The following is a 144,179-nucleotide window of genomic DNA, read 5'->3' as shown; positions in this document are numbered from 1 at the left end:
TTCAAGAGCTACCAATGCATCCAGAAAAAGTCACAGTTTGGTGAGGTTTATGGGCTGGTGGCATCATTGAACCGTACTACCGTGAGATGATATCCAACTTTTTTTGCCACAAAATGCAAGAGCTTGACTAGCATGACATGTGGTTTCAACTAAACGGTGCCACATGCGACACAGCACGTGCAACAACGGACCTATTGAGAGTCGAGTTCGGTGAACATTTTATTTAAGTTCGGGACCGGTCAATTGACCACCTAGATCGTGTGATTTAACTGTCAAAGAAAGATAAGAGAGAAGATAAAATACAAACTGTACGGGCTGTACAGCGACACTAAACAAATTAACAGAAAAATAACAGAAGTCCAACAACATAGATGGCTAGGTCATGTAGAGCGAATGGACATCAACGCTCCAGCCCGGAAGGTATTCGAACCCAATTCGAAGGGAGTGCGCAATAGAGGAAGACCGCGATTAAGGTGGAGCACGCACGTGGTTGAAGACCTCAACCAACTTGGCGTTCGAAACTGGAGACAGCTAGCTTGGGACCGAGCTGGCTGACGACGCATGTTGAATGAGGCCCAGGTCCACCTGGACTGTAGCGCCACTTTAAGTAAGTAAGTAAGATTATTTTTTATGGGGCTTAAAGCTCATGCTTATACACATAAGCCATGCTTCAATTCAAGCATTGGAAGACAACAAAAAAAATCAAACGGGTGACTGTTGAGTCCGTTGTGAACCAGGGCTTAGTGACTAACAACTCTCAACCATTCCTGTGTGCGAGTACTGTGATCAGGAATGGAAGGGACCTACAGTTTTAAGCCGAATCCGAACGACAAATTTGAGAAAGCACTTTTCATGACAAGAATTACTGTTGTAGAATTTGTCAATTCCTCGCAAGAGACAGTACCCGTGAAAAAAAAACTGTAAATGGCATAGGCAGGGATGGAACCCAAGACCTCTCGCATGACAGTCCAACGCACTAACCATCATGCCACGGGTATTGGAAGACAACATTAAAGTATTTATTCGTGAGATACCGGCCGAAATGTTCGAAAGAGTATTTGGACTAAGCGTATAAACCATTTGGGGCGCAGTCAAGGGTAAGATTTGCATTGAATAATCTTCAAACGTTAAATTATATGGACCGTACTATCGATTCAAATAAGGATTTCATGCATTTTTCTGAATTGAATATGTTTAGGATACTCTCTCAAGTAGGGTTATAGCTCCCCTTATTAAACTTAATTCCATTGTCCTTATGTCTAGGTTTCTAGATTCTAGTATACATGCACGTAAATTAAAAAATGCTTCCAATGCACTGCATCTTAACTGCATTATTAAAAATTCTCTTTAAAAATGTTTAAATAAAAATGTAATGGGTGATTTGTAATAATGTAGAGACTTATGGTATCATGCTGCTTCAATAAAAATTTCAATAGAATTGTACTCTAACATCTACATTCAGGTACGCGTAAGATTACATATTCGTCTCATTCAAAGTCTGCATACAAAGTAGACTTATCTCACACCCGGCAGCATGCAGAAGGCAAACAGACATCATCAGCCGGTAAAGGTTCTTGTGATGGCCCAAATAAGTGGTTCCAGTCTGGCCATATAAGTAATACTGTTTGTTTTTTAATTAAATCTTCATCACCTAGAGAGTTTGATGGAACAGTACAGAGCGTGCGACGACTACCAGAATTTAAATCCCAGATTGCTGCAGAATATACGAAGATAGATACACGCGGTCCAGACTCCTCATCAGGAAAGCGGTAAAATGGTTGTTGTTTATACTTAACTTGGCCAATGAACAAAAAAGCTGTACAACAGTTCGATATTTCTGCCCCTTTCAAGGAACCTCTACTACGAGCAAGCGGAGTGTAGAGTTGTATGCTGATATCCAAAGATTCAAGATTCAAGAGATGCATTCTTATACAGTTCTTTCACATCCCACCAATCCATCAAGTTTTTGTGTATGTTGGTGATGGACGACAACGCATGATGAATCCAATCTGGACTGCAGGATAGGACCGGGAATGGAGACAGGGACATGAGGAATACATGGAGCAACGACGAGCGCGAATTTGCGCACAACTAAACGCATAACAAAAACAAAACCCCGCGTCGCCGTCGTCTAAAACTAAGTCGGTAGATTCATGCATCAGGCAGTGAGCGGCCAGAAAGCAGCGACATTTAAGTCAACATTGACCGTTGTACGTTTTAGTCCCGGCCCGGGAAGAACATGGCGGCAATAGTCCAAGTCCAAGTTGAAGTCGTATATCGTATTGCGTATAACTTTACGTATGTATTTAGAAACACGAGTTTCTTTTTTTGCGAGTGTATTGGTTTTAATTTTGTTGCTTGTTTTAATTTATGCCATTTTAAAGGATGTGGCTGCGACAAGTGAGTGACTGGTTGCTGCAGACAGCGAGCGTGTTAGCTGCCATTTAAATATGCATGACAAGTCTAATGGGAATTACATGGAAATGAGGAGCATTGTCTGTTAGGATTGTTACTTCTTAATTTTACCATCCATGACCGACGCACGAAGAGATAATGACAGTACCACAAAATTTACTGACCAAAAAGTGTTTGGTAAGACAGTTTGCTTAGTTGGGTTAGAAATTACTTTTCGTTTTGGACGGGTTCAAATCTGATATCCAAACAAAAAAGAGGCTGTGATGCGACCCACACTGATAACTTCCCATTCCGTCTGTCGATTTGTCTTGATTAAAAGTTTTATGTACTCCTATCAATTTTTACCAAATTTGTGTACTATTTTTGTAGATTTTATTTTTTTTTGAAAAACCGGAATTTTAAGTTTGAATTTTGAAGCCAATATTTTTAAGTTTTGAAAAACTATTTGAGTCGAAAGTAAATTTTTATCAAGTTTTAGTACTGTTTTTTTTTGTTTTTAAGAGTTTTATTTTGTTTGTAAAAAAACTGTCAATACGTTTTTTTTTTATTTTATCGAATGTTGAAAACAATATTTCTCATAAGATCAAATTAGTTAGAAGCCAATATTTCAAATTTTTGAAAAGATATTTGAGTCGAAAATCATTTTTTTACCAAATTTTTTACATTTTTTTTAGGTTTTTATTTTTTGTAAAAAAACTATCAATTCGATTTTTTTTTTAATTTGTCCTAATGTTGAAAACAATATTTCTTATAAGAAAAAATTAAATAGAAGCTATTATCTCGAATTTTTGAAAAGAAAATCATTTTTTACCAACTTTTATTAATTTTGTTTTTAGGTTTTAATTTTTTTGTAAAAAAAACTGTCAATTCGATTTTTCTCTACATTTTTCAGAATGTTGAAAACAATAGTTCTTATAAGATAAAATAAGCTTGAAGCCTAAATTTCAAGTTTTTGAAAAGATATATGTATGATTCGATATTCAATTTTTACCAACTTTGAGTAATGTTTTTTTTAGATTTTTATTTTTTATAAAAAAAAACTGCCAATTTGATTTTCCTCAAAATTTTATCAGATGTCGAAAACATTATTTTTTTTTCAGTTTTTTTGATTTATAAAAAAAAACCGTTATATGGATTTTTTTCAAAAAATATAATTCTTTGATATCACGTTACAGTATATTATATAAAATTTATTTTAAGTCTCTAGCGTTTTTGGTTCGTAAGATATTTAGGGTTAACCAAAATTTTCAAACTGCTATGATAAAAAAAACCACCCACGCAATTTTCTAGAGAGCCGTTTCTGCATCTTTCTACCTTATTATCTGTATAACAAAATTTATTTGAAACCGATATCTCTTCTGGTTCTTGAGCTATGGACGACGAAAAAAACCGTCGCGAACTTACGGACGTACTAACGTAGTACATACACACGCGTGCACAGCCATCTTTCTAAAAATCTTTTATTTCGACTCTAGGGACCTTGAAACGTCGAGAAATGTCAAAATTTTCGATTTGACAAATCGGTCCCATTACAATAACTTCCTATGGAAAGTTAAAAAATTACCGAATGTCGGAAACGATATTTTCTAAAGAGATACAATTAGTTTGAAGCCAATATTTTTAATTTTTGAAAAGATCTTTGAATCGAAAATCAATTTTTCTAAGTCGAACATTTTGGTTAACACTAAATATCTATTTATTGCAAAGTGATACCAAAAAAAGTGTATTTTTTGAAAAAAAAAATCCAATGAACGGTTTTTTTATCAATCAAAAAAACTGAAAAAAAATTCGTCACATCGAAAATTTTACGAATACAAAATGATTTTATCTCCAAAACAATTTAACATTACTAAAAGTTAGTAAAAATTGATTTTTGACTCAAATGTCTTTTCCAAAACTTAAAAACATCGGTTTCAAATTTATTTCAAACTTATTTTATCTCACAGAAAATATTGTTTTCGATATTCAGTTAATTTTGTATAAAAATCGAAATCAAAATTTCATTACATCAAAAATATTGTTTGTATTTTAAATTGTTTTTAAAATAATTTAAATTACAACTTTGAAAAAAAAGCACCTTTGAAACCTGAAAATGGATAACCCTAGATAAAAAAAACTCATTATATTAAGGGGGCAAAATAAAGGGCGCATTAATTCTTCGCTAACGCCTTAAGCAACTCGAAATATTCAGCACTATCAGAAACTAAAATCAGGGATAAGGCATAGGTTAGGGCAAGTTTATCCACTGTACAGCAGCATGAAGTAAAACCTCTTTTAAACGGAAATTAAATATCTTAAAATTTGTATATTGCATATATTTTTTTAAGCTCCCTTAATAAATACTTTTGGTTCTTGATTCTAATAAAAGGCGTAATTAAACATTTTAACAAACCTTCCTAAATCAATGTGACACTTTTATATTGTGAAAAATATCATGGCGTCACATAAATAAAATATTATCACGCCGTCATTTTAATTGACAGATTTGAAACACAAAATTTGAAACTACAAAAATATGTCAACAATGCTTAAACTAGCCAAATATCACAACATAATAGAAAACAGCTAAAACTGCTATTTATTCTTGAAATTTTTAGCTCAATTGCTTACCCATTTTCATTCAAATTATATTTTCAAAAAAGTAACATCTAAAATTCTTTGTCAACACAACCGGGACCAATCGCGATACGAGACACCACCATGATTTACGCATTTTTTAATAATCGAACTTTTATTTTTATTCACTTTTTTTCTGCACAATTTAAATAAATTTTCTTATTTTGCTCAAACGAACCGAATTCAAATTTTCAAATTAAACCGCCATTTAATATTGCCAAAACTACAAAACAAACCAACCAACCGACGACGAGACGAGCGACGCACGACGATGACCGAGCTACGAAATGCATGGAAAAGAAAATAATTTAACCGTAATTCACATTTTACAAGAAAAAACACGTAACCTCCCCTCCATATTTTTATTGCATTAACTTAAACTTAACTACTAACTTCATATTTTGTTTAAACTTTTTTTTACCGCACATTGAAAATAAATATTTTTAACTAATTTTTTGGTTTCGAATTCGAGACAAACGCGAACACAAGAATTTCACAAACAGTAAGGTACTGCCAAATACCAAAGATAACCGAAAAATGTTGACCGGATATGAACTAAAATATGTCATGGCGGCCGAAATGGCTGCGAAGAGAAGTAATGGTCGTGTTCATTGGGTTTAAATGCATGGATTCCCAACTATTGCAATTATGGTGAACTAAGACCCCGATTACAAGAGTGGATTGAGAAATCGAAACGAATCCAAACTCCACATATAAATATATGCCTACGTTGGATCGATAGGAGACTGCAAGATTAAATTAAAATGAAGTCGTATTGAAATCCATAATAGAATGTTGTTTCTAATTTTTCAAAAGCCAGATAGACTTTTAATAAAAAATAACCTGAAAGGGTAAATATTAGTTCAATTTATTGTAAATTAATTATATTAGCTTGTAATAAGCCAAATCGTCATTTGAAGAACTTGGTGAAGTATGCAAGCAAGCTGTTTTCCAAGTTTTTCGGGACGTTAAACCAATTTATGTCCGATTTATAAAGAAACGCTAAAAGCACTTTTATCTAAAAGCTTTTTAGATTTTATCTGGCCTTCTGTTTCACCAAGCTTAAAATATAAAATTTCAGGGATATTTCGTTAAAATAGAGTTCTCTTTACAACCCTGTAAAAATAAAACCCCTTTTTTCTTTCTATTAAGCGAATTGTGTGAGAAAAATGAGAAAGCATTATATCGACGGTTAACTGTAAATACCTCCTATGTAGCATTTTGTAAATTTTACAGGAGACACAAAAAACTGAATAAATTATTATGGGATATTTTGAAGCAGGAAATGAAACAGTATCGATTTCTGTGAACCAGAAGCATGTAGCTTGAAAATTGTGAAATTGTGACAAGACAGCTTTGTTTTGTAATAGGCAGCGCTAACACTCAATTGGAGGCTTGTTTTTGTTGCTTGTAAATCCATAGTGAGCACCATAGCTTTTCCATTTTCTGCCTTTTTTATCGTTTGCCATTTAAAGCCTTGCTTGTTCTTTTGATCGAATGTGGGATTCATATTCCTCGGCAGTTGTTGTTTTTTGTTGGAATTTTGTGCACAGATCACATTGGTCTTTTTTAAGCTGATAGAGAGATCTATCAATAATAGTTCTCAAATTTTTTTATTGAGAGAGAATCAACCTTGCAATGCTCTTTATAGAAATCAAACAAACTTTGTTGGGATACAAACTGTGGCTCAAGAAAAAGCTTCGATGAATCTTTTCTAGAGTAATGTGATGGGAGCTTTGGTAATTGTTCCAAGAAATTCTTCAAAAAATCATTTTTGTTTTTTCTTTCAGAGTTATCATTACTATCATAATATTTCTTGTAAACACTGGAACCATGCATCGAAAAGGAACTTTTTTTACCCAAAAGTGAATGGTTTGATCTCCAATTCAAATTGTGTTCATAAACTTTTGTCGACAAACTTGCAATTTTGTACCTGAAAGGGTTTATTTGTGAAAAGTGTCATTTGGATTAAAAGTTATAAAAAAATGTTGCTACCTTTTTCATTTGAGGGTAAAAAATAAAAAAAACTTTGAGACCTTCTTGAGTGATCTGCAAAAATCTGCCTTCTTGAAACTTCCAATAGTTGGACGTGGTTGCAAACGAAAACTTTCCCTTGTGACCGATCCATTTTAGTCCAAAAATTTTCAAAAATTGAGGTCCTATTGGCTTCAGTAGACGTACTACAGAATCGATTTTTTACAGTATTTGGAAGAGCAAGAAGCACCAATGACTCTGGCTTTTCGAATCGTATCTTGTTTAATAGTTTTATTTTTCCTTGTATAGCCAAGGTATTGAAGTCCTTGCTTTCGAAGTTGCTTATTTTTATTCTGTTTCCAATTTGAATCATTGGCCTTTTTTGGATTTGTATTTGATTTTGGAAAAAAAAAGGTAAGAACAGAACAGTTGGAAGATTACCCAGTTGTTAGTTTTTTACGGTTTAAGGAAATCGTGAGTGATTCGCTAAGTAGAATTCTGAAAAGTCTAACTACAGATATCGCATACCATATGGAAAACACCTCCAAAGCGTCTTAAACAACCATAGACACAAAACCCTCTAATAAAATTTCAAGAAACAACATATCGCCAATGATTTTAAATCATTGCCAGCATATACGGTAACAGATTACTTTCAGTTTGTTGATATAGGAACGACGAATTTGAAATTCCTTTTGTCACGCTGAAAGAAGTATAAACGAAGTGTCAACATAAGTTATCACTACTGATTTTTTAAAGGAAATGTCTTCAATAGAATTCAAAAAAACTCCAATTTATAATACCTTAACTAAAATATGTTCCCCAACATATTGTAACGCCTTACAATATCATTTATGCCCATCATGGCAAAAGTTTTCAAAAAATTGCTACTGAAATATACAAAAGCTGTTCACTCGGCCTAATTGAGAATTGCGTATTTACAATTAATGAGGAGCTTGGTTTGATTTTTGGTTGGTCAAATAGCAACGGCTTAAGTCTCAATCCCAATAATTGCAAATGTTTGGTAATTTCGAAAAAACCCTTGGATTTAACCTACTTCCCATTAATTACATTAAACAACATTGCACTAGAATTCGTAAGCACAGCTAAGAATTTAGGAATGATCTTTAACCGAACGCTAACATGGAACAATCATATTTACTCTATTGTCGGGAAAACTTATGGAGTTCTCCGCACTCTTTGGACTTTCCAACAATACACCCCAATAAATACACGATTTATGCTGGCAAAAACCCTAATAATACCCGTACTTACTCAGGGTTGTGAAATTTTCCTAAACTGTGATTCGTTTTGTAAACAAAAACTAAAAGTCGCTTTCAATAGCACCATTCGTTATATCTACGGACTTAGAAAATATGATCATGTTTCGCACTTGAGTGTGAGCCTTCTTGATATGTCATTTGAAAATTTCCTTCAATTTCGAACCCTTAAAATGCTTTATAATATAATTCAATCACGCGAACCAAATTATCTTTTCGAGATTCTTCGCTTCGCGGAATCAAACCGTGCGATCTATTTAATACTCCCTAGATTCAACTGCCTGACATCTGAACGACAATTCTTCATCGCCGCCATCCGACTCTGGAACTCACTCCCATCTTCTCTGAGAAAAATAAGTAGCATCAATCATTTTCACAACGAACTAATGGAATTTTTAAAACAACAAAGCAACTAACTTAACCTTTTATAGTCTATCTTTTTTTTTCTATCTCTTTCTTTCTAAGCTTCAATTTCCTTATCTATTTCTTGCCATCTAGGTTTACATCTATTTATTATTCATATTATATTATCCTTTTCCATAATAAATTACTAAACATGTACAATAATTTTTTTTATATTCCATGTATTATATTATTCACAAACTTGCACTATTTTATAAGATTTATCTTACTGTGTTAGTATATAAAAATACGTAATAAATGAAAAAAAAAATGAAAAGGCTCAGCAAAAAAATAGAAAAAAAGAAGACTAATTCGGGACAATCAAATTTGACTGCAGACTCTTAATTAGTGATTAGAGGTCAAAATTGCGCATCAAGCTTAACGATCTCTTACAGTTTAGTTCTAATAATGTCATTATTTTGTTTCAATATATTCAAGTCGAAAAACAATTCTTATCAATATTTACTAACATTTTTTATTCATTTCATATTTTAAAAAAAAGTTTATTTTAATTGAAATTTTACCGGATGTAAAATGGTTTCCCTTGTATGTTATAAGATTATTTCGAAGAAAACTAAATGTTTGTTTGCCTTTTAGATTTATGAAATGGAAGCTTTCAAATGAATTGTTGTAAATCGAAAGGTCTTTCCCAAAAATTGAAGAACACCTTAGACTGATTAGAAATGGTTTTCGCTCAACAAAGAACAAAAAAAGTTAATATTTTAACTTTTTTTAATTACAAAAAAAATGGTGTTGTAATTAAATTCATGCTTCAAATTTAGAAATTAAGCTTTCGCGTTAGGGTGAGCGACGAGTCGCTGAACGACGCAATAAAATTAGAGCACATGAAATCGTATGGAGGTGGCCACATAAACCCCTAGCGACTGAGTGATTTTTTAAGCGATAGAACGACGAGACGTCGCTCTGCAATCAAATCTGTTTCAATTTTATAAAGATGTGTATAAGCTTAATTTCAGCTGTCCAAGGCCGCCCAGTGCTATGGCAGGACGTCCACAAAAATTACCAAAATAAAAATGTCACCGATAAAGACTGGGAAAAAGTTGGACACATTTGTAATTGTTTTGGTAAGTTCTTATTTATATCATCATTAATTACAAATAGTGTTTTTTGTTCAATGCCTGAATTTCCAAAAATATTGCGCAAGCTCATTTCTTGTATTCAACGCATTGCTTGAGCTTCAATTATAACGGGTCTGTTGTCTTGGGTGGTTGCATTTGTTTGACTAAGCAGTCATTTCTAGAGTAAGAAAAAGAAAGACTCCAAATGTTAAAGCAAAAGGCAGAACAAAAGAAGAGGTTAGTGATTCCCTTCAATTTTGAAAAGTCATTTGCGTTAATGGCACAATTTAACAATTTTGAAAAACTTGAGATAAGAACTGACATTCAAAATATTAGATCTGAAATACTTAAGAATACGAATAAAAAATAAAAAACTAAACTTGAACATAAAACCAGCCGTTGTTCTGGACTAATTGCTTTCCTTTGCCTTGTTTATTTTGGTCGAACATTTTCCAATAGCAAATCAAAAGATGGTACTGACATACGACAATATTACCAAAGTCGATCTGGAAATCTGAGAAGATTTACATGGATATAAATGATGAAATTTACCATAATCTTAAATTAGCACTATTAAACTCTATGCCCATGAAATTTCGAAAGAACTTAGATAGAGACTTTCCCTTCGATAAGTTGAATTTGTTAACTAAAAAGTTCCAATCTTCATACAGGTGCCAAGAGGTTATGTCGATAAAAATTAATTTTCTATAAGAACATTTATATTATACCGAAATCCTCTTAGACTTTTCTTAACACCATTACTTGAGGTGAAATAACACCACAAATAATGTTGAACCGGGTCATATAAATTATTGAGAGTAATATAAAAAATGACTCTCGCGCCTTTTGGAAGTTCGTCTCTTCTAAACGTAAGTCAAATGGTAAGTATGAATTACCGTAATCAATCGTCAAATGAAGAGGACGTTGTATGCGATATGTTTGCGTCTTATTTCCAATCTAACTATGTTCTTAATTCTCTTACGGCTTCACATGAAATTCAATGTTGTGAATCGATCACTAATTTAGGAAGCTTTAGTTTGTCAGTGGATCAGGTTTTACTTCAGCTTTCATCTTTGAAATCCGATTTTAAGCTTACCCCTGATAAATTTTTTTCAGCTTTACTTAAAATGTGTGCTCATAGTCTTGCAGTTCCACTTACTAAACTTTTCAACTTATCACGTTCTACCGGTGAATTTTTGGATGAGTGGAAACTTTTGATGATAAGTCCAATATGTAAATCAAGCTTAAAACAAATTAATACCGAAAATTTTTGAACCGATTGTGAAAAAATGCATTTATGACGACGTTAGTTCGAGTATATCCGTAGATCAACATGGTTTGTTACTGATAGATCGACGGTAACAAATCTAGCCTTGTTTGCGAATTTCTGTATTATAAAGGTATTGAACGTGTAAACCAGATGGATGCTATTTATACAGACTTCTCTAAAGCATTCGATAGAGTTCAACATGATATTCTGCTAATGAAATTAAAATGTTTAGGTTTACACTCTAGCCTTCTTAAGTGGTTTTAAAATTACCTGACTAATCGCAAGCAGTAAAAATTGGAACAGTGGTATCAAAGGAGATTCTTAATCATTCAGGCGTTCCTCATCAGGGCAGCCTCTCCTCTTCATACTATTTATCAATTATATACCACCTAGAATTCGGAATTCTGACTGTTTGCTATTTGCAGATGATCTTAACCTTTTTAAGAAAATTAAGTGTGAACTGGATTGTCATAGACTTCAATATGATTTAGATGAAGTATCAGCTGGGTGTAGTGAAAATCGTCTGTTCTTGAATGTACCTAAATGTAAAAGCAATACATTTACAAGGTCGCCTAGTGTTATTAATCATTCTTACGTTATTTCTGACATACCGCTTGAGTCAGTGCATAGCCAAAAAGACTTAGGCGTTATTCTCGATTCGAAATTATCCTTTGAATTGCACTTGAACTATATAATTTCTAAAGCAAATAAATTGCTTGGATTCATAATTCGTAGCTCGAAACAGTTTTCGGATCCGTACACGATTAAATCTTTGTACATTTCACTTATAAGATCTGTCCTAGAGTATGCATGTTGTAAATGGTGTCTATCGTATTGGGTGGATATAAATCGAATTGAATTTGTTCAGAAAAAATCCTCAAGGTATGAGTTGCGAAAACTTAATTGGGTTGACAATATCTTGCCTAGGTATAGTGATAGATGCTTGTTAATTGACTTAAAGTCTCTTGAAGCTAGAAGAAGGCATTATTTAATAATGCTTGCTAGAGACACTTTCTGTAATCGTATTGATTGGCCAAAACTTCTTTTTCTTTTTTTCTTTGTATGCTCCCTCAAGGCAGTTGAGGATGAGGCAGACACTCTTTTTTATTCCCCGTTCTTTTACAAACTACGGTAGATCCGATCCAATTTCGCGATCCAGCTCTGAGTTTAATATAATTTATCAAAATATTGACTTGTCTTTAAGCAGAGATGTTTTTAAAACTACTGTTTTGAGTTTAGTGTCATAGATTATTTGTATTATGTAAGTTTAATTTCTCTGATTATTCATTTGAAATGCAAAGTAAATTAAAATGAAACAGAGGCTTCGAAATAATCAATTTGTCATTCCATACACATAAATATATTATATTCTCGGTAGTACCCGTGATGTGATGGTTATGGCGTAAGACTGTCATGCTAGAAGTCTTGGGTTCAATCCATTCCTGTAACATCTCAACTAATTTCTATTAGTATTGTCTCTTGCAAGGAATTGCCACATCCTCCTAGAGCAAATAATGACGTAAAAAGGGCTTTCTCAAATAAGCCATTTGGATTCTACATAAACATTCTCGGTCCTCTTTATCCCAGATTTGACTCATTAGTAGGCCCTGGTTCTCTACGGACTATTCGGCCTCTTGATTCAGGAATTTGTTAGCACGAAAAAAGCAGACATATTAAGTCCTTGAAAACATTATTTGTATTTTTGAGTTCAAAAGTTGGTATTTCCATAAGAATTTCTACCCACGCACTTCTTTTCCCTTTTCCAAAATTGTCTTCTCAAAATAAACTCAATAACCTAATAACCTCCCTGTACGTACATACATATGTATATATTTTTCACACTCAAGTCTCAAGGTTATTTTATATGTGATAAAACTTTCCTTTTAATATTAAAAGTTCAATTTTGAATTAACATTAATATTTTTGTAATCTTCTTCTTCTCTGACTCTTACTCTGACTCTGGATGCCAAAAACCCAAAACCAATCAAATACATTTATATACTTCATAAATATTTTCATTTTTCTATATTCTCAAAACTTATGAAAGAAGAAAAATTTAAAAACACATTTTCCACGAGAGGACGTTCCTGAAGAGAGTCATCTTTTCCCCCAAAGTTATCAAAAAAAAAGTCCTCTCAAATCCATCGAATCGAAAGCGGATCTTACATCTTTATACCTATATGAAAGTCGAATATGTATCAAAAACGTATAGTTTTCAAAAAGTTCATTCATTTTTCATGATAAATTTTATTTTTAATTTCAATAAACCATCAGAGCAATTGAAATATTGCAAAATAAGAAAATATACAGCACCACCACTGAGAACGGTCATAAATATTTAAAAAATAATTTTCCATCATAGAAATTGTTTAGAGGAGGAAGGAAGAAAGAGAGTTAGAGTGATATAACCTGAAACTGAATGATGTTGTGCAATGGGTGATGGGGAGGGGGGAGCTTCATATTTCCCACCACAAAAGAATTGGCAGTTGGGGGACACATGTGCATCCACTTGAAAATGCAAACAAAAAGATCTTGAATTTTCCATAGAAAATAATAAAAGCTGCAGGGCAAACATAATAGAACCCCACCATAAGAGAGCCATCCCTCTCTGGGGTTGTGGTGTAGCGACGGGTTAATCGGGAGTTGGTAAGTGGAGGGAAATTCATATTAAAATTTCCAATCTAATGCCACCCACTGTTGGCCGAAAACAAGGGTTGGAGGTGCCTTTTTTCAGTTTTAGCTTCGCCTTCGGTATGGAAACAGAGAGACAGAGAAAAATGGAAAATGGAAAATTTTTACTCAACCCTCTTCCTCCTATTTCACCACCTCCCCATCCTCCTACTTCTTCCCTTTGCAAACGAGCATACACTCACAAAGGACGAGTACATATACAATTCGAAAGGAGCTGTCGTTGCAGGTGTCTGTTTAGTCCTGTTTGTTTGAATGTGTTTTCATTGGGGTTCAGAGGGTTCGAGGTTGAAATTGGGGGGAGGGGGAGAGAATAACTTTTCATAAATTCAAAAATGTGAAAATATGAGCGAGAAAAAAAAATTGGGGGCGTCCCGTTTTGCTATATTCTACCATCAGAGTCCTTCTTTTTTCTTCTTTATTTCATTTTTTATTTTTTTATTTTATTTTGGGGATGAAAAGTCACTGCACTGTTTTGGGTTGCTGGGGTCTGGGGGTGGAAAGTGGAATTTTTAAATGAGAAAAACTACTTTATTCGGTGGAGGTATAGTCAAATATTAATATCGCCTGGTTATATGCAGTGCGGCATTGTAAACGTCGACTTCGACTTCAACGTCGTCGTCGTTCCCGTGTCGTCCTCGTCGTCGTTTGTTGTCCGTGCGGTAGGTATGCTGCTGCTGGAGCTGGTTCTGTTGCTGGTTATGCGAGGACGGGAAGGACGACGACATGCGTCTATGTACGCGCGCGGGGGACATGCGCTTGAAATTGCCCAATAAAAAAGCGTTTTTCACAAATTCATAGGGAAATATGGGCAGAGGCATATAAATTCTTTTTCTTATTCTTGTTCCATATCTTTAGCTTTTTTCGTTTTTTGTTTTGTCCTCACAATTTTAAACAGGAGTTTTGAGAAGAGTGGTGGAGGCATTGGGGTTGAATTTCAAAATGAGGGTGTCTATGGGAATCATATTTCTTGATAAGTTGCTTGTGTGGAACCAACGCCTGGGACCTATTGTTTATATATGGAACCGACAAAAATGCTGGCCAGAGAGCATAAGAGTGGTTATTTTTGTTGTCTTCAACTTTATGCTCGTATATGACAACTTGAAAAAAAGGAGGTTGAGAAAATTTGAAATATTTTTCACTCGTGTGAGTGTTAGAGGGTATACTTATACATAAATTTTAATATATTTTTTTGTTTGGTTATGTTCTTCTGCTCTTGGACTTTAGAATATGAGAATTGGAATTTTTGTTTGTGTATATTTTATAAAGTGTATGTATGTGCTCTCAAATGGGAATGCAGGACGAGAAGGACTTTTTTTCTGGAGGAATATAATGTTAAAATGGTTTTTAATATGCAGAAGTGGTAAAGTTCTTTGTAGGTATAACGGTTTATATAATACACAGACTTTAAAATGGGCCCACGCCCATTGTCTAATATAGGTAAATACTTTTACATACCATACATATATTTTATTTATGTATATATGAAAGTTAAAACAAAAGAAAAAAAAGATGTCGGAAAGAGAATTTTTGATAACACATGTGTGCCAAGAAAATTATTATTAATATTCCAATTTTAAAGTTTTTACTCAGAATCATAAATCAAAGATTATTATTATGGCAAGGACTTTCTTATACGTTAGATGCTTAGTGATCACTTTTTAATTTTTTTTGTTCTTTAATAAGTAGGTTCCCACTTCTGTGGAAAGATTTTTTAGGAAATAGTTATTACTAAAACGTGTTGCCTTTTTTCAAATTAAACACAAATGAGTTTTCTCTTGAAACTGCTAACTTGGAAGAATAATCTTTAACTTTAAAGTGATTTAAACTACATTGGTTCTTTAGATTACTAGTTAGGGCAAAATTTGTTAACATGCTTAACAGTTTCAGACAAGAGAAAATTAAATGAAAAATCAAAGAAGTTCTTCACAAAAAAAAAGAAAAATAATATACGCCGGCCGTAGAGTCCTTGTTAATAAATATTATTATTTTTACATCATTTAGATGGTTATCGGTGCTCTTTTCTGATGAAATTTAATATTAATGAGAGAAACTTTATTGTGATGAAAGATAATCTTGGGATATTGAAAAACACATCTAAATTTTGGATTGATAATTTGAAATTGAATTAACAACTTTCAAAGAAGTAACTCCTATCCGATACTTAATAAATATTTGTTTTTGATTATTAATAAAATTCTTTGTCACACATCCTTGTGAAATTTTGAAACCAGATTTTATGTTGCAAATCGCCAAATATTGAAAAATAGTTTTTAACTTAACCAAAAAAAATATGGATGTTTATTCAAGCTCCAAATGTTTAAATATTGAAGGTTCTTAACTTTCGCACTTACGTATGTACGTTTTTTCGGTAATACTTTGAGTCAAAATTTTTTGTTTGTATAACTTTCTATTTTGTAAAGTTTTCAGAATTCACCAGCTCAGTTATTTTTAGTCGTAAGATTCATCTGTGAAATAGTTTTTATTTTAGAGGTATATATTGAAATGGAATAAAACAAGTACAATTTGTTTACAATGACGTGATATTTAATATTTTCCTATAACATCTTCTAACAATAAAATATCAATACGCTTTCTAGCAAAAGTCTGGCTCGGACGTACTGCAATCTAGCGAGGTCGCATTTTTGATAACTTTTTTGAAACATTGGCAATAATGCGGTGAATGTTGTCCTCCAAATGTTCAATCGTCTAAAACTTATCAGAGTAGATAAGCGAATTTACATATACTTACAAAGAATAGGCAAGTGTCACCTTTATCGCACGATCTTGGAGTCCAATTCAGGGAAATGTAACGTACAACTATGAGGTTACCAAACGTTTCTTTTAATAAATAAATACCACAAATTGTGTGACATTTGGTGCCGTCTTGTTACAATCACAGCTCCTCCACATTATGGGTGCATCTTTAATAAACGAAAAAGTTAGTATTCAGTCTGTAAAGTTCTGGCCAGCATCATTATTAAAGAAGTGTAGACCAATTATTTTACCAAGCCACTAAAGCACGCTTAAGAGCCTGATTTTCTGAATCAACATACACTTCAGCATCATCATTACTTCCAAAGTCAGCTTCATCACCAAACAAAATTAATATTCAATTATTCAATTATGAAAATTGGGATGAATGTCAAGCTTGTTTAGTAGCCAAACTCAATATAAATCCCCTGACAGTTGAAAAAATAGATGCAATTTAAAATAGTATTGTTCAGTTAAAGTTCTATACAGTACAACAAAAAAACCCTTTAGGAAGATCAAAATTTTGTAATATTTTGTATTCTGTAACTTCACCAATCTGACTGCGAAAGTTCTTAGATCTTATCATTACCATTAAATTTCGTATATTGTACTTATTGTTTGTAAATTGATGAAAATGCTATTAAGAGTTCCCTAAATTTTAATTTGTTTCCTTTAAAAATATGATTTTTCGAAAGTGAGAACCAAAATCTAACAAAAGAACTAATGGATACAAATTGTTTTAAAATATTTCAATTTTATAGCTAATATATTGTTGATTCTTAAATAATAACATGGATTTAAAATAAGTAAAATAGGAACATTTGTTTTAGTCAAATAGTAACAACTGGCTTACTCTATTTTGAAAGCCATTAAAAGCTTTTCGAGCAAATCAAATCTTCAGTAATTATTGCTATTTTATTATGGAAAGATATATAAGCCACCAACGAGTCGAAATTATTAAAATTTACTATCGAAATTCGGAGTCAGTGACCTCAACGTTAAGAGCGCTACGTACACTTTATCGGTTATCGCCGTCATAATCGTCCTAACCGATCAACATTTGAGCGCCTAGTGGACAAATTTGAATCCACAGGCACTGTACAAAATGATCCGTCAAAGAATGCCCGTAATGTTGAGAATATTGCTGCTGCTAAGGCTTCAGTTCAAGAAATCCCAAATGTGTCTCTCACACGTTTTTGTGACGTCGTTGTGGCGAATTTTGCGAACAGATCATTCAACGTCCTTACAAGATTTTCATTGAAAAATCATCTTCAGCTATGAGGCTCATTTCTGGCTCAACGGATTCGTCAATAAACAAAATATGCGGTATTGGTCAAACAGCAATCCATACGTACTCCATGAGTCATCATTGCATTCCGAAAAATTACAGTTTAGTGTAGTTTATGGGCCGGAGCGGTCATTGGGCCGTACTTCTTCCGTGATGATTAAGATCGGCATATTACTGTGAATGGGAATCGCTATTGTTCAATTATAACCGAATATTTTTGGCTACAATTGCATGATATGGACTTGAAAGACATGTGGTTCCATAGCCTATGCCAAAAAGCAACGATTGATGTACTCCGCACGAATAGCGAAAGTGAAATAGCAGCTGTATCGGTCGATTTATGCTTTGAAACCTACGAAAATTGAGTTCAGTGTCTGGATTTCTGAAAGCGTGCCCATAGTCGCCATAAAAAAAATTGAGTTCCATACATAATGGCATCGAACGTACTTTCACAGGAATAAAGAATTTCATTGATATCAAAAACCGTTTTTGTTTTATTTAAAAAACTTTTTTAGCGCTCTTATTGAAATACCCGAAATATTCCTGTATTTATAAATAGGTTCATCAATATTGATTTTAAAGGTAAGTGTTCCCTGGTAAGTTCAAATTCTTAGTTCAGAATCAATATTTTAAAAAAAGATGAAATTCACGGAGCTTAGATTGTTAGAAAAATTAACGTTGCCAAATCTGAAGTGCATAGCATAAGTACCGTTACTGTCTGACTGAGTCACTTACCAATTTTGTATAATTTTAGATTTTGTCGAAGTAAGTGGATCAAATATCTGTATTTCAAAATTATATGTGATCATAATTCTGACATTCTTCAGTTTTAAATGATGTTCTTATAAGTCGGAAATGTTGTTTTTCAGGCACACACTATTTCCCTATAACTCAAAGTTCTTGATCCTAAAATATTTTCAAAATTTCATGAGTATGAATTTTTCCTCAATGCTGAGAAAACCAACACATCTTAACAACAAATTTCAGGCTTACTATCTCTCATTCCGAGGGAAAGTCCCTATTTTGCAAAAATATTTGAACTTTTCTTATATTTACCTTAGAAAAGAAGCAGAACTCGAATTCCGAACAAGTGATTAACTAAGGCAGTACCCGTAGCATGATGGTTAGTGCGTAGGACTGTCATGCAAGGGGTCTGGGTTCAATCCCTGCCTGTGCCACCTTAATTTAAAAAAAAAAATAATTTTCGCGGGTACTGCCTCTTTCGAGGAATTGACAAATCCTTCAAGAGTAATTCTTGTCATGAAAAAGTGCTTTCTCAAACTAGCCGTTCGGATTCGGCCTAAAATTGTAGGTCCCTTCCATTCCTGACAACAGTACTCGCACACAGGAATGGTTGAGAGTTGTAAGTCACTAGGCCCTGGTTCACAACGGACTGTTGCGCCACCCCATTTGATTTGATTTTTTGATTAACTAAGGTTCTTTAAATGTGTTTAGATCGATGTATTTCTGTAATAAAAAAAACATACTTTAAAAAAGACAAGTTTTTTAGCTTTACTATAAATTTATTTATTTTCAAAATGACCATTCATAAATTGTTGCTTAATAAGTTTGTTCATAAAGTTTCTTAAAATGTTGTTTGACGAATCAAAAGTTGTTATAGTCTTAGTAAAATACACTGTTTTTAAAAATGTTGTAAGTATTTCAAAATGCTATAAAACAAATGATGACCTGTAGGATTTTGACCATAAACTACACTTGTCAAAAAAAATAAATACCGTCGCTATATTAGCAACAGGTTATTTTGATGCCAACGCAGCGATGTTGTTGTATCTTTCAACAATAAACAAATAAATAATTATGATACAAAACAATTGTAACGGAAGTAATTAAATAATTTTCTTAAAAAAGTTTTAGAATAGAAAGTCTTTCACACCTTAGGGCCTTCTTGTAAGAGCGTAAGATTCTCATGTTTTAAATACAAGTTAAGGTAAGGTTAATGAGCTGGCGATTGATGAAGTTATCGCCACACTTACTTGATGTAAGTAAGATCCATTTTAGTACCCTCAAGTATTGAACTTCGGTCTAAGACTTCCTGCACTTTATTTCATTTCCGGAATGCATCTTATACTGGCTATAAAAGGGTCCGAAGGTACCAATAGCCTATTTAAAAGATCCGTTGTTGTGTCCAACAGCGAAGTTTTTCTCGTTAATAGCTCACGATATATGCTGTTTTCTTTGTTCCTAGCATCTTGCGCTTTCTCCGAAAGTTGGCCAATAGGCAAAATCGGTGGATTAAACTAATAATAATTAAATTGATTTTAACAATTAAATTATCTACAATTCATGTTTATACACTTTGTACCATTGAAATGAAACTGAAAAAGTTATAGGTAAAAAATAGGAAAAAAGAAGGAAAAGTTTTAAAATAACATTTATTTTTATTTTATTAACTTCCCATAGGAAGTTATTGTAATGGGTCCGATCTGTCAAATTGGAAATTTTGACATTTCTCGACGTTTCAATGTCCCTAGAGTCGAAATAAAAGATTTTTAGAAAGATGTCTGTGCGCGCGTGTGTAAGTACGTTCGTACGTCCGTACGTCAGTACGTTCGCGACGTTTTTTTCGTTGTCCATAGCTCAAGAACCAGAAGAGATATCAATTTCAAATAAATTTTGTTATACAGATAATAAGGCAGAAAGATGCAGAAAGGGCTCTTAAAAAAATTACGTGGGTGGTTTTTTACCATAGAAGTTTGAAAAAAGGTGTAAATATTGGTTAAACGTAAATATCTTACGATCCAAAAACGCTAGAGACTTGAATTAAATTTTATATAATACGTGATATCAACCAAGTATATTTTTTAAAAATAAATCCATTTAACGGTTTTTTTTATAAATCAAAAAAAAACTGAAAAAAAATTTGTCACCTCCAAAACTTCACGATTAAAATATGATTTCATCTCCAAAACAATTTTGTGCAACGAGAAATAATGTTTTTGACATCTGATAAAATTTTGAGAAAAATCGAATTGACAGTTTTTTTTTATAAAAAATAAAAATCTAAAAAAAACATTACTCAAAGTTGGTAAAAATTGAATATATTCAAATATCTTTTCAAAAACTTGAAATTTAGACTTCAAACTTATTTTATCTTATAAGAAATATTGATTTTAACATTCTGAAAAATGTTGAGAAAAATCGAATTGACAGTTTTTTCTACAAAAAAATAAAAACCTAAACAAAAATTAATTTTCGACTCAAATAGCTTTTCAAAACTTTGAGATATTGGCTTTAATTTACTCTTATCTTTCAAAAAATATTGTTTTCAACATTCAGTAAAATTTTGAAAAGAATCGAATGGACAGTTTTTTACAAAAAATTAAAAACCGGAAAAAAATTAACAAAAGTTGATAAAAAATGATTTTCGACTCAAATATCTTTTGAAAAATTTGAGATAAAAGCTTCAAACTAATTTTTACTTATTAAAAATATTGTTTTTAACATTAGGACAAATTTTGAGAAAAATCAATTTGACAGTTTTTTACAAGAAATAAAAACCTAAAAAAAAATTTATAAAAGTTGGTAAAAATTGATTTTCGACTCAAATATCTCTTCAAAACTTTTAATTATTGGCTTCAAACTGATTTTATCTTATAAGAAATATTGTTTTCAGCATTTGGTAAAATTTTTAAAAAATTCGAAAAACAATACTAAAACTTGGTAAAAATAGTTTTGAACAGGCTTTTTGGATACACGAGCGAGTTCATTCGACCAAGTCCTGCATTGTATTTCATATAATATTTTGTTTTTTTAATATTAAGTTTTTTATTTTCAAGTTGTGCAAAAGAAAGATAAGAGGAGTGTTTATGTACTGAAATTGTATTATCAATCAAAACATCCTTAAGAGTAATTTCATCTAACCAGCACGAGCCTAATCTTTGCGATTTCGATTAATTTAAGAATTGTTACATTAACTTATTGAATTATATGATATGAAGGCTTTAATAATTCTAGTTTTTTTTTAACTCTTTCTTTATTTTTTTATTTTTGACACCTACTTCCATTTTTCTCAATCTACTTCGCTTTTTTCCTCAAATCTACTTCCACTTGTTTTTGAGAAGTGGTAACGCTGAGTACAACATAATAGCTTTTGATCTGGCATTGAATATTTTAAACTTTGTTGACTGTTAGACGGTATTGTCTTGCAGCAGTCTCAAACACGTTGCATTGATAGAATTTTTGTAATGCTCCCAATCTGTTTGCTAAATACTCATTTTAAGACATATAGTAATTAAACAGTACACCAAGATATTTGTATTGATCTGGCACATTTATTTCAGGGACTTAAACACATATTCCTTTGGCTTATGAATTGAAATTTATTTTCAATTCTAGACAAAACGGATTCGATGTTATCTTTCTTAAAATTCTCTTTTTTTTGAAAAAATCATTTAGTACTCTTTTTTCAATATTAACTTTTTCGAATTATTCTTTTAAACGATAATTTTTTTACAACAGCTTTTTAAAAAGAACAGTTTTTTTTTTGCTATAAGCTGTCAAATTCCATTGGAAGATAGCCAAGATTTAGATGGAATAAAAAACCTCTACAAAATCAATCATTTTAGAAATTGAGATGAATCAACGCGTTGACGAAGGGTAGGAGGGGGGTTAGTCCCCCAAATATCAGAATATGAGGTGTAAACAAATATCCATTATTGTTCAAAAGAAAAAAAACAGAAATGGTACAAAATTTATGTCCAACTCAAACAACAGTTAAAGATGTAACTGGAAAAGGGCCTGCAATTACGTTGCTCACTTCAATGGCCCTCTAATATTAGCTAGATTAGCTAGTTTGTTTTATGGCGTTTATAAGCATATCTGCTGCTCGTTAGAGATCCTGGATGAACATAATTTGAAAAGTGATGGAGTCAAACCTCACACTTTATTAACAGCAATACAAAATGTTAAGTTTATTGTTTCCTTAACAGTGACTAAGCCAGTTTTTAGCCTTTTTAAGAATCTTAGTGAGTTTACAAAAAAATTGTTAAAATGCGACACAATTCCGAAACAAGATTTGGTAGCATATTTACTGCAGCTAAGGAAATCCCACGAATTATTGCCAAACAGACAAGAATATTGTCGTCGGTCTGTCTATGCTCCTTTTTTTGACCCTTTGTTGGTTCAATTAAAAAATTGGTTCCTCAAACATCGTGAATTAATTTCCAAAATTCAATATATGTTGCCAGAAAAAAAACTTGATGAAGAAGACATTAAAAGAACTGTTGAAGTATTTCTTCATGAATGGCCAGATGATATAGAGGATGTTTGGATGATTTTCTAGCTGAGATGAAAATGTGCCGCTGGTAAAAATTTGATTCTTATTTCTTATAAATTTTGTATAGTTGTTAATATTTAATAAACTATTGTTGCAGACATTGCTTGAGTATGTCAAAGAAAAAACGGCCCAAAATCTCTATAAACGTCTTAAATGTATGCGATGCTTTTTTATAATTATAAGACAGTTCATCGCTATATGCAAATCGGTCAACATTGACAATATCTGTGGCTACAAGTGAGCGGTGTTTCTCATGTTTGCGCAGATTAAGGACTTATCTGCGAAGCAAAACCGTCGAGGAGCGGCTGAACGGATTGATGTTTCTACAAGGAAATAGACGTCGATTATGAGGACGTAATAAACATTATGGCAAAAGTATTTATTTATTTGTATTTTATCTATTTTAAAAATCGCTTACAAGGTAGGACCTGAGTCTTATAAAGTGTTGGAAGCCTTTACATTAATTTCAGAATTTGAATAAAAATTATATAACTACTTCTATTTACATATTTATATAAAGTAGAGGAAATTAAAAATCTATTTACGTATTTATATAAAGAAAAGGAAATTTAACATTAATTATTTGCCAAATAGTTGAAAAGTAAAAATTTAAATCTACTTATGCTTCTTATTCTTCTCATAGCGATGGGAAGAGAGTTCCAGAGGAGTACAATACAAATACAAAATTGACGCTCAGTGTTTAGAAAATTGTATCGGGCTATCGGCTATCGGTTGTGTTTGGATGATTTCATGCAGGTAACTCAGAGAGCGAAAGTTTATTAAACTGTCTAGGCTACAACCAGAAATCCTTACCGCAAAAATGGATTTGTGATCATAACGACGTAGATTATAAATATAGCCGGCAATATTGTTGTAAGCCACATTCAATTTGCGGCTAGTCATACAGTCTAGTTTACAAAAGATTTTACACCCATATAGCACAATTGGTAGTATAAGGGCCTTAGCAAGTTTTGTTCGGGATTGAATTTCGAGTGACTTGAAGAAGGCGGAGACTTCCATAGACTTTACCAATGGCACTATAAAGGTGGTCATCCCAAGTGAGAGTGCGATTGAATACTACTTCTAGGTTTCATAGCAGTGCTAACATATTCAATGGTTTCGTAGTCAAGTTTCAACAGGTTTAAACCCGATAGATCAAAGTTTTGCGATAGATGGGGATGGATGTTGATTTGACAGGGTTAAGGCGGAGATCGTTCTTTTTTGACCACTGTGAAATGGGGAGCAGATCCTCATTCATTAAAGCTACGGCATCATTTTTAGCCCCACAAGGTTGACTTATCAGGAGCATGTGGTAACTCATTTATGTAAAGTGAAAAGAGAATTGGTCCAAGGATAGATCCCTGTGGTACTCCACTCAAAACATTGAAAAATGTAAAAGAGTATCCATTGGCCCCCACGCATTGTTGCCTTCCTCTGAGATACTAAAGAACAAGCTTACAGGACTCTAAAGAAACCCCAAACTTAATTCGCAGCTTTCTACAAAGAATTGAGTGGTTAACAGTATCAAAAGCCTTTGAATAATCTAACAGTGTTATCAATGCAACGTGATCACTGTCCATAGCCATTCTTATTTCATCAGTTACAAAAAGTAAGGCGGATTTGCAGCTGCGCTTAGGTCAAAAACCAGACTGACAGGTACTTAACAGGTTGTTGATTGTAAGATATATTTTGTTTGATGAAACAGAAAGAACAAATACTTTTCAAAATAACAAAACCTTTTATTTTTCAGAAAAGTTTAAAAAAGTTTTCATATGTTTTCTAAGTTTAAAAACAGAAATAAAGAATGCAGCAATGCACATCATGAATTTAAATCTTAAAGTTCCTAGCTTTAGCCACCGTCTCTAAATTAGTTTGAGATTTATGTTTTTGAATTTTTATTTCTATTTTTGCAAAAAAAATTAAAAATGATTACAATTAAATCACAAATATGCAACTAAAAAAACCTCAAAGCAACTCCGTAAATCAACCCCGCTAAAGAAAGACATAAACAAATCTTAAGTAACTTAACCTCCCTCTTTTCAACCAAACTTGACACTATACAACTGCCCCCAATCAATGGAATGAAATAAGAAAAAAGAAAATAAAAGAACTACAACAAAAACAACACACATACAACAACAACAAAAAAACTATCATCCATCTGTAAGTATAGTATAGTGTACGGTACGGCTACTTCATACATATAGATTTTATACATAGCTACAAATATATCTTTAAGATACACTTTCATTCAGAATCTCATTGAAACTTCTTTTTTTTTCGTTTTTCTTCTTCTTCTTCGTCGTTTTTGGCAGCACGACATTTTTCCAGCAACAAGAACAAAACAATGAAAAAAAAAACACAAGATGAAGAAGATGAAAAACAAAATCCACGAAATTCTTCAAAATCACTGAGAAAAAGCCCAACTTTAATTTTTCTTAGTTCGGTTTTCTTGGTTTTCCTCCCTCGCACGCTATCGTCATATAGTTGCTCACCGCCGCCGCCGACGTTGCGTCAGCCGCCATCACTACACCAAAAAATATAATTAGTCTTCGCACGGTAAAGTAAAGTAATGTACAGTACATATTGAACGCAGTTATACTTTACTCCTTCTCCAACTATAAAACTCCAATTCAATGCCTCATGCATGCAACGCCATCGCAATCTCACAATTTGTTCCCCCCTTAAAACCCCAAAGAGGAATAAATTGCGGCGAATTCGATCCCACTTCCCCACTTAACACACAGTGAATATTTTTTGAGAACAAGCATTCTTGTTTTATTTTGGGGAGCATGAGTAAAAAAGAGAGAAACCCCCAAGCAGAAAACGAGACAACTTCACTTCACTCTGACGGCAAGAAAAAGAAGACAACACAATTGCAAGCTTGTGATTGGCCCCTAAACCAACATATAGTGGGGAAAATTAGCTCCCAACTTGAGAATGGGGCTGATTGTTTAAGTGTGTGGTGTGCAGTGTGTGGGTCCCTCACATCAATCTATATAGTGAGTGTAATTCTGTCAAAATGTTAGTTGTAAACAAACCGTTAAATCAAGTAACAAGAAGAGATATCGAACCCTTGTGGAACGTATATAGATATGTGGATTTTATTGTGTCTCTCTTTGGATACCCGTTCGGTTTCGATGAGAGTAATCAAAGGGGAATTTGGATGACACTCACACTCAGTGTCAGTGCATAATGGAACTCACGGCGAAAAATTAATCCAATCAAGTGGAATTAATTTGTGGATTTATATTTCGATGAAAATGGCTTTTAGTGTGACGTTTTTTTTTTCTGTGAGTCAGTGCAACGGGTGTAAGTGAATCGTGAGAGTTAAGTGTGATTCTCTCTCTCATTGAGAATTCTGAAAATCTAAGAATAAGCTAACTTTCCTCCTCAAAACGTAATTAAAAAGGATAACACAAAATCTCCTGAAAACGTACACAATGGCTCCCGGTGCTTAGTCTCGGTCCCGTTTCGAATGTGTGTGTGGGAAGTGGGAACTAATTCAAGGTTTCAAGTTTATTTGTGGAACACATTTCTGTTTTTTTTGTGCTCTTTTGTTGGGGGGATTAAAATATGATCGCCTTAAACTTTTCGCCCACCACATGTGGAATCCTCTTTCCCCAATGGACGAACGGACGGAGGACTCTAAAAAGATTGGACCAACAAATAAAAAAAAAGAAGAATTTACAAATAAAATTTAAAACACACACTCACTCAAGGGAACCAAACAAAAAATAGAAAGAAAAGTCGACGTGTAGAAGTATAGGTAAAAAAGGGAAGTAAATAAAAAAACTCCCCCTTGTGGAAAAGTGGCGCACTTTTTTTTTTGTTATTTGAGTTTGATTCCCTTCTCATGAAATAAAAAAAAAACAAATTTTTTAAGACAATAACTTTTCACCCCCCAACGAAAAAGCTGTGCCTAAGCATCGGGCATAGAGAGCTCAGAGCACACACGGGTTGTTGTTTTTTTTTTTTTTGTTAAAGCATTCCCTCACTTCAGAGTGCCGCTTTTGAAGCCTCACATATAGTAAAGCTAGTGGAGACGACAACCACCGACTTGGATGGTGGTGGTGGTGGTTGGGTCGGAGGAAACGGGCGGGCGGTAGCGTTGAATGTGGGGGTCCCGCGTTACGCTTGTGGACGTTTTGTATTTTTTTTTTCAATTTTTTTTTCTGTTGCGATTTCTTAGGGGGCTCTGCTGACGATGGCTGGGCTCACATGGAATGCCGCCTCGATGTGAGTTGGTTTTTTTTTGTCTTGAATCTTTTTAGTCGTGTGTCGGAAGTCAGTCACATAGCGTGCTCCTAAATTTTATTATTATCAAAATATCAATAAAGTGTCGAGTTGTTGCGATCCGATGACAAGCAGTTGCTGTGTATCGCCTTTGCCACCGTTTTGAAGAAAGAAGAGCGAGAATTATATTTTGTTTTTTTCGATTCGCATTCGCAGTTCGCACCGACAAAAAGAGTGAAGTCTCGAGAACTCTCGTTGAAGACGAAGATTCTTTTAAATATCCCTTACAAAAAAAATCGAATTTTTAAAACGCGCAAATTAACGCGAATAATTTTGTATTGTTATTGAAAAAGCGAACGCAAAATCGTTTGTTTATTTGTTTATTGTTTTTTTTTGTGTTTTATTCTAAAAATAAAATACAAGTTCATTTGATTAATTGTTGAAATGAAAGTCGGTGGCGGTCTTGCTTTTTATTAATTAGTTAAATTAGTTTGTCGGAGAGGGCGAAAGTCAAAAAGTGACACACTGAACAACTTTCGGTTTTAATCGGATTTATTTGACTTGATACTTTAATGGTTTAGTGTTGTTTAAATATTCAAGTTTTGTAAAATAAAATTTAAAAAAATCACCAAATTAAAATACATGTTCTATACAATTTTAAAATTGAATTTAGAAAACTAGTGCACCGACGGAAAACGCATCTAATTTTACACACAATTGGAAAAGTTTAAATTTTTAAAAATTCTTTAAAAAATATAAAAGTGCAAACAGAATCAGAATATTTTGGATTTTTTCAACACCTGTCTGAATAACAAAAGTTACTAATATTTGCGGACAATTTCTGTAAGTTTGTATTAAACTTTAAATTTTTGTTTAAGAGTAATTAAAAACTTTAAAATGAGTTCGAAATGACATGACATGAATTCTTTGGCGTTAGATTAAAAAATCTTAATTCAAATACCTAACTACTTTTTAGATTTTTGATATAATTTAACGACCTTTTACTATTTTTTAAATATACTAACAATTTCAGTCTAGAAAAACTACTGAATTCCGCATTTATTTATTCTCTAGAAAATATTATCGAAAAATGTATTTATATTTTCATACTTACGTCTTAATTTCATTAAGTCTATGTGATTAGTTTCTGACTTCAGTTATTTTTGCCTAACATCAAAGAATTATATGTAAAGTTACAAACTTGAATTCATACGCTTTAAATCTTTTAACCAACCCTTCGAAATATACAAAATAATAGTATATAGTCGAAACCCCTAAATTAAAATTCATTTGATTGAAGAAGAAAATATAAAACTAACGAAACAAGAATATTAAACGCAAATTGTATTTTATTTTAAATGTTTAGTTTATTGTTTAAACCAAAGAATAAGTTATTAAATTAGTAAATTTTCAAAATCGTTTATACATTAAAACGTATAATTTTTTATTTGAAAGAAACTTGTCTCAAAATTAAGATAATTTCTGTGTATCCTTTTTTACGATTTGAAATTTTAAACAAATGTTTATTAGACAGAAAATTAAACTGTTTAAAAATTTGTCTTCAAAAGTTTTGGCAAATTTGACTAAAATTTCATTAGAAAATAGTAAAGATTTTAAGAGGAGAGTTATTGTTTGTCACATATTTTAAATTTATTCTTATAATTTAGAAAGGAACAAATAAATTATATTTTCTTATAAGATATCACTTGTTGTAACGTAGAAGGATTCAGTATTAAAAACATTTTCTACAGTTTTGTTAGAAATTAAGTAATCAAAATAAGTTTTAGGCGCCAGTAAAAACTTTCAATAAGACTAGTTTACTCCTAAACTGTATGCTAAAATACAATAGATGTCTATAACCCTTCTCGACAAAAATACTTTTTTTACACAAACGCACTTTTCTTGAGAACCCTTTCTGTATCTTTTTGCATTATTATCTGTAAAACAAAATTTATTTGAAATCGATATCTTTTCTGGTTCTTGAGCTATTACCGAAAAAAAAAACGTCGCGAACGGACGTACATACATCTTCCTCAAATCGTTTATTTCGCCTCTAGGGACCTTGAAACGTCGAGAAAATTAAAAAACATTTAGTTAAAATATTAAGTTAATTAATTTTGTGTATGTCCCACAAATAATACATGTGTTTTCTTGCATTCTATAAGCAGTATGGTAGAAAATTCACAAGAAAACCCATCGGCAGTAGCCAGATTTTTGTATTTAAAAATTGGTACAACTGAAAGAAGACCTGTCAGAATAATAATAAAAAGAAAAACACAAATAGAAGAAAGTTTTGTGAAAATCAAAAGTTAAAACTAACTTAGCAAAAAAAACAAACTAAAACTAATAAAATGGACAATTTTCAAGAAGAAATGGTAAGAAAACATCTAGAAATTGAGATTCTATAAAAAAAAAGTTAATTCAATAGTTGCAGCTTTGACATAAAACAAAAACTTTAAGAAGGGCGTTTGTTCATAGACTACTACATTAACATATGGTGTTGAAGCAAGCTTGAAGCTAGCCTCAATTCTTTATATACCTGAATCTAGTTGTAATGAGCTTGATTCTACTCGATTCCGGTAGGGGATCAGAGTCGAGTCAAAATTTGTGAAGAAAAACCTGTGTGGAGGAGTTGGTTTTACAGATTAAGGTCTGTTTATTTAAATGTTTGTGTACAAAAATTATAGTTTTGCTCAAATCAAATTAAAAAAAAATTGCACATGAAATACGTAGCATATTCTTATATGGTGCTGAACTACTCAGTTCTTCATTGTTTAACACAAATCAAACTATCTCACTAGCACTTCATAAGAAACATCGCAACACCATTTGCATTTTTGAAAGTGCTGTCAAACTTAATCATTCTTGTGCTGTGGAAATACCAAAAAGATTTATTTAATCTAAACTGAGATAAACCTTTATCTTTTCTATCGTTTTTTCTTACAAAATAAGACCAGTTAGTCCATTTTCATTAACAAAACTAAATAATATCAACAGTAACAGATTGATTTTTTTCGCCAATGGAAAACACATGATTCCAAATGCACAACTACTCAACGAACACAGCCATCGAGATACAAATGCAATATCAATCGTACCAACATTTTAGAACAAAATCACATAAGATCCATTCGAGACTCGTATAAATGTCAAAAACCCATCCGTAGAAAGATTCTACTTTAATTTTTATCGGTAGTATTCATAATACAGATATTGTTTTTGTTATTCGTGCAAAATATTACTACACTATTGATAGATTTTCCAACAAAACAAGGGTAATAATATAATACTTATTTAAAATATTAAGAAGTTTTTGAAAAGTACAAATCTTTCTCTTCTAGATACAATCTAAATCAGTTTTGAACAATCCTTGAATTTAGATTTTCACAGTTTTGAAAAATACGTTTTGGAGTTCATTTAAAATGCATATTTTGAATATAGACTTTTATTTTAGCTGATATCCGTTTTCAACATTAACTTAATTTTTGTAATATGCATAGTTCAAAAACTATACATATTAACTTAATTTTTTTAATATGCATAGTTCAAAAACTATACATATATAATAAAATTGTTCAGACAACAAAAAAGAGAAAAAAACGTATTTTGATACCGTTCTTGCTTCTTTCTATTCTAAACCGATTTAGCATAAATGGTTGAGCGTATTTTTCAGATTTTTGTAAGACAGATGAAATCTAACAATACGAATTATGAATATTTGTCAAATGTAATAGAATGGGAAGTTATTAACAGTATTTTAGGTAGGAACATGTCGAACAGCAGCAACGGTATAGTTGTTTTATCGAACCCACAAGATGTAGCGGATGAATTTAGTTAATTTTTTGCATTTGTTGGGCATAGTTCTTTTTCTGAAATTGCACATACTTCATTTGACTGTTGCTATGAGATTGAGTCTCAAGAACTAGAGGACTTGAAATACTTAAAACAAATAAAACATTTTAAATAATTTAACTTCTCATGACAAAGATGAAATATCTAATATAATGCTTAACAAGGTTGGGCCAAATTTGGTAGAACTATTGACACGCATTTTAAATCCAGCATATACTCTGAAAAAATTCCTGATGATTTAAAAAAAGGTATGATAGTTCCATTATTTAAAAAAAGGAAGTAAAACAGATAAAGGAAATTATAGACCAATAACTTTGTTGTTTCCAATATCGAAATTGTTTGAGAAGAATTCTGTCTTCTGTCCATTGCAATTTGGATTCAGGGCTGGGCTTTCTACTGAAGAGGCACTTATAGAATTTTGCTGGATTTTACAAAGAGGTTTAGATGTTAAGAAAAATTGTGCTGGACTTTTCGTAGACGTAACTAAAGCTAGATAAACTGTATAAAATTGGATTTCATCTGGAAATGGCTCGAGTCCTATCATCAAAAAATTATAGCATACAATATAAAAGTTGGGTGCAGCATAAGTTCCTCTAAAAAAAGTCTTTTGGGTGTCCCACAGGGATCGGTTTTTTCTTTTTTTTTCACTTCCTTTCCGAGGTAAAGTCAGAGCTTTTGAATTGCATACTGTAGCAATAGTTCTTTGAATCTAATTTCAGATATTAACTAAACGATGTTCACTTGCTAAGATTTTGGTTTTAAGCATGAGTTAATTGTGACAGCGAAACATGTGTTTTTCAGCCTAAGAGCTAGTATCTCTCTATCATACCCCATTTTTCATTCTCACGATTGCCCTAGTCATAAGTTAATTTATGGTGAATGTCACCATACTCAATCATACCATCCCAATGTAGCTGTTTTTAAATTGAAAAAATTGAAGACTTTAAGTACCTCGGCATCTATATTTATCAAAACCTTACCTACGACAAACAAATAAAAACACGTTGTTCCTACACCACCTGAAAAAGCATTAATCTTGAAATTTGTTGAAGATGGTTTATTTTGGCATTTTTCATTCCAAGTTGTCTACAAACTACAACAACTCACTGTTATTCAAAAATCAGCTGTACGTAACGTTTGTAAGAACCATCGTTTAACACCATCAATAGAACTTTTCAGGTCTTTAAAAAATCTTCCCGTTAGACATTTATATTTTTTTAAAGTTAAAAAAGTGTTTTTTTAAAGAGCTGAATATTTGGAAAGTCCGATTTCCGACATACGAAGTCTTAGAAGTAATTTTTACCTTTATAGTAAATATCACATATTTTCGAACTACAAAAACTCCTATTCCATTGCTTCCTGCAAAACTTTTTAATACGCTTTCTATAGATGTTCGTAAAATAAGAAATATTGGCGCGTTTTAAAAAGAAATAAAGTTATGGCTTCTTGCCGTAGAAGACCAAGAAATAGAAACTTTGCTACGTTACACTGTCTAAAATTAAACTTATATAATAACCATATACGATTTGTTTGCTGGAACTTAAGTTTAAAAAAGATTTTTAATTTTCAAAAAAATCGATAAAAGAAAAAGTTTAAAAAAAATTCAATATGTTTTCGTTAAAATAAAAATTTTAAGCTTTACATAATGACAACGCACAAAATACGATACTTGAATCATAAATCTGCTTTAATTATTAAGATAATGAACTCTAAGGCTAGTAAATAAACACGGCGAAATGATTTACAAAATAGTAACTGGGCGTCTTCCAACAAAGTGGAAAACATCTTCCTTTTCCTTTAAATTGCACAATGAGCATATAATTGGTAAGTCATCTCTATGAGGTTTAAAATACAGCTGCATAACTTCACCTTTCAATTTAAGCATCATTGAAATTTCGACAATGCTAGTATCTTTCCTAAAATAATTCCTCTCTTCCAAGTTGTGATTTAGTTGACAGTAGAGCTGCCTGCGAATAGATCCTGTGGCGTAATTCAAGTATTTCTCTCGTTGTTTTATGTCCACTGTGGAAGTGAGCTGGTATAAAGAAGCTTTTAAATTATCCTAATTATTACACAAAGCTTTGAGTTCCATTCCACGTTCTCTTGCCCAATTTATCCAATCAGCACACCAACTTGTTTTGGTTCCTATTACTTAAAGCACTGCTATCTTCGGAAGCCTATTATTGCTCATCTTCATAACTCTCAAGATGTAGTCGACTTGCATTTTTAGGGTTCGTATGAACATAGGTGATAATCCTGATCCCAACATTATAACATATTTGGGTGTATTTGACGGCAGTCTAAAAATTCGCTTAATAAAATATAAAGTATCGGAGAAGTTTCTCAACTGTTTCGTATTGTTTCGTTTTACAAGTTTATGCCGCGTAAAATATGATAGACTCAGATGAACTTGCTGCTATATGCTATACTTTTGTTAGAAATTTTTTTTTTCTAATTGCACCTTTAGCCTTAACTAGTTTCTCTCATAGATTAATTTTGTCATCAAGTGAACTCCAAGGTATTTAAATTCCATGACAACTTCAATGACCTTCCCATTATGGAACCATTTTTTTTGCCGAATTTCGTCCTCTTCCTCGTTTAAAAATAAAATTTTTGGACTTATTAAGATTAACCATCAAACTCCAAAGTTGACAATATTGAAACAGGAGGTTTATCATTAACTGCAATGATTCATGTGAACCGATATGGAACATCACAAATAATGGCTGACAAAATTAAATATAATTTATATAAAACCGGTCGATTTGAAACATAACGAATTGCGGACTAAATATAAAAGTTTTTTTTTTTTTAAATTTCAAATCGCTTTAGTATTACAATATTAAAACCGTTAAACCTTTTGTTTAGCATAGACGCTAGAGCATCAATATTCTTTGACTTGAGTCTAACTTTTTCAAATAACTTTTTCTCAAGACTAATTTTAATATTTAAAAGAACTTTATTTAAATCGTTACAAAAAACAATACTAAAACAAAGTTTTTGAACGATGGCCTGTGTTATGTTAACCTTTAGGTTTATTTCCATAGACCTGTGACTTCAAAAAACCACACAGGAACAAGTCTAGAGGAGTCAAATCGTATGATCTTGGTGGCCAATTCACATCACCCCTGCGAAAGCTAGCCTTACCCTCACATCGTTCATGCAAAATGTCGATTGTGGCGTTTGCTGTCTGGCACGTAGAGCAGTCCTGCCGGAAATAGATGTCGTCTAGGTCCATATGGTTTTTGGGCCAAAAAAAATTAGTTAGCATTGTTATGTAGCGCTCGCTGTTGACGGTGACCGCTTAACTAACGTCGTTTTCAAAAAATACTCGCCGCTGGCCCAAAATCCGCACCAAATTATAACTTTTTGAGGATGTATTATCACCTGGTGAACCTCAGGTGGGTTGGTGTCTTCCAATATAGAGCAGTTTTGCTTGTTAACACAGATATTCATCCAAAAACGAGCCTCTTCACTAAAGATGATTATTCGGCCGAAATTGGGGTCCTTTTCCAAACGATTCGAAGACCAGTCAGCGAACCAACGACGTTGTCTATGTTCACGTATTTTGATCTCCTGGGTCAGTGGGATCTTGTATGGGTGTAGGTCCAAGTCACGACGCAAAATTCGACAAGTTGAAGTCTGCAAAAGGCCGAGTTATTGTTGAGGAATAGACTACCTCGGGTTCTGCTATACACTTTCACGGACCGTGTCGATATTCTCGGCCGATCTTGTGTTCCTTTGGTTGATTGTTTACTGGAATTTGTCTAACAAACGTTGAAAAGAGACGACTGTGAAGTTCCACCACGTCTACCGTAAAATGCACGCAACATTTGCGTTAACGAACACTCACTTTGATAATAAAATTTTATCATTTAAACGTTCTGTTCAATCGTGTTACTTGCCATGATGATTTGGCATAAACAACTGAATCATAAATAACAGATTTGACAGATGTCACCAAAACAAAATGGCCGCCACGAGGTTCTAAAATCTACACACGCCATTTGAAAAACCGTTAATAAAAAACTTGAAATAATGTTAGTCCAATACAAACAATTCTGAATATCGCCGATGCTATAAACCATTTTTTCGAGAAAGATCTCGAATGTGTCAATAAAGGAGTCTTCCTTTAATCATTTTCCATATCGAACCCTTTATGCAAATTTATCGTATGGAGGTTAGGTTAAAGTGGCTGTCCATGATGGAAACGGACACACTAAGACCAGTTTAATAGCCCATTGTGATACCACATAGAACCAGTTTTAGTAACTTACGAAACGCTAGAGGCTGATTATGCAGATATGTTTTACATCGGTAAAAAAGAGTTCTCCTAGGTAATTCCTGCGTTTTTGAGCTAGAGCAGGGCATGTACAGAAAAGTTGCAATATTTTCGGTAATGAAAGAATACTTCATTTTAAAATTTGTTCGTCATTTAATCTATTGTAAAGTTTTACCCTAAGTGTTGTTATTTACGTCCATTTATTATTATTATATTTATTGAACCAGTAGTCAACTTTTGATCTGTCGTAATGATAAAGGTTTTTTTTGGCGCTAACGATTACGATGGGTCTGTTAAGACTTAACAGCATTTGTTTAAACTTTCTGTATTTCAGAATCCCTGTTGTGGGTTCGTCTTTCAGCTAGCGAAAAAGATGTTTAACTAAAAAAGTTGTTAACCTATTTTTTCAAAACTTTTTTTTGAATCAATATTAAACTTCAAATATGCAACTACCAAACAATGCCACTATCATTTGCCGTTCTAATATACCAGTAAAAGTAAATTACATGGTGTAAATTAACTTCCGTAAATAATACTCTCCTCAATACTACACTTCTCTTCAAAACCACTGAAAATATCATATTTTATTAGTTATTAAAATATTAGACGATACTTAGAGTGCGATAGTACTGAAAACTGGAATAATATTGGAGACAAATAGTCTCAGGGTGCTTTTTCCGTTTATCTCTAAATTTTAATTGCCCACTTCTAAATTACATTCCAAATACCAAACTGATAAAATAACATCGCAATTAGTTATTAAACATTTAGTTTATTCCAAGAAGAATATTTAATAATAATTACTTATATCAATTTCTAGTTTATAGCTTGTAAAATTACAAGTGCACAATATTTCGAGTACATCACAGGTGTACTCTTTAAATGTTAAACCAACAGCAATAAATATAAATAAACTCTTCCATTTAATAAAAAGTTCGTCATCATTCAGATATTGATATTCAGATACTCATCGTTTTGATATATCGTTTTATTCACATATTTGTATCTATATTTTATAGACAGTGTTACAAACTTTTATTTACATAACAAACAGACGAAGACATGAAGATAGGTAGAATAATTTGTTTTTCTTTTTCCTAAGAAACTTAAATGCATGTCAATAAAAAAATTAATATCAATTTCTTATCATTTAAAATGCTAAAGAAAACAAGCCCACATTTCTTATCATTTCCCTTTTTCCAGAATATCAGTGAAAAAACAACAACAACAAGAATGTTATCGAAGAAAAATGGAAGAAAAATTAACCTGCACTTTAAAAACACCTACAAAAATATGTATAGGTATAAAATTGTTATGATTAAATAATCAGTCACTTTAGGTTATTAACTCAATATATTGATGATTAAAATCGAATCGATGAAATGTTACGATTCGTGATATTTTAATTGATAAATTATGTCAATTGAAATTAATAATAACAATAAATAATTTAGTATACAAAAAAGTTAATAACGCTACTCATGGTTTGGTTTAGTTAATTTGCGTTCGTTGGTTTTTGCAATAAAAACGTCAAAAATAATCAATAATTTTAATAATAATTATGTACTCAAATCTCAATTTGGGGGAAATCCACGATTTTTTTAATTTTGGAAACATGAGTTAGCAGTTTTTGGCAACTTGTTAATATTTTTACTTTGCTATTTTTAAGATATCAATATGTGATGATGATGATATTTTAAATTAGTGATTTGGTTTTAATTTTGAATTCACGTGCAATCTGAAAAATAAGTATTGCTCGTAAGCCAACATAGATTTCAAAAAATTGTTTTCAGTTAAATTAAATTTCATGGAATACCAAGATGGATGCTATGAACAAAATAAAATCATATACTTTTCTTGGTGATTTTTGTTTAATAGAAGACTTTAAGTATTTAAGAGAAAATTTTAGTTAAAACAACAAAAACTTATTTGATTTTCAAAATCCATACTATTGATAATCCTTTCACCTATTAAATACAAATAATCAAAAAATTAATGGAAAAAGAGGCTGAGATGCGACCCACACTGATAACTTTCCATCCCGTCTGCCTATTTGTCTTGCTTAAAAAGTTGTCAGTTGATAGATTTTATTTTTTTATGAAAAAACGGAATGTTGGATTTTATAAAAAAAAAAACTATTGACAATCTAAAACAATATTTTCTGTGAAATAAAAAGTTTGAAGACAATATTTTTAATTTTTAAAAAGCTGTTTGAGTCGAAAGTTAATGTTTACCAAGTTTTAGTTTTTCTTTAATATAATGAAAACATTGTAGTAAAAAAAGTGTGGACAAGATTTTTCTCAAAATTTTACTGAATATAATATGTTGAATTCTTTAATGAATTTAAGACTCTTTTTAATTTTTGTATACGCTTTTTATGTGACTGTTATGGGCACCTCTTTGAAAGAGAATCCTAAAAAAAATTGGAAACTAGTAAACTTAAAGAAAAAATCAGATGGCTTTCCAGTTAACTTCACTTACAAGAACCTTTCGTTAGATAAAACTGTTGATATTTGTAATGCTTTCGCAATAAATTTCCGTGGGTCTGTAGCACATTTTATTTTATAAGCTTTCATAACAAGCGATTAACATCATAATGAAACACCCTGTATAAAATCATATACAATTAAATTTATGTTTTACCTTACTTATATAAACTTGTAAAACTTATATATTATATTAATATTTTATTTAAAGCAGAACAATATCGAATGATAAAACAGTTTGTTCTTTAATCCATGTAATACTTCTCTTTGTTAAACCAAGGTATCATTTTATAATTTTAAAGAAAATCAAATCAATTTGTAATAAATTGTCGAAACGAAAACGTCTCTTTTATTTCTTTGGCTCATTTTTTATGTTCGCGGCATCCTACAGCTTCAGAAGCGGGATTGATTGATAATTAATGTGTTAAGTGTACGTTCGACTGTACAATTTCTTATGGTTACAAGTTCAATGTTTTACATTTTATGTTAATTTTCTGCTACGAGTGTTAAAGACCAAAAGAAGAACAGTAAAGAAAAAAAAAACAATTTCAAGAAGAAAAAAATTAAAATTAGTGCAATTTCGGATTGAAAAATAAAGTGAAGTCTCAGTTAACAAAATAAATATGGATTCACGTGTTACAAAATTTTTACAAGTGGCTTCGGTTCATGCGCTTAAGGAAAAATTGGCTGCTATGGGATTCCCTTCAAATGGACTTAAAGCTGCGCTGAGAGTTCGCCTTGAAGAGGCAGCTAGACAATTGGATGATGAACGAATGGATGAGTTTTTTCCTGCAAGCAATGATGACAGTAGCAATGAAGAAGACACCGACGAAAATGTTCCTGAAAATGATGTGGAGCAGCAACAATTGGAGAATTTGCGGAGGATAGTTGCTAGAAAAGAAGAGATTCTAGCATTGCAAAAACGACTGGCAGAGTTAAATAGCCCATGTGAGTCACAAGCTAATTCTTGCTCATTTAGGGACATAGAAGATTCCTTGCAAACATTCTCTGGTGATGACAGTCTGCCTATTTCCAAATGGATTCAAAGCTTTGAGCATTCAAAAGAAATTTATAATTTTGATGAGTCAAAGTGCTTTATATTTGCACAACGAATGTTGAAAGGAACTGCAAAGCTTTTTCTCAGATCGACATCATGCCGTTCCTGGTCTGAATTAAAATCAGCGTTAATGAACGAGTTCAGTCATCATGCATCAGCCTCCGATGTGCACAATACCTTGAGGAACCGAAGGAAGCGTAAAGAGGAAAATATACAACAATACGTTCTTACGATGTTAGAAATTGCGAGTTCATCTGACATTGAGGAGAATGATGTCATATCATACATCATAAGAGGTATACCCGATTCATCTTTTAATAAGCAAATTCTTTTCACAGCTAATACCATACCGGAGCTGAAGACTGTTTTGAGAAGGTACGAAAGAATGAAGCTGGAATGTTCATCAGGTTCCACATCAGCATTTCACCATACGGTACAAAAATCTAAAACTTCCGTACAGCCAAGTAACAAATTTGGCCTAAAGTGCTTTAACTGTAACGAAGCTGGTCACGTATCATCAAAGTGCCCAAAACCTCCACGTGAAAGAGGCTCTTGTTTCGGCTGTGGAGAGCGGGGGCATATTGTCAAGAATTGCCCAAAGTCATCTACAGTGTGCCTTGTTGAAGATGCTGATAATTATGATGATGCATCCATTTTTCGAAACTTTCATGGTGTTTTGGACTATCATCTTCAAAGCAGCGAGTATGGAGCCGTAAATACTAAATTGAGTGCTTTAACCATGATCGATACTGGAAGTCCTATTAGTTTTGTACAACAAAAATTCATTCCAACCTATCTGACGTCATCTGTTGAAACGCAACCTGAAGACTTTGTGGGTATTAACAACAGCAAATTAATCATCCTTGGTAAGGTGTTTTGTAAAATTAATTTTAACCAAAGACTTGTAAGTCAATATTTATATATTGTTAAGAATGATACCATGAGAGATGCTTTTATATTAGGAAGAGATTTTTTAAGAAAAACAAATGTGAAATTAAGTTTTGAAAATGAAAAAGTAAAACAAATTGAAAATGATAAAGATTTAAGCGAAAATATTTGTACTGACGAGATAAATGAAGTTTTAAAAATTGATACGTTTGATGAACGCGATTTTAAATTTAATTTAAATTTGAATGAAAATTTAACTAATTACGAAAAAAACAAAATTCAAAATTTAGTTGCCAGAAGTATTTCAGATGGTTATTATGTTAACAACGGTTCAATTAATGATATTGAAATGAAGATAGTTCTAAAAGATGCGAACAGTGTTTTTAGTTGCTCACCGAGAAGGTTACCATTTGCTCACAAAATTGAGCTGAATAAAATTTTAGATGATCTTTTGAGTAGGAACGTTATTCGTGAAAGTAATTCACCATTTGCTTCACCTATAGTTTTAGCCAAAAAGAAAACCGGGGAACTGCGACTTTGTGTTGATTATCGAGAGTTAAATAAAATTACAATTAAAGATAATTTTCCGCTGCCTATTATTGAAGACATTCTTGACGGGCTGCGTAATAAACGATACTTTACGTTATTGGATTTAAAAAACGGTTTCCAACATGTTAAAATGGCTGATGATTCAACTAAACTTACTTCTTTTGTGACACCATCCGGACAGTTTGAGTATCTTTTTATGCCATTCGGGCTAAAAAATGGTCCAGCTGTTTTTCAACGATTTATTGAATCAAAATTTAAAAAATTATTACGATCCGAAAAGTTAAGAATTTATATTGACGACTTGCTTGTGGCGACCGAAACATTGGATGAGCACTTTAATATTTTGGAGGAGGTTTTTGATATAATTAAAGAAAACCATTTGCAATTACGTTTCGATAAATGTTTATTCTTGTATGAAACAATTACATATTTAGGATACCAAATTTCTCTAAATGGGATACGTCCGAATTCAGATGGTGTGAAAGCAGTTCAACATTTCCCTATTCCTAAAAATATAAAATGCTTGCATTCTTTCCTGGGCTTATGCTCATATTTCAGGAAATTCATCAAAGATTTTTCGGTTGTCGCAAAGCCACTATACGATATTTTGAAGAAGGATTCTCAGTTCGTTTTTGGTGAGAAAGAGATTTCAGTGTTTGAGTCTTTGAAGAAAAAACTTTTAGATGCTCCAGTGTTGTGTATTTACAATCCTAACGCAACTACTGAATTACACTGTGATGCAAGTAGTTTCGGTTTTGGGGCTGTTTTGCTTCAACAGCAAGATGATAAGCTTTTTCACCCAGTCTTTTTTTTCTCAAAACGAGCCACAGATCAAGAGTCAAAATACCATTCATACGAACTTGAGACATTGGCGATAGTGTACGCTCTCAGAAGGTTTAGAGTCTATTTGGCTGGAATAAATTTTAAAATACTTACTGATTGCAAGTCCTTGACCTTAACTCTCAACAAAAAACTTCTTAACCCTAGGATCTCTCGCTGGGCATTAGAACTACAAGACTATAACTATACAATTGAACATAGAGATGGAAAGAGGATGGGTCACGTTGACGCACTCAGTAGGTGTCATAATGTTTTAACAATTGAATCTGAATCCTTTGAACATGCATTAGCTGCATCCCAACATAAGGATAAAACAGTGAGGGAATTGGTTCAAATGCTTGAAAAAAGGGAAAGTCATTTGTATGAACTAATTAATGGCCTGGTGTATCGAAAGTTAAATGGTCAAGTTTTTTTTTACATTCCATCGCAAATGGAAAGAAACGTAATCCAGACGCACCACGAAGGTCTTTGTCATGCAGGTGCTGAAAAATGTTATGACTTCATTAGAAAAACTTATTGGTTTCCCTTTATGAAGTCCAAAATAAAAAATTACGTTAAGAGCTGTTTAAAATGTATTCATTTCTCACCACAAAGTGGTAAGAAAGAAGGTGTGCTACACAGCATTCCTAAAGGTGATAAGCCATTTGAAACTATACATATTGACCACTATGGTCCTCTTCCTTCTTCTGTTCATAATTTGAAAAAACATGTTTTTTTGGTTATTGACGGCTTTTCAAAATTTACAAAGCTCTTTGCAGTTCGAACAACAAATACCAAAGAGGTAATTAAAAGTCTAGAATCTTATTTCATGTCATATAGTCGACCAATACGTATAGTGTCGGACAGAGGAAGCTGTTTTACTTCTGAGGATTTTGTCAAGTTTTGTAGCAACAACAACATACAGCATATAAAAATAGCAACGAGTTCACCACAATCTAATGGACAGATTGAAAGAATAAATAGAACCTTAACATCTATGCTGGCTAAGGAAAGTGAAAAAGATCCTGCTGAATGGACAAAACATTTAAGTAAAGTAGAGTTTGCTTTAAATAATACTCAAAACAAAAGCACAGGTTTCTCTCCGAGTATATTATTATTTGGTGTTCCGCAAAAAGGTGAAGTAAATGATAGAATTCGAGAGCATCTTACAGAAAATTTTAGTTCCGAAAAATCTGAAAATTTAGAAGCCTTAAGGCAGCAAGCATCTAAAAACATTGTTCATTCTCAGGAACAAAACAAAATTTATTTCGACAAAAAACATAAAAAACCTTTTCCGTATAAAAAAGGTGATCTCATCGTGATAAAAAATACGGATAATACCTCTGGCACTAATAAAAAATTGTCTCCTAAATACAAAGGACCTTATGAAATAGTAAAATTGCTTCCAAATGATAGGTTTTTAATAAGAGATTTAGAAAATTTTCAAATTTCGCGGATCCCGTATGAGGGAGTATCATCTCCAGAAAATATGAAATTATATTCTATACCAGAATGATTGGCGTTATCATTACACGTATCAATTCTTCTAATATAAACTTAACTTTTGTATTCTTTTATTAGTTTTAAAACAATATGTTTAATTAAACTTTCGTTAATGGTTTGATTTCAAATGAAAATGAAAATTTATTGTCTTAATTTGGATTAGTTTTGTTGTATTATTTTTCTTTTTCTGAATGCTCGTTTATTTATTTTATTGAGTAAATCGAGGGCGATTTATTTTTTTGGAGGGTTGAGCTGTAGCACATTTTATTTTATAAGCTTTCATAACAAGCGATTAACATCATAATGAAACACCCTGTATAAAATCATATACAATTAAATTTATGTTTTACCTTACTTATATAAACTTGTAAAACTTATATATTATATTAATATTTTATTTAAAGCAGAACAATATCGAATGATAAAACAGTTTGTTCTTTAATCCATGTAATACTTCTCTTTGTTAAACCAAGGTATCATTTTATAATTTTAAAGAAAATCAAATCAATTTGTAATAAATTGTCGAAACGAAAACGTCTCTTTTATTTCTTTGGCTCATTTTTTATGTTCGCGGCATCCTACAGGTCATTTGTTAATATCCCTCAAGAAGTTGATGAAGTATATTTTCATAATCTTCACTCCATTTCTGTAACTAGCTGTAGTCACATCCTTGTGCTACAGAGTACGGTCCTTGATCTTTTATCTGCGTTGAATGATGACTGCTCAGCCGGTCCCGATAGTATTCCCCCAATAGAACTAAAAAAGTGTAGTAATGCTTTAGTTGAACCCCTTACGTTCTTATTCAAACTTTCTCTAAAAATAGGCATATTTCCCAATATATGGAACTAGTCATTTCTAACACCAATTTTCAAGAAAGCTAACAAGACGGATATAACAAACTACAGGCCCATTGCAAAGCTTTCTTGCATTTCTAAAATTTTTGAACAAGTAGTTTGTGAAAGTGTCGCATTTTTTAGTCAAAATCTCATTTGCGAACAGCAACATGGTATTGTGAAAAAAAGATCAACCGTTACTAATCTCCTCACATTCTCAAACATATGTTCAAACGCTTTAGAACAAGGTTATGAAGTTGACTGTGTAGACACTGACTTCTCTAAAGCTTTTGACCAACTAAGCCACGGAATTATTTTCTTAACCTCAAAGCTCTTGGTTTTCCACCATTTTTCTTAGATTGGATTAAATTATACCTTGAAAACAGTACTATGATGTAAAATTTAGAAATTGTCTTTCAGAACCTTTTGTTGTTCAATCTGGTATTCCCCAGGGAAGCCATCTGGGCCCTTTTTCTGTTCATCCTGTTTATTAACGACGAATGGTCATTGTCGTTCAGAACCTTTTGTTGCTCAATTTTGGTGTTGCCCAGGCCCTTGGCAATTTTCTGTTTATAACTTTTACCAAAAAACGAATCGTCAGTGTATTTGTTTATTGTATATCACAGCAAAAACTCTGTCACGTCTCCTCATTTAAAGATTTACGTGTTCATTTCTGTTCCAACTTAAAGTTTACACATCACATTAATTGTATTGTCAATAAGGCAAGTTCTATGCTTGGTTTGTTCTGTGTGTCTATTGATATTTTGTAAATGAGGTTAAACACTTGCAATAAATTCAAAATCACTTCGTTCTTGAAGTGAATAAGTGTCACATAGCCCTCCGTATGGGTTTTTAATAGCCTATCTCCTATTTTTAATAATGTTTTAGCATACTTTCGTATGTTAATGTCATATCATAGGAAACGATGATAGGTCCAGAACAGGCAGCACCTAATGATTTGCTACTGATAAGTGTTATAAAAAAGGAAATATTAAATATCAAATGATAAATATTACCGCCGGAACTGCTCGATCTGGGAATGATATTTTTACCGCGGTAAAAAGTAGCTAAAACACTTTCGAGCCTTATAACTACCTCCTCACAAAAATCCCTGTCATAATATTGCTTCGTAGCGACGTGAAAGACGGACAAACAAGCAAGCAAACAAACAATCAAACAAACAAAACTTTCCCATTTATAGTATTGTTATGTAGCATATTACTACTCATGACCACATTTTCACTCCTTTTGCTACAGAAATAAAGAACAACTCAACTTACAGATAAAAAAAAAATCATGTAAATGACTTCAGGTCTAACTTCTATTAAATCGTTTCAAAACTATTAATCCATGAACCAAATGGTTTAAAAGTATTGACAGCAGCGAAGTCACGTTTAACTGCAACTACTGACACTCTTTTTTAACCATGACCTTCGCCCTATTAATGCATACACCAAAATATTTACAAAATGTCTTAACCTCCAACTTTTTGTCATAGCACCCAAAATCAAAATTTAAAAAAGAATAAAAATATCAAAATGCCCCAAACTGGAGTACGGAAAATTCATGTTAATGAAATTTTTCGGGAGTTTTGAAATTTTTAATTTGGACGTCAAGTTTTTGGGTAAGGAGCTGGCCAAGTGAATTTAAGTCAATACCGAGATGAGAATGTAATTTAAAAAATTCAAAATTCTTGATGAATAAAAAATCGATTCAAGGATTAAGATTTTAGATTTTAATATGAATAAAAGATGTGGTTTTATACAGTTTTGTTTTTCCTATTAAATGCATTTCAACATAGTGAATATATTTTTATGGGTGTGATAAGATTTGAAAGTTTCAAGGCTGAGACAAACACACACGAAAACGCGTGTGGTTGCCAAAAAATAACGTAAACAGGCTTGAAATAAAGGATGTTAAAAAATTGGATGTAAAATTGATACAACTAATATTAAATGTTAAATAAAAACCGGTGTTACCAAAAAGTGCATAATTTTAAATTTCCATTAAAATTCGACAATAATTTTGTGCGAAAATCTTATTAATGACATATGCTTTGAGTTTTGTTTTTAAATCTTAACGAAAATGAAACGAGACTGACAAAATTCACGTTGGGTTTCGTGATCATCTAAAAAGGGCTATGACTTTTTAAAAGATATTTCAACTTAATTACTTAAAGTTTTCCAACCTAATGTTGGACATTAAGATCTACCCTGCAATAATGTATCGTATGTTTCAGTTCTTTTAAATAACAGGTCATTTTACAAAGAGCCAATAGGGGGATTTTGAGAATACTACGACGTTTTACTTAGGATGACATCCTGCGTCGAGATTCCGGTTAATTTATAGCTAGAATTCCCAGACTAAGGACAAACATAGTGAAACAAAATGTTCAGAAAGCTAAACTAGGTTTTCTTTACAACTTTAAATAATCTCATTTAATTTAAATTGAATTGAAAATTTAACATTCTTGAAGTTCCGTATATTTGATTTAAGATTCATGAAATTCTAGATCCATTATTTAATTTCTTCCTTATAACCTTCCCATAATAAATCTTTCAAAAGTCTGATCAAGAATATGCACATTAGTTTCTTAAAATAAGCTTTGAATGTATATTTATAGAACGAGGTACTTTATTTGTCTGTCCAATAAAGTAACTTTAAAAATAGATGAATAAAGTCCATAAATCTAACCCTTTTCTGTCTAATTTCAAACAAATTGATTGACATATTATTACCGATCAGTCGTATAGTGCAGTCGTCTCTCGATCGTTCGTCGCTTAACAATTCCTTCAATTAAAATTAATTTAAATATTTTGTTTGAATGTGTCAAGCTCAAACTCAAAAACTGACCCCCATTCACACAACTGTCACCCTGATGTTGATTATGTCTGTTTTGACTCTTTACGTGCGCCGTCATTCATAGCCATCGTCATTATCATTGTCGGCAGCGGTATAAACTTTGGGAACATTTTATAATCAATTTGTATCATTTTTTTCTAAATTAATTTGTATTTCAAACATTTTCATTCTGATGATGACGATACCCCGCAGGCAACGCGACGTTGTTGCCCCAAAGTTTTTTCATTCCCATAAGAACCCTCATGAAGTTGATACTTAAAAAAAAATGTATATATATTGTAAGACTGCTTCACACATTATTGAGCGCCACCACTATCACCGCACAGCAAACTGCCTGTAAACATTTATAAGATAACTGTCATAATGTCACCCTAAAGGCTCAGAGTTACGGAGGCACAATAAAGTAAAGTATTTTGTCAGTTTAAATAAATGACCACGAAAAGTATATTATTATTAAATTAACAAATTACCAACAACTAATTGGTTAATTGTTTAATTAATTTCCATTTTTCACAAGTGTACGATATTTCCCACGTTCACGAGACTATAGTGTTTTATTTAGTTGTTGTTGTTTTTAATTCCAGATCATGCCACTGAGCGCCATCAGTCAACGACGACGACGACGCCAATGACGCCACTGCCATCACTATACGAATATCTAATCATCAATCATAAATCAAATGCGCACACCCAATCATGTCGCTGCTGATCGCTCAACTAAGCTCCGCTGAACGAACACCTCATCACATCCTGACGCAGCATCATCATCCATCAGTTGTGGCCACAGTGGCAGCGGCGGCGGCAGCTTCAGCAGTGGGCTACGATAGCCCCCCATCACCATCGCCATCATCGTCATCGGCTTCAGCTTCAGCTTCAGTCTCGGCAGTCTCACCTTCAACCACAAGATCAACAGCAGCAATAGGAACGTCAGCAACAGCAGCAGCAGCAGTGGCAGAGGCAGGTGTTAATGACCAGCACACTGTTCGTAGTGCTGGCGGCACTCTAGTCAGTGTAGAACAACCTCTCGACTTTACGGTCTCGAAATTGACTGTTGCCACTTCAATGGTAACCACTAACAACACATTAGCCACTAGCAGCGGCATCAGCAGCAGCAGCAGTGGAAACACCAGTAACAATAAATTTCTAACCGATTTGACGTCATCATTATCGCATGCAGATACTATGAGTCGACTTCTGGCCATGGATATGAAGGCGTTCAAGGTCGATACTGCTAGCATAGAGGATTTAAAGGGTGAAGATGTCATGAGTGGTAAGTCATTTTGCTCTATTATTTTTAAAGTCACAAATTTTATTAAGTGGTCCTTACAAATCTACAAAACATGATGGAGGGTGTCAACATTCAAAGGTCTAAATTTTAACCATCGAACAACTTGACAATAGCCCAATGGTTATGCTTACTTAGCATAACTTAAGTTAAGCTTCGTTAGTCCAAAATCCATGGCTGATAAAAATCAAAATCTAATAAACAATACTTTTATAAATTACACTTGTCGACAAGACTTTAACGTTTAGTTTTGATAACGTTAGTTCAAGACAGAATACAAAATCAGGTTTTTGAGATATTCCTTTTTAAATTTCGAAAAAAACACCATAAATAAGAATCCTAGAATGTGTCCACCACAACTAGCTCGGCCGTAGAAACTTATCTGAAGATCAAAGTTCCTATGGCTTTTCTTTCAAAAATTTTTATATATCGGTAATAAAGCGGGAAATGTTGTCTCCTGAGTAGTCAATCGTTTCGAGCTTATCGGTAAAGACTAGAAACCTTAGACATCTCTGCAGAAAATAGTCAAGGTCCCAGTCACAATATAGTCTAGTTGTCTTGGGAGCATTGAACAGTTTTCTTGTTTCTTTTCTTTTGCTACTAAACTCTTTGGTCCACCAAGATAGTTTTACCCAGTTTTTTGAGGAAGTTTTTAGGGCCAACTTTCCTCAAAAGCTTTACGCAGGATTCTTGAATCTTCTGATGTGGTTTTGAATAAAAATTCGGGCTCAGATATACTTGTCAAGTCCAATTTCTCTACTGAATCTTTTTGAATTGATGCACCTGATATTCCTTAAAGAAAGGTTCCCAGGTCTTACACATAAAGATGTAAAGAAAACAGGTGTTTTTTAACTATAAAAATATTTTACAAAGAATACAAATCTCGATTTTTTTAAGTGGCATCCCTGCCTCTTTTCATAGACTTGTCGTCATTCGTAAATTGAGTAACTCTAGCCCTTACGGTACAACAATTTAGTTGTTGTCTTTATAATCATGGCGCGAAAGCCTTAATTTGCTCTTACGTCATAGGTTTATTATCATACATCTGCCGTTTTTTTTAAAGAAAGATTGGTTAGACTTTTGTAATTTGCTTAATGGACAACACGCGTAAAAGACCGGTACAAATCTTTAAAACTTAATCGTATGAACTAACTTACACAGTGGTGGTAGTATTTTTTGGACACAGAACTTTTTCTTAATGGTTCTAATAATTTCTTTACCCGTGACATGATGGTTAGTTCGTTAAACTGTCGTTCGAGAGGTGTTGGGTTCGATCCCTGCCTGTGCCACCTAAGGTTTTTTTCACGGATACTGCCTCTTGCGAGGAATTGACAAATTCTCCAAGAATAATTCTTGTCATGAAAAAGTGCTCTCTTAAATAAGTCGTTCGGATTCGATATATAAACTGTAGGTCCCATCCATCCCTGCAATTACTCGCACACATGAATGGTTGAAAGTTGCTAGGCTTTAGTTTTCTACGGACTGTTGCGCCACCTAATTTATTTTATGATAATTTCTTTATACTTTCGTTATTGTTTTAATAAACGTTATACAAGAACTGTAGATTGTGCTCAAAATTCTATAACTTAATAATATCTTATTATTTTGCTATTCAAGACAAATAACCGAGCTTGTTTAAAAGTAAATAAAAACTATACGTAATTTATTTTCCCGCCTTTCCCCGGTAATAGGCTATGTCACTGCTGAACTTTTCTTACCTACTCGTTAGACCACTCCTCTCCTGAACGATACTGACAATACGAATTTCGAACCATTTGCTTACTTTCAGGATGAACTAAAAGTTCATTATTCTAAAAGAATCCAGCCAGGAGACTGGAAGGGATAATACGCAGCAATTGAACTTCCGATTTTGTGATGCTTCTAGACCCTCAGGGAGCACTGCGAGTGCCAGCCATAGTACTCCTGTGCTTCCTAAACCCCGACCAAACCAGCTAAGCCATCGGGTATCAAAGCTACTCATAGCAGAACTAAGCAGGGTGATAAAATTTTATCAGGCGTTCTTCTCAGTTTAATATAACCACCTTCATTCTCGACAAAATTACCAAAAATAAGGCGGCTGGAAATATTCATGAGAAGAACGCTGATTTTATAACCACCTTTTGGCTACTCGAGAAAAGGCCGTTAAAGCCAACTGATCTCAGGAGGGGGAGAAAAAGCAGGTTGTAAGTTGGGTTTTGGTATCAGGAATGTCAAAATTAAAATCCTGCGGAACCAATGATTAGTAGCCGATAAAGGCGATGTCGAGGTTCTCGACGATGCATTGGTTCTTAGTTATGCAATTTCCAACGGAAATAAAAACAAACTGAACGTCGTCCATAGATTAATGAGAATCATTTTATAAGTGTGCTTCGGATGGTTAAGGAGTATTTGTAAGGTAGGAAAACATCGACGTCATCCTTATACCAGAAACCAATGTGAATGGCATCACAGATAGCCAATATGACCATATATATACAAAATCCCAAACAATGACCAAATTAATCCTAGAACATGTATTTTACCTTTAAAAAAACCTTTAAAAGCCTTAAAAATATAGCCACTACTGTTGTAGTGAAATTTCTTAATTCTCCCTAAGCATTTCTAATTTAATATTTATTGCCGGATTTTCCTATAATAAATAGGCCTTAAACTTCTTTAGGTATTTTCGTTATCGTTATCACATTTCACCTACAAAATGTTTATGATTGTATTTAAATTAATTTTTGAAATATTCGTGTGACGATGATATTTCAAAATTTGATTTTTGTTCCAATCTTTGTGTGTGGGTTTACAAAAAATGAATGAATTAACAACTTTTAGAATTTCACTATTATAAAATCTTTGCAGACATAAGATTGCGATAAGATTGTTAAATTATTATTAAAGATGTTGGTTGTGTTCGATTTATAACTTCGAGTACACATAAATATCTTAAACGTGATAATGAAGTTTATGGGAGGTTTGAAATATTCAGAACATGATTTTGCAATCAAATACTGATAATTTACTTTTTAACACAAACAAACATTAAGAAGTATTTTTTTTTCTTTATTTTTAAAGTTAATGGCTTCATTTTTCTTGAACATAAGGTTGTTAACTAGCAACACGAAATTTAAGAATGAGAAAAAAATGAAAATTACTTTAATTTCCGGTCGCGTGTTATGATACTTTTTTTTTTAAATCTGATATGGGGATAATCTGTTGGTCATCTTTGTGAAAGATCAATAGAAATTTAATGTTTTTGTATATCAAATGGATGACATCTTGATTAACAAAAAAAGGATGATTATCCATCAGAATCAATCAGACTTTAATTTTGTTTGCTGATAAGTTTTAATATTAATTATTATTGGTCTGCTGATATAGTTGCTTAGAGTAATCAACATTTTTTTTGTTATATGGTAATCAAATAAATAATCATATCACCCAAAAAAAAGAGGTTGGTTACCAGCAATTCCAGGGGAAGTACCGAGTAGAATGATAAAAGATATATAATGGTGTAAAAAATAGTAAAGGAAAAATGTTCCTATTTTTAGAAATTATAGGCTATCCACATCCATTTGAATTTAAAATCTATAAATATTAACACGTGTTCTAAGGGGATGTTGGTCAAACAAAGTTGATTTGCACTTTTGTAGTACTTATAAATTATATAAGATCGTTTTTCAATAAGTGGTTTCATTTTAATATAAACAAAAACCGTGTACCTTTGAAGATAATTCAAAAGATGTTTTTTTTTTTAAATTGTAAAGAAAGACAAAAATGTTTTGTGATTTTATATAAATCGACACCGCACCTATTTTTTCAGCAATAGATGTTTTCCATCAAATTTTCTATAATGAAATTTTGTCAAATAAAAATGTCTAAAGGTGTTAAATTACAAAATATTTACAGCCAATTGTGACTACCTCTTCAAGAAATATCAAGATCAAGAAAAATTTGTTCGCAAAACTTTGAATCGAAAAATTGTGATTGTTCATTTTTAATCATTTTTTGTAGTGACCGCGGCGTGATAGTTAGTGCTAGGTCTTGGTTAAAATCGTATATATCCAAAATTCCTTTTCCATTAAGGATTCAATATTTCTCCACAAAAAATCTGAATGCATATGCCTCCAATATCACCTATAATTGTTCCAACTCCAAAGCACTCGTAATACCTTACCACCTTATTTTATCTCTTTAACACAAGAACATGAGAGGTCTTCAAACAAAATCAGCTATAGATCTACAGGACCATAGTTAAGCTATTTTCAATTCTAAAGCTTTTTACAACCATTGCCTACGATTTTCTCTATTCGTTCGTGTTCACAACAACGTGGTTTCTTAAAATCCAGATCCTTGCCAATCTTACTGAACTTGTGTCCAAAAAAATTCTAAGCGAATTAGAGAAATAAAATGAAGTTGACGTTTTCACAATAGACTTTAGTAAAGCCTTTGAAAAATTAGTCACCAAATTATTTAACTTTACGTAAAAGGTTTTGACTTCCCACTTTTTTTTTATTAAGTGGCTCAGATCGTACATAGAGAACCTCCAATATAGAGTTATTTTCAGGTTCTCAATCTCCGATCCAATTTAAGCAAACTCAGGAGTTCCACAAGAGATCCACCTTGGTCCTTTGTTATTAACTTCCCATAGGAAGTTATTGTAATGGGCCCGATTTGTCAAATTGAAAATTTTGAAATTTCTCGACGTTTCAAGGTCCCTAGAGTCGAAATAAAAGATTTTTAGAAAGATGTCTGTGCGTGCGTGTGTACGTACGTTCGTACGTCCGTACGTCCGTACGTCTGTACGTCCGTCGTCCATAGCTCAAGAACCAGAAGAGATATCGGCTTCAAATAAATTTTGTTATACAGATAATAAGGCAGAAAGATGCAGAAAGGGCTCTCAAGAAAATTGCGTTTGTGGTTTTTTTAACCCTTAATATCTTACGAACCAAAAACGCTAGAGACTTGAATTAAATTTTATATAGTAGACTGTAACGTGATCTCAAAAAAGTTTATTTTTTGAAAAAAATCTATCTAACAGTTTTTTTTTCTAAATCAAAAAAACTGAAAAAAAAAAATTTGTCACCTCCTAAATTTAATGACTAACATATGATTTCATCTCCAAAACAATTTTGAGCAACGGAGAATAATGATTTAAAAATCTGATAAAATTTTGAAAAAAATCGAATTGACAGTTTTTTTTATAAAAAATAAAAATCTAAAAAAAACATTACTCAAAGTTCGTAAAAATTAAATATCGATTCAAATATCTTTTCAAAACCTTGAAATTTAGGCTTTAAGCTTATTTTATCTGATAAGAAATATTGTTTTCAACATTCAACAAAATTTTGATAAAAATCGAATTGACAGTTTTTTTACAAAAAATAAAAACCTAAAAAAAAAATTAATAAAAGTTGGTAAAAATTGATTTTCGACTCAAATATCTTTTCAAAACTTTGAGATATTGGCTTTAATTTACTTTTATCTTTCAAAAAATATTGTTGTTAACATTCAGTAAAATTTTGAACAAAATCGAATTGACCGTTTTTTTTTATAAAAAATTAAAAACCTAACAAAAATTAACTAAAGTTGGTAAAAATTGAATATGGATTCAAATATCTTTTCAAAAACTTGAAAGTTAGACTTCAAACTTATTTTATCTTATAAGAAATATTGTTTTAAGCATTCTGAAAGATGTTGAGAAAAATCGAATTGACAGTTTTTTTACAAAAAATAAAAACCTTAAAAAAAAATTTATAAAAGTTGGTAAAAATTGATTTTCGACTCAAATTTCTTTTCAAAAATTGTAGATATTGGCTTTTAACTACTTTTATCTTTCAAAAAATATTGTTGTTAACATTCAGTAAAATTTTGAAAAAAAATCGAATTGATAGTTTTTGTACAAAAAATTAAATACCTAAAAAAAATTTAACAAAAGTTGGTAAAAATTGATTTTCGACTTAAATATCTTTATAAGTCCATAAAATATTGGCTTCAAACAAATTTTATCTTATAGAAAATATTGTTTTCAACATTCGATAGAATTTTGAAGAAAATCGAATTGCAGGTTTTAATAAAACTCTAAAAAAAACAATACTAAAACTTGGTAAACATTTACTTTCGACTCAAATAGCTTTTCAAAAATTCAAAATATTGGCTTCAAACTTATTTTATTTTACAGAAAATATTGTTTTCAATATTCAGTGATTTTTATATAAAAACTCAACAGTCCGTTTTTTCATACAAAATAAAATCTATAAAAAATAGTACGCAAATTTTTTAAAATCGATACTAGTACATATAGACAAACTTTTAAGCAAGACAAATCGACAGACGGGATGGGAAGTTATCAGTGTGGGTCGCATCCCAGCCTCTTTTTTGTTTTAACTATCAACTGCGTTATCAATGTCACAACGCAGATTTCTGTGAATACTTTATGAAGATTTTGTAAAACTTACGCTTAGTCACTGATATTCTCTTCCTACACGAACTTTTAGCAGAACCACAGGCTCAAAAACATCTAGAAATTATTCCTAACTATACTAACCCAACGAACGTAAGACACATCACTCTCTTTCGCCTTCCTGATCACCATACAAATTAAGTTCTTACCATATTTGATTTTATATCAGTCCTGCCTCCCTTAGAAGCAATATCGTTCGTGTTCATTGAAAACTAATGTGTGACCTTCGGGCAAAATTATAAATGGACTGTTTCACCACATAATTTATTTATTTCTAGTGAATTTTAATAATTTAATACGTTCTTAAATTTGTATCAATACCCGTGTTTTTTTGGCATCCTATAAATAGTATAGTAGAAAATTCCCAAGAAAACCCATTGGCAGTAACCAGTTTTTTGTATTGAAAAATTGGTACAACTGAAAGAAGACCTGTCAGAATAATAATAAAAAAAAAAAATAGAAGAAAGTTTTATAGATATCAAAAGTTAAAATTAACTTCAGCAAAAGAAAACTAACAAAATGGATAATTTTCATTAAGAAATAGTAAGAAAACATCTGGAAATTGAGTTTAACTAAACAATTTGACATAAAATACAATCTTGAAGAAGGGAATTTGTTCGTAGACTACTACATTAACATGTGGTGTTGAAGCGAGCTTGAAACTAGCCTCAATTTTTTATATATCTGAATCAAGTTGAAAAGAGCTTGATTCGATTTAATTCCGGTAGGAGATCGGAGTCCAGTCAAAATTTCAGAAGGAGTTGGTTTTACAGATAATGCATTATGGTCTGTTTATTTGCATGTTTGTGTGCAAGAAATATATTTTTGTTTTAATCAAAAAAAAATGTTCCTATATGATGCTGAACTAATCAGTTCTTCATTGTTTAACACAAATCAAATAACCTCACTTCCACTTCATACGAAACATCGAAACACCATTTGCATTTTAGAAAGTTAATCATTTTTAAATCTTCCTCTGCGGTGGAAACATTAAAAAGATTTATTTAATCTAAACTGAGATAAAACATTGGTGGGAACATAACAAAACTAAATTATGTTTTCTTTTGTTTTCTCTTGCCAAATAAGCCCATTTTCATTTACAAAACTAAATAATATCAACATTAATATTCATTTTTGTCCCCAATAGAAAACACATGATTCCAAATGCACATCTACTCAACGAACACAGTCATCGAGATACAAATGCGATATCAATCGTACCAACATTTGAGAACGAAATCATATAAGATCCATTCGAGACTCGTATAAATGTCAAAAGTCCATCCGTAGTAAGATTCTACTTTAGCTTGTATCGGTAGTATTCAATACTGCGGATATTGTTTTTGTTATTCGTGTTAAATACTACTATACTATTGATACATTTTTCAACAAAACACGTGTAATGATGTAATTTTGGCTTGTAAAATGTTTCAAAGTAATTAATGCCTACATTCCATCATATTCGAATTTAAACCTTCTTATTCGAAAACCTTATATTAATATCGATGGTATTTGAAATCAATAGGATACTCAAAGGAGTTCTTTAACCCCTTAATTGGTATATTCAGTTCCATCGTTGCTTGACAGATGGCAGTCAAACCAACATTCTATTCTTCACTCTCATGCAAATCTTCTGGAAAAGTACGATAGCCAGATCGACATTTAATGAAGGTATATCTACATTTCTATTCTCTTCGAATGTATTTAACATCTGCGCAACTTGTCATATGGTCAGCGTATAGCAGCGTATGAATACGCATTATCCTTTTTTCTGAACATGATGCGGCTATTATGTGGATAAACGAAGAAGATCATAGCCATATAGTGTGACCTATAAGTTCCTAAGACCAAAAGTCATCATTAATCGATTTGTAGCGCATAACATTTTTGAGAACAAAAACTCATTTGACACTAGGTAAGTTAAGGTAGCTATTAGAAAGAACTAAAAACTCATAGGCCTTATATTATAGTCCTATAATCATATGTACATTAAAATACAAATATAATGGAACGCCTCTACATACCGTAGAGGTATGTTTTAATTTCTCAAAGACCCACAGGTGAGAAATAGGCAACCAAACTGGACGACTTAAGCAACTAGATACACTTCACACAGGCACTGATGATGATGATCATTAGGATTGACCGATTTCAATGACGACGACGCTTGGAACCACCGATATTTGATGATGGACCAAATGTCATGGTGTTGAATTGTTTGCCTTTTTTGTGTTGTTTTTAAAAAGAAAGTCATACAAATTATAATACAATAATGAAATACCTTTGTTTCGGTTATTATTTTCTATTCAGGTTTTTTTTCGAAATACATTTATAACATAAAGGACCAAAAGGACATCATTTTCTGCATTTATTGTCTTAAAAATTTCATTGTTAATGTTGTTGCTGTTCGGCTCGGCTTGGCTCGGCGCCATATAGCTGTTAACAGATTGCAACCTATATTTCTTGTTGAGTTTACCTGCATTTTATGTCCTGGCAGGATCTCACCTTACACGCACACAAACAAATATGAACAAGAACACGCAAAAAATATTAAGTGTGAGCCGAGCATATCGTCTTTTACCAAAAAAAAAAGAGTCTTTAAATGATACTTTTTCAAAATGCGGGTGGATCGTTGGGTAGATAATCTGATGATGAGTTCTGTTGAAATTAATGTCCTTTTTTCCAATACGAAAATTATGCAATATTTAATGACTTCATAGATATAAAAACTATAAGTAGTGAAAATTTTGTTTTTAAAGTGACCCATGTCAATGTTAAATGTCAATTGAAATATCATATTTTATATTTAAATAATCTATAAATAGATAAAGTTACAGCATCTTAAAAAACATTTTTGTAAGAGGATTACAAAAATAAGTACTTTAATGTCTTAAGTTAAAATTATTATCTTTATTAATACATTTTTAGGGTCAAATTTTTTCATCATAATTATCAAAAAAAAAATATCAATTTCGCCATTATTTTTGCTTATGAACATTTTTATTAGATATTTAATATTTTTTGAAAAGACAATATTTTGACAGGGTTTATTATCTATATTCTCGTGTCATGGAAAAATGCCACATATTTTAGATCAGGTTATCATTCAATTTGAATGAATGAACGTTAAATGCTAAAAACCGCCTGCGTTAACAATAAAAAATTTTGTATCTCTTATGTGATAACTTTTTTTAATAAAGGTCATATGACAGATTGTTATATTATAAAGATTGTTTTTCTTGCATTGCATTTTTTTCGTAATAAGCCTTTTGGCAGCTGTCCCTTTATTTATCATCACTTTGGTTTGCCAAACCCATCCATTGTGATACCCTGAAGTATTAAACTTCCCTAAAAAAATAAGACATAATTAAAAACGTTACATCTCTTCTATAATCTTGAAGAACTATTAGGTCTTATCAAAGAAAGCTTCTAAAAAACTCTTCAGATCAAGACAATACATAGCACCGCAGATCGATGAATCTTTGATAAGATTTAATATGAGTAGGCTGTTTTTTGGAATATCTTCGAGTTCTTCAAGACTATCGAAGAAGTGTGAAACGAAGTGGGCAATGTCTTCTTGCTTTTCCTCATCACTTCAGCCCTTGATAAATTGCGGCATAGTATAATCAGTACTATGCCGCAATTTATTTCTGTGTCTGAACTTCTAAATAAATTTTTGGTGACAGAAATTTAAAAGCTTCGGTCTCCAAGCTAAGGTAAAGCTAGACATATTCATATTTTTTTAACAACAAATTTTATGGAAATTATATACAAAGTAAAAATGTTTAACTTCTAGGAACATTATAAATCCGTTTATTATTTTACTTATTTTTCCAAAATTCTCATTAGTTATTGAAGGTCGTGAAAGCATTGAATCGTAGACTTTCATAGAATTGAAAAAAAAAATACGTTTAAAGAGTAAGTTTTAGGTGCTGATTTTAAAACTGATTTTAAAAACTGAACTGAACTCAAAATAAAAACAAAAAACTGGATGCGACACACACTGATAACTTCCCATACCGTCTGTCGATTTGACTTGCTTAAAAGTTTGTACGTTTTCGTGTTGGGTTAAAAAAGTTGGCAGTTGAATTATTCTTAAAAATTTTTAAATTACCAACGATATTTTCATATATTAGAAAATCTGTGTTGAAAATCTAGTTTTGTTAAAAAGATTTTTAGTCAAAAACAAATTTCTACCAATTTTAGTAGCATTTCCTAAATTTTTATAAATTGGATGAATGAAATTAATCTGAGAAATATCAATTTCTACCAAATTTGCGTGCAATTTTGTGTTGATTTTATTTTTTTTTTTGTAAAAAAACGGACTGTTGGATTTTTATCAAAAATTAACTGGATATTCGATATCAATAAACAATATTTTCTATGAAATAAAGAAAGTTTGAAGGCAATATTTTGAATTTTTCAAAAGCTATTTGAATCGAAAGTAAATTTCTACAAAGTTTTAGTATTTTTTTTTTTTTAGGTCAATTGGATTTATCTCAAAATTTTACTGAATGTTAACAATAATATTTTTTAGAAGATAAAAATTGTTTAAAGCCAATATCTCACAGTTTTGAAAAGATATTTAAGTCGAAAATCAATCTTTTATTATTATTTTTGTTTAGGTTTTTATTTTTTGTAAAAAAAACTGTCAATTCGATTCTTCTCAAATTTTTTCCCAATGTTGAAAACAATATTTTGTATAATTAAAAATTAAGTGGAAGCCATAATCTCAAGTTTTTAAAAGTCGAAAATCAATTTTTACCACCTTGTGTTAAATTTACTTTTAAGTTTTTATTTTTTGTAAAAAAACAACTGTCGATTTTTCTCAAAATTTTACCGAATGTTGAAAACAATATTATATTATCTTATAAGATAAAATAAGTTTGAAACCATATTTTTACCAACTTTGAGTAATGTTTGTTTTAGGTTTTTATTTTATATAAAAAAACAACTTTAAATTCGATTTTTCTCAAAAATTTACCAGATATCGTAAACGTTATTTTTTGTTGCACAAATTTTTTTTAAAGATAAAATCATTTTTAATTCGTTAAATTTTCGAGGTGACAAATTTGTTTTCAGTTTTTTTTTCTATTTATAAAAAAATAGTTAATTGTTTTTTTTTCCATAAATATACTACTTTGGTTTCACGTTAGATATTGTAAACAATTTAATTCAAGTCGCTACTGTTATTGGCTCGTGAGATATTTATGGTTAACCAACATTTTCACCTTTTTTTTAATTGCTATTTAAAAAAAAACACCAACGTAATTTTCTCGAGAGCCCTTTTTGCATCTTTCTGTTTTATTATCTATATAAAAAAATTTATTTGAAGTCGATATCTCTTCTGGTTCTTGAGTCTTAGACGACGGAAAAACGTAGCGAACGTATGGAAATACGGACGTAGGAATGTACGTACACTAGGATGCACAGACATCTTTCTAAAAATCTTTTATTTATACTCTAGGGACCTTGAAACGTCGAGAAATGACAACATTTTCAATTCGATGAATCTGACACAATAACTTCCTATGAAAGAAATTTCAAAAAATATTGATTTGAAAAAACAATCCCTGATTTTCTTTTTTTTTAAACAAAACTAGTTCAATGCTTAAAAAAATGATATAGTGTTTTTTTCGAATTTAAAAAGCGGATATCTCAAAAACGGGACGTGATTTTAAAGTCAGATACACATACGAACTAAAGCCACCAAAAAATCTTAGGAGAAGTATAGTTTGATTGTATGGAAACCTTGTAAAAAATTGAATCAATTAAAAGTTAAAAAATACGATACTGGTATTTATTACTTATTATGTTTTTCCAAAATTACATCTAGAATCAAAAACGGAAGTCTACAAATCAGACATGGGCTAAACCAAAACTACTGTACCCTGTTTTATGTATTTTTAATTTTAAAAGAAACTACTTGTCACTTACAAAAAAAGTAGTTGCATACTAAAATTTTTTGGTTATTATGGTTAAAAATTAAGACTTTTATTTACACATTTGAGTTTTTTGAAAATTGTGATTGGATTTGACTTTTTTCGCATGAAATATTTTAAGAACACAAAATCTTTCTTAGGTATCTATAAAATTTTTTAAAAAGAATTTTTTTCTTTTTGAAAATAGTCTCCAATAGTTGTTGAATTTTATTTGTTCTTAAAATCGAATAAAGTACATTTGGAAATTTTTTAAAAACCGCATATGACATTCTATTTCCAAAAATATATTCTCATTTTACTTAAAAACCGTGAAACTCCTCCTTTTTTAATTTGTAATTTTGTGTCTATTGAATTTATTTATACCATAGTTCCAAAAATCCTTACGCATTTACACGAATGTTTAAGGCAATTTTTTTGTCGTATATTTCACTTCATAAAGGGGTCAATTTGATTGAATTAAAAAAGCACTTAACTCTGGTTAGACCTGAAGGTATTGAAAAAAAAACCTGGCTTACGACAAATCATCCCCAGAGAATATAAAGATATCTGGTTAGGAGTTGATTTAGTTAAACCCTTTTCTAGTACGTACCGTGGTGGCGGCGCGTCGGTGATTCGTAAATATATGCACCCTTTTCTTATGGTGGTGCAACCCTTTCAATCTTCATAAATGTTTCAAATCCTACAAATATTATACAGGCAACAGTTTGAAACTAAAAAAATAAATACCTACACAAAAAACTAGACAAGATGCAACCCCTTCTGTATACTGTTAAGTTCTATATCAAGACATCTTCTTTCGCAACTTCGATAAAGATCAAGGATAAACGATTATACAAGACGTTGCATGCAACATAGGCCGGTCGGTTAAATTTTCAACAAAAAAAAGTGAAGGATAGGAAAGAAAGGCTTAAAATTTCTACTTGCTGATGCGGGGAGGGTGCCAAATGTCCACACATCGTAAATACCCAATTTCACTTAAGCTAACACTCGAAAACATTGAAAAGCGTGCTTCTTCAAGGAGTACCATACACATACGTACGTCGTACATATATAGACGACTAAGACACCAAGAAGGGAGAAGACAACAAGAAGTGATTTAAGACGAAATGATTACCCCAATTGCAAGGGTTGAAGAGCATAAACAGACTTCACAGTTGAGGATGAACAAAAAATAAATATGTTAGATGTGTCACGGATTGTTGTGTTAACAAGATGTTTTTTTCTTCTTCTTTAAAAATGGTTGATCAAGTCGTCAAGACAGACAGAAGAGCACAGCAGGGAAGGGAAGGTTTTAAAATTTAAAACAAATTGATATTTATTTTGATTCGAATAGCTCTTGAGTTTGAATCATAAGTTCTTGACGAATCAGCTCAAGTTCAGAAAATAAATTCTTATAAGATATCTTATAAGAGATTATCCATCAGAATAATGTAGGGCTGCTTCAAACTTTTAATTTTGTAAGACACCACGTAAAACATAAACAATCTGACGCAGCATAAAATTAAAAACAAAATTCTTCTTCCTGTTCCCTTAGCTTTGTATTGCCATAAGCCACACATTGGCTCCATCGTCGTTGGATGCTCCAATCACTGCATCAAGATGTTTTTTAATAGGTTCGCTAGTTATACACAATCAATTTCGTATCCATATAGAGGCTCTTTAAAGAGTCTTCTATATGAACTCCTTCCTTACGTATACCTGACCTGGTATTATGGGCATAAGCCAACATCCTGCAATTTTAAAACATATTTTTGTAACTAAAAATGCAAAAAAAAAACTTCATGTTAGAACTCATGTAGAACAAGTTCAGATTCAGATTCGTCCGTCGTCGTCGTCGTCCTAGCGCGTGTTCCGGAAGAAAATTATTAAGCATCGCACCATACTCTACAGTTTGATATAGGATAGCAACTATGGTCCACGCAAAAGACGAACCCATATTGGCTTAAACGGCTGGCGATTCTTATGGATGGGCTTATCTGGTAATTGGATTAATGAAAATTCGTGCGAGAGCGTCTATGGTTTTTTTTTCAAGACTTGCTGCTTTAGCCAGCTTCATGTAGCATCAACATAGAGTATGAAGCAGAAGCCAGTACCAACATTACACCGACCGACCGGACCGGACCGTCAGTCATGCTCTGCTCATGCAATGCGATTGCGTTCAATATAAAAGTCTTGGCCTTTGCATACCACATCTTTCTTTCGAGTATACTGCTGCTGCAGTATATAGGCTCTTACCTACCATCTCATCAGTTTTACAGGCGGACAGGTAGTGCACCACCATTCCACCTTCCAACATGATGTTAATAATTACATGCAAATAAACAGAGCCGCATTCAATGTTCTTGGAGCCTGGCAACAAGTTTTGTATTTTCTATTTAAAAAAAAAGTTTAAACGAAGGTTTAAAAAAGGTTAAAACTTAAAGGCCTACTTTTTCTAATGATAAGTTTTAACAGCTTTAATAAACTATGAAAGTACATTTGCACACTTTCGAGATTTTTTAACTTCCCATAGGAAGTTATTGTAATGGCTCCGATTTGTCAAATTGAAAATTTTGACATTTCTCGACGTTTCAAGGTCCCTAGAGTCGAAATAAAAGATGTCTGTGCGTGCGTGTGTACGTACGTTTGTACGTCCGTACGTCCGTACGTCTGTACGTTCGCGACGTTTTTTTCGTCGTCCATAGCTCAAGAACCAGAAGAGATATCGACTTCAAATAAATTTTGTTATACAGATAATAAGGCAGAAAGATGCAGAAAGGGCTCTCAAAAAAATTGCGTGGGTGGTTTTTTTACCATAGCAGTTTGAAAAAAAGGTGAATATTTTGGTTAACCTTAAATATCTTACGAACCAAAAACGCTAGAGACTTGAATTAAATTTTATATAATATATGGTAACGTGATACCAAACAGGTATATTTTTTGAAAAAAAATCAATACAACGGTTTTTTTTATAAATCAATAAAACTGAAAAAAAAAATTGTCACTTCCAAAATTTTACGACTGAAATATGATTTCATCTCTAAAACAATTTTGTGCAACGAAAAATAATGTTTTTGGCACCTGATAAAATTTTAAGAAAAATCTAATTGACAGTTTTTTTACAAAAAATAAAAACCTAAAAAAAAATGTATAAATATTGGTAAAAATTTATTTTCGACTCAAATATCTTTTCAAAACTTTGAAATATTGGCTTTAATTTACTTTTATCTTTCAAAACATCTTGTTGTCAAGATTCAGTTAAAGTTTGAAAAAAATCGATTTGACAGTTTTTGTACAAAAAATTAAAAACCGAAAAAAAAATTAACAAAAGTTCGTAAAAAATTATTTTCGACTCAAATATCTTTAAAAAAAACTTTGAGATAATAGGTTCTAACTAATTTTTTCTTATAAGAAATATTGTTTTTAACATTAGGACAAATTTTGAGAAAAATCGAATTGACAGTTTTTTTACAAAAAATAAAAACCTGAAAAAAAATGTATAAAAGTTGGTAAAAATTAATTTTCGACCCAAATATTTCTTCAAAAATTTTAAATATTGGCTTCAAACTAATTTTATCTTATAAGAAATATTGTTTTCAACACTTGATAAAATTTTTAAAACATTCGAATTGACAGTTTTTTTTACAAAAAATAAAACTCTAAAAAAAAAAACAATACTAAAACTTGGTAAAAATTTACTTTCGGCTCAAATAGCATTTCAAAAATTAAAAATATTGGCTTCAAACTTATTTTATTTCAGAGAAAATATTGTTTTCAATATTCAGTAATTTTTATATAAAAATCCAACAGTCCGTTTTTTTTCATAAAAAATAAAATCTACAAAAAATAGTGCGCAAATTTGGTAAAAATACATATAGACAAACTTTTAAGCAAGGCAAATCGACAGACGGGATGGGAAGTTATCAGTGTGGGTCGCATCCCAGCCTCTTTTTTTATTAAATGTATCGCTATATAAATTTGTATCCACAAAATTTTCCATCTTCAAGGAATAATTTAAGGAATTCTAGCACTAGCTACGAAAATATAACATTTTCGGTCTCATTGAACTGAGGTGATTGAAACGAAATAAATGTTCAAATCTAGTTTGTTGTGCATCTATCAAGTCAATAACTGTCAAATTTCATTGAATTATAGGCATTTTCCTTTTTTAGTTCAGAAAAAAGTTCTGATCAGAGTTCGAGCATCAAGCTTGCTTGGAACATACTCTGAAAAAGCGTATTCTGATCAATAAGAATTATTTTTGAAACAAATCTGACCCAAATTTAGTTGTCACTTGTCATTTTCTTAGACAGAAGCTTTGGCTGCGTTCAATCTCAGACAGGAAGGGTATCCGGATAACTTTTTTGTAAATGTTGCACATGTATAATAAAAGCTGATCAAAAACAGCTGACATGTCAAAAAATGAATCCAAAGGTATCTGACAGAACAGCTGATTCAACACATGGTTGAATTTCAAGAAATTTTAAAATATATTTAGCATTTTGTATTTGTTGGTAAACAAAAAGATACAAAATGTTAGTTGAAGTTGTATTTGAGGATGTTCTGTACATAATAGACGGTTAAGAAGCTATTTACCTCCAAATTTTAGGAGGCAATTATGATCTATTTATTTAAACTTCAAAATTGACTTATTTTGTTCTAGTTTTGTAGATGACCAATTTGCTAGGTCAGTAGAATTATTTATTAAATGGTTTTCTTACAACAATTTTGACTTCGAAACTTAAATGTTTCTCTGCTTTTTGTAAATTTCTGAACGGAAAAATACAAATGTGAATGTTTTTTTTGACAGTTCAAGTTCTTTTTTAAACTAAAACAAAGGATCCATTAAAAATCCACCAAAAATTAAGAACAAAAAAACTGAAAAATGGTGAGGGTTTAGTTTTTAAGAAACATTTTGTGCTCCTTGCTAAAATTTCAATCAATTGACTACTTTATAACTATTTTGAATGTCTTAATGATTTCCATATTCTAAGAAATATATTCAAAATCCGGAGACTAAAACCTTCTGGATTCCATTTTCTCAATCATTCTTTATGACACAATTTTAATAAAGGGGGTGTCAAATACAACTATCTGTTTAAAAATGCAATAAAATTAAGAAAATTATGTGTGTCCAATAAAATGAAATAAATAGATTAGGTGACAGAACAGTCCGTTGAGAAGTAGGCCTAGCGACTTACAACTCTCAAACATTCCTGTTTGCGAGTAATGTTGTCAGGAATATTGGGGACCTACAGTTTAAAGCCGAATCAGAAGGGCTTGTTTGAGAAAGAACTTCTCATGACAAGAATTACTCTTGTAGAATTCGTCAAATTCTTGCAAGAGGCAGTATCCATGAAAAAAACGTTAGATGGTACAGTCAAAGATCGAAACCAAGGCTTCTGGCATGACAGTCCAACGCACTAACCATCACGCCACGGGTACTACCATGTTTATCCATTATTATAGCTTTATTAGATAGAGCTAACATGTTTATAAATTATTATAATCAATTTTAGTAGAAAAAGTCGGTAAAGCTTGCTCTGTAATGTCCAAACCGTAACTCTCTGTGGATGAATTAGCTTTTCTTCAATAACGAACTGATAAAAATGTGCCTTAATATAAAAGATGAATAATTTCCATCCTAAATCATTCTCCATTTTAAACTTCGAAAAAATTAAAAAGCGGATGATTGTGGTATCTTTAATTATGGAGCGAATTGGACCTTGTAAGAACAATCTGAGATATTTGTGAGGAATTCTGCTGAGGCTAGTACGATGAAATGTTGAGCTATTGGTATCAATGGGAGTTCATGTTTCTGAATTCAGTCTGGCAACTTTAGCGTGAGCAGCCACATTATCGTCTATGTCCACCGTACGACAATCTCACAGACCTTTTGTTTGAACTTGCTTACAGCATGTGCAGTGTGTGTTTTTATTTGGGTCAAACAGTGGTTCTTTTTAAAGAACACAGAACCCTTTTTTTGTAAAATAAGTTTTCAATAATTCTCAATGTTATTCAAGCGTAAATCGACTTTTTTTGTTCCGTCAAAGCATGATACCGATTCTTTTTTCTCAAAAAAGCTAAAAGAAAACAATTGTTAGCTGCACCCTGTACAAAGGAAGTTTGAAATATAGATAATGCTTATATCGCTTTCTTTTTCAATCAATATTTTACGGAAAGGTGTTTGACCACATTCTCTGTTTTTGTTTCAAAAGCTTTGCAAACACTTCTTCAATTTACATCAAATCCTTCCGATACGATTATGGTAATATTCAAATGTATTCTTGAAAACAGTTCAAACATAAATTTAATGGGACCTGGTCTTCTGATCAAAATTGCGATAGCCCCTTCCTGTACTCAAAGTTCTCCAGTTTTTATCATCAGATACAAAAGTCACAATAAAAACTTTTTTACAGGTGGTTATGATAAGGAACAAAACAAATTTGTGCCAGCCGGCCCCTCAAGACACAGGAAACAGAAGTAAGTGTCAGAATCGGTGTCACGCGCTTCAGATCACGTCGTCGTCGCGCTCGATATCAATTAATGATTAATTTAGGTCTTTTTATCTTCTTGTTTAAGTTTGTTTTGCATTTTTGTAGCCTAAATTATGAATCAGCAGCCGGAAAAAAACACTTCGGGTTATCTTTGGTAACATTAATTAATGATTCAATCCGACCCTGGTGGTGTATTTGTATAGAAAATAAAAACGTTTTCAGAGGTAGGGGTCCGCCGGGGAAAATGTTAGTTACTTGAACTACTACCTGCCAGTGTAAGCGCAAAATTGACCGGCCGCATCGGTACTGGTTGTGAATTATGAAATGTTGCAACGAAGGCGGTAGCGGAGGATCCATCCAATGTAGAACTTCCAGACGATACAGTGCGTCTTTTATATATGTACTTAGACTTAAGACTGACTCAGATTTTGCTCAGGTGGATGGTGTGGTGGACCATGAGAAAAATCCAGTTGATCCGTATGCAGAGGCCTTGTGCATAATAATGGAGATGATCAATTTAAATATTCGTCCCAGAATGAACTACCGACCGATGCGCGCTGCGATTCGATGGAGTGGCGGGGTTTGCATATGAAGAAAGAAAACAAAGAATCTGTTTTTTAAAATATGAAAAAGGCAAAAATTGAAGATCCCGAAGGAGGGCATTCGAAGGATATTCATTTGTAAACGCCCGCCGTTACGCCCGATCGTTGTACCTATGCTTTTAGTTCTGTTCGGTTTCTGTTTCGGTTTGTTTCAGTCAGTTTTTGGCTAACTATGTATATCTTTACGTTTAAAGCGTTGGAGTTGAGGTCGTCGTCGCGTTCTGATGATGCTTTTGCATCGTGCGCGATTATCTAAATTGCATACGAAATTATTTTAATTAAAAATCTAATTTTGTGAAAAACTGCTTCAAAACTGTAGAACGCTTACTTTGCTTATGGTTAAAAGCTACTGCGAGGAGTTCTGCAGTTATGCATATGTATTACATATGTACGTGGTTGGGGAACTTGCAAACTGTGCTGGGAGTTTTTAAGTTTGTGCGTATAGCTTATAAAGGAGTTGAATCTTTTTGAAGTCAAGTTCAACATTAATCTTGTGATGATGTTGTTCTTTACTTGTTTACATTTTTATTTTATTTTATTTTGATGGGAGGATCATTTAATTTTATGTAAAACGGATGGAAATTATTAAAACTTCTGCATGTTATTTGGCGTGGGAAAATGGAAATTTTTAGTGAACTGACTTATTCGAAATATTGAACGAAGTTTTTAAATTGAGTAAAGAATTATTGTATTTTAAAACGAAATAGTATTATTAATATTTCTCATTTTAATTTTATAGAACAATATTTTTTTTCTAAAACAATTGTTAATGTACATGTTGTTTAATATTTTTTCTAAAGTACTTCATTTTAAAAACAGGATTTCAAAAACAAAATCAATTAAAAATGTTTTTCTATTCTTGATTTGCTAAAAAGCAAAACTTCAAACCCTTTTATTTGAATACTTATTTTTTTTTTAAATTTGTTAAATTTGTTGGACTCATAATTTAGAGAATTTTTAACCGATTGACTTGAAATCTTAAGTAGTTCTTGAAAAATGAATTATTCTTGTTGGTTCACAGTATATTTGTTACTAACAATGATCTGATATTTTTTTTCAGGCAAATTCACTTTTTAGTTTATTGATAACGTATAAATAAGCATTTGGGAATTAAATGGAAATGTTAAGCAGTTGTTTAGTTTTATAAATTTAAATGTGTCGGTCAGTTGCAATTTTATCAGAGTGAAACCCTTTTACTTACGACATAAAGAATCTATATGGCAAGTATTACATAAGTAAACTCAAGATTTTATTCAAACATGACATAACATTAGTAGGGAAGTCGAACAGGTGGGTCCCCCGATTCCATAGGTATGTCTGTCTGTCCACCTGTGTGTCCTCGCCCCTACAGTCCAAAGCATTATATCGATTGGCTTCAATTTTTGAATTTAAGGTTTTGAGCCTATTCGGGTAAGAAGTTTTTTAGCTTTTTTAATACTAAAAAAACAGTAGTCCCCATAAAATAGAAAATTCGAATTTTCTCAAAAACAAGCCGTTTTTTTAGTTTTCCCGAAATTTTGTTTCCTTAACTTGCCTTCTTTCAATATAAGAAAAATATGTTTGAATTGCTTCAAGTTTTCTCAAGAAATAATCAACCAATTTCAATAATTTTTTTTTACTGGCTCAATAATATTTGATAATCAAAAATTTCATTGTTTTTATGGTCTTAATTTTTTAAAGAAATCATAATGTAAATTTATATTAATAAAATCTAATTATATAATACTAAAATATTTGAAAATGCAATTTCGAAAAGGGCACATCTCTGAAAATTTAAAATGTAGGGAATTAAAAAACTGTTTCTTTTTTCAAACTAGTGCATACATTTTATTTTTTTTTATCTACATGCGATGACGTTTTTAGTAGAATTAATACCAGAGATGTGCTGTTTTCGATCTTAATGAGTGTGGACAAGCATTAACGTCACATTGGTATAAATAACATATTTGACAAAATATCCGACATATGCCCTTTCCGAAATTGCATATTCATTTAAACTCAAAATAAAAAAAAATATTAACATAAAACTAATAAAAAAAATCTCTCTAACAATTTTCAAATAAAATTTTGAAAATTAAGTTTTTTTTGAGAAATTTTTTAAATCAAAGGTAATTTTTCAAATACAGGAAATAGTTTTAAATAGACTCTTTGGGTATATGAGCAAGTTCGTGCTACCCAGTCTGGTATCCAAGAGCTTTCTGCATGGAAAATGATGTCACAGAGACAGACGCCTGTCGTGAACATACTCGCAATCAGGGAGTCGAGAACTTCCTGATAAAAAAAAGTAGTTTTCCAAAAGTCTAAAATTGTCTTAAACGCGTTTTCCATGAGCTATGACAAAAATGGGTAGTACCCGGGGCATGATGGTTAGTACCCTGCCCTGCCTATGCCAGCTAAAGTTTTTTTCGCGGGTACTGCCTCTTGCGAGGAATTGACAAATTCTCCAAGAGTAATTCTTGTCATGAAAAGTGGTTTCTCAAATTTGCCGTTCGGATTTGGCTTAAAACTGTTTGTCCCCTCCATCCCTGACAAGAGTACTTGCACACAGGAATGGTAGAGAGTTGTGAGTCACTAGGCCATAGTTTTCAAACGGACTGTTGCGCCACCCAATTTATTTATTTATTATGACAAAAATGGCCACCTACACGTCTATCCATATTTGAAATTAGCTAGTCGTAAGCATCTTGATCCTATGCATTTGAAGTGGTTTCCCCCTCTATTTAAAATGTCGAAAAAATTTTAGTTTTGATGTTTTTTTTTCTTGGAAATACTGCAACTTTAATATCAACTGGTTTTCTTTCACGCTACAAACTAGTCCTCAATTCTGAGACTTAACTTAAAGAAAATTCTTCATTTTAAAACTAATATAATTTAAAAAAATAAACTGACAGTATTTTTAATACATTAAAAATATATTCTCTAGATGTTAATAGTATTAAATAACACAAAGAATCAACGACTATAAGTGATATATTTTTTTACTAAAACTACTACTTTTGTTTGTTTGTTTGCTAATTTTCAGCTTCTTTTTTAAGCTCATTTTTGGCTCGATGGGTTCGTCAAAAATATTCTTTATTGTTCGGCAAAAATCCATCTTCATAAATCGCTTGGGCTATGTTTTATCTTTGACGATAACGATCGTCGCGTTACTGTGAATGACCAGCGTTATCACACTATGATTACCGCAGATTTTTGTTCCAAATTAGCAAATACGAACTTGGACGACATTTGCTTTCGACAGGATGGTACCACAAGCCACACAGCATAACAAAGACACATTTCAGAAAACATTGTTTACTTTTCTAAAATGTTTCTAATTTGTTTAAATAACAATTCAGAAATGTTTCTCTGTTTTTGAAACGTTTTTCCAAATTGAAGAACATTTTTTAGAAACATTATAAATCGTTTCTGAAATGTTTCTTAAAAGTTTCAAAATTATTTCTTTGGTCTGGGCGCACCTTTACAATCAATTTAAATAAGTTTGGTGTGTTATCTCCTAGATTATTTTCTTTGGGGCTACGTTAAGTAATTGGTTTATTGCCAACAAGCCTAATGTGTGACCTAGTCATCGAAACTCTGTTAAAACGAATCGAAAGCTGCAAACGTACCTGGGATGGCCACATGATCGAAATAAAGTTTAATTCGTAAATGTTTTAAAAGTACATTAAATCTATAGCCAAGTTTTTGAAATACCTCAAATGTCCGTTTTATAAACTTCCCATAGGATGGGAATTATTAGAATGGGTCCGATTTGTCAAATTGAAAATTTTGACATTTCTCGACGTTTCAAGGTCCCTAGAGTCAAAATAAAAGATTTTGAGAAAGATGTCTGTACGCCGCCCGTACGTGTTCATACATCCGTACGTTTGCGACGTTTTTTTCTTCGTCCAGATAATAAGGCAGAAAGGTACAGAAAGGGCTCTCAAGAAAATTGAGTGGGTGGTTTTATTACCATAGCAGTTTGAAAAAAGGTGAACATTTTGGTTAACCCTAAAAATCTAACGAACCAAAAACGCTAGAGACTTCAGTTAAATTCTATATAACATATTGTAACGTGATATCAAACAACTACATATTTTGAAAAAACTCCAAATAACGGTTTTTTTTTATAAATCAAAAAAACTGAGAAAAAAATTTGTCACCTCCAAAATATTACGACTAAAATATGATTTCATCTCCAAAACAATTTTGTGCAACGAAAAATAATGTTTTTGACATCTGATAAAATGTTGAGAAAAATCGAATTGGCAGTTTTTTTTAAATATCTTTTCAAAAATTTGAGATAATAGCTTCAAATTAATTTTATCTTATAAAAAATATTGCTTTCAACTTAAAGACACATTTTGAGAAAAATCGAATTGACAGTTTTTTTTACAAAAAATAAAAACCTAAAACAAAATTGTATAAAAGCTGGTAAAAATTGATTTTCGACTCAAATATCTTTTCAAAAATTGTAGATATTGGCTTTAAACTCCTTTTATCTTTCAAAAAATATTGTTGTTAACATTCAGTATAATTTTGAAAAAAAATCGAATTTACAGTTTTTGTACAAACAAATTAAAAACCGAAACAAAAATTAACAAAAGTTGGTAAAAATTGATTTTCGACTTAAATAAATTTACAAAACCTTGAGACATTGGCCTTAAACAAATTTTAGTCTTTTTTTAAATGTAGTTGTCAAAATTGAGTAACATTTTGAAAAAAATCAAGTTGACAATTTTTTACACAAAATTAAAAACCTAAAAAATAATTAACAAAAGTAAAAACCTAAAAAATAATTAACAAAAGTAGGTAAAAACTAATTTTCGACATAAATGTCTTTTCAAAACTTTAAGACTCTGGCTAAGAACTAATTTTATCAGAAACATTGTTTTGAACATTCGGTAAATTTTTTTGAAAAATTGAATAGAAAGTTTTTTTTTTAGTTTTTCGTAAAAATTAATTTTCGACTCAAATGTCTTTTCAAAAATTAAAAATATTGGTTTGAAACTTATTTTATCTCACAGAAAATAATGTTTTCGAAATACTGTAAAATTTTGATAAAAATCCAACAGTCCGTTTTTTCATAAAAAAAAGTCTACAAAAAACAGTATGAACATTTGGTAAAAATGATGTTCGGTTCTCGATATCACGTGAACAATAGAAGGTATTGAAAAATTAATTTCATTCGTCCAATTTGTATTTGTTTATATAAGAAATAAAAACTATTAATAAATGCTACTAAAATTGTTAAAAATTAGTTAACGACCAAAAAATCTCGTTAACAAAAATAAATTTTGAAATGAAACTATTTCACCATTATGCAAAATATTGTTATTCATTTTTAGAGTTTTTAGAATAATTCGATTGACAACTTTTTAAACAAAACACGAACACTTACAAATCTTTTAAGCAAGGCAAATCAACAGACAGGATGGGAAGTTATCAGTGTGGGTCGCAACCCAGTCTTTTTTTTAAACAGTTGTCAAGTCCTTATTGAAAAATTCTGTATGTGTAGGTATATTTAAAATATCAATATTTTGAACAATCCCAAAGCCTTTAAACCTTTCCTTTTGAAAAAAAAACGTACAGGATTACTCTGCCACTCTGTATTTTGTGCATATCCTTTCTCATGCTTAAGATTTTCCGGCTAAAGCTAATATACATTTAAAAATAATAAAAATATTCTAAGATTCACACTCTTAAAATACGTCCAACTATTTTTGGAGCACCTTGTTTCTAGTCACACAAATTTGTGTGACCTACATTTTATTTTAGCAAACTAAAAAAAAAAACAATTTTAGTTTCCCAAGCAACGCCGACTAGAGTACTCTAGTGATACCTAATGTAATATAATTCCCGATCTATGAAATATCTTCATTTATCTATAGACCTCTTTAACAAAATAGATACATATCTTAACACCTTCATCATATCTATAAGCATATACCAATTCAAAAATGATTATTATCTTTTTGCAAACTAATGAATGAGAAAAATAACACGAACGATAATCCCTCGTTTGATCTTCTACAGAAATATTTAAGTGTATAAAGTTCATCAAAGTTGAATGTTTACATCTCAAATGGAGTTCAAAAAGAAAAATATAAAAAAACTAAAGAAAGGTCTCTAACCGCGTTTCGTGGTTCAATGCAATTTCCTCAAATCATCATCAGTAGCATTTTAATCGTAGCATCAGCATCTCAGCACGTTGAACTTGAGATGATAATATACAATTCTCAATTTGATTTGTTTACTATAAGCTTACAAACTTGTTTGGTATGGTATGTAAGTATCTCGAAACGTGCCCCCCAGAAACCTCAATTACATCACATTACATATTAAAAAAAGAAAAAATAATAACAATAATAATAATAAAAAAAAAACAATGAAATCTAAAAAGAGAGTGCTCGATATAGAAAAGATAATCCAAATTTTTTTTTATTTTATCTTTATACATAATTTTGTTCGTTTATCATTTTTTATTATTATTTTTTTTTCTTTTTTATTATAACCAAAAGCATCAACATCAGCATCAAAATCATCATGATTATGACAAATAATGGTAATCAAATTTATACTCTCTCTATCTCTGAAAGTTCTATTGAACTATTTTTGACGCGTCTCACTGTAATACCGCAGGCGATTCTAAACATATAAAATATTCATCAGTGCCTATCCCCATTAGAACCACAAATGTAAGAATAAACAAAATGTAAAACAAATCAACTAAGAGGTCTTATGAACTTGCTGTTTAACAGTAAAAAACGGTTAAGAGTAAATTGTTACGTGCAAAATTCGGTGTTGTTAAGGCAAATAAAATACGTCTACCTCAATGTTTATACTCATATTAAAGATAGGTTCGTCTTATTTCTCAAAATAATTTGGCCTTATTTCAATATGCCAAAGTTCAATACGACTAACTGCTGAAAATTGGCCTGATTTAACTTTTATAAAGTGCAATAATGCCAATTCTTAATATAGTTGGCCTTATTTCACTTAAAATTGAACTCTAACAAGTACAAGGTTTTTGTTTGTTAGGTGCCGTGAAATATTACAGACTTTCAAAAAATTGGTCCATTGAACTTGGAAAAATTGAAATACGGCTTAATTATTTTGAGAAATAAGACCAAATTTTGTTTTAAGTGACTACAAATAGTGGACTTTATTTCACTTGGCCTAATTTCAAGGCACCCACACCGATTTGTTATACTTTTAAATCTGTCATTCGATGTTTTCTATGTTTTATTTTTTTATTGCTGATTTGGGGACGAATCACTCCTCAAAAATGTGTTTTAATTCGTTGAAGTATTTAAGTGGCAACAAAACTATATAAGGTTAAATTTATAGCTATCATTGGTTTTCGTCATGGCAAATTTGAAAATTGGTTTAAAGAGTTAAGTTTGTCATGTTTGGTGTTTAAGTGAAAGTCATGGCTTCTAGATTTGTCATTCCAAAAAAATAGTTTATTTAATCCAGCACATTTGTTTCAGTTATTTTTTAAGTTTTCAATGATTAAATCGTTTTCAGTGAACAGCTGATTTTTGATTTCATATTTTGGAACAAAATCGTTCCTCTGAAAGCCTTTAATTATTGTTGCAATTCCATCTCAACTCAAACTTAAATGCTCGAATTTAAGCTTGAAATGCTCGATTAAAATGACAGACATTTTCACTGGAAGCTATAACCTAACCAATCTGCCAAGAAAATTTTAATGTTTGGTTTCAATGTTGAAAACTAATGATAGCTTAAATTTGCTGTTAAGAATGTGATGTAGGTTAAGATAAGAATATTTTTTGAGCTGTTTTGCAATTTTTCTTTTAAATCGAAGCTGTGCAACCTGTCTACAAGTTAGCAACATTTCTTGTGACATTTGAAATTGTTTCTTTCAAGGATCTTAACTTTTCTTTACCACCTTCTGTCGAAACCTAAACTAACCATTTTCATCAGTTAGTAGTAAATTTAAATTCAATGTTTTTTATGTTATTGCATTACATTTAATTATCTTTCAGGTTCACGTAAAGGTACACTCAGATCAAAGATAAATGTTTGAAGCATTTTTTTTAACATTTCAGAATCATTTAAATGTTTTAGAATCACTTTAAAACGTTTCTTAAATGCTTCTCTATTTCCCATTTCAAAAAATTTCCAAGACTACAAAAGAAGATGAGAACGAACAAAAATATGAAGAAAAAAAAACAAAGATATAAAAATGTGAAACAGAAAAACATTTCAGAAATCTTTCACAAAGCGTCCACACCAAAAACATTTCCGAAATGTTTCTGCAAAATTTCTGTAATGTTTGCCATTTGTTTAAAAAACATTTCAGTAGCTAAAAATTTCATATTTATTTCAGTGGCCTTTTCTATTTTTTGTATTAAGTTTAAAATCCCCTTAAAAAGATTATAGACCATTTATATTGAAGAGTCTTTAGTTTCCAAATTTGTCTTAATTTTACAGTTAAAAAAAAAATAATAAAGCCTTTTTTTCTTGATCTTAAATTAAGCCCATTGACTACTAACTAACTAGAGTTTGACTTTTCGTCAATTTAAGTTCAGTTCTTGAATAGAAACGTGCCTAACTGAACTCACTCTTAAAATGTGTCAGCTCGGCTGTCAAATCTACACACACTGAAAACAGTGCTACCAAATAAAAAAACTTTATTTAATAGACAATCTTTATTTAAAAATTAAAGTTTATACTGAATTCGTACAGTCAGGCCCTGAGTTCTTAAAAAAGTCAAATAGATTATTCATATAGGTTCGGCATAAAAATATATTCAAACATTAAAACAAACAAAAAAGTTATGCCAAATTGTCATCTGTCAGTGTCAAATTAACTGGTGAAGTATGAAAACAGTGCTGCTACTTTTAAAACAAAATTTTTTATTGAAAATAAACACTTCTTTCATCAGTAACAATTCGCTTTTTTTTAAAGCAACTACTTACCCTGTAGACCAAGTTAATAACAACATAAACCGAAAAAATAAAAAAAAAACTTTATTCGGGACAAGCAACAAATTTTAATTGATGGTCGCAACCGGCACATCAAGCACTCTTTTCGAATACTCGTATATATGCCAAGTGAGCCGGTAACTTTAAGATCATTCGCAAGTTAACTTTTCATCGGTGTAGACTGTTTTTTTATTTGTTGGTTTTTGGATGCGATTCGGATTTTGTTTTGGAAATATTCAAATTTTTTACTCAAAACAACAAAAACATATAAAAATGAAATCGTCTTCATTGAGTGATTCAATCGTGATCGTTGGATTTTGTCTTCTGTTTGGAATAAGCAGAGCCATGGTTATACCTTCAGCGTCGTCATCATCAAATGGAATCTTTACCATTCCAAATAGAATGATTGATGAGACTGATTTACTCGAGGAACATGGACGTTTCTTGTTGGCCAATATGAATCAGACATTTGATCCGTGCGAGAACTTTTATGAATATGCCTGTGGCAATTGGAAGAACGACACTATGGTTCCATTATTAGGTCGCAACAATACACTATTCTATGCCATGCAGGTCAAAGTAAATGAGGTCATTGTGGACTTTCTCAAGAATACAACAATTATGGATGATAGAACAGCCGAGACAAAGGCGAAGAAGCATTTTGGAGCGTGCATGAATATGAGTGAGGATCTAAGTCAGGGATACCGAACTGTCTGGAGTTCCATGAAGGAGCCAGTGCTGAAGGAAGGTGAAGCTCTCGACTGGATGATATTGAACTTCTACTCGGAATACGGCGTTACACCTTTGCTGCCACTGAGTATCCAATATAATTCGAGAAATATAATATTTGAAATTGTAATCGAGGAACCTAGCGCATATTTGACCTCAAGTTCATTCAACTTCACAAAGATGACGGAAGATTTTAAGTTCGAAAACAAAGACGTAGTGGAAAAGGAGCTGGAAGAACTGAAGATTTTCGAGAAGAAGTTAATTGCATCAGTGCCAGTGTCAAATATTTCAAAAGCTCAGTCTTTGGAAGATTTTATGGATGCTCATAATTCAAGTGACATTGATTGGAAGAGATTTTTTGATTTGGCATTCAATGGAACAACAAAGAATTCGTGGAAAATCCATGACAACATAATGAATTTCACAAGCATCAGCAAGTTTCTCAACAAGTCCGATACAGGTGTTATGTTTAGATATGCCAAGTGGAGGAATATTCTCAAGTTCTATCGCCTTTGGAGTTTGGAAACTTCTGAAAAGACCCGCGAGAGTAAGTGTCGAGAGATGACTGTCAAGTATTTCAACTATGCATTTATCCCGTGGTTCATCGAGACCACCTTCGATCAGGAGCGACGAACCGATGCTCTGCTGATATCGAAACGTCTCAAGAACACCTTTTACTCGTTTATCGATCAAGCAACCTGGTTGGATGGTGAAACCAAATCGGGAGCGAAGTCTAAACTCCGAGCAATGGATTTAATTATCGGCTACACAGACGATATGCGACATCGTTCGGAAATGGACAAGGCTTTCAAAGAAGTCATCATCACAAAGGACTATTGGGAAAATCTCATGAATCTCGAAAGAAATCGTGCGAGAGTTTACGTGAAAATGATTGGGAAGGCATCGATCAATCCGATTATTGGGACTCATGAAGTAAACGCCTACTACGCCGACTTCATAAACCTTGTCTTTGTGGCAATTGGGATCTCTCAACTCCCTCTGTACCACATCAAACTACCGAACTCGTTGAAGTTCGCTGGAATCGGAAATTTGATTGGCCACGAAATGGCTCATGGATTCGATTCAGGGTGCTATGAGTACGACTACGATGGAAAGAAGCGAAACTGGTGGAGTCCTGAGTCCTTAAGGAATTTCAAGGAACGCTACCAGTGCCTCGAATCACAGTACAACAAGTTCATTTACAACGGTATGAGGACGAATGGCAATCGAACTTCGGGCGATAACATTGCTGACAACACAGGTCTGAGAATAGCCTATCATTCCTATCTGAGGTTGCTCGAGGAAAAGGGCACCACGGAAAGTGGGAAGGATAAACCCCTTCCCGGAGTTGATTTCACAAACAAACAACTATTCTTCCTGAAGTTTGCTCAAACATGGTGCGATGGTCGAAGTCCGGAAGATCGAATGAAACGGATGGCTACGGACGACCATGCCTACGATGAATTTCGTGTTATTGGAACGCTGATGAATATGCCAGAGTTTAGTGAAGAATTCAATTGTGCTCTGGGGACAGATATGAATCCGCTGAAAAAATGTGTCATATGGTAAATTTTGGGAAATAAAGAAGAATTAAAAATCAAAATGTTTGAATAGTGTTGGTTAATTATTTCGATTGGTTTTTGTTTTTACCAGAGTAGTTGATGAGGTTTTTTCACGATTCAGTGATTCTGATTCTGAATTAGTGTTCCTCATCAATGCAAGGCTATATATACATCTTTTTTGATGATTTTTTACGACAAATTATGAGATAAGGAATTATTAATGTATGCCAAACATGTACATATGTACCTTCAATTGATGTATGTACACATCAGGTTTCATAAAGCTTCGTATCACAACCTGTGTGTAAACAAACAGAGCGTGAGCGCAATACGTGGATAATTTTAATAATGAGTAGCATGAGAATTTTATTCGGGGAAGCAGACATAACTTCTTTTTAGTGTTTTTGTTGTTGTTGTTTTTGTTCAAGGTCATTGCTACATATTCATATTTTCTTAAAGTCTGGCGGTGAACTTTAGGAGGATTTAGTTATTTGTTGACAAGTTACAGAAGTTCAATGAATGCTTAAGCGAGGAAACATCATTTGAATGGAAATTAAGCTTAACAAATGAGTAATGACGTATATTGTTTTTCTTTTTTTACTGCGCATGCGTCAGAGTCTTAATGTTACACATATGCGTCAGAATGAAGCCTGGCAGCTGAAAATACAACAAAATATTGAAATTTTTATTTTGACAGATCGAACAGTGTTTACAGTTTTTTTTTTTTTAAACTGTTAGAGCGGTTTTTTTATATATAAAATTTTTCAATCATTGCTTGGAATTATTTTTGGTATGCATGTATTTATAGTCGACCCTTCTTTATTTAGCGTTATCTCATAGACTCGATTTGGCATGGAATCATACAGTTTTTTTAAATAATTTAAAGAAATCTTTATCGAAGCTTATTTTATTGCTGTTGTTAGTGATTTTGTGTCTTCAAATTGTTGCCCAAACTTGTAGACTTCCGGACGCGCGATCCCCAAACATTCTCAATAATATTTAGGTCTGGTGAGTAGGGAGACCTTTCCAACATTTTGTTGGTTAATACAGGCTTTTAAAACTGTGACTGTATTGATGGGGGCGTTATCCTGCTGAAAAGTCCAAAATTTCACTGAATTTCGGAAATGTCCTATCAATAATGCTTTTGTATGAATTTGCCGTCATTCGTGATGATGGAAATTCCAACTCAATAGTTTCGAAATACGATATTGCACCTCAAACCATAACACCACCTTCACGGCTATGATGACGTAGGAAAAATAATTATTCTTTTCGACGATCATGGTAATAATAATTAAATCCGTCCGGGCCATCGAGATTCAATTTTTTTTCATCCGTGAAAACGAAAAACTGCCACTTCTTTTTCCATGACATGTGGCGCCTGCAGAATTCAAGCCGGTTTTCCTTTCTTTGTGGGTTAAGTGGAGGCTTCTTCTTCAGTTTCATGCACTTGATGTTTGGGGCACTCCCAATCACTCTCTTAACCTTGGAAATGCTTGTTCTTGTTATAGCTGATGTCTTTTTTTGAGAAGCTTACTGACAAGAATTAGACGCCAGTCGAGCAATCAAATATCAATCTCCTTTCAGCAGGTGACGTACCTTCTTTTCAAGTTCTTCCCACAGTTTTCTTTATTTTTCAAAAAATTGCCCACAACATTTTGCGATCTTCGAATTTTGTTTGCAATTAAACAAGCACTTAAACTTTGTTCTGCGTACAGTTTGATTATAATTTTTTCTTCCAAATTAAGGCACTGTGCTTGTCCCATTTTTTTCTTAAAATTGTATTTTGAATAATTGAACTTCACCTTGTAAAAGTTTCACGCACTAATCTCCACAAATTCTGAACCAGAACTAACTTTAAAGCAGATGTACCTATTCTATTTCATAATGTGCTTGCAATTAACCGTTAGGGCATATTTCAATCTGTCTCTTTCTTGTAAATAGATCGATAATGAGACATGATTTCAGAATACAAAAGAAAAAAACTTTCTTCAAACTCTATTCTTTCCCCTTGTAAAAGCTGCGAACCTATTCTATTAGCCGGCTGTGTATTAATATACGTTTTATATTTCATTTTCATAACAAAGTGTTAACCCGATTTCTAAATATTGAATTTTGAAAAAAAAATTAACTTTAATTCACCTTCTAATTCAGACATGAAAAAGTCATAAAATTGTAAACCAAACTCACCATAAGCCAAGAGACAGCTGTCAAGACCAACACCGAGAAAAAGTATTGTCAGATTGACAACAACACGTCTAAGACAAAAAAAAACACCCAGTAATAGTTTTATGTATTCGAAAAAAGATGCTACTTTGGTTTGAAGTCAATACAAGTTATAAAGTTATAAAAGTGACTTTGTTTTTTTATAAGGGAATTTCTCGTTCTGACTACAAAGAAGACCCACATTCGATTTCAATACTAATTAAAGTATTAACATCGAATTCAATTTGAATTTCTGAAATCTTATCCCGCTCCCGCCGAATCTCAATGCTGGCGTAAACATCTGAGGAGCCTTCATGCATGCCAATTTGTGGTTATAAATCATCCTTCGAAATGGAGTCCGATTTGCGATTTCAGGTGCACTGATGATGATGCTGCGCGTCCTACATCATGTGAAAAAAAATAAAAAGAATAAAACTGATTCTGCTCCTGTGCCTTTAATAAAAATCCGTATAGACATAGGCACATCAAAAAAGGATTTCAATGATGACCAATCTCTCTTCTATATCGTTGATGCCTACCTGTACCTGTGCTCTTTGGGATAATTAAATCTCACAATGGAAATATGGGATGCTTCTTCCTTTTTCTTTTTACTTTGCAATTATAATAATTATATTTAAAGATCAGTGGATCGATAATCGAATTAGTCTATCAGGATGGTTATATGTAGTCACATTCGTACATCTATGAATGAAATGCTTAATGGTTCTTCTTCTTTTCGTTTGTTGTTAAAAATCCAGGATGAATAAAATGAAATGGGAGACAGGTCCTGGATGTGTACCTTTAGAATTATATTAACCTACAAATATATAGGAGTTGTAAAAAAAATAAAAAAAAATCTCCCTGGGCGCATTTCATTTAAATAAAATCGTATTTCCATCAATCAACTTAACCTTTACCAACTGTGGAAGAGTTTTTTTTCTTAAGGTTTTTGTGAATCTTCTTAATTCACAATTAGCAACACTTGCTTGAAAAGGATATCTACACATGAATATACAGAGCCCGACATATATGTCGGTTTAACAGTGGGAATCTGGAGCAAAATGGAATAATAACAAAAAAATAAAACTAACTTAATTATTATGCAGGCTTCCAGAGAAATACAAAACTCTGACTGACCTCTGAATGATAAATGATCTTCAAGAAGAGAATTTAAACAGAAATAATGCAATAGGACCTTAATGGTGTTGAAGAATACATTTGAACAAATTTTTGAATGTTTTGTTTTAAATAAATTAATGATTCAAAAGTGACGACGCATGATGAGAAATTTTTGAATGGCTTTGTATGAAGCTTTAACCTATTTCGATACTACAGCAGGTAACACTGGCCAAGGAGGTTATTTACTGGTAATCAAATTATACTTTTTCTATGGTATGGTATGTTGAAAACGGATATTTCTGAATATGATCACATATAGCTAAAACCGAATTTTGAATTTGGAAACAGTACCATCATATCAACTTAAGTTTAAGTTTATTTTTGTCTTAAATACAAAATTTTGTATTTCTTTACAAAAAAACATTGAATCCGAATTTTATGAGAGATTAAAATGCACTATTTAAGCAATAAGACCTTTTGAATAGACTTCAAAAAGTTTGCATCAATATTTTGTAGAAACCATATTGCAAAGCAATTTAGTCTAGTTCATGCAATTCATCAAAAAAAAAAAGAGGCTGGGATGCGACCCACACTGATAACTTCCCATCCCGTCTGTCGATTTGTCTTGCTTCAAAGTTTATCTATATGTACTCGTACCAATTTTTACCAAATTTGCGTACTATTTTTTGTAGATTTTTTTTAATGAAAAAACGGACTGTTGGATTTTTATATACAAATTACTGATATAAATTTTCTGTGAAATAAAATAAGTTTGAAGCCAATATTTTTAATTTTTGAAAAGCTATTTAAATTGAAAGTAAATTTTTACCAAGTACTTTGTATATATAATTGAATAGTACTATCATGAAGATGAAACGCTCGACCTGACATCTTCTTACGACTTCCTAAACAATTCATTCCACATGTTTTGCATGTGGAATGTATTGGGGTGGGAGTAAAAATGAGCGAGAATTCCAACATAAAATAATAAATTTCCAGATTATTAGAAAAAACAGAAGATAGAGAAGAATGTATACAAATTAACGAAAGTTCGAGGGAGTCAATGAAAATATATTTTTGTTATAAATTATTATTTTTATTTTGTATAATTTGTTATTTTGATTGGTTGATTGAATGAAATCATTTAAAAAAACACACAGGACAAAAAATTGAAGAAAAATTAGAATACAAACTTTTTGTGGTTGCCAATTAGAAAAATTAAGGTTTTCCCTTTTTTTCTAATCATTTTCAAATGAGACAAATATTTTTAAACCATGCTAACAATAGTGCGAACATTTTTAACTTAACATAGGAAGTTATTGTAATGAGTCCGATTTGTCAAATTCAAAATTTTCACATTTCTCGACGTTCAAGGTCCCTAGAGTCGAAATAAAAGATTTTTAGAGAGTTGTCTGTGCGTGTACGTATATACATACGTTCGTGCATCCGTAAGTTTGGTAACTTTTTTCGTCATCCATTGCTCAAGAATCAGTGGAGATATCGACTTCAAATAAATATTTTTATACCGACAGATAATAATGCAGAAAGATGCAAAAAGGGCTCTCAAGAAAATTGCATGGGTGGTTTTTTTGACATAGTAATTTGAAAAAAGGGTAAGTATTTTGATTAACCCTAAATATCTCACGACGATACCAAAGAAATATATTTTTTGAAAAATTCCAATTAACGTTTTTTTTTGTAAATCAAAAAAACTGAAAAACAAAATATTGTTCGCCTAGAAAATTATACGAACAAAAAATGATTTTATCTCCAAATCAATTTTATGTAACAAAAAATAATGTTTTTGACATCTGGTAAAATTATGAGAAAAATTTAATTGACAGTTTTTGTACAAAATATAAAAAAAAAAACAATACTGATACTTGGTAAAAATGTACTTTTACCTCAAATACCTTTTCAAAAATTAAAAACATTGGCTTCAAATTAGTTTTATCTCACAGAAAATATTATTTGCCACATTTACCTAATTTTTATTAAAATTCAACAGTTAAGTAGTTAATCGGAATGGGAAGTTATCAGTGCGGGTTGCGTCCGAGCCGCTATACATTGAAAATATACTCATGTTAAAATAACAGCTTTAATCACTTATTTAAAAACTCTTTTTAGTTAATTTGATGTTAGCACCGTAGAAATAAATCAATAGTAATTGAGGTGAAGATTAAAATTGACAAAGATTTTGTTGGAAATAAAAAATGTATTTAATTTTGATATGAAATTTGATGTGTATTTCTTCAATGTTAAGGTTTTTTGATCTTTATTCCTTTTCCTTAATTAAATTCCTTAAAATTAGAATGTCATTTTTGTAACTTGATTACTTAAATAATTAATTACACCTGACAAGCCAAAACCATTTGCCCTTTTTCCTAAGAACGCAAGAAGCAAGAAGAAGATAGTGTAGTAATCTTTAGCCATTTCCGTTCCGTTCTTTGAAGCAACCAAAATGAGGGTGAGGAAAATAGTAGTTTCCTAAACTGATTTTGTTACCTTTATGGTTTAATACATTAATTTAACAAAATTATTTCCTAGAAACTTCCTTACATTTTTATTTACGCAACAACCTACCAACCTAAGGACATACTATCGTACTTATTCATGTACCTTTTTCAACTCCAAAAGGATAAATATAGAAAAATATGTTTTAAAATAGGTAAACATGCATAAATTCTCATTTTTTCCAATTTTAACACAGTTGTTTCGCACTGCAAAGTATTAAAGAAAAAAGTCTGAAGCTACTATAAGAAGGTCAATGTAAACGGTCAACGCGTTGACTCTTTGACGTAAAAAAGGCGTCATTTGTAGATCTACAATTAAAACTACTTAATAGTTATGTAATATGCTTACACTGTACCAATTTTAACATTCTTTGACACCCTTATATAAAAAAAAAATAAAAATATCGTTAGCTTAAATAAATATTATTTTGTCTAATCGTGTGATAGTCAACATCTTAAGCATTGACGCTGTGAACGTTGACGGTGCCTGCGTTGACACAGAATATTTACATGTTTTTATGACGTCAGAGAGTCAACGCCTTGGCCTTTTAAGTTGATTGTTTAATTCTAGCTTGAGCCATGACTTAACTCCAAATACCAAACGACTTAAGTCCTTACAATTCAGCTTCATACACACCAACCTCCTTAATACTTAATTTTCTGCTACCTACCCACCCACTACCCACATTACATTACAAAAGAAAAACAAATTTAAAAAATACCTACATTGAATGTATTTGCTATGGAAAAAATAAAAATATGGCAACGTAGCATTGTATCAAAACTGAAATTTGAAAACGTTGCTTTTAAATTTTCAGATTTCACAAAAATAGAAAATCTAAAATCAAATGAATACAATTTTCTGCTAACAAATCTAAAACACATACAACCAAATGTATTGTATATGCATATCTTCTATACATTGATAGGTATAAATAAAACAAATCTCAGGTAACGTTGGCAACAACTGATTTTTGTTTACATTTGAGTAATTTATTTTATTTATTTATTTTAATATTTTTATACTTCCAGTCGCTCTTAGATTCCACACTTAATTTTCGTACAGGTAGCGCCCCCATGGTCCGCCTTTCGTACCAAAATTTTGTGTTTCATGATAATACTATTCAAATTAATATACAAAGCCAAGTATTAGAATTGTTTTTTTTAGAGTTTTATTTTTTGTAAAAAAAACTGTCAATTCGATTTTTTTCAAAATTTTAACGAATATTGAAAACAATATTTCTTATAAGATAAAATTAGTTTGAAGAAAATATTTCAAATTTTTGAAAAGATATTTGAGTCAAAAATCAATTTTCACCAACTTTTGGTAATTTTTTTTAGGTTTTTAATTTTTTGCACAAAAACTGTCAATTCGATTTTTTTCAAAATTTTATTGAATGTTGACAACAATATTTGTTGGAAGGTAAAAGTTGTTAAAAGCCAATATCTACATTTTTTGGAAAAATATTTGAGTGGAAAATCAATTTTTACCAACTTTTATACCTTTTTTTTTATGTTTTTATTTTTTGTAAATTCGATATATCTCAAAATTTGTCCTAATGTATTTTTTATTTTTTGTAAAAAAAACTGTGAAATCGGTTTTTTTCAAACTTTAACTGAATGTTGACAAAAATATTTTTCGAAAGATTAAAGTAAATCAAAGCCAATATCTCAAATTTTTGAAAAGATATTTGAGTCGAAAATCAATTTTTACCAACTTTTATTAATTTTTTTTAGGTTTTTATTTTTTGTAAAAAAACTGATAATTCGATTTTTCTCAAAATTTTTCAAAATGTTGAAAACAATATTCCTTATAACATAAAATAAGTTTGAATCCTAAGTTTTAAGTTTTTGAAAAGATATTTGAATCGATATTCAATTTTTACCAATTTTGAGTAATGTTTTTTTTAGATTTTTATTTTTTATAAAAAAAACTGTCAATTAGATTTTTCTCAAAATTTTATCAGATATCAAAAACATTATTATTCGTTGCACAAAATCGTTTTGGAGATGAAATCATATTTCAGTTCATTCATTATTTCAAATTTTTTTTTCAGTTTTATTGATTTATAAAAAAACCGTTATATTGACTTTTTTCAAAAAATATACTTGTTTGGTATCACGTTACAATATATTATATACAATTTAATTCAAGTCTCTAGCGTTTTTGGTTCGTAAGATATTTAGGGTTAACCAAAATTCACCTTTTTTTCAAACTGCTATGGTAAAAAAACCACCCACGCAATTTTCTTGAGAGCCCTTTCTGAATCTTTCTGTCTTATTATCTGTATAACAAAATTTATTTAGAATCGATATCTCTTCTGGTTCTTGAGCTGTGGACGACGAAAAAAACGTCGCGAACGTACGGACGTACGGACGTACGAACGTACGTACACACGCACGCACAGACATCTTTCTAAAAATCTTTTATTTCGACTCTAGGGACCTTGAAACGTCGAGAAATGTCAAAATTTTCAATTTGACAAATCGGACCCATTACAATAACTTCCTATGGGAAGTTAAAAAAGGCTGGGCTAAGGTCCATACTGAAAACTTCTCATTTGTGACCGTTTGTCGATATTTCGTTAAGTTTTACACAATATTTATAAATTACATTATTTCTTAAACCCAAAAATATTGATTTTTTTACAAACAAAAATACTGTTTCAAACAAATTTTACTGAATCTTGAAATAATATGTTTTATAAGATGGAATAAGTTTTTAGACAAATGGGTCATATCCTAAAAGATGATAAAGTTCTCAGAGTCAGAGCTGACGAGCTTGAACTAGCATGTGAGATCGATGGAGCAGACTCGGACTCAGTTTCATATGCAAAAAAAAAACGGGTTCACAGTTCTGACTCAGTGATATGAGAACGATCTCAGTCGAGTCAAAAAGGAAAAATGTCTTCTAAAAGCGAAAATGAAAGTGTAATTATAAACAATATTGCCATCTTAGTGAATTATAGTAAAAGAACTGAAACTTATGTCAAACGGGAGTCGTGGACTGATCATGGCCGGCAAACTTCAATGCTTGTAAATTTTTCATCCGCGTTACACGTAGCCTGTACATTTATTGAGTAGTATCCTTTACGGTTGACGTACTCCTGTCTGTCTATTGCTTTAAAAAGAGAATATGATCCAATCAGTTGCTCGGCTCGCAATTTTTGTTGAGACTTGCCGTACCACCCTAGATATCGTTGATTGATTAACACTAATGTCTTCATCAACACCGCTTTGAAACCCAGGATCTCCTACATAAGGCAGAAAAATCATCATTTTTTCTTGATGATTCAAAGCACAAAGTTCGTTTCAAAAACTCATCTGTCAATAATTGCACACCTGTTTCACTAAATCTATACAATTTTCGAAAAACTTCACCAATTGGATATCCTCTATTTTTATAAACACTATTTGTATCAAAATTATTCAGAAACTCGTCCATTTTGATAGTTGTTTATAAACTGAGTACAATGTGTGAGACCGATCTCATGCAAGCGAGCGTTTGCTCAGCTTTTTGCATATCGAAATTAGAACTTTCTCACATAGAGCTTTCCTCGAGAAAAAGACCTCAACATTTTGAATTCGAATTTACAGCTTGAGATCGATCTCGATTTTGTTTGCATAAAAGTGAGTAAAGAGCTTGAACTCATCTTTTTGCATATGACCCAATATCTTTAATTTTTGCCAAGATATTCAAGTCAGAAAACAATTTTTAACTATTTGGCAAGTACTGAACTTTTAAAAAATGTCGAACTCGCGATTTTAATAAAACATGACAAAAAAAGTCGGTCCCCGATTCCGTCAGCCTGTCCGTCTACCTGCCTTCGCCCCTACAGCCTAAACCAATTGATTGATTGAACTCAAACTTGGAAATTATTTATTTCAGCCACTTCACGTTAGGCGTTGTTTTTAATTGATTAAAACTTAAAATAACAATAGTCCCCATACAAACTTTTTGGGCAAAATCGAAAATTTGAATTTTTTCTAAAACGAACCGATAAATTTCTTTTAAGTTTTCTCTTGATTTTTTTTCTTCATTTGGCTTTTTTAAAAGATAAAAAATATGTTTGTATTATTCCAAAAGGGTACCCCCAAGGAACCGTTATTTATTTTTAAGTATTATTCAACTGACTTCAACAATTTCGTTCCTCCACCAAGCTCTTATAGTGGCTCAGTTACATTTTAATGACCAAAGATGTTATTGTTTTTATTTTTAGTTTAAAGTTAAAAAAATAATATTTTTTAGAAATTAAAATGTTCTAAAAAACTTCATATTAAAAATATTTTTAAACTAAAATTGAAAATGTTTGTATATAAAAAATGAATTTCAAAAAAAAACCCTCGAAGGATTTTAGAAAAAAACTTTAATAAATCAAGATTTTTTAAATGGCATTTGCGTTGTCAGACACCAATAGATTAAAATCAAAAATTCATAATTTTTTATTGAAATTTCACTTAAGAATTCAAAAGCATGCAAACACTTTAAATGGATCCAAAGAATTCATTAAGTCTTAAATGACTGAAGAAAAAATGATTGCACTCTTTTTAAGGTCAAATGATTGGTGACTGCAAAATTTTAAGTCCCAATGTTTAGGTGAAATCAATGGAAGCAATCCTTAAGTTGAATTCAACAAATGATTTATAAAAAGATTGCATTCTCTTACGAACTCCATGCGAGCAGCTCCGTTCATACTCTTAAAATTATTTTCAGGTCATAAATCTCTTAAAAAGTGGGAATTTCAATGGAATAATTGTCAACTGAGCTGAAGAGTCTTATCCTCAAATAATACGAACAAGCAAATGCGGTGAAGGCTTGCCTTCGAGTTTCAAATAATCATATTTTTAGGACCTAGGTAGTTTGCTTGAAGTGATAGAAGCTTACCGGAAATGTATACAATTGAAGAAAGAAGTTAATGATGCTGATGGAGATCAATTTAGATTCTACAATAACACAAGTGGTAAAAACAAATTATTTTATAAGCCTAATCCATATATTGTTTTTCTTTCTTTAAGAATTAATATAATAAACATTTATTTTGCCCAATTTGAGGTTCTTTACATAAAAGAGAAAAAATTAGCGTAACACTAAAACAACCAACGTTGGGAATATTGAAACATTGTTTCTAAAGTGAATTATTCCTTTGAAACTCATTATTTAATTCTAGCTGTAAAGAGGTTATTAAGATCAAAGTTTTTTCCGGATTTATAAAGCAAACCCCACTGAAAAATACCGGAATATGTTCAAACAAGCTGGAACGACCTGCAATGGTCATATTCGACGAACCAAATTTTTGCATGAAAAAGAAATTAAGGCAAAAAATACTACAATGTCCCAAAGGTAGAACAAATTTGTGGTCATTTGTAAAAAACCTACGAAACACCACGTCATCCTCGGTTCCAACGCTCGTCCACAATGACACTCTATATGTGAGCTCGATTGATACAGCCAATTTGCTTGCAGCACAGTTTGCTGTTAATTCAACGCTGCCTCCAGTTCTTGAGACCGTAAAAGATTTTATGGGACAAACCTTCTTTCGCACTCGTGTAGTTGCAAGAATACTTAAAGACCTTGACACACACAAATCCGTTGGCCCGGATAGTATCCCCACTATTGTTCTGAAGAGGTGTTCCTCAACGCTGGCAAAACCACTGCGTAAGCTTTTCCATCTGTCCTTTTCTACAGGTCTCTTTCTGAGTGAATGGAAAACTGCATTTGTCCAGCCTGTCCCTAAAAAAGAATCTTCCTCACTATCGTCCAATTGCACTTACATCAATTCTTTCCTAGTTCATAAAAACGCTGATCAATTTTCAGCTTAAGAAATATCTTGAAGAACGTAAGCTGCCTAATGATCGGCAGTTTGACTTTCGTAGTAAAAGGCCCACTGGTGATCTCATTGGTTGTCTCACCGAACAGTGGAACAAATCTGTACATCGTTTTGTAGAAATAAATATCATAGCACAAAGGCATTTGATAGAGTTTGGCATCAAGTTCTTTTATCGAAAATGCTTGCACTTGGTATTGATGAATCCCTTCTTCGTTGGGTTGGAAATTATCTTTCGGACCGTCCAATTCGAATAGTGTTTGACGGGTTCCGCTGATGTTCCCCAGGGCTCCATTTTGTCCCCAACACTCCTTCCTTCCTTATTTGTCTGAAACTTCTAACCCACTAAATTGTTTCGGTGATGACAGTACCCTCAGTTTCTCATATTCGTTTTTAAATTTGCATCCTTGTTTTTCGGGTGTGGATTACCAACGGCAGCGTATGATAAGCTCAATACATTCTGATCTTGACAGTATTGTCCAATGGGGAATCAAAAATCGTGTAGAATTTAATGCTTCAAAACTCAATGCTGTCTACTGTCGCAAAAGCGTAACCCTCCCTCAATGCCACTATCCTTGAGTGGTACTTGCAGCGAGGAGACTGAGCAGCTATCAGTCCTAGGTATGTGGTTTACAAACTACTTGTTGTATAGTGATCACATATTTGACGAAAAATGTTGCTAAGTGTTCCTCCCTTTGTAATTACTTGCACTGTTTATAATTATTATAAGGGTATTCATAACCCCTTGAGTTTGCGTACAATATAAAAGAAATCAAAGATATTTAAGATAGACAAAGATCAAGTCCAATTTTCCTTTCGAAATCTTGACGAAAAAGCGAAGTTTTGACGCTATAGCCTGTGGAATTGGTGTACAAACATTAATAAATATATTATTTAATAGAGAGTTGTATTTCCTGCAGATTGGTTTCTAATCATTTTATGAAAAAATAAACTTTTCAGGTATTATTAAACAAAATATTTATTTCAAGATGGTAGTGCTTCCCCAGACACCGGTACCACTGTGAAACTTGTTTTTTTTCTCAGTCATAAAACATTAAGAAGAAAAAACCCACCCAAAGTAAATCCTAATATTTTGCCACAGTTTTTTTCCAAGTCTGTCTTTAAGGTTCACAATTATGCGCAGAAACTAAAGCCCACTTAAGCTTTGAAAGATTTTAGCGGGACTTATTCATATCTAAAAATAATCCAAATAAAAGTGAAACAAATACTAATTTAAAATCCGCAGCTGTGAGCCGGTAACCGCTTAAACTCTATACTCTCTCTATAGTACCTTATTTAGGGTACTTTTTCCTTAATGGAACATCTACAGCTCACATATCTTTTAAGGCTCAATTTGATTCACTCACTGCGTAACCGCCAATCAAAACCCCTTTTCAGTTTATTTTCACAAAAAAAAAGAAAAACCTAAAAAAAAGCCTATAAAGAATTCCAAAAATAATATCCAAGGATACATTTCCACTTTATGTGATTATCCTTTGAAATAAAGATTTCACGCAAGATGTTTAAATATTTTACCAGCTTCCATCCTTTTTTATATACTTTATGTTGCACTCGTTTTTGTATATATATATATGTATAAAAATAATAATTGCGCGCTTCGTGTGGGTTAAGCCATCGGCAGTTGTAATAGCTACACATAGATTTTATTACCTGTATTATTGCAGCACTATCAAGACATTGCAACAAACCATCAGATGATCCTGATGGCAAAAATCCTTTACTTTCACTATAAAATTCTCCCTTTCTTAAAGATCATTGCAATAATACAAATTGATCCTTCAGCATGTGCGCTGTGCGTACATATACGCACTGCTTTGTGTATCGGTGGTGTAGGATGATACCATAACATCCTTCTTCTTCTTTTTCTAATCATCTAAGAGCAAATTTTCTACAGTTTAAGATTACGTAAAAGTATACCCCGAAGATGAAAACAAAAATCCAAAGGCTATTATCAAAGGATTAAAAAATCCTTTTCAATTTTTTTTAAATAAAGCCACAATTCCAAGGCGGAGATTCACTTTTTTTTCTTCATTCTTTTTATATCGACAAGAAAAGGATACACGCAGCATGCCAATGGCTTGGCTTGCTACCATATGTCCTTGAAGACATTTTCATTAATTTTGTTTTCAATAATAGTCGAAAATTGATATCCTTTCATTTTTAACGTATATTTCACTTTTTTTCTTCTATAGTTTTGTGTTTTTGTTGTTCTCCATCTATAAAAATCATTTGATCATAATTTAGACAGGATCCAAGGATTGTAGGCGAATCGAATGAAATTGTCAAAGGATAAAAATCTCCCCTCTGATGATTTTTTCATTCAGATCAATGTATATAGTATAGCAACACGCAAGATCGATCGATTACGCGCGTAAGGTAATCCTTTCGTTTTTTTTGTTGGTGTCCTTTCCTCACCCTCGCCCTTATGTCAAATCTTACCCCTACTAAATGGCATCCTTTTGTCACACTTTTTTTTACTATACAAAGATTAATGACATTTTGGGCATACAAGTTGTTGTAGTATATTATTTACGATGTTTCCTGTTCAATATAATAATTTTTTATTATTTAATTCTTGACATGGCTGCTATAGAAGTTATAGAAGCTGTAGAAGAAGTTGAGGCGGTACATGTGAATAGTATTGGCTGATTGTGTCATGACTTATGATTTAACTATTCAATGAAGCAAGCTGCAAATCGATGGCTGATGTTTTTTTGAATTGTGTTTTCGAAAAAGTGTGTTGGACACGCGTCAAAGGGGTAAATATGATGAAATATGCCATAATCGAATTAAATCAACGCTAATTCAAGATGAAAGCTAAACGATATGTGGTGGTTTTGAAATGATATTGGTATAACAATCAACAGGAAGAAGAATGAAATAGAAAAAAGGAAGTTTTGGAAATAAAAAATTGTATAAACAAACAAAACTTATAATTCAATAGACTTTTTGAGGATTAATGAATCGAACACAAAAGTTGGACTTATTTTTTTAAGAACAATAGTTAAGGTTGAAGATAACAGCAAGTATAAAATAACATCAGCTGTTTAAGTTTTTAAACAAAAAAGTTTAAGGGAGGTCAAATCGGAAAAGATGACTTTTCTCCCAAAACCGTTGTTGCTGCTCAAAGGAAAAACTTTCAAAGCGATAAGGAAGTAGGCTACCGGCCTTTACTGAGCCACTTGGGCCTTGATAGTGAATAATCTCTGATATTAGTTTAAAATACTCTTCCAACAAGTTGGTGAAGTGTTGAGATCGATACCGAGTTGATATTTGATTGAATTATGTTTTACATTCACGACTACAGTCGCAACAATATCGATTGTGGTCACCGCATGCATCACTCAAAAATTAAAATCGTGGAAATAATCCTACACTACTATTATAAATGGGAAAGCAAACAAACTGTTTGCTTGCTTGTTTGTTCGTATTTCACTCTGCAACGGAACAACATTATGATATGATTTTTTGGGTGGAGGTAGAAACAAGGCTGGAGAGTGTCTTAAGCTACTTTTTTCTGCGAATCATATCCTCCGGTAACATTTATAATAAGATAATTCGATATATTCTTTTGATTAAAAACAAATAAGTAGCATATTATAAGGTGCTTCCTGGATTTGGAGCTATCATCGTTGCTTATCATAAGGCATTTCGTGTCTAAGACTTAGTGTCACACAACTTAGTGAAAATAGTATTAGTAAGGGATGAAAATATGATAATTCCTCATATCCTTATAATTCCCAAAGGTTACCATTGCAAGGCTTCAATTCAAACACTAAAAGCAACGGAAGGTACCTAAAACAGCCGCGCTTCTCTTATTAGTTTTTAAAACAAAGATGAAACCTGTCGTTCATAGTCTTTGCATGCATTGTACACCATGTGATGGAAATAAAAAGACCGGCTCTAATGTAACAATTTGCTTCGTCATATCTATTATATACCTCCATAACCGAAACAATACAATACAAATGACAACAAATGACTATCTGCGTATACCAATATACTTGCTATACAAACCCTTTAAGCCCATTTTTCTATCTCTCTAATCAAATTTACTTTCATTTCATCATCAATCATCAAAAACAAAAAAATAGGGTTGGCATAGATGATATGATGACAGACTTTATAAAATAGCTTGATAGCATCAATCGCTGCTTCGAATGTCATCTATATAGCCAATCACATTATTGTCAAACCCTTTTTACAGAGTACGCATACAAATTTTTCGCTTCGATCGATTAGTTCGAGCGGGAAGAAGAATAAACCCCAACCCACACACAAAACGTTATGATAAGGGAAGACTTTTACCTAATCACCCTTTTTTCTCTTTTTTTTTTTCTAGGGAAAAATCAACAACAACATCAAGAACAACAGGCACAATTGCTTCAAAAGCTACCACCAATCAATCCTTGGTGTCCATTAATGCTGACACCATTGACATCCACCTCAATGACTTCATTACTCCCATCATCATCATCATCGACAAGGCATCAGCATCATCATCAACATCACAGTCATCATCATCAGCAGCAACAGCAACAGCAGCAGCAGAACAATCATCCTGCTTCATCTAATCACCATCAAATGAGTACGGAAGCCGAGTTCCATCAAAATACCCACGAACCAGATCTTCAGAGCCAAAGCCAAAGCCAGACACAACAAACCATTGACATCCGGCAACAGCTTCAGCTCCACCAACAACAACAACAAATTCCCAAAACAATACCAATTCCATACGCAACGCACATTGCCGGGAATAATCAAATCTCAAACCCTCCAACCTCAACTTATTTGACAGCCCCGTTATCGTCTGCAGTAACAACAAATCTTTCGGCATCCCTAACGGCGGCGGCGGCGGCAACGACCTTTCTAATTTCTTCTCATCAGCACCAGCACCAGCAACAACAACAACAGCAGGCGAAATTCCTGATGTCTAGCGTTAGCTATCCCCACCATCATCCCCATTCTCATCACCAAATAACACCACCAAATTCACCGTTGCCACATCTCTTTCTGGGTGCTCCTCCGCCCCCACCACCACCGACGGGTGGAAAAGCTTTCTACTCCACCACCCGGATGCCGGCAACAACAACGGGTCGACACAACTTGGGTTCCACAATTCCGTCATTTAACGAACTAATGTTCCACCATCAACAGCTCCAGCCTGCCACTCAATATTCCAAGGACACGTTGTCGACGTTGTCTTCGTCGGCAATAGTAAGCAGTAGTTCCCGCCACACGCCGTACTATCACCCACCAATTCCGCCCACCAATACCACCCTCAACGCCAGCTCCGTACAAAACTTAATGACCTTTGCGACAACGACGACGGCAGAGACCGACACCGACACCGACGCCACCATCGTCGCTACAACCAACCTGCCACCCACAATGCTACCTCCACCTTCAACCACCAACAACAGTGGTCAGGAACATTTCGGCACGATGGCAATGGCCGACGAGGATACTGATGATGTTGGCTCTGTTGGAGCTGCTGGAAGAACAAGTGGCGGTGTCGGTGGCGGTGGTGGAGCAGTAGGAGGTCCTCCTCTCGTTGTCCCTGAACACGAGAAAATTATGTTCGTTTCGCATTTTCATGAGAGAGATCGACTGATTAGGGAGCACCAATTCCAACAGCAGAAACATCGTATGGAAATGAAGGGATGTGGCAGCGGCAGTGGCAATGGCGGCGGCAATGGTGGCAGAAAACGAGTTCGAGATCTCCTTAATTCACAAAATGACGAACTTCACATTAAACAAGAACGCAATGAAGATGATAATGACGATGAACATGAACTTGAAGACGACGACGGGGATGAAGATGAAAATGAGCATGCCACTGATGTTATGATGGTCTCGCCCGATAGTAAACAAAGTCGAATTGGTTTTATTGGGGTTGGAGTTGGGGATGCTTCGGATGAACTGATGGTGGCTGGGGGTACTTATTCCCATGTGAATCAAGCAAATTTCAATGCTGTTCAAATAAAAGACAGTGGAGGCGGGGTTAAAGGTAAGTTCTTAGACCTACGTACATACCTAACCTATCTTATCTATGCCTATCGTCTGTCTGGTATTGAGAAAAATATGGAAATGGACATATTTATGTTTTAGGGTTTTGGTGAATGAAAAGATTGGCAAAAGATATTAAACAACCTTTTGTTAAAACCTAAAGTTTTTCTAAGTAATCTTTTGCTAGGAAAAAGTAGAAGTAAAATAAAATTTCATGAACAAGCCTTAACAATGACTTCTCGTTAAAAAAAAACGTATGAAACAAACCTTAAGCTGGAGAACTATTTATTTGAAATGTCATTGAAATCAAGCATTTGAAGTTTGAGTTGATCATTGAAAGGAAACAGACAGGTCGAAATGCAAAGAAATTGGAACGCTTTTAGTGGAACGATTTTGTTCCGGACTAAACATATTACATATATAAAGGGTTTTATTAAATAAACAATTTTTTGCGTTCGTTTTATGTTTTTAAAAAGAAAAATCAAGATTTTTAAGAATAAGTTTCGGTGAACAATACTTACTTATAACCATAAAAAAAAAACAAATTCCAGTCTTGATAATTGAATAGAAATCAGTAGATATTTAGAACAGAGGATTTCAATTCGAGGTTAAACGCTGAATCAACGGAATTTAATTTTATTCAAACGAGGACCAAATTAATTCATTAACTGCTCCGGTTATAGCACAATGTCATTTCCATGACCAATTTTCATGTTTGCGGCTGTATACAGTCGAGTCCTATATTTATGGGCTTGATAATGGATTGTGGATCATTGACATAGATCTTATTATGGGGGCTATAAATACCCTTATAATGACTAAAAACAGTGCGAGCTATCAGGAAATAATGTTGAATGTCCGCACATCGCAATGAAATGGAAATATTAAGGCTGTTAGAGCATTCGTGTAGTGCGACTCAAAAAGAATATCATTACTTAAGAGAACGTCTGAAATTGGGTTTAGGCGTAAACTGGTAACGGGGTTTACTGTTCAACTTTTTGAGGAGAGGAATGGAACTGGCAATTTTACTACCGCGTTGTCGCCTACTATTTTTAAAGCTTTGTTTTGAATTCTGTTCAAAAGACTCAAATAGGTTTCCTGCCTAAATATGGGTTCTGTACATAAGTTTCGGATGAATAATGGTTTAAAAAACAATTACGGAATAGGAGAAATTAGCAGCATCTTTGGCAAAATTAAATAAATTGTGTTTTTGAAACGTATGGTTTTTAAGAAGGAACAAATCGCATATAATTTAATGTTTTGACCAAGATTTCAGATTGATTACAAAGATAAGGGCTTGCCTAATGCCCAATGTCAACAATAACAATATTCTCATCTATGGATCAATCGTCTGAGAATTATCTGCGTAGTAGAAACGACGACACGTAACCCCACAAAAAATAATCTAGCTGTTTTGAATGGCACGATTTTGGAGGCCACGCCAACCACAGGCCAACAACGAAAGAAAGTGTGCCGACAGCCGGAATGCGACCCACACTGATAACTTCCCACCCCGTCTGTCGATTTGTCTTATTTAAAAATAAAAAAGTTGTCAGTTAAATTATTTTAAACAAATTAAAACTACCAACAATATTTGTCATATAAGGAATTAGTTTAGTTTGAAAATCTAGTTTTTTAAATTAATTTTTAGTCGAAAACAAATGGTTACCAATTTTAGTAGCATTTCTTAAATTTTTACAAATTGGATGAATGGAATGAATTTGACAGATATCAAAATCGAACAACAATTTTTACCAAATGTGAGTACAATTCTTTGTAGATTTTATTTTTTATGAAAAAACGGACTGTTGGATTTTTATAAAAAAAAACTACTGAATATCGAAAGCAATATTTTCTGTGAAATAAAAAAGTTTGAAGACAATTATTATTCATTTTTGAAAAGTTATTTGAGTCGAAAATAAATTTTTACCAAGTTTTAGTATTGTCTTTTTTTAGGTTTTTATTTTTTCTATCTGTCAATTAGATTTTTCTCGAAATTTCACCGAATGTTGACGACAATATTTTTTAAAAGATAAAATTAGTTTAAAGCCAATATTTTAAAGTTTTGAAAAGATATTTGAGTTGAAAATAAATTTTTAACAACTTTTATTAATTTTTTGTATTAGGTTTCTTAGCGTTCTTTGCGATTGCATCTATAGCACAGAGTTCACCTCTTACTTTAAATAACAAGCTGATTTTTTGTGTACTATTCTTGAGCAAGAAGTAGGTGTTGTGGTTCAAGAAATCGTTTACTTTACAGTAGTAAGATCTGTAAATAGATGCTTCAGCTTCACTCGCTGATATTGAAAAATTAGTTGAGCATTCCATTGTCAGTTTCTTCCATTCTTTAACACACGAAACTTCAGAATTGATAGCTAATAATATTGTTAAAGAATGAGGAATCTCTCCCATGAAATGTTTTATTACAGCCAAACTGTCTTTTTAGCTCCCATTCTTGAGCCCAAGCGATTAATCCCATTTAAAAACGGCGTCTTCCACATACAGCCTATCGTCTCTTACACAGATTTCCATTCTTGATTTTGACTCGCGGAATACCTTCATTATGGATACCATCTTAATTCTTCTTTGGTAGGAATTATGTATTAAATATTTGTTGATACTTATTTTTGTTCCTTTAAGTTTCTTCGCGTTTCGTAAAACATTTAAAGCTGTTGATCGGGACTTCAATTTGATAACAATTACTGCAGTGGGTGCGTTTTGGTGGTTAACGTTGTGCGCGGATTTAATTTCAGTATTGTTTTCATTTCCGTCGACTAGTCCAGCGCATACAGTTTTGGCTTTTCAACTGGGTCGATGTGAAGAAGTACTACAACGTTGTCTTCGACCCTTATTTGCATAAGTCGGTCAATTTGTGTCTTGAGTATCTTGTACCGATTTTCCTGGAAAACAACTTTTGGAGATAACTCGTCTTTTAGGGCAGACAAGTCGGCATAGAGCAATTGAAAGTCGTCTTTCGAAACAAGTTCTAAGGCAAGCTTTAAATTGTTTTCCGCTAGGATTTCCTTCATTTGGTCTACACTGATTCCTGACATTTCCCCTAGAACTTTAGATGGACCTCTTTTTGGATTATTAAAATGAACAGGGGAAGTTTTGTCGCGTCCTCTTTTGATAAGTAGGGTTATATTTGGTGGATCTTTAAATTTTGATTTTAGTGTCTTAAATGCTATGACTTACAGATATTTCAATCCCCAGACGTAAATATTTAGTTTATTTAAGTTTTCTCAAGGACTTTTTGAATTTCTTTTTGAAAATATCGACTTTTTCTTAGTTTTTGTACAGAGCTTTTCTAAGGCGAACCACTTTGACAGATAGGAAAATGTCAATCAACCAAAAAAAATATTACATTATTCAAAGACACGGTGGCTTTCGAGGTTAGAAGTAGTAAATTGTATTCTTATGCAATATGATGCCTTAAAATCATATTTTAACTGCGTAACAAAAGTGTCAACTTACTGTCAAGCTTAACTTTTCTAAATACCCTGCTCATTATATGTATTTATTTATGCTACCGTTTTTTAATTAACTTAACAAATGCATGCAATCCGAAAAACAAAAAATTCAAGACGTGTATAAGAATAAGGAAGTGACTACAGCATTGAAGTTACTCTTGGGTTGCTACATCGAAAAAAGTTATATCGACATTACAATTATTAAAATTGTACCTAGATTACATAAACCCCAGAAATCAACTTTCGCATGGGGATATGTATACGGCGGCGTAAAAGTAACGCTTTTTCGGAAAATGTATCGATTGACAAACAAATTGTTCAAGGCTTTCAATGCTGTTGTTTGTCCTTCTTTGTTGAAGGTTTTAAGCAAGTATATTCCAGATTGAATTTCAACAACAGTTTCTTCACAGATATGGAATCTTTGACAATAACAAATGTTGTGAACAAAAATGTTCAGTCAATTTTTCCTCTTATTAAACATTTTCTAAATATAGTGGCTGAAGATTGTTATCAAAAGATAGATAATGAATGGAGAATGCTAGTGAATTCAAACATTAAAACAAATGATCAATCAAACAAAAACGACATAGAAGAATTTTGGAAGTATGTTGCCCAAATCAAACTGGCTGATGATAGCTTGGCATATCCAATCTTGTCTAAATTTTTTTTGAGGTATTTTCACTGCCACATTTTTCAGCCACCACTAAAAGAATATTTTTAAAAGTAACATTACTCAAAACGAAAATCAGGAACAGACTTGAAGAGGATGCAATAATTGGACCTTACTAAAAATCAAAGATGTTTTGATTTCAAAGTCACAAAACCATTAATCGACAAATATTTTAGTAAAGTTTAAAACCAATAGTAATGTATATAATATTATGTAATTTACTTATTTTTTTTCTGTAGAATATCACTAAATAATATTTTAAAACTTAATAAATAAAATGCAATCTCAAATGTATTTTTTTAGTTAAAATTTTTGTCTTGAACTATAAGTTATTATTGATCATTAAGTGCCAATGAAGAAAAAGCAATCTCATATCTCATGATTTTTTTGACGATCTCATGATACAAAATGCATTTTTCTGGAAATCGTTGTCAAGCACAACTTTTATTCAAGGATTTTATAAAACTGCAAAATTACTTTTTCAACCTTCATTTCCAGAATCATAAATATGTCATTAAATCTAAGATTTAGATTTTAAAACGTGAATATAATCAAGGATTTTCATAAACATTTGTGCGTAAATATTTCGATGTTAAGACGTTTTAAAATAATTCATCGAGTTTTTAAAAATTGTTCTCATCAAAGGCTTAATTCCTTATAAACATTCTTGATGTGTTTCTATTTATTCTTTGCTTTAATTAAAAAGAAATCATTTTTAGGTTATATAGCTTCACAGGAAGTTTTATTGTTCCCAAAATGTTATTGAAAAAAGGATTTCTAAGAGTTTTTAATTGATTTATTTCCCCAAAAAAATATATAAAAAATATAATGATAAATCAAGCGAATATACCGTTTCGAATAAATGAAACATACATCTATAATCCAAGAGTAAATAAAATATCCACATGATCATATAGTACCCTTATGTCCTATGCAGTACAGTATAAGACAACCCTTAAAATCTCTAATACAAATTACCTTCTACATAGGTATTTTTAAATACTATATTTCATTTATTTAAGAAACCCGTTTTTTTATTTTATTGAATATTTGGGTTAAAAATTTAATAAAAAAACAACAAAACCAAAATGTTTAGTCCTGTCAAATAAAAATCTATACAAGATGTGGATAAGGAATAAAAGAATCGTTACGTAATAATATATTGGTACCTTTTAAAGATTCTTCCTTTGCATTGTATCTGGAATATACCCTCAATTGATTTTTTCTCAATTTCGTCCTCTTTTTTAATAAGAAATTTTACTCAGGATTTTAACGAATTTTCTCACGATTTTCTTCGAATTTTTTTTTCCGTTACCTATTTGCAATTTTTTTTTATGAAATCTTAAGATGTTTGTTGTTATATTTTGGTCCTTTTTTTAGAGTCTTGTCGGTAAAAATATACGAAAAAAAGAAAGAAACATTAAATACCTTGTTAATGAGGGATGAAAATGCAAAGGATTTGCGTCATGCAAAGGGGATTTGTAAAAGAGGCATTGTGATGATGCGATTCTCTGGTAGTGTTGTTTGGTGTCAACATTTTAGGGGTAAAAAACGGCTTTTTGACAGATTTTTTTTAAGGTATAAAAAATTTGTAGAAAATAATATTAATTTTCTAAAGAAAAAAAAATGAATTATTGATGGAATAGATATTGGTACGGTATACGGATATGGCGCTGGCTGTATGGCTAGGGTAGATCTTTATCATCGATATTCAAATATAGGGCTGTATAGGGTTGATTATAGATCGAAGCGCCTGTCAAATGGAATTATTTATAAAATTTTTTGATAAAAATTAGAAAAATCGAGGGATTTCTTCAACATTAATCCACAAAATAAAAAACAAACCTTTTACGCGCTAAACATGTTTAACATCTGTCTATAGATAACTTTTGAAAATGTTTCCAATTTTTTTTTAAGGGTTCGTTCAATAATGCTGTAGATCAGTTTCAGGGTTGTAGTATATAACAATAAATTAAAGCTCTTTTTTTGTGGGACCTGGTCTATTCTGATAATTCTTATTGCAACACTTAATTGACATTAAATATAAGACTGACTTTGAATGAACGGCTTGAAATTCGTTAATTACTTCTAGCAATAGCTACTTATTTCCAAAAGTACTTAATATAAGTTAATCCTTAATTTAACTTGAGCAAACTCAGAACTTAAGATTGGGGACGCAAAGGACGACTCAGAATCCGGAGGGTTTTAAGGAAGGAGTACTGAGGTTAAAATCAAAAAGGTCCTAGCGTGAATATACACTTCAAAACAAACGAGATATAGGGTTTTTTGAGCCATAAGATGTTAGGTGGGTAAGAACGTAAAAGACTTGAGGATTACTGCTTTTTGATTCTAGAAATATGAATACTTTGGAAAAATAACCACACTAAAGACGCATCCAATTCCGAGGGACAGCGCAGTTGAGGAAGACCGCGACTCAGGTGGCGCACGCAAGTGGGTAAAGACCTCAACCAACTTATCGTGCGAATCTGGAGACAGCTAGATAGGGACCGAGCTGTCTGGAGACGCATGTTGGTTGATGCCCAGGTCCCCCCGGACTGTAGCGCAAGTAAGTAAGTAAGTAGAGGCCCATATTGGAAAGTGGGTGAACAAATGTTATAAATAGGGACCGTGTTACCTAGTGGTCAGAAATTTCTTGAACCAACGTTTAACGAAACCAAATGCTGAGGTGACTCAGAGAATGATAGCGTCTATATGGGAGAGGAAGTTAAGCTCTTGGTCACATTTAATGCTAAGGTCCCTTATTTTATTAACAATAGGTATCGTTTGGTTGTGGTAAGGTAAGAGACGGAGAGGAGTCTTTAAAAGTGATTGATTACAACTTTTTAAGATACGAAGCTGAAAAACAATCAAGATCATGTTGAAAGAGTCACGTATTGATGAAATGGTCTTATAAATAAATAAGGTGGCACAACAGTCCGTAAAGAACAGGGGCCTAGTGACATACAACTCTCGACCATTCCTGTGTGCGAATAATTGTAGGGATGCAAGGGACCTACAGTTTATATGCCAAATCCGAACGGCTAATTTGAGAAAGCACTTTTTCATCACATGAATAAAAACTTTATCTGGCACAGGCAAGGATCGAGCCCAAGACCTCTCGTATATGACAGTCCAACGCACTAACCATCATGCCACGGGTACTACATAATGGGATGAAATGGTCTTGGAAAATTTTATATCATCAGCATAAAGGGAGATAGAAGATTGCGTATAACCCCTTCAACAGCGTTGATCTTAAGAATGAACAAAAGAGGACTTAGGTGACTGCCTTGGGGAACACCAACGATATTTAAGAAAGGGTATAAGGTTGCAGATCAGAAACGAATTCTGTAATATCAGTTTTTAAGTAATAGGAAATCCTTTTTATGAAAGAGGGCTCAAAGTTAAAGAATGGGCTGTTTGAAGAGTATAACTGTATTTGAGAAATTTTCTTATTGGAATTTGTTGAAATAATATCGACATCGTAACCTTTTTTTAAGATAAATCTATAGGCCTCCAACGACTATTATGATAAAGTGTTTTTCAATTAGATGTTTAACTTTGAACAGCCCAATATTTTGGCAACTGTCATTTCTAAATCTGTCGTATTTACACATTTGACAAGAAAAACTAAGCCATTACTAAAATTGTTCTAACAATTTTTAAAATTCTATACAAAAATAGTGAACATTTTAAATCCAAATATCAGCAGCAGTTTTTGGTGGTCCTGAAATATCTTCTTAAAAGTGCAAATGGATGTCAATAAGCAAATAGATGTCAATAAGCAAAACCTTGTGCGTGCAACTTTTACGATAAGCTATGAATGATTTTGAATTGATGACGTTCATTTTCAAGACGTGCAACTTAAAGCAAGGAAACAACAGTAATTTTCAAGAATGGGTTTAAAAACCTTTTCAAGGACATTTAGTCCCATATTTGGGAACTGATTGGTCATGCTGCCACACATCGTGGTGGTAATTTGGCTGATATTGTTTATCGTTCTTTATTAACGTTGTACTTTCATCTTTACAATGAAATAATCAAACATTGATTTATTTTGAAAAATAATCTTTTAAACAAAATTTCGAAGGGATATCTCTTATTGCTCAAATTTATAAATACAAATTAAAATGAAAACTTTGTCTAACCTTACACTAAGAGGTAGTACCTCGCAGCTTTCCTGAGTCTTGTTCTATTACCATCACATTCACGGTTGAAGATGTCACAAAATACCAGCCTTCCCTTGAAGATTCATTACTTCGCTCCATACGTACAGTTCACATCGTTTATTGCTTAAGACAAGACAGAGGGTGAAAAGTGGCACTTTGGTCAATTTCAATTCAGTCTGTCATTTGACTACATTATACACATACCATGGTTCTTCTCGAATTAAGACAAACAAAACAAGAAAAAGATGTAAAAAAATGTCACTGACATATGCAAGCTCAAAACGGAAGGATATCCACTTTCTTTGACAATATGGCATCGCATATAGTCGCAAGGCTTTAACTCCCTTTATGTATGTCTTGTGTGTCCTGTGTCCAGTTTTATGCAGACAAACAGAAGACATCCTTTCAAATATTTCACATCCATATACATATAGATTTATAAGTACAAACAAATAGTAATCAGTAAGTGCACACAATTCTACAAACTTATGCCAAACAGAAAAATAAGAAAATACGAAGAGAAAACAAAGATTCTAGGTAAATCCTTAAGGACCTTATACATATACATACATCAGAGACGACGAAAATTTATCTAGAAAGTAATCATAGACTCTGGCACTTGTCCTGAATGTTTGATTGAATTTGTTAGAATAAAATTCTTGGACATCTTATTTTGGCTGTTCTGATGTTTTCTGTTTGTTTTGGAAGCAACTGATGTAGATGATGGCAGTGATTGAGGGTAGTTTTGGTACATTCTCCATCCGTACTATACTTGTAAGCATACAACTCCTGAAGGACTAATATGAACTGAACTGATTTTTATGAGAGTTCAATAGACTTTATACAACTTGGGGTTCGATATGGTTAATTATTCTAATTTTGTATTCGTCATTTAAGAATTTGTTAGACGAGGACTCCTTTAAGGGTGAAAATTCCCTCCATCAAATGGTTGAATGAAAAAAGAACGTGATTTCTGTACTAATAAGCCAACCACGCCTCGGATTTATTATAATTTATACACCATCACCAACAACCCTAATTTGAATATCATCCACACCATTTTTCAATTTAAATTTAAAATTTTCAAAATGGTTTTCCTCCATTCAAAATCAACCCCTCGGAAGTTAATGCGCTTTAAATTCTTATACAACATGCCATAGGCTAATGTTTTTCCATGGCGCAACTGTATTCATTTTAATATCAGGAAACTCAAAACCACTTCATCGGATGAGTTCATGTTAAAAGGATTTATTTTTCCTTTCTTCTAGCATAAAGTGATTTTATTGGATTTCGGAATTTTTATTTTTAACCTTCTTTTTCTTTTCTTTTTTTTTTGTTGTGGTGTAACCACCCCCAAAAAATTAAGACCGACAACCACCCTTCCAAATTCCAAAAAAAGCGAGTGATTTTTTTGTATTTTATGCGCCATAATCCGCTGTTGGTGTTCCTGTCACTTTGGACTTTTTGAGTATCACGCACCAGTTCAACAAGGTTACAGCCATGAGAATATTTGTAGGTTTAGAAATTTGGGGTGGATTTACACACGGCAGGAGGCTAAATTTTATTTTTTGAGAATTATGGGGTGTTTTTTTTTTTGGTTGATGGCAAATTTAAAAAACATAATCTAATGGAGTTGTGAACTTTTCATCGACTATATGATGGAATTTATATACTAACGTTAAGGTTTTGTTTAAAATTATGTTCACAGTCAGGGTTAACCGTGAATAATTTTGGAATTTACACAATCTTGTTGTGGCATTTTTGTTGAACTTTGTGTTTTGGGTCATATGATGGGGATATGTCACATGATATACTTTTAGTGCCTCAAGGGATGAAATGCGGGAGAACATTTTAAATTTATTTAAGGTTTTTTTTGGGTATGGGGTTCGGGAAAGTGTTTTAGTGGTAATGTACTTTGATATTGTCGCATAGATACATTAAATCATAGTTTGCTTACAATCCTTTTGATGCTAGATCATAGTAACTCTTAAGGGGGGGTAGGATGGAGAGGCATTTTGAAAGTAACCGACTCTAAAAAAACAATTTCACACAGATTAATAGAGCTGGAAAATGAAATGTAAACACTATTTCTTTTTACCGCTGTGAAATAAAAACAAAAGAAATAATATCAAATTACAAGAATTGGCCTAATTCAACATTCGTAAAGTGAACTAAAGCCAATTTTCATTAATTGAAGTTGGTTTTATTTCTTAAAATATTTTGGCTTTATTTAGCTTTGTCAAAGTGTTCTAATTTGTAAAAAAAAATTGTTTATATTTTTGACGGTACAGAAATATATGAGATTTTAGAAGAAAATATAAAGTGACAATTATTCAAAAAGTAGTAACAAGTCAAATTTTTTAATCTCAGTGGATTCGACAATAAGCAAAAATGTCGCATTTGGACTAATCATAATCCAAGAGCGATTGTCCAAAAACCAATGCACCCACAAAGAGTGACTGTTTGATACGGTATATGGGCTGGTGGTTTATGATACCGGTCCGGCAGTTACTGTTAATGGCTTTCGCTATCGTGATATTATAACGAATTTTGTATGGCCCAAATTAGAAGACATGGACTTGGGCAATATGTGGCAAATGGCACCATCCAGCTAACGAAACAATAGCTCTTTTGCGTCACAAAATCGATTGCCGTGTTATCTCACGTGCTGATGTTGTCAATTGAAAATGAAATGTTTGACTGTTAACAGTCGAATTGTTTTTTCCTGAACACCGTTTAATTTAATTAATATGATTTAAAATCATGAAAATTAATATAAAAATAAACCAGCATGGTGTTCATACATGCGTTTCGCGTCGATGTAATGGTTGGGCTCATCAGAAGATGACCATTACACCTTGTCTTGAAGCTATTTTCTCGAATAAATCGAGAATCCATATAATATGAGCTACATAGAGCTACTATGAATTATAACGTGGCTACAAGTCTTCAGAGAAGATAAATTGTAGCTATTTTTATTTCCTTGCTATGGGAAGTTTGAAGATGAAATGTTTGACTGTTAATGATATGTTTCTAAATCATGTTTATTAAATATGTTGTCAATTGGCCGCCAAGATCATGTAATTTGACACCGTTGGACTTCTATCTTTGCGGTTATTTGAAAGAAAAGGTGTACATCCATAAGCGAGCAACAATTCAAGTGCTAAATCGGCCATTTGACCAATATTTTGTTGCATACATAATTGAACTATACTAATATTAATATAATAAAAATAAATGACACTAATTTCCTAAATGTTTTGTGTTTTGTTCCAGATCAATATCGGCCCTTAAAATTTAACCACCCCTTACATATGTTCGAAAAATAATTTTTGTTGCTACCAAACAATTGATGGCTGGTGTGCCTTTAGTCAAACAACCATGTCCAGTTCACTCACAACAACTGTCCAATCCTTTGTATGCCCTATATGCATCTACAAAAAAGATTATTTTATTTTACTGGAACTATCAAAGTATATCACTGGCCTAAAGTTGCACATTACTTACTTACTTAAGGTGGCCCTACAGTCATGTGTGAACTAGGGCCTCACCCGACAAATTTCACCATCTAGCTCGGCCCCTAGCTAGATATCTGCAGTTTCGCGCTCCAAGTGGGGTGAGGTCACTTTTCACTTGTGCGTATCACCTGATTCGCGGGCTGTCCTGGGGTGTGGATTCGAAGACTTTCCAGGCCGGAACATTGGTTTCCATGCTCTCTAACGTGACCCAGCCATCTCAGTCGTTGGACCTTTATCTTTCTGGCTAAGTAAACGTCGCTGTACAGCCCGTACAGCTCGTCGTTCCATCTTCTCCCCCATTCCCCTTCTATGCATACGGGACCGTAGATCACACGAAGAACTTTTCTCTCGAACGCACCCAAGGTGTTTTCATCCGCATTTATCATAGTCCATGCTTCTGCCCTGTATAGCAGGACGGCGATGATGAGGGACTTATATAGCGACACTCGAGAGAGGGCTTTGCTACTTAATTGCTTTCTTAGCCCAAAGAAAGAAACAGCGGTTAGCAAGAGTTATTCTGCGTTTGATCTCAGCGCTGGTGTTGGTTTCTGCGTTTACAACGGAGCCTACTTAGACTAAGTCGTTGACTACCTCAAAGTTACGTTTGTCGATGGTGACGTTTTGACCAAGGCATATGTCCTTTTTTGACAACAGCATGCACTTTGTTTTGCCCTCATTAACCTTTAAACCCATTTTTTCCGCCTCTACCTCAATACTCACAAAAGTCGCACTGAATTCTTCCGATTAAGTCAATGTCATCAGCATATGCTAGTAATTGGACAGACTTTTGAAAGATAGTGCATCTAGTGTTGACGTGTGAGCTCTGCACTATGTTACAAAAATCGCTTGACAACGCATCACCTTATCTTAAACCTTTCTTGACATCGAGGGGTTTGGTAAGTTGTTTTCAAACTTTATGGAGCAGCGTGAATTCTTCATGGTCATCCTGCACAAACGGACGAGTTTGGCAGGGATGCCAAAACTAGACATGGCTCTGCAAAGATGTCGTCATATGCGGCAATCGAATCGGTGAATCGATTTGATGTTCTTGGGTTTTTTCCAGGATCTGCCGTAATGTTAATATTTGATCGACTGTCGAATTTATTGGTCCATAACCTCAATGACAAAGCCCTATTGGTTGTTGAAGAATTGCTTTAGACGTTTGCATATTACGGCAGAACAGATTTTTTAAGCGATGTTAAGTAGACTGATTCCTCTATAGTTGGTGCAGTTGAGAGGGTCTCCATTTTTCAGAATCTTGAAAACTTTACTGAGTTTTGATTCATTGGACATGCTTTCTTCCGACCATATCTTACAAATAAGTTGGTGCATGCTCCTAACCAAATTATCTCCAGCTGCAGTGAAGAGGTCGGCATTCCAGCCACCTGCTTCAGCGGCTTTATTAGACTTCAGCCTAGATATGGCAATCTTAACTTCGTCTAAGTCGGGAGGACGGGATTGTTGGCTTTCGTCGTCTATGTTGAATGGATCATCCTGCCTGACAGTTGAATTCGGTTCGTCGTCGCCGTTATACAGTCTGCAGAAGTGGTCCTTCACTATCCTCAGCATTGACTACAATTCCACTATGATGATTCCACTTTCCTCTTTGCAATTCCGTTTCACCAGCCAATTAAAATGTTTCGAACTTTATTGCTGCTTTTTAACCTCTCAACATCTAAGATCTATCCGTCTTATAGGTAGGTACTGTGCATGGCAACCTCTTAAACCAACTAACACAAGATCCATCAAATGTTTACATTTTAGAAAGCCCCATAGAACAAATCAATGTTATCGTCTCCAAACCAGAAAGCAATTATTGAAACATTCAAAGCCTTGGGAGTATACAAGGGTTATATGTGCCTACAATACATTGCAGGTCTATTCTTCTATAAAATTGTATTCTGGCACTTTGAATGTTATCAATTAGGATGGTATTTTAAATAGATATACACAATTTTTTTAAAACTAAAATTAAAGTTATAAAAACTAACGAACATTTTTGTTAAAAAACGTAGTTTTCAAATCATGGGAAGATACATTTTGATTGTACCATTTAAAGCCCTCAAACCTGTTGTCATGCTACAGCTGAGTCGCTGGCAACTAAATCAAAAATCAAATAAAGACAAGATAAGTTGCTTAATTTTCGAATCAGATCTTAGGGATTTGGTGAAAAAGGCTCAACATTAATGTTTTTTTTTTTCGTTTTCAATATGGTTGAGTTTCTAAGAGAAGCTAGTTTGATGGGTGAAAGGCTATTCCCATGAGTATAAAGAAAATGCTGATCACCACCACCACCCCTCAATTCAAACATCAAACTAATTCCCATCCTAATTTATACAGATATGAAATAAAAACATTCATATTTTCTTTGTAATTAAAACATTCAAATATACATAGATCAACACCAACATCAAGAATTTTAGATTAAATGCAAACAGAAATATGCTCTGTATGAGTGCCAGTACTTGTACGTCCTTCGAATCAGTCTTTCCAGAGGATAAAACAAAAATAATGGGATAACAAGTGAACTCACTACCACATCACATATTTTAACTAAATGGACAACAACAAACAGTAAAAATAATATAATACCAACCATGGAATAATAATAATCATAAAGAATCCTGTATGTCCTGTCACTATGATCAGCATCAGTATCCAGCACAACTGTTTGGTGTATGGTCCACTACTACACGCGAAATCTTTGTGTATCCTTGCGCCTGCTGCTGCTCCTGCTGTAGATATATGCAAGCTAGGGTCATTCGTCTCGTCTTCACTCTTATTGCTAATGCACAGCACACCCCCGCCTTATACCAAATCTACCATCACCATAACCCTTGGCAATTTTAATTCCACCAAACAACGAAGCAAAGCATGGAATAGACATTCTGAGATGACAAAGTGTATATTCCACAGGACGAAGAAGAAAAAACAAAAAAAGTAAAAACTGGTGACATAAAAATTCAAGAACGAAAATATAAAAAGGATTCTTTTATAGAAATTCCACTTGGAAAACCTTAAGCCACACCCAGATGGATAGTCCAAGTCTAACTCGTTAACGTGTGTTCTATAAGTTCTCCTGTATAGACGAAGAGTGCACTTTTCAAACTCACTCTTGTGTCATAGTTACCCCCTGCTAGTTCCCATTTGATTATAACTACATATCTACCCCTCTCTGCCAGCAACGCTATTGTCATTTAAATGCTAATGCAGCACAACTACGAGTACACTCGTGCAATCGTATGCATGTTTGTGAATACGTTCCACAAATAATGCAGAAACTCTAGAGTCCTTCCTTACCATTATACCAGCTCTAATGCCTTTTCAATAACAAAAATCGAAGGGGAAAACTAACTGAATTCCTTGTGTTCTGATTCTCATCTGATCCTGGACTGAAAATCGAGGGTTGTTTTCTTGTGAATATATTTTTCTACAATATACAAGGACTTTGTTGCAGCGAGCATTCCTCCTGTCCTGGCTTCTTCTTCGTTTCTTCTATCAAAAAAAGTAAAGTGGAAATGTTTGCATTTAACTTTGATTATTTGTATCTGTGTGTGTATTTTATATGTTTGTGTCAGTTGCAAGAATAGTTTTTCAAAAATTCCTCAATTTTCATTCGACTGGAGTTGGAGTGTTATATGTCTTGTAAGAAAAATTGCTTATTTATATGAGGGATTCAAGAAAAAAGGAATTTCTTATTAAATCGAACGCACACAAACAAACACTCATACTTTTGTTGTTTTTGTTATATCCTTGCCTCCACATTTAATAGCATAGAAAAAAATATCATAAGAAGAAGAAAAGAACGAATAATAAAGTGAAATAAATTAAAAATATTTTAAAGGCGAGAAATAAAGTGAAAGACATACGAAAAAGAAAAAAAAAACAGAAAACGGTTCTCAAGGACGATTCCAATTGAACAATTCAGTTGCATTTCGTATTCGTTCGGATCGAGGTGTGATTGATTTAATTTAATTTTTATATGTTGATGGTTTTTCTTCGAATTTGAAAACATTTGAATTTTTTAATTTTTCAATTTATTTATATTTTATGCAAACAAATATTTAAAAAAATCTACATATTTAGATATTCAGTGATTTAAAAAAAAATATTGCATTGGAATAATTAAAAAAAACAAAAGTTATGATCGTGGGTGATAGTTTTTGAGTGTGGCTTTGACAATTTTCTAAGTGAATTTAAATACTAACAAACTCAAGCCTATATAGACTGTTCGAAAAATTGGAATTATAAAAATGATGGTTCTTTCGCAAATGCAACATTGGGCTGGTTCCAATAATAACAGCCCTGGAGTAGTTAAACAAGACGAAGAGGATACATTAAGTGCAAGGATACTTGAATGCCCAAGTGATGGACATGGACTTTTACCTGCTGGACAAAGATGTGGGTTTGATATTTTTTTTGTGACTTATTTTTAAAAGAAATGATTGGAGGTCTTGAGGATTAATGCATTAATTTAAAAAAAATGTGTTATTTTTTAACATGATTGCGATAACTTTCCAAACTAATTCTATGCTAATAAAAATGTGACTCTTATCGAAAAAATCAATCTCGAATAATAATTTGTTGAATCGGACATTTAATCAAACATTTAACTACAAACTTTGTTTGGAAAATAACCGTGTATACAAATAATTTCTAAGCCATTGATATTTAATTTGTGTCTCCTACACATGTGAAAATCTATGTCACTATAAGGTTTATGATCCTTACTTTACTTAGGTCTACTTGCTTACCTGGGAGATTAAAGGTTCAAGTGCCTTATTGAAAAGATTTCTTTCTTGTCCATTTTCGAAATTTATACTCCATGAAAATAAGAATGAGTAATGTCGGTATTTGTATGAAATTCAGAAATGTATTCTTGGTTTTTGTAACCATATTAATATTTTAATTTTTAAAAAACACCAACGAAAATACTATTTACATACATATTTGCTTCAAAACTTATTTTACAGCAAAATTTGTTGTTTGTTTTGAGTTTAGAGCTTTTCTTAAATTATGGTTTTGATATCAAATTAATCAAAACTTAAATAAGTACGTATCCCAATTTTTTAAAAACAATTATTACGTTGAAAACCTTTTACAACTGACTTTGAAAACATTCAATAACATGACTGACTTTACGTCAAAATTAGTTTGAAAGGGTTTTTGAGTTTTAATAATTATTTCACATGTAATTTTTGTCATATTTGAATAACAATAATTTATGAAAACGAAATCAAATTTTGAGAAAAAACTTTATAGCCACTCTAGAGTTGAAATTCTAGAACTTTTAGAACAAAACAAATTTGATATTTCTAAGACTTGATAAAGTGCTTAGGGTTCCTAATGTGTTCAGAATAAAATATAATGCACATTAAAACACCTAACAATGTACGTAACTGTCAATAGAATTAGGACTGTTTCTAAAATGATTAATAGAAACTGGCAGATAAGAAATTGGAATACAAAAAAAGAACCGGCTTTCGAAAATAGTAAAGTAAATGTCATTTTCTATAAAGCAAAGGTTGTGAAAAATGTGTGGAATTCATATTGTAGAGGTTTTGAAATGTTTGAATACATTTTTAAATGAAAGCTGTTGAGCCTTTTTGATTTTGGTTGCCATTTCAACATTTGTACAATTACATACTTCTATCGTTTTGAATGTTCTACTATTTCAACATTTCTGTCTGATATTTTAATTTTGCCGAAAAACAAACATTTATTTTATTCTTCGAAAAGCAACTTGATTTAAGCATGTTTTTGGGATCTATTTATTGTTTATTTATCAATTTTGTTTTGTATCTAAACTCCCAACAAATAATTGAGCTATAAAAAAAGATTTTAGAAATAAAATTCGAGCAAAAATCAAAACTTGTGGTTTAATTTTTTTTAACATATATTTTAAAGTAAAGTTTTATATGAACGCTTCAAATACTTTTAATAATTTAAACAAAATCACCACTTTTTAAAATATCGAATTAAAAAAAAGAGGCTGGGATGTGACCCACACTGATAACTTCCCATCCCTTCTGTCGATTTGTCTTGCTTAAAAGTTTGTAGGTTTTCGTGTTGGGTTAAAAAAGTTGTCAATTGAATTATTCTTAAAAGTTTTAAAATTACCAACAATCATTTTCATATAAAGAAATAGTTTAGTTTGAAAATCTAGTTTTGTTAAATAGATTTATAGTCAAAAACAAATTTTTAACAATTTAAGTCGCATTTATTAAATTTTTACAAATTGGATGAATGAAATTAATTTGAGACATATCAAGAACCGAAAATGAATTTTAACCAAATTCGCGTACTTTTCTTTGTAGATTTCATTTTTTATGAAAAAGCGGACGGTTGGATTTTTATAAAACAAAACTTCTGAATATCGAAAACAATATTTTCTGTGAAATAAAAAGTTTGAAGACAATATTTTTAACTTTTAAAAGCTATTTGAGTCAAAAGTAAATTTTTACCAAGTTTTAGTATTGTTTTTTTTTTAGGTTTTTATTTTTTGTTAGAAAACTGTCAATTCGATTTTTCTCGAAATTTCACTGAATGTTGACACCAATATTTTTCAAAAGATAAAAGTAGTTAAAAGAGAATTTTTAAATTTTTTAAAAAATATTTGAATCGACAGTTAACTTTTACCAACTTTTTTTAATTTTTATGCGTAGGTTTTTATTATTTGTAAAAAAAATATTGATTCGTTTTTTCTCAAAATGTTTCCGAATGATCAAAACAATGTTTTTTATTAGGTAAAATTAGTTGGAACACATAATCTTTAATTTTAGAAAACGCATTTGCGTCGGAAATCAATTTTTACCAACTTTTGTTAAAATTTCTTTTAAGTTTTTATTTTAAAAAAAAACTGTCAATTCGATTTTGCTTAAAATTTTTCCGAAAATTAAAAGCAATACTTTTTATAAGATAAAAAGAGTTTGAAGCCATAATCTCAAGTTTTTGAAAAGATATTTGTGTCGAAATTCAATTTTTACTAACTTTAAGCATTGTTTTTTGTAGGTTATTATTTTTTATAAAAAAACTGTCCGTTTGGTTTTTTTCAAAATTTTACTAGATGTTAAAAAACTTATTTTTTGTTGCACTAAATTGTTTTGGAGATAAAATCATTTTTTTTTTCGTTTAATTTTCGAGGTGAGACTTTTCAGTTTTTTTGACTTATAAAAAACCGTTAACTGGATTTTTTCCAAAAATATACTTATTTGGTATCACTTTTCAATATGTTATATAAAATTTAATGCTAGCCTTTAGCGTCATAGATTCGTGAGATATTTAGGGTTAACCAAAATGTTCACCTTTTTTTAAACTGCTATGGTAAAAAAAACCTAACACCCAATTTTTTCGAGCCCTTTCTGCATTTTTGTACATAATTATCTTTATTACATAATTTATTTGAAGTCGATATTTTTACTGGTTCTTGAGCTATAGACGACGAAACAAACGACGCAAACATACGCACGAACAGACATCTTTCTAAAAATCTTTTATTTCGACTCTAGATACCTTTAAACGTCAAGAAATGTCAAAATTTTTAATTCGACACATCCGACCCATTACAATAAATTCCTGTGGGTCCTCACTATAATTGAATTTTCGAAAACCTTGTGCCCCAAAATTTAAAAAAAGGACTTAGTTAAATGTTAAAACCGAATAAGTAAGTCACTGACTAGAATATTAATATTTCTAAACATTTAACAAAATTAAAACATTTAACAAAACAAAATGAGTACTTTAACTTTTAGTAATTGCTAATTCGAAAGAGCGTTATTCCTTACACGTGTGATTTTGAAGAAAAAATAAAACACATAATATAAAACCTTTTGTGGTTGTACCTTATACCGCCCACAGGGTTTTTCATTATGTTTTAAAAATGATTTCAGGCAAGTGGCCTTTCCCGTTTCTGGCTCTAATAAATTCCAGTCGAGAGGCCTAATTTTCGACAATTCGATCCGTATGTCAACAATAACGCATCGAATATTCTCTTTTCCAAGGCATCCATTGTCTCGAGTTTATCTACGAGTATGTGCAAAAAAAACTTCACATACACTCACGATATCGTGGAGGCCACAACCACCACCACGACTTCAGATAATGGCCTCACCAAAAATGTCTTTCAATAAACTAATTGTTGTGATGCTATGCATCGCGTAAACCATAATTTTGGTAAAACGTTTTTACTATTTAAAAACCTTGTTCAGGGTAAATCTATTTATTTGAAAATGGCAAACCAAACTGAGTTTAAATTAATTGACAGCTGTCAAACAAACCTACTCCAAAAAAAAGTATTACTAGATTGAAAACTACACGGAAAAAAAACACATTACAAAAGTTTAGTTTTTTAACTACGGATATTTTAGGCGCTTTTATTTAAAACATATTTTAAAAATGGTTTTAGTATAATATTTAATATTTAAGATGTTCAGACCATTAAACACGTCGCGCCTTTGTTCTTGTAATTCATTTTTCATTAATGTTAGTTTTTTAGGGTTTTTTCAGAAAATATTTTATAATTGTTAAAGAATAAACCAAAATTGAGAATTTGATATTATGAATACAAGTTTTTGTTTGGTTACATTGGAAATGTGCGTTTCTTCCTTCAATATATAGGAGGCATCCCTATATAGCATTTTCATTATTCTACAAGTATCGACCACGTGCAATTCCTTTGTAGATAACATTCTTCACCGACAATTTACTCTGCGATGGTATCACGCAATGCATAAAAAATCCTTTCGATGCACATTATCATTCTACCAAATAACAGAAGCTATAAAATGAAACCTCGTATAATATGCAGCATCACCATTTCCATTGTAATTTTATATCAGCTATTCTTTGATGAAAATCGAACTTGACTCACCTGCCACAATACCTTTACCAACGAAATAAAAAATAAAGAAAAAGAACGGTAGTTAGGTTGCAATAAATGTCTCTCTCTATAAATTCAACCAAATAACAAAAGAAGCAAATTAAATGTCCTTTTTGTAAAATAATATATTGTTCTTTACGAACTATACAAAAAATAGATAATAAAAGATATCATGTTACAATTTATTTTGTTGTTCCTTTTTTCAAAACCTACATCGGCACCACACTGTGGTGCTCTATAAAAACGAATTTAAAAAAAAAAAAACAGTAAGAAAAAAAACTTCATTTATCCTTAAAACTCAAATTTAAGGACATCAGGAGATATTCAAATGATATGCATATACAGAAGGTACACCTTTCTTATGTATATCTACCTGAAATGGAAACGTCTCATCCTCGTCGTTGAATCTTCGTCCTTTATTTTGCATCCCCATAGTGCAAGCGTTTCATTTATCATCATCGATTTTTCCCACAGGACCAACGCACATAAAATCAGGAGAAGAAAAACAAAAATGCAGTAGAATAAGTGTATCTAGACCTATTCCTTTACAAAGAACATTTAGAGAAGAACACAAATGTTTAAGGTAAGGTTTTGAAGGTGGACAAAAAGAAGACAAAAATATCCTGCAAAAACTTCTTCAAACAATATAATCGGATAAAAAATCATATAATTAAGGATAATGCAATAAAATGCCCCTTTTTTTGACACATTTGAATACACAAATATTCAACCAAACTCTTATAGATCACATATCCTTAGGTCTGCCCAAAAAATCTCTCTCTCGAGACCTAACAAAAACGAAAAAAAAAAATAGGAAAGTTTTTTTTTCGTAAAAACAAAAAAAATGAGAAGAAATTACAAAAAGATGAAAACATCGATTACCCTTATTTATTCACTTAAGCCTTACGTAACAGCAAACATCATATCATCCCCAAAAATAGAAAAACTTAACATATAAGGAAATACTTTCAAAACCTATCTTCGATTATGCGATGGTCGCATATTCAAGGATAAAGCTTTTTACTTTGACTTCGAGACCACCAAAACAACCCAAAAATTGTTTCAAAATAATTTTTTTTGTTTTGTTTTTTCTTTGTAGAGAAAGAGATTATATATGTGAGTTTAAGAGGAAGAAAAACCAAAAGGAATTCATCCATAAACAGGACATTATCCTTGTGTTATTTGACCCATCCCGTGGGACCTATAAATATCCCACCCAACTGACCCCTTCGCCTATTTATAGACCACCTTAGACTTTTTTTTTATCTATAACAGTTTTTTTTTTATCATGCAAAAGAGGAATCCAATAAGGATAACGTTCAATGGAAATGTCCTGTCCATCTCAAGTATAGAGTTATTTATTAAGAGATAAGGATACAAGAGAGCCCTGAATGCAACAAAAAAAATTATCTACTTAATTTTGTTTGCTTTCTGTGGCTCTTCCAGAAAAGAATTCCTTGTCCTAATAAAAAAGGACATTCGACGTGTCATCTCAAGGAGACACATACATCAAGAGCATAAAATAAAGTAACAATATTCGTATGCAAAGTCCATTAAAGCGTAAATACTCACACCACATCCACATCAAATGTCCTCGTCCATTTCAAAACTATCTCTCTGCCGGAATTATAATGGATATTTTATGCCAGGACCATCAGAGAAGACTTAAAGACGACGACGACTTCGATGTGCCATTTGCATGACCCCTCGTATAATATGTAGCATGTATGCAATGTGCAGAATTACATACATATATACGACAGAATACACGAGAGTGTCCTTCTCATGAGTTTTTGTGGTGATCCCCATCTGAGACTATGTCTAAAAAGGACACACTCAAGAATATGCACTTTGTTTTTGTATATGTATTTATTTCTTCTTCTTCGTTAGTGATGTTTTTATTTGCTTAGGATAATTCTTAAAATGAAATGAAAAAAAAAGGACGAAGGATAGAAAAATCAATATAAAAATTTATATTCATCTCATCTATTTGAATATTCATGAGAATAACAGGAACGAACAGTTATAGGGTTAGGGGAGTGTGTATGCGGTTTTGGCTTTAAATGCAATTCATGAGAACGTGATGTTTATTTTCTCAAAATACTTAGAATTTTCTTCAAGTCTTCTTTTGCCGAAAAAAAATGCATACACAAATTTATCCTGTTATCCTTATTTTTTTTGCAGATATTAATCGGATGTCAAAAACACCATCACCGTTACCATCCATATCAGGTGAGTACCTAGCTCTATGCTATAATTTTTTGATCCTTTTTACTGATTGTTGCAACACGTTGCATGCTCAGCTCATGTCAAATGTATTGATGAATTAAGAAACATGAATGTCCTGTTTCTTTCCATTCCAACGATAAATTTGTAGCACGTTCTGTTGATGGTTTATTCCTTTATGTTTCAAAAATTGGGATCACTTTTAAATGTCGCTCTTCGTCCTTGTTGTCGTCTCGTCGTTCATCGTCGTTGTCCTCGTTGAGAAGACGAGACGTGTCCCCTGTGACATGACTAAAGTGTAATCCTTTTTCTGATGTACCTCCGAGACTATTGGAAATACCCACAAAAAAAGAAAAGGGCTGATGAGGAACGAACAGGATACAAATAATATAAGACTCATCTCTATTTTGTGGTTCATTTGGGGCAATCTAATGCAAGTAGGCATAAGGCAGACGGCATAGTCTTCATCATGGGTCGTACAATAATCATAATATGCGAGTGTCTAGCTCGTGTCTTGAGTTCTATTTTTTGTATTCTTCTCATATAGCCATGGTGAAAGGATAATGAAGATGATCATCTAATAAAATACAAAAGGTGGGGATTATTTTTGGTGTCTTCATTTTTTTTTTTTCTCCTAAAGGTGAATAGAAAGGACATAGAAGGTAGTAAGACACAAGATGAGCACACTTTTATTTTTTAGAAAATAAACAAAAATGGGGGAAAGGGTTTTAGAAGAAGTTAGGGTAGGTTTGTTTTTGGTTGAGATGTCAAAGGGTTTATCTCTATTTTTTGTTTTTTTTTTTAAGACACAGTCAATGAGATTTCTTGAAATGGAGAGCACGTGGTATCTAATAATGTATCGAAATTATAAGATGTTCATTAGATTTGTTGGTATAGACAGGGGACAGAATAAGGGAGATTCTCAAATTTAAATAGGTCAGTAAAAAATTTACTTTCAGTCGATGACTTACTTTTGGCCAACTTATAAAAGAATTAGGTTAAAATTAAACCTAATAAGTAAAGTTGAGTTAATACTACAGAGACCTTCAACATCCATACTCCCATAGGTGTACGCAAACATTTTTCAGGAAGGGGCTCTACTAGGGAACAATTATTGTTCTAACAAGTATTTGTTTCAAGTAAAAAAAACACCAAACCTTAGCCTTGAACACATGTTTCTTAGAAGCCAGTTGGACTTTTACTTTGATGCGGACATGAGTTTTTTGAGCCTTTCATCTTTTATTGTACACTAACTGTTATACCAGCTTTGAGTGCGTGATAAAAGAAAGTCAAACTATCAAGCAGAGACATTCCAGAGGCTAGTATTTATGAGATCGTTGTTAAGCTTTCCATAATCAAAAGAAACTGAGAAGAACCAAATGTAACGCTTTTCTAGGTTCACCCCGCTACTTTTAGTATTAGCCCTGTCTTAGCAAAACTAACATAATGCATTTGAACTCCAGGTTAAGAAGATATTAGCACTAATAATGTTTCGCTCAAGTTGTGTGATATGAAGTCTTAAACACTTCATAGTCTATGGATATCTTAAATTGGCATAAGCATTACTGGCACCCTTACTTTCAATTCAATCGCAGCTTATGTGAGGGTACTTCGGACTGCTACTGAAGTCTACTGGGTACGAAGTGTTTAGAGTCGATGACAGTGCCCGTTGACAAATACTCCCCCATATCTCTTATAACTACATCCAATAAGTTTAAATTTATTTTCAAAACAACATCGTTTATTGATGCTATATAGATGTCCTTTGGCATATAAATTGACCGTCTGTATTTTATTTTGTAAATCAGGGTAATCACTTGCAATAAGTTCAGAATTACCCTAAATTAAACAAATCTTTCTTTGGGGTAACATAGCCCTCGACATCGGTTTGTATAAAGAAAGAAGGTATGTATAAGAAACGTCTAATGCTAGGCAACGATAGTAGGTCCAAAAGCAGGCAGCACCTAATTATATGCTACTAATTAGTGTTTTAAAAAAAGAAAATATTGAATATTTAATTATAAGTGTTACCGATCTGGTTGAGCTGTGAAAAAGATATTTTTGAAAGTAGCTTAAAACACTCTCTAACCTCGTAACTACCTCCTCCCAAAAAAATATGTCATAATATTGCTATGTTGCTACGTGAAGGATGGACAAACACACAAACAAACACGCAAGCAAACTGACTTTCCCATTTATTATATTGGTTTGGTAAAGATTATCTGTCCATCCATCCCTGACAACATTACTCGCACACAGGAATGGTCAAGAGTTGTAAGTCACTAGGCCCTGGTTTTTCATGGACTGTTGCGCCACCTAATTTATTTATTTTATAGATTATCTGTTTGATCGGGGGTTTTCAAATCCAATTTTCACCAAAACGAAGCAGCATTAATTTTACCGAATCTTTAAAAAAAATGTCTTCTGAATAAACGACTGCGTCCAAACTTAATTTAAGTTACTTTTTAAAAAGTTTCAATAATTAAGAGGCTTCCACAAAATATTTGTATACTTCTAGAAAAGTTTTTCCTACAGCATAAAATTAGGTAAGACTAGACCGTTATTTTGAGTTTAATTTTCTCAACTCGCATTTCGGCTAATGTTAAAGGTAGTGATTTACTGTTCTTATTTTAACAAAACTTTTTGGTATCAAAAGACTTGTAAATCCTACTGTAATCTTTTTCCCAAACAAATGCTTCCACTTTTCTATTTTCGAACCTTAGGGAAAAACATATTTTAAGATCTAGAACATATCGAAAATCTACTGTCCATTTTTTAACTAACATTTTTCATTCATATGCAACAAGTATCATAACAATATCGTAATCCTAAACACCCTTTCGGCACAAATCTCCACAAAATATTCAAATGAGATATTATATTCCAAATCTTCTAAACCCCCACTTACCTACCATATCATCAATGTTAACAATCCCTTAAACATCAATTAACTTTTTAAATTCTTATACAAACCCTTTTCAAATCAATATCGTTTTTTACTATTTTACTACTGACACCCATATCATTTCCAACACGTTACGTAGTCAAATTAGAGGGTTCACGCAGCTTATAAAAAAGTCAAACCCCAACAACCCTTTGATTCATTGTCAAAATATTTGAATACGAAAACATAATCATCAGATTGTGCTATATCATTTTCAACATCAATTTATAAGGCGAAATGAACAAATATACGCAACAAGTTAAACGTACCTCTTTGGAAGGAAAAGGGTTCCCTCTTTTCTTCCATCCATAAACATCCTTAAAAAGAAAACCATGTAATTTAAATACTGATATGCTAAATACCCTTTTTAAACGCCTTTTCTCACCTTTTCCTTTTTTTCATATCAACAATACCGTATAGCTAATAAAAAACCACTTAAATCACAACCCTTTGAAGTGTGATGTAAAAAAGGGTGCTTTAAAATTCCAATAAAACCACGACGACAACACACTTCAGGGAGACGAGTGACGACGACAACGACGTATAGAGCAACAATAAGGCGCGATGAAATTTAAATAAATTTGTTTAACGCACCCTTCACCTGAGTGACTTTTGTATTTTTTGGTGGGTACCCTTATTTCTTGGTATGACGTATTTTGAACTGAAGGAATTAGGGGATGATATTCATTTTTATGCATTTAAAATTGCGTTTTGTTATTTGATATAAAAACTCTCAAGTCAAATACTTTGTCACAGTGGTTGCGCAATAGAAAATATACATATTTAAATAAGAGGGTGCAAAGTTATATAAGGATATTCAAATAGGGGTAGGAACCCTTGAGATATAACAATGGCATTTGAATAATGCGCATTAGTACGCATGTTTTGTTGTATTGTATTTTATTTTTTTTTTGTAGGTATATGTAAAATAGCTGTTTTTCAAAAATGTGAGCAATGGTGACATGTTTATGTCTTGTTATATTGTCATTATATCAGTTACCTACAATCAGAATCAGTTTGTGTGTAGTTAGTTACATGAGTTTTATAGTAATTTTTAAGGGTGCACAATGAATGCATAATAATTTTTATTGTTTGTCATTATTGCATTATTTGTGTTTTAATTGGAATTTGATTAATTGTTATTGTGATCGTGATGATAGGTGCGGGGATAATTTAACACGGATACTTATGGTATATGAACTTAGGCATGGTAAATATTTATGATAAGTTAATGAGGTAGTTAATAGATAGTATTACAAAGTGTATACATAATTTTAAAAGTTAATTGTGGTGTAGTGTTTGATTTAATTGACTTTTAGAGAGTAGTAACTCAAGTGAGTTTCTAAGAAATTGTAGTTTTTATTCTGATAAAGAAACTAGCTATAAACTGCTCTTTTAAAACTCTCAATGAAACGGAAGTTAAGTGGAAACATTAATATGGAGTTACTTCAACATCTGAAGAGAGGATTTTTAGTTCCTACGGATTGAAAGCTTTTTAACTTCATCATTTACAATAATACTCGTGTTTTGTTGGAAAATCTATCAATAGTATAGCAGGCTTTTACACGAATAACAAAAATAATATCCGCAGTATGAATACTACCGATGAAACTTAAAGTAGAATCTTACTACAGATGGGTTTTTTGACTTTTACTCGAGTCTCGAATTGATCTTATGTGATTTCGTTCTCTAATGTTGGTACGATTGATATTGCATTTGTATCTCGATGGCTGTGTTCGTTCAGTAGTTGTGCATCCGGAGTCATGTGTTTTCCATTGGGGAAACAAATCAATCTGTTACTGTTGATATTATTTAGTTTTGTTAATGAAAATGGACTAACTTTTTTTTCAAGAGAGAACAATAGAAAAGATAATTAAGTTTGCTATGTTTTTGGTGGTTCCACCGCATAAGAAGATTTAAAAATGATAAAGTTTGGCAGCACTTTCTAAAATGCAAATAGAGTTTCGGTGTTTCTTATGAAGTGAAATTAAGATAGTTTGATTTGTGTTAAACGATGAAAAACTGATTAGTTCAGCATCATACAAGAATATGTTTTTTTATTATTAAAACGAAACTATATTTTTTGTACACAAACATGCAATTAAACAGACCATAATGCATTATCTGTAAAACCAACTTCTCCACCGCCCGGAATCGAATTGAATCAAGCTCATTTCAACTCGATTTAGATTTAGAAAGAATTGAGGCGAGCTTCATGTTAATGTAGTAGTCTACGAACAAACCCCCTTCTTGAAGTTTTTATTTTATGTCAACTTGTTTGGTTAAGACTTTTTTTATAAAATCTTAATACCCAGATGTTTTCTTACCATTTCGTCATAAAAATTGTCCATTTTATAATTTTTTTTTTTGCCGAAGTTAATTTTAACTTTTGATTTTCACAAAACTTTTTTCTATTTGTGTTTTTTTTTTTTAAATTATTATTCTGACAGGTCTTTCTTCAGATGTACCAAATTTAAATACAAAAATCTACTTCCAATGGGTGTTCTTGGAAATTTTCTACTATACTATTTATATAATGCCAAAAAACACGGGTAATGATGCTAACAGTTTAGGATTAAAATGATTCGATAAAAGCTTCAATATTTCAACCGTTCCAAAATCGTGATTATTTCGAAGATTTTGCTTACTCTAAAAACTAAATTTTAGTTTAACCAGGATAAGCCTCATGGATAAATGTCGGTTTTTTTAATATAGAGACTTGACAATCTTGAATTGAATTTGTAGACGAATCCTTTAAATAATCGACGAACGGTAATTGTCAATATTTATTAATTAAAATCAACTTATCATGGCAAAGTACAAGCACAATCAACGTCTGCAAAATTATCAAAATTCGGAGTCGATTGCAGCAACTTAAAGAGGGTTAACTTCAATTTTAAGTCGTAATTCTCTCCCTAGCACTCACTTACTTGCTTACTATCTACAGCCAGACTTCCCAGTCTTCAGTTGCCCAAGGCAAGTTGGTCAAGATCCTCTTCCAACTGCGTACTTCACCTATTGGATTAGGTTCGAGGACCTTTCGGGCTAGAGCGTTGATGAACTTTCGCTCTACATAACCCAGCCATCTAAGTCATTGGACTTTTATTCTTTTAACCGGTTCGTGTTTGTGTCTTTACCTCAACTCTCCATCTATGCAGATGAGGCCACCCGAAGAATTTTTAACTTCCCATAGGAAGTTATTGTAATGGGTCCGATTTGTCAAATTGAAAATTTTGACATTTCTCGACGTTTCAAGGTCACTAGAGTCGAAATAAAAGATTTTTAGAAAAATGTCTGTGCGTGCGTGTGTACGTACGTTCGTACGTCCGTACGGACGTTTGTAAAAATTGATTTTCGACTCAAATATCTTTTCAAAACTTTGAGATAATAGCTTCTAATAAATTTTTACTTGTTTTCAATATTAGGACAAATTTTGAGAAATATCGAATTTACAGTTTTTTTACAAAAAATAAAAAACCTAAAAAAAATTTACCAATTGATTTTTGACTCAAATATCTTTTCAAAAAGTTGGTAAAAATTGATTTTCGACTCAAATATTTTTCCAAAAATTGTAGATATTGGCTTTTAACAACTTTTATCTTTCAACAAATATAGTTGTCAACATTCAATAAAATTTTGAAAAAAATCGAATTGACAGTTTTTGTGCAAAAAATTAAAAACCTAAAAACAATTTACCAATTGATTTTTGACTCAAATATCTTTTCAAAAATTTGAAATATTGGCTTCAAACTAATTTTATCTTATAAGAAACATGTTTTCAATATTTGATAAAATTTTTAAAAATATCGAATTGACAGTTTTTTACAAAAAATAAAACTCTAAAAAAAACAATTCTAATACTTGGTAAAAATTTACTTTCAATTTAAATAGCTTTTCAAAAATTAAAAATATTGGCTTCAAACTTATTTTATTTCACAGAAAATATTGTTTTCGATATTCAGTAATTTGTATATAAAAATCCAACAGTCCGTTTTTTCATTAAAAAAAATCTACAAAAAATAGTACGCAAATTTGGTAAAAATTGGTACGAGTAAATATAGACAAACTTTGAAGCAAGACAAATCGACAGACGGGATGGGAAGTTATCAGTGTGAGTCTCATCCCAGCCTCTTTTTTTTCTAAAGTATCATAAGATGTTTTCATCTTTCTTTGACAAGAAACCATAAATGAGAACCGGGATGATGAGCATCTTATAGTTGTTGAGATGCTTGAGAGAAGTTTACCATGCTCGATTGCCTTATAAGTCCAAAGAAGCAGTGATCTGCAAGAGTTATTCTCGGTTTGATTTCAGCGCTGGTGTCTGAATTTAAAGTGTTGCCTAGGTAGATAAAGTCTTTAAATACCTCAAAGTTATAGACTCCCATGGTGACATTTTTTCCAGGACACTGTCGTTAAATGTGCATTTTTGATGACAGCATACACTTGCCCTCATTGATCACTAAATTCATCTTCTCCGCTTCTTTCGCAATGCTCAAAAACGCAACACTGACATTAATTTCATATTCCATTTATTTTAATATCATCGGTGGCGTATCCGAGTAATTGGATCGACCTTTGAAAGATTGTGTCTCTAGTGTTGACGATCAAGTTTTGCACAATTCTTTCCAGAACGATGTTGAAGAAATCGCATGACAGTGCATATCGTCCTGTCTCAAAAACTGGACATTTCTCAGACTAAATTATGGCGTACTTTGTGTAACCACCAAAACAAGATCCACCTTACTTAACAATGGAAAGCAATGGATCAAGTCGATAAGTAAATTACCAAATCCTTATTGAAACCCCTTTTTGATGTGACAAATCTTGTTTAACTTTCAGTTTTTTTTTAGACCTTTCACCAAAAGCATGACACTGTTGATAGTCCATTTTATTTAATTCTTACACGAGTTTGATCTTATAAATATTTGGCAAAGGCCTTCCCTCAAAATTGTTCCAAGTTTTGGACAAGTAGACAAAGAGTTGCTTAGAATGGTAATGGATTGATACATTCGGGTCCCGTTTCAACAGCTTCTCAATTTCGTTTATTACTATGCAACAGAGTAAAGAAGGTCAAGTATCAAAGTAATATTATTGCGAAATATTTGTTCACATCGATGATTACGAGCACCCTAAATTTGAAGAAGACGTAGAAAATGACAGGCACCGTAAAATTGAAGAAGAGCTCTACATAAATTTCAAGAATTTGTAAACCATGTTATAGTGTAAGTCATCATTATTTTAAAAGCTATTTTGAGAGATATCCCTTTAGGAAGTTCTTTACCTCTTAAAAATTGACAATAAATGTTCTTAAAACAACTAGGCTTAACTAAAACTTCATATAGGGATTTTTCAAACTTGGTATTAAGGGATATATATAGGTCAGAAGTGACATTTGATCTATCAACGGTAGAGTGTACAAAAATAGTGCTTCTCTTAAAAAAAATAAAATTCAATAGTCCTTTTATTTTATTTAATAAGTTTTATTGGAAAAAGTATTTTAAATAATAAATGAACATTTTATTATGAAAAGTGCTGTACTGAAACACAACTAAATATATCTTTTTTGCATTTAAAATTTGTCTCAAATCTCTATGAGCAAAAAGAACAAACTTTTACAGAAATAACTCACTGTCACAAAAAACACTAAGCATAAAAGAAATGAATACCGAAGTAGGCAAATAATCTATGCAAGAATTCAATAATAAGTTAAAAAGTATAGCAACTAAAACGGATATTTCATCACTTGCAACAGAAATAGCTTCTCTACAAGCCACAAATGCACGCTTAAATGAAAAACTCATCAAAATGACGAATAGATGTGAGCATTAGGCTTGACTCTGCAAACACGGTACAAGAGATTCTGCGCTGCCCGAGTATTCTAAAAGGACCTGAAATAAGTGTAACACGCGAATTAGGAATCAAAACATCGACAGAGATGACAATAATTTGATTCGAATGTTCTTGAACTTTTTGACTGAAGGGTGGGAGAACATCAAACTGAGTGCTCATTACCCTCAGCAGCTCCTCCACCGGTGTAAGGGATTGAAACGTTCTTAGAAGAAAAAACCGCAATAGGACGAATATTTTGTGGTATTAAAAAAAAAATTAGTAATTTGTTAAAGTTTAGAATAGTTGAAAGTAAATTAGTTTCCCATATAGATGGTACCACAACCCACAAAACCCACTTTATTGTCCCATTATATTTAAACTGTAATAATTGGTTGAACGATTGTGAAGAATTGTACGGTTTTTCAAATAATTTCAAATCCAAAAATTTAACGTTTAACCCTTCTATTAGTGATACCTAATTGGTGAAGAAAAAAACCCTTAATACAAATTACAAATTTGACAAACAAATTATCTTTCAATAATGACAATTTCAAAAATTTGACAGATTTCATTTTGTTTTAAATTCCATGCACCATATGTTCATCAGAATCACAACTTAATAGTTCATGACAGCAAATTTTGATTGATCATTTCGATAGCAAAAAATAAAAGATTGAAAAGAAATTAAACAATAATCCACTATCTAGAGTCCCGCCTCATATTTATTGTCATTTCTTAATGAAGACAACAAATGGTACCAAAGTAACAACTTTTACAATATGTTACTCAAATGAAATTGAAGAAAAAAAGGGGGAAAAATCTCTATAAAACAACCCAAATTATCCATCAAAATTATTGCACATTTAGTTTTCAATTAAAATCATAATCTATCTAAAATAAGGGTTAAAAGACGCACTTTTGATGGGAGTTACAGTTACCTACAACTCTATAGAATTGCAATACCATCATATTGGAAGTTGTAACAAATGTTCATATAATAAACTGGTCCGTTTCAAAATAGTTTCACCCGCTTAAGAAATTATCGGTATCTGACCATAATATTTTGCAATTATTTTTTCTTTTGAATTTCAAAATAATGTACTATGACTTTTAATGGGTTTAAGAGATTTTTACTTTTTTACTAATAAATGTGGATAATTGCATCCTTCTTTTAATTATTATAATCCTGGTAGTTCGGTTTTGTTGAAATTCCAACTTTTTTTTATGAAATCAAAAATATTTCAAAATAAAATTAAGGACATCTGCTTTTTTTTGTTTGGTGATTTAGCTGATTGCACCCTTTTTATCAATTTTCTATATGAATTCGCAACAAATCAGTGTAACTGCCACTATCTCTGCGGTGCCATCAAGGACATACACCGTATCCTTCATTCATATACATATACAGAAACTGCTATGAACAAAAAAGAAAAAAAAAACGAATCACAGGATTACGATGCAAAACTGCACGCATAACTCATTAATTTAGTTCGGTGATTATTTAACACAGCCACCATTTTCACAACCCCTAATTTTGAATTCAATGATTTTAAACATTTAAATGGGGGTTACGAATGCACAAGGATATTCTATTTAAAATCATCTATAAAACAACAACAACAGCAACAAAATGTTATTTTGTGTCCCTTTAACTGATGTATAGTGTTTGTAAATTTTAAATAGGGGTGAACTTTGATTGGCTTGCGTTTGATGTCAGTTTGTACAAAAGTTCCACAAGGGGTTGAGTTGGTACTCGTATAAGAGTGAAGTGCAATTTTTTGTTTTGTTACTATTTTCTTTTTTGGAAACTTTTCATTTTTTATCTTTCAATTTATGTGTACATAGCCATCAGGACATTTTATTTAACAATGGTTTCCTGATTTTCCAATTTCTCATGGTAGGTATAAGATTGACGACGACAAAAACACAAATTGGTTAGAAATTCACCCCAGGGGAGATGATTTGGTTTCGAATGTGTAAGGGTTTTAGAAATACATAGTATGTAGTTTTAAAATGCATCGTGTCATCCATTGAAATATTTTGATTTGTTAAAATCTTACTTTGAAAGGATTTCAAACAGAAGAAGAAGTCAAGAATTATGAACTTAAGGTGCATTGTTCATATTAGGTAGGTACCTATAAAAAAGTATATTGTATTAAGAAACAAATCCACTTTTGAGGATATGAAGTTGTTATAAGGTGGCAGTAAATAGGTTTTGTAACTGGTGTCCTAGTTTTAAGAAGAAAACAATGAATGTTGAAGTATCAAAAAGGATTGTATAAACGTCAATTTCTTTTACTTGAGGCTTTTTTTAGTAGGGAATTAATGCTGAAGTATTTTGAAACGAATACAGCTCAAGCTTTTTGTAACGTCTTAAAATTAACGTCATCAATTTTATTTCTACACCATTTTCTTTTTTTAACTGGATGCGACCCACACTGACAACTTCCCATCCCGTCTGTCGATTTGTCTTGCTAAAAAGTTTTAGGTTTACGTGTTGGGCTAAAATAGTTGTTAGTTGAATAATTCTTAAAAATTTTTAAATTACCAACAATATTTTTCATATAAAGAAATAATTTGAAATTCTAGTTTTGTTTAATAGATTTTTAGTCGAAAACAAATTTTTACCAATTTAAGTAGCATTTCTTAAATCTTTACAAATTGGATGAATGAAATTAATTTGAGAGATATCAAGAACCGAACATCAATTTTTACCAAATTTGCGTACTATTTTTTGTAGATTTTATGTTTTTGTGAAAAAACGGACTGTTGGATTTTTATAAAAAAAAAACTACTGAATAGTAAAGTTTGAAGACAATATTTTTAATTTTTGAAAAGCTATTTAGTCGAAAGTAAATTTTTACCAAGTTTTTATTTTTTGTAAAAAAAACTGTCAATTAGTTTTTTTTTCAATATTTCACTGAATGTTGCCAACAATATTTAATAAAATAAAATTAGATTAAAAGCAAAATCTCAAAGTTTTGAAAAGATATTTGAGTCGAAAATCAATTTTTATCAACTTTTATTTATTTTTGTTGTTTAGGTTTTTATTTTTTGTAAAAAAAACTGTCAATTACATTTTTTTTAATTTTTCCGAATGTTGAAATCAATATTTCTTAAAAATATAAGCTAAAATTAGTTGGAAGCCATAATCTCAAATTTTTGAAAAGATATTTGAGTAGAAATTCAATTTTTACCAACTTTTTATTTTTTATAGAAAAAAATTGTTAATTTGATTTTGCTCAAAATTTTACCAGATGAAAACATTATTTTTCGTTGCAAAAAATTGTTTTGGAGATATAATTATTTTTTAATCGTGAAATTTTCGAGGTGACACATTTTTGTTCAGTTTTTTTTATTTATAAAGAAAACCGTTCATAGTTTCAAAAAATATACTTTTTAGGTATTTCGTTACAATATATTATATGAAATTTTATTCAAGTTTCTATCGTTTTTGGTCCGCAAGATATTTAGGGTTACCAAATATGTTCACCTTGTAAACTGCTATGGTAAAAAAAAACTATCCATACAATTTTCTTGAGAGCCCTTTCTGCATCTTTCTGCATTATTATCTGTATAACAAAATTTATTTGAAGTCGATATCTCTTCTGGTTCTTGAGGTATGGACGATGAAAAAAACGTCGCGAACACACAGACATCTCTCTAAAAATCTTTTATTTCAACTCAGGGACCTTGAAACGTCAGAAATGTCAAAATTTTCAATTTGATAAATCGGACCTATTACAATAACTTCCTACGGGAAGTTAAAAATCCTTTTGTATCAAATATTTTGAAAGGGTTTTTATCAGTATTGAAAGTACGTTCAAAGTAGTTAAAATCAAATGGAACTTGTATGCAAAAAATCAGAATAGCCAATTTTTTTAGAGGTTGGACTAAACACATTTTTTTGTTGTAAATGCTACAAAGAGAAAAGGCAGGCTTCGCAGTAGCGCATTGTGTCACTTCAGTTTTTTGAAGCATTGTTGAAGGTTTTAGGTTGTAGCTTTCGGATTGCTTGGATGGTATTAGGCTTAGGTGTTTGAGCAGTCATTGTTAATTTATTTAGAATGTGGACAGAAAAACAGATTTGAGCCCTAGTCGACAAGCTTAGTGCAGATATTTGAGTCTTCATATTCGACGAATGATATTAAAGTGTTGCCTCAGTTTCAGTCCAATGATGTCGGATACATTGGCTTTTCGGAAATAACGTGTAGGTTTTCCAATCCTAAGCTGCGACAACCGTTGTACATCGACAAGAACTCCACTAGCTCTGTTTGGGCTAAAAAGCACTCTGTTTAGGAATATGTTATAAACACTTCAAAACGACTTTAGTACGAGAGTATGATATTGATTTAGAGTTTTGAAGTTTACTGCTCTGAAGTTTAAATATACAAGAAAATAAAAATAAAAACTGTCAAAAAAGGAACCTTACACATTTTTTTTTAATTAGGATTTTGTACTAATTTAATATAATTTAAGATTATAAACAAAAAATGTTATGAAACTACAAAAGAAATAAAAAAATTAACACTCTGACGTATACTTACTTTTTTTTATTTGATTGAGTTCTAAAATTCAATTTAAAGAAATTCTGTATACTTGTGTTTTAAGACACTAGAGAAGTTGAGTGATTTCCCCTCAATTCTGGCTCTAGGTAGGACTAAAGTTTGAATTTTGCATGTAGCTCATTAAAATATTTTGTTTTTAAAATTCGTTGTTTTTTTTCTAATTGATGTTGGTGTACTTAAAACTTACTGCAGACCTATTTTAAAAGGATGATAGATGGGAATAAAAGTTTTACTGCAAGTGATATTATTTTCAACCTTCCCAAATGTCCTAACATCCTATTTTTGAATGCTTTATAAAGTTTCTCTTTCCTTAAAGACTTAGTCTTACGATGAAAACATTTAAAACAAAATACAAAATCGATAAGTCCCATAAATCCTCAAAGCTGTAGAAAAAATACCTTTACAAAACCATCAATTTATCAATTTCTTTATCAAGAGCTACACATACACAAACTCGCTGACCCTTAATTTATTTTACATTAGCTATCTTAAACCAATTTTACAAATTGCAGCCTCTCTCTATAACCTTCTTTCTATCAGTCTCTAAACCTTTTTAAAGTTCCAATAAACTCAACAACAATTCCCAACCTAGTACAGTTAAAAAATTAAATATTACTTACCCTTAAACTGACCCAGTGCATATCTATACTCAGGCTCTGGTACTCCACTATCAGGACCAAAAACTTCCACCAGAAGAGTCCCAAAAAAAAGACCCTTCTTTAGACTTTAACCATAATATGTGAAGACTATGATAAGCTTTCTTATATTTTTTTAACAATAAAAATGGCAACAAAAACAAGAAAAAAAAACCTCAAAATATTCACTCAATTGGAAGATTGAATAAAATTTGCGTTCATCTGTGGGCAAGGCGCTGCGCTGTCCCTGGCGCTCTTTCAAAATAAGAAGAAAGTCAAGTCAATGGCTTCTTGCTTCTTCGTTTTCTATACTTCTTCTTCTTCTTCTCCATCATCATTGGTATTCTTCTTCTTTAACAGAATAAATGTTTATGTATAAATTACACTAACATCAACAACAAGAACTCCATTGACAGGAGCATTCAATTTTCTGGCCAAAATCAAATTATTCCATGGGGTTGAACGCAAAATTTCATTATCCTTTGGTCACTGAGTAAAGGGAAAAAATCATACATATAAGAATATCCTTATACATACATAAACATCATGATAATGTGCCCACACAAAAGGGTATACCGTATAGAGTCCTTGAGCAAGCAACAGAAGCAACAATTCCTTCTTCCCAGATATGACTCGCTGTCAAGTGAATTGGAAAATTAAAAATCAAAATATTTATGTTTTTATTCCCTTTGGACTCAAAGAGTATTTTTTTCTTTGTGTATTTTCAGGTTGTGCTGAGAGCTGTGATGAGTTAAGTGACAGGGAGCGGTCACCATCTCCGAAGAATCTTAGCAAGAAGAACATATTAGTCGAAGGCGTGCTCAATCTTGCCCAATCCCGAGATTCACCATCACCGAAGAGACTTCGCACTCCTAAGAGATCTCCATCGGTGCATCAGCGATCTCCGTCAGTGCAGCGCTCGCCCACGACTCACCGTTCTTCTACTCCACAGAATTCTCTACCTCCACCACCTCCACCGCAGGGACTTCAGTTACCTTGCCCGAGTCCAAATAGCCATCAAAATATTCAAGCCACACTGGCTGCCCTGCAAAACCCTCTGGGGCCATTGTTGATGCAAAACCAATTTGGGTTAGCAGCTGCCCTCAATCCACAAGACATTCAGCAAGCTTTCCAGGCCCAGATTCAGGGCTACATTGAAATGATGAGGACAGTGACTCCGGAGAGCAATTTGAATAGTCCAGCTGCGTCACAGTTCCTAATACAAAACTCCCTCCAAGCTATGGCTCAAGCTGCTCAGCAGCAGTTCCACGCCCTGCAGAGACAACAACAACAACAGCAGCAGCAACAGCAAAGCCAAAGTCAGTACCATCATCAGCAATTACCCCATCAGCAGCATTCGACACCACAGGGTAAAATGAGCAGCTATGCCTCTGCGCCCATGCCCAAGTCTCCATTGCGAAGCCCATCACTTAGTCCAGTCAGTCGACACACAACACCAATGTCCAAGACTCAGACCACCACTCATACGACGCCGCCAAACTCAGCCGGTCTCAACATGGGTTCAGGCTTGCTCACCCCCAATACACCCGGCATGAGCAGCTTTGCGCCCCATCAGGCCTCAAAACACATGAATTCCTCGTCATCACTTTCGATTTCTGTAAATACTCCGCGAATGCTTGATCAGTCTCCTGAAGAGACCACCGATCTCGAGGAACTTGAACAATTCGCCAAGACCTTCAAACAGCGACGCATCAAACTTGGCTTCACACAGGGTGATGTTGGTCTGGCAATGGGCAAGTTGTACGGCAACGATTTCTCTCAGACGACCATATCACGTTTTGAGGCACTCAATCTGAGCTTTAAGAACATGTGCAAGCTCAAGCCACTGCTGCAAAAGTGGCTCGAGGATGCAGATACCAGTATTTCAAAACCTGGAGGGTGAGTTAGCCACAGGCTTAACCCGCACTTTCATTCAACTACTAATCATCTTCTTCTTCTTCGCAGGATCTTTGGACTAAGTGCCCTACAGAACCCTCTAACGACGCCCGAGAATATGGGCCGACGGCGCAAGAAGCGGACTTCCATAGAGACCAATGTTCGTGGTGCCCTCGAGAAAGCTTTCATGATCAACTGTAAGCCTACCAGCGAAGAGATTTCCAACCTCGCCGACTCCCTGTGCATGGAAAAGGAGGTGGTGCGAGTGTGGTTTTGCAATCGCCGGCAAAAGGAGAAGCGCATCAATCCCGCCCTTGACATGGACAGTCCGACCGGAACTCCCGTCAGCAGTCATGGCAATATGTTTGGTCTACCAACACTCAGTCGAAACCCTCTGAATGGCTTGGATAGCAGTTCGATGGGCAGTCTTTCACCGCACTATCAACAGATGCCGGTCATCAAGCATGAATGACAGCCACTGAATGGTTGGTATCCATCATCCAATCAGGTCGGATTCGATTTTATGACAGCCAGTGAAAGTTTCCTCGAATAGTTCCTACGTGAGCTCATTACAGCAGCGCCCTCTATTTCTATTGTATTGTATTGTTTTCTTCATTGAACGTGCGTGAATTTCGTCTGGCGCCCAACTCAGGCCCCCCATCAATCTTTGTACAAAGCTAAACTTATCAGCCCTTCTTCCAAATTCGGACCTAGGTGAAAATCTTTTTAAAAACAAAAACGAAAATATCCTTTGATTGTTGTAAATGTTAAACCAGTAGCCATACTTCTTAAACATTCCACTGTGAGTTCATATCATTAATAGTTTTACACACTGTAAAAATAATACGTAGACAAACAAAACTATAGAAACTATAAAAAGATATGTCCATTTTTACCAAATAAAATATAAAATAAATTTAAAATAATAAAACTAAATATGAACTATATTATAAAAATATTTATCGAATTTATTATAGTAGAAGAATAACAAAAATTAATAATAAAATAAGCACAAAATGATGTACCCACTTTGAGTATACAATTGTAAAGGAAGATAATTTATGTAAATGTAAGTAAATATTGTAAACTCTTAGAATATATTATATTGTTTAACTTATAAGAATGTACATTTAAAACACAACAGAAAAGAAACAAACAAAAATGTCAACCTAGCTGTCAAATTGACAATTAACCGAAAGTGACATTTGTGTATCAATGTGAGTATAATTATAGTTAAAATAAAATAAAACAAAAAAGAATTTAATTGTTTAAAATAAAATTAGAAAAGTATTAAATAACAAAAAAAAATTATCGATGTTTTAAATTTATAAAATACTTACCTTTTCAGTACTGTTACTTACCTTCATTCACTTGATTTTAGTCACAATTGAAAAAAAGAACGCCATCTATAGTAAAAAATTGCTTCTTGGGTTTAAGAATAGTATCAATCAAGTAAATTTTAGTTGAATGAGCCATAATTAGTCGTGTTGTGTGGCTTGTTGTCTCGTCTTGTTTTCTTTGCACAATATCGCTCCGAATGGAATTTAAAGGCATCTTCAAGCAACAATATTTTTGACGGAGCCGGAATTACGATTATGAAAAGGTCTTACGACATCAGTAAAGCATCTTGCACATCAGCTACGAACTGCGAACTGTGGATGTTCGCATATTTTGACTTTTCTTCCACATGAACTTTTTTTCTATTCTCAGATAGCGACGAATTGTCAATTTATAATTACCTTTTTCAACAAACAATACAAGGGTGGTATAATTTTGCTGTGTGGATGTGGAACACGAATAGAGTTTGACAGTTCGTAGCAACCACACTGCAATTCGTTACTACGGAATGGTTTTTACAAAATTGTCTTATTTTAGAGAAGAAAAGGCAAATTGTACTATCCAAACATAAGTGTCAATTGTTTTCTAATATTCAAAATGTGTTTTTGTTTAAAATCGACTTTTTGAAATGTGTAAAATCACGTTTGTTCGTCCATTCGTTTATTCGTTGTTCGCTCTCATGTGCACTTCCACTTCTAATGGGGTTTACCACGAGTGAAATATGTAAATCAATTTATTCTTGATCTAGATTTGTCAAAGCACAAATTTCCCTTGTTTTTTAAATTGATTTAATTTTGATTTTGGATCAAATCTGCAGGTCTGGATTTTTCGGCAGATTTACTCCTCTTTGCACCAATACTAATACATTTTTAAACATTTGACAGCTCTACCGGACTCTTTAACACATAAACGAAGTTACAATAATACAGTGATAAAAAACAAAAACAATTCCGATCCTGTTCCATGAGCCATGAAAGAAAAAAATAAATCAGGAAATTTGAATTTACTCATGAAAAATCCCATAAATATGTCTTCACAATCGTATCGATTTCTTGGATTGTTAAGTGATACATTATCGTCAATAGCAAATATTCAATCGTGACACTTGAAATGACAACTCAGTTTGACAGGTGTCAAATGTCTTTGTTGCCAGCTTAAAAAAAAATAAATAAGGTGGCGCAACAGTCGGTTGAGAACTAGGGCCTACTTACGACTCTCAACAATTTCTGTCTGCGAGTATTGTTGTCAGGAATGGAGGGGACCAGAAGTTTTGAGCCGAATCCGAACGGCTAATTTGAAAAAGCACTTTTCATGACAAAAATTAATATTATAGTACCTGCCAGCTTAAAACTACAAAATTCTTCACTATCAGTTTGTTGTCGTTTTGCTCTCTCAGTTTAGAAAAAGGTTTTGTAAAATCGGACGATCGCGTTTTTGCTTTACGTATGGTATAGGACCAAACTTCAATCTGGTTATCTTTTGAAAGCATAAGTAAATGGAACGACATCACAAATATTATCAACATTATGTTTCTTTTGTAAAACATACTTTTTTCCAAAAAATTGCATTTACAAAAGGCATATTCTTTAAAAATTCAAAAAATAATACTTTTTTTCCCAAAAATTGTTATCGACTATTTTGTTCGCTTCTAAAGAACACCGTAATCAAAATGGTACAATCGATTTGAAATAATTTATGATTTTTGTTATTTTTAAATCTAAAACAAAATGTCTTTCTCACAAAAATAACTTAAGAATCTCAATTCAATAAAACCTTTTGGCTATGTTTTCCATTTGGCAATAAATTTGCGCTTGTGCAATGGAGGCTATATTTCAAATTCGACCTCAAAATAATGCACGTTTTTGAGAAATTACTTTTTAATATCTTAATTCTTTGATAAAATCCTTGATGGGTTTCTAAAACTATAATCTTTTTCTTCAATATTGAATTGAAATATTTTAATTGTTTCATATACATATGTACATAATATTCGAAAAATTCTCTTAAGTTGTCAGATTTTAAAAATCTGAAAAAAATACATTTACACAAAAATGTAAGAAAGTAAGTTTTTTTTGTGTAACAAATCTATTGTCTAAACAATTCTATACAGTATTTAAAATATATTAAAAAATATAGAAACAATATTGGAAACAGGTGTTTTGAAAATTTAAGTCCTAAACGTATTTATCAAAACTATGAAAGTACCAATTTCAAGTCGATACGTCATGAGAATTTCCTAGGTAGGATACTAAAGTGATTTAAATTTCATCTATAAGAGATAAATTTGTACTTTGTCATCACTATGCCTATAAAAAAGTGTAGTAGCTGTAATTGTTTCCAATTTTCTCAAAAACTACAATTTATTTTTCGGTTTGGCTTTTTGGTGTTTAATTAATAATGGACAAGACCATTTATTAGTGAGAAAAAAATTGTACTTAATATAGAATAAAAGAGTGAGAGATACTTAAGATTTTATTGATACTATGGACAGAACCAAAAAAGGTTAAAAAGTTACTTCAAGAATGGATTTCTAGCTTTAAGAAAAGTTACATCACAATAAAATAGGTGTTTTCATTGTTTTCCAATCTTTGATTTTGTATGACAACTCATTTTTCTGACTTTTTCCCAAGGGGGATATAAAATCCCCATCCTGTGCCATTTTTTTTCTTCTTATCGGTCAATCTTCTCAACCCAGAGTTAGGCTCGTTTTACACTACACGGTTTTGGCCGTACGGCAAAAAACGGGACGGCATAAAATGGATCAATGGCTAATTACACATTATCCGGTTTTAACCATACGGTAAAACACGATATATGTAGGGTTCCTGTGCTTAGTATACTTTTTCACAGGTGTCCTGAAGTGGCTGATCGAACTCTGCCGCACGAATAAAATCGTATGATGTGAAAACATGCATTTCATCACGTACGCCACTAAGCTTGTCGCGCTTTCCGTCCGGCTGCCGTATACTGTAGTGGCAGTAGACGGTTGCTATACGGCGCCGTGACCGTATAATATGAAAGCGTAAATACTCTTCTTCGCTCCTCTAACAAAATGTTGCCGTCCGGTTTTTTGGCGTACGGTCACAACCGTGTATGTGAAACGAGCCTTATGGTATGACAAATTGTATATTTTCGAGATTTTGACAAATTTTTCCATCTGCATTCTTAGGCTCGTTTTGACCGTACGGCAAAAACCTTGAAAGCCAAGAAATTTCAAAATGTTCAATTCGACAAATCGAACCGATTACAAAAACTTTCTATGGAAATTTAAAATTATAAATTTTTACAGAACTTTAGTTTTAGTTTTAGAAAATTTTCTATGCTCTTTTCTAAAAGTTTTTACAATTTGGATTTCTCGTGCAGCAAAACCTTCATTCGTGTGGGCAATCCCAAATTTTACCAATGTAAGTTTTGATGTAATTTCGACACATGTTTTTAATAGAAATCTACAAAAAATTCGCACAAAAAATCAACATTCAATAAATCTAATGAGATTTTACATGCATAAATTCAGATTTTCGTCAGAAATTGATTTTTTCCGTGGAGCATGGAACACGATTTTAATTGTTTTTTTTTGTTTGTGTTGTAACTTCGTGTACGCGTTAACGAGTACGGTATAGCCGTCAAATTTATCTAGTGCCAATAAGTCAAATTATTTTTCCCTATGGAATGCAAAAACAGGTAAAATTTGTGTTTAGACAGCTCTCAATTAAAAAAAAAATATTTTACCAATGGAAAACCAGTTGGTTAGTTAATTTTACCTCAAGATTCTGATGAACGTTTGTATATATATTTGCACTTTGTAACGTACAAAATTATAGCTATTTTATCTGAAAAACAACTTCTCTTAAAAAAATTCCTATGACAATAACTTCATGTAAGAAAAATCTATAATAGTTGTTGTTAAGTTTATTTTAGATATAAATAAGCTCACAAGAAAGTGCTTATTTGATTATGATCCACCTTGACTTTATTTAACTTTGAAGTCAAATTGAATCTTCACAATCATGTTCTTCTTCAAAAATCTTTAATCTTTAAAACTATCTATACTCCCATCATAGATGCGTAGCGTATACAACTGTCAAAGACAACTATCAGTCACGACACGAACCTGCTTCCACACGACTTGACTCTATATATATCCTTAAACAGTTTAACAACTTTGGCAAATGACAAAAATAAAACCGAAAAAGGATAACATCCAACCACCCAATCAATTGGATTAATTTAACTGAAAACGTTATCCCTTTGCAAAGTGAAATGACAAAAGCAGACTCGCTCTGCCATGGACATCTTTTTTTTTTTAAGTTGAATCTTGGATTTTTGAACAACTTATTTTTTGTTTGATAGGATTTTTAAGGCTCTTTCCTACGATCTTTCCCCATTTGGCCACAATCGGTCATCTTAGATTTGTTTACTTCTCTTGAAGTCCTTTATGCGTTCCTGGATTTTTCTTATGCTTTTTTTTCAAATTGGTTTTCATTTAACTGCTGCTCTAGAATGAAGACTTTCAGGTGAATAGCGATTGAAGTGGAACTTTATAGTAAATGAGTTTTTTTCTACTTAATTTTTGTGTGTTGCTTGTGCCAACCGTAAGGACCTACACGCATCACCCTAAGGTGGTTGAATTTGTATAGAGTCCTTTGCATTTTTCAACAGTCCTTTCTCTCTCTGACTGTCATCCTATATTCCTATACTCGTATATGGCCATAAACAATTCTTAAGAGGCTACTTTCGATAATCTTAATCTCGTTTTCTATTTCCATTTAGCACTCTCGCCCCCATTTATACTACGAGTCCGAGTCGAGTCTTTTTTTGAGTTCCTCCATATGTTCGTCACTTAATTTTGCCAACTGAGGGAAAGGAACAGGAAGTGAAAAAAGGTAAATAAATGGTCATTTGAATGGAAAATAGATTCCATTACCCTTGGAATATTTATTCAGTCGTATTTTCGTCCTGAAGATGATGATTTTTTGGGAGAGTTAGGGGGGGCTTTGATGGAGTACGTAGATGGATCGGAGAGGTTTCTGCCTCCTGGCGTCTAGGTACGAACGCGTTTTCATTTGGAGCTTTCTTTGGCATTTGATATATGTACATAAGTCTTCTTAGAATTGTGTACCAAAGAATAATAAAAAGGTCAAACAAATGAATAAGGGAGGTTTTATTTTTTTTGTCCATTTTTTGGCCTTCTGCATAGAAACGTTCAATTTTGTTGGTCAGCTATTGTTGCACACAAAAGTATGGTAAATAGGATAAATTGTTGAGAGGGTTTTTTTTTATTCGCTTTTCATCTTTTTTACTTTGGACTTATGTATTCAACTGGGCTAAAAGTATTTCTTTTCTTGTGGACTCAAATCTGCTGAGTAAGAATTAATAGTCTTGGTTTAGTTTTCGTTTTTGTTCTTTTCTATTGTTCAGAGCCTTTGTTTGGTTTTTGGAAAGCCTTCTCTTTTTTTGAACATTTTGCATTGAAGGAAAGAACAATTTCAAATTTTGTGTCCCAAACAAATTTAAAATCTGCAAAATACTTTATTAAAAAGGAAAATAGTCGTACATGAAATATAGCTGAAAACCAAATTACAGGAATATGATTGCATAAGACAAAGCATTTTTGGGCCATTAAATTCTATGTGCTTTAGAATTTAGAACATTGAACAAGAATAATATAGGATTTTTCAAAAAAACCTGTTGGAATAGAACGGTATTTAGACTGCTGTAACTTTTGAAGCTGAAAGCCGCTAGCAAACAAAGGTTAATAACTTTTATTTCAATTTAATGAAACTGAAACACGAATTTGGATTGTCCATAATTTCAGTTCAAAGGGAGTATAGGAGCACGTTTGGCAGCAATCCTCTGAGCAGATGGACCACAATGACTCTTGTTTACAAATTGCCGAACATGGGACAGTCGAAGGTAGACCTTACCATCCAAACCCTTCAGTTCAGACTTGCTGATTCGCTTAGAATTTCGTCAGAAGGTGTTCCAAATGGTGGACAAAATTTCCGTTATGTATGACGAAGCCTATTTCAATTTGAACGGCAAAATAAACAAACAAACCCACAGATACTTTAGAGATGGAATTACATCCACTTCGTGTCAAATTGTTATTTACACTTTCATCACGCTGAAGTTATAGTTATTGGAGACTGTTGAGAGAGTTTTTCTATCCAGAATTAAGCTGAATAAGAATTTCTTTTTACTCTGTGTGGTTTTAGCAATATGGTGCTCCTCACATATACTGGCCTGTTACAACAGTTTTGCAGCTAAAATTTCCCGATAAGCTGATATCCAGAAACTTATAACTATAGCTAATTTGAACAGCTAATTTTAAAAGAATTGTTTTAACTTTAGATGTAGTACCCGTAAAAATAAAATCTTGTACGTATTTTTCAAAAACATTTACATGACCTTGTTTTTGAAAATATATTTCTTGAAAAGATGATAACAATTGGTCACCGAAAGCTTGTGTTAAACCCTTTTAGACCTTTTTGGACCTTATTGAAAAAAGAACCTACTCAAGGCCTTAAAAATTGTATTCGTGGTGAAGATAATTAAAAAATACAGCCACATATATCCGAACTGGTCTTGAGAATTATTGTTGTCGAATTTATTTATTTATTCGTCTTTCAAGTTACAATACTTTATGAAGACTACATTAAAATCAAAGATTATATTTACAAATTCACAGTCGTAAAAACATAGTGTTACATCAAATTCAATACATCTTTCTTAATATCTAATCTATTTTTTTTAAAGCAATTACAAACTCAAATTCGTTAAAAGCAATACAAGAAGCAGTTATTGGATTATGTTTCGCATTATTGGTGCTATAAAAAGGAACATGTAAAGAAAGTTCATTTCTAGGACGCAAATTCCGAAATGAAACATACATATTAAACTGAGACAACAAAAATGAACAATTTATGTTAGAGTTTAGCACATCGTAAGCAAAGAGTACTGAATAGAATTTTCTTCTAGATACTAAAGGTTTTAAGTCAATTAAAGCCCATCTGGTCTCATAAGGTGGCATATTTGAATAATTATAAAGGTTTCGTAAATCTCTCCTGAACCTTTTCAGTCCTTAAAATACTTCATTGTGTAAAGGGATTCTATATTATACAACAATATTGAAGTAAAGGTCTTATAAGGGATACAAAAAGAGTTTTAAAAGTATAAGGATCTTCGAATGACTTAGAAGTTCTTGAAATAAATCACAACATGTCGTTAGCTTTTGAAATAACATTATCAATTTGGAGAGAAAAATTCATATTCGAGTCAATCACACCAAGATCCTTTTGATTTGTTTACCTCATCAAGAACTGGTTCTCAATTTTGTAATCAAAATATATCGGATCCTTTATTTTAGAAAACGTTACAATACTACACTTTTTAGCATTAAAATTTAAACCATTTATGAAACATTAGGTACTTGGTAATATTGTCAATATGTAATTGAATTTTACTAGCATCTAATGAAGAACTTACAGAACTAAAAATCTTGAGATCATTAGCGTATAAAAGACATCTAGAACAATTCGGTAAATCATTTATAAATAAAATTAAAAGGAGTGGACCAAGATGACTACCTTGTGGTACACCGGAAAAATTTTGTATTTCATTGGAAAGAAAGAACATCACCAATTTTAACATATTGTCTTCGTCCAAACAAATAGCTTCTGATCCATTTTAGGAGGTTCGAGTGGAAGCCAAGCAATTTGAATTTTTTCAAGAGAACATTATGTTGTACCCGATATGCCGAAATGCCTTGGAAAAATCGGTGTAGATTACATCCACTTAAGTACGATTTTCTAAGCAACCAAAACTGTAATTTAAACAAAAATTGCTAAATTTGTTGCAGTAGACCTACCGCTCATAAAACCATGCTGATGCAGGGAAATATGGTTTTGAACTAAACTATAGAGTTTATTTTAAATAATTGC

At 32.2% G+C, this 144,179-nt stretch overlaps 3 protein-coding genes across 3 annotated transcripts; all 3 read left to right on the top strand.

Moving 5' to 3' along the window:
* Positions 1-27,044: 27,044 nt before the first annotated feature.
* Positions 27,045-136,201, top strand: LOC129951556 (uncharacterized). The gene is made up of 6 exons (XM_056063776.1): positions 27,045-28,141; positions 47,014-47,699; positions 94,432-96,099; positions 118,988-119,035; positions 133,734-134,904; positions 134,971-136,201. The coding sequence occupies exons 2-6, from the start codon at positions 47,126-47,128 to the stop codon at positions 135,371-135,373; spliced, it is 3,864 nt and encodes a 1,287-aa protein (XP_055919751.1). The 5' UTR covers positions 27,045-28,141; positions 47,014-47,125; the 3' UTR covers positions 135,374-136,201.
* LOC129950737 (uncharacterized) lies at positions 38,542-40,922 on the top strand. Its single transcript, XM_056062659.1, has 3 exons — positions 38,542-39,841; positions 40,154-40,592; positions 40,847-40,922. Exons 1-3 carry the CDS (start codon positions 38,542-38,544, stop codon positions 40,920-40,922), a joined length of 1,815 nt encoding a protein of 604 aa, XP_055918634.1.
* On the top strand, positions 76,292-78,428 carry LOC129951557 (endothelin-converting enzyme 1). Its single transcript, XM_056063777.1, has one exon. The coding sequence runs from the start codon at positions 76,323-76,325 to the stop codon at positions 78,411-78,413; it is 2,091 nt and encodes a 696-aa protein (XP_055919752.1). The 5' UTR covers positions 76,292-76,322; the 3' UTR covers positions 78,414-78,428.
* Positions 136,202-144,179: the final 7,978 nt, after the last annotated feature.

This window comes from Eupeodes corollae, chromosome 3, assembly GCF_945859685.1.
Source record: "Eupeodes corollae chromosome 3, idEupCoro1.1, whole genome shotgun sequence".
Classification (NCBI taxonomy): Eukaryota; Metazoa; Arthropoda; class Insecta; order Diptera; family Syrphidae; genus Eupeodes; species Eupeodes corollae.
This window is presented reverse-complemented; position numbering and strand designations above follow the sequence as displayed.

Coding starts and splice junctions, on each gene's coding strand:
- LOC129951556 (XM_056063776.1), top strand. CDS start 47,126: ATGTCGCTGCTGATCGCTCAACTAAGCTCCGCTGAACGAACACCTCAT. Junction 96,100..118,987: donor CAGTGGAGGCGGGGTTAAAG/GTAAGTTCTTAG, acceptor TTTTTTTTGCAG/ATATTAATCGGATGTCAAAA. Junction 119,036..133,733: donor ACCGTTACCATCCATATCAG/GTGAGTACCTAG, acceptor GTGTATTTTCAG/GTTGTGCTGAGAGCTGTGAT.
- LOC129950737 (XM_056062659.1), top strand. CDS start 38,542: ATGGATTCACGTGTTACAAAATTTTTACAAGTGGCTTCGGTTCATGCG. Junction 39,842..40,153: donor CAGCAAATTAATCATCCTTG/GTAAGGTGTTTT, acceptor TTCAAAATTTAG/TTGCCAGAAGTATTTCAGAT. Junction 40,593..40,846: donor TTTGTGACACCATCCGGACA/GTTTGAGTATCT, acceptor TTACATATTTAG/GATACCAAATTTCTCTAAAT.
- LOC129951557 (XM_056063777.1), top strand. CDS start 76,323: ATGCGATTCGGATTTTGTTTTGGAAATATTCAAATTTTTTACTCAAAA.